Consider the following 144,179-nt stretch of genomic DNA (forward strand, 5'->3'; position numbering starts at 1 on the left):
GTACATTCACAGTGGGAACACGTATAATAAGCTCAGACAGAATGGCTGCCATTAAAGGGAAAATAGCAAAACGGGTTGAAAGTTATATTTTCCTTTCGAGATAATGTGTTCACTCAGACAGATAGGAACGCACATTTTATTATTCGATGGACTTCTAATTTATTTATGTGCTTGAATTCAAACTGTCTATGTTACATATTTATCATATATGGTATATCAACTGTTTGTGTATCATTACAAGAGAAATTCCAGCTTTTTGATGGAGATGTTTAATGTTTACCAAGGACATTGGTTTTCTGGGGTTTAATGAAATGCACATCCAGTCACAATAAGCAAATGAATGACTGAATTCTTTTTGAAATCCAAACCCCAACATTCATTTTAAAATGAAAGTGTAAATCTAATTCTGTGTATTAACATGGAGAGGACCAAGTAAACAACTTGTATGTAATCGTTTCAAAAATAATTTCTTCCAATACAAGGAGACGCTCCCTTAATCTCATGTATTACACATCCACATTAACTTGGCGTCTAGCACAAATTAGCCCCTCAGCTCAAGTTAATGTATTCTCACCCTTTTCTTATGCTTATTTCATTCTAAATCAATTACTCTGTTCTCACAAAACAGACAGAGGAGGTAAAAAAAAAAAAAAGGAGAATCATTTCAGCAGAGGCTTCCTCAGCCGGGCTCCATCACTGATGAAACATTTATTATCACTTGCATATTGTTTATGCCATATTTGCCTGTAGATGAGGCTGGTGCAGGTGGCAGGTGGAGTGATCTAGAGTGAAAGTAATGCAAAAAAAAAAAAAAGGAAGAAGAAGAAAAAAAGACAGAAGAAAAAAAATCCTGCAGGCATCATGTGCAGTACATCCAGTCAACAAGGACAGAAAATACAAAACAAGCCAAACAACAGGCTGGCTGGGGCTGCAGTTGTCAGACCAGCACATTCGTTGACAGGAGGATTTGAAGCTTTTGTTAGGTGCTGTTCTCCACTTTCTTTTTCAGCTTGAAGTATGCTAATTTGCTCATTGTAAGGATAGAAAAAGGAAAACTGCAATTGACAAACTGAACACAAGTAAGATTTAATGAAAAGATCTTTCTTGAGCGAGTGGATATGTTATAGTATATAGAAGGGTAAGTAAGCATGTAACTCGAACTGATTACAGGCCTACTGTGCAGCCTAAACTGACATACATGACGACAGCTAAAGCATATTTTGTCAATTAATATTGAATATAAAGTCTCACTGAATCTCTGTAGACTCTATAACAATAAGGTTTTCATTTAACAGTAAAGTAATTGCTAATCATTTATACATGGCTCATGATCAGCTTGGGGGGGGGGGGGGGGGGGGTCGTTTTACCCCTTGAGAGCTGTTTTTGAACTCTTTTGGTCTTTTGGTTAAACTCTTTATAGCCACCCTGGACTCTTGAGGACTTTAGATTCTTAGGTTTTGGTAGTAGTTTCTTGTTTTGTGTTTTGAAATCATGTCACTTTGGTTCTGGTCCTTTGAATTTTTCCTTTTTTTTATTTTGAAAGCCTGCTCCTTGTGTATCTGTCCCCAATTTACTTCCTGTCTCTGTCTTGTTTCCCTCCTTGGTTGATTGTCTGCCCTGCCCTGATGTGTTGCACCTGTTGTCCATTACCTCCTGTGTATATAAGTCTCGTAGTTCTTCCGTCTCCCTGTCAGTTTGTCTACCTTGGTCTTGGTGTGTGTTTTTCTGTCTTGCTTCCCTGTGTTTGTTCCATGGTTTGCTCCAGTGTTTCCAGCCCTGTGCTCTGTTCCTAGTACTTCCTTGGATTTACCTCTGTTATTGTTTCGGTGCACGTAAGAGTCCTGTCTTACCTTCAAGTTTATGTTTTAAGTATTTTCTTCCCTGTGAGAACACATTGAGTTATTCTGATTTTGAAACCACTGACTTTTGGTTGTCAAAAGATTATCATCATGAAATCTGTCTTGTGAGTCTGCATTTGAGTCCTTTCCCATGTTTACAGCTCCACCAGTAGCTCTATCAATGACTTTGTTAACGTGAACATCTTGATTTGACAGACAATGATTAGCAATGTTTACCTGTCAATGAGACTAAAATAATTCAACATTGGATGAATTTCCACAATATTTTTCTAGTAACATTAAGGGTTTGGAGACCAAACCTTTGGTGATCCTCTGACTTTTACTTGAGCACCACCATGAAGTTGATATATTCAGGTATATCACCTGACCTTTCATTTAGTAGCAGTCAAATAACCAGTGAAATATCTCAATATGTATTAGGGGAATTATCAGAAAATAAAAGGTTAACAGTTTCTGGTTAAGATTCAGGTGTCAGAACTACTACTGGGTAGATTGTCATGAAATCTGGTGCAGTTCATAATAAATTGTAAAACTTCCCCTGACTTGTGTACAACCTAACAGAGCTGCTACGATGGCTGTGTAGTTCAAGCTAAATGAATCATGTTTCCACTCATTTAATTATACCTACTATTCTACTGCATAGGCTCACTGCCAATGAAAAATGCCTCTCTTCCGGTCTACTTCATCCAGCTGATAAATGGGATGGGTCCCACTGAATTCCCATGGGACTGGAGGAGCAGTGATAAATCTACAAACAACAGACAGTTAGTGACAAGCTGGTAAAGAAAGCTGAACAGGGGACTAAACCAAAGCTAAGAAAGAGAGTGACTAATGGACTTAATAAGGTTCTTGTATGCTGTCTGTCAAAAAACTGGTTTTAAGGTAAATTGACAAACTTGTCTTTAATCAGGGCTTGGCTTTGATGCTTGGTCTGCTTTGACAAAACAGTTCTTCAGTGTGAAAGAGTTTTTAAGTGACTGTTTATTTAAAGCAACATTGCTGACTGGTACTATTTCTTGAAATTAGCCTTCTATAAATAATTGACTATCAGAGAGTTTTCCAGAGAGGGTGCCACTGTAAATTAGAGTGTCCAAGTCGAGTCAGTCGATTTGCATTGTGGCTTTGTTCTTGTTTGTTCTGCTAAGAGAATATTAGTACTTTTACGAGTACTAAAAAAAAAACCCCCTCTGATCGTGGATTTCTTCTTCTTTCTTTCAGGGGCAGAAGACCTGTGATGAGCCTCAGACAGCCCTCAGCTGCTGACTTTCTGCTTTCAACATGAGAAGAAGGGTCTTCAGCTTTTGGCCAGAGTAGATATTATATATGGTGTTGAAGCCGAAGTATGCCATGGACTTTTCCACTTTACTTCTTCCTACTACTACGTATAGGGATTTGTTGTACCTACCTGCATGTTAATTTTAGATTAAGTGGTGTTTCTGGTCTGAATTTCTTAAAATCATCCAACTGGTGAGTGGGAACAATGTTGGGAGGAAGAAAACTGCCACATTTTAAGGAACATCCAATGTCCACACAAAGTTAGCATAGTGAACCAGATTATGGAGTTCTTTTTTATTTTTTTGATGGAACTATACGAAATGATTCTTTGGACTGCACCATGTGGACACTCCTGGAAACCCTGCACTGTGAAATGGACTGCAAACCTGTCTGTTTGAATGTATTTGTGGGTGTCTTTGTGTGTGCCCATGGTGGTATGACACAGTGGAGGTGAGAGGGGAAGACATTTCCAGCCCTTTTTTTCTTTACAATGAGAGTTCCAGCCGGTGTGGCTGCAGTTTCCTGTCTTTGTCCTCTGGTGGTCTTCCTATGTGTTGTCTCCCAGAGTTGTTATGGGACCCGGGTCAATCTGAGCCCTCATGCTAACCCTAACCCCAGCCTGTACCCAAACCAGAGGCTCAAGTCACTGCCTGAACCAACCCTAATCCCAAGCAAAAGTCCTGACAAACATAAGACTCCAATGAAGCCCAGTCAGCTCTCAAGTTCTAACCAGAACCCCTGGAGCAAATTTCAGTTAAAGCCAAGGCTTGACACCAGGTCCTATCTTACAGACAACCACAGGCCCAGCACAAACTTTCCATCGGCAATCACCCAGGCTGCATCTGGCTCAAACGCTAAACTCAAACAGAGTTCTAATTCAAGGCAAGGGTTAGCATACAAATCAACTTCTCAGCAGTTGGCAAGAAACATAAACAATCCCAAGGAACCTTCAAAAATTGACCTCAAAACCAATCCTACATCAAGACTTGGATCTCTGTTGCAGCCAAAGCCCAAGGCAGTTCCAAACTCAAAGGTAGGGCCTAAGACCAATCCTGAATCATTCTCCAGTACTAAATTATCTTCCCTATCCAGTTCTGATCAACGGTCCAACTCATCTGGTGTAATGAACCCCAGCACCTACTACAATGCCAGCCCAGCTTTTCAGTCCAGTCCTAAATCCCATTCCAGAGTCCGACCTTCTTCACAAACAAATATAAACGCCAAATCCGACTCAAAGATCTCCAACCCAAACTCCAGAACATCAATCAGAACACAGAGGAACCAGACCAAGTTGTTGGACACAGACAAGGATTCTCACCATCGGCCCAAGAGAGGTTGGATCTGGAACCAGTTCTTTGTTCTGGAAGAACACATCGGACCTGAACCTCAGTATGTTGGAAAGGTAAGACCTCTTTTATTGTTTTTCTTCCAGTGCAACTGATAAAGCCAAGGAATCCACTTTTCCCTCAAATCTTTTCTGACTTTTGTGAACTCTTTCTTGTGCCAGAAATTTACAGTAGTATTAAACTAAAACACTTATAAAGATGCTGCAATATCCAGAATTCAGTTACTGAAAGGACATGTATTTTGACACCCCTATTATATGCAGAAGTGTTATAAGATTATTATATTTTTTAATTATTATTGTTCTGATGGCAAAAGCAGTGCTGAGAAGGAGTTGCTTTCTGCCAAAACACATTTTTGTTACTACCACGTGGAGTCACCAAGGTAGGAAATTGTAGATCCTCCGACAAGTAAAATTACAGTGATTTTCTATGTAACTGGGCAGACTTTTGTCTTATTTCTCAAGGGTATCAACAACATCCATGATGATGCCTATTGTAAAAATCAGGTTTATGGGCAAAATATAGTAGAATCTGCACACCATATGATTTTTTTTTTTTTTTACTACAGTTGCTGTATAGCTGTGACAGACAGCTGTTAAGGTAAAAAGGCAGTTTACTTGGTCTTTGTTCAAAAACAAGGTTGGCAAAAGGAAGGTCGTCAGAGAACACAAATACAAAAGGGCAAAAGGATGGACATGACAGATCTTCATCAGGTGCAAGCATCAAACAACCCAAGTTGAGCACAAGTAACAGGTGACAACAACATGGTATGAACCATAGTGAGGGGCAGCTGCAGCTCAACCGGTAGAAAGGGTTGTCTACCTGTTAATAAGAGGGTTGGTGGTTTGAACCCCAAGCTTTCCTCAGTGGTCACACCAACACCTTCTATAGGGGCTCACTGTCATTGGTGTGTGTGTGTGAGAATGGATGAATAAGAGGCAAAACTGTGAGGTGCTTTGGATAAAATTGCTTCATAAACATAATCCATTTACAGTTACGCTCTCCAGTATAGTAAACAGTCAGATGGTGTCCCGAGGTTAAGACCATTTAGGGATAATTTTGGATATGTAGATATTGGAAGCCTCTCTCATTAAGTCTCTCTCTTAAATGAGCTGTTACTTCCAGGCACTTTGGCATGCTCTATACAAATGTACGCAAGCATAGAAAGATTGTGTTTTGCCATGTTGAACTGAACTGTGACTGGGTTATTGGGTTTGTTTGTGTGGATCCTGCATGATGTTCAGCAATTCTGCAAATAAAGCCCTGTGTTTTCTGGGTTTGCTGGCTTGTTCGCTTGGGATTTTCATCATGTAAACCACATTTTTGTGATTATTTGTGCTATTATTTTAAACTGCTGATGACAGAAAAAATTAACCTTGAAGTGAAGTTACATTGTATGCACTGGCTGCATTGATAGTTACCATGGGAGAGGTTGACAAGAAGTGGACAAGTCATTCTCACAGTAAGGTTACAGATATTAGAGTTTCGTAGATTCGAAAGATTAAGATTCAGATCCATATTTTGAGAATTTGAACTGTGATTCTGATGTTGAGTCAGTTCCTGGAGGAAACCCATGCAGGCGTGAAGAGAACATGCAAACTCCACACAGAAAGGCTCGGTCCGCTCAGCAGGTTTGATCCCAGGACCTTCTTGCTATGCTTACTACTGCAACACTGTGCCACCCACGTGTCAAAGAACTTTTCCTCATTCACACATATACAACATAAGATTAGGTTATCCTCAGGCTTCGTTCACTTCTCTTTCAAATGGGAATCTTAACTCATATTTTTTAATCTATTTGCACAATTTTCTGTCCAGTTTTCAACACATTTTCATTCTCAGAGTTATGCACTTGTTATTGCTAACTGACTGCCTGTAAAAATTGGAAGCACTATTTTTTTTTTCCAGTTATAAATTTAATAATAACATCTGTGCATTCTGCATGTATTATTTATTAGATAAAGCTGTATCCCCAAAACAAAGTGATACCGTTGGAGCAGATGACTAGCATCCAAGCCTTCAGACATTTAATTGTTGTTATTATGTTTTTTTTTTTGTTTTTTTTTTAAAGGTCAAAATATATTTTCTCTAGAGAATGCAAATAACTGCAGAGCTGCAGGTTTGGATGGAAAATGCTGAATATTCTTCAGGTGGAAAACAGTTAGAAAAGAACCTCGCAGGAACAATTAAGAAAAAATATGCCTAAAACCATTATCCAGTACAACCAACCTGGGGAAGACTCTTCCTGAAGGAGGGATTCAGCCCTTCTTTCTACAGTACACTGTGAATATGAGTGTTTAAAAAAAAGAAAGAAAGAAAAAGAAAAACCATAAAGCATGTGTGGTGCGCAGATAGAGTGGCTTATCCTTACAAATGTCAGTCTTTTCACAGCATATTCTGGCAAGGCACAAAATTCCATTGCACCAAGTGCAGATTGCCCACAATTTGCATGTTCCATTACAGATATAAAAGCTATATGCTGTTGAGTGGTGGAAGGGCTGGTAATCCAGTTAGATGGAAAAGCTGCATACTGTAGAACCATCTCTGATCATATAGCTAAAAGCATTTCACTGGGGAAAGACAGGCTTTTGTCTTCAGACGTTGAAATTTTAAGTCTAAAGAAAGGGATGCACTCAAACACTGCAGTGGGATAATTTCACAATACAAATTACAAACATAAAACATACTCACTGAGATGTAGACTTTCTTTAGAGTACAACCTTTCTGGTAATAAGGTGCCAGCTCGTCATGGATTTTAGTTTTAAGGATTTACAGGCTATTCAGTGGGAAGGACAGACTGAGATATACATACCTGTACAAAATGGATACACACATACATTACATTGAAAAGTAGTTGTTTACGGCAGGTTTGAGAATAATTCTTCTACTGTTTTAAAAATAGAAGGATGCATCAAATATTGCTGTTTCAAATGGTAACAAAATAAAATCTCCAAGGGCTTAAAGGATTAAAATATACATAGATTTGCTTGTTAAGTTCTCCTAACATTGCATGGAGTAATTTTTTAAGTGCAGGGTTCAGGAAAAACAGAAAATAAATACTAAACCAACAAAACACAAGCAAACGGACAAACAATACAACATGACAATGGTAATCAACTGGGCATACTAAAAGTTGATGAATGAGAACTTGTTTCAGGTTGCTCTGCCAGCATAGATTTGAGATGTTGTCATTAAAACTTCACGTAGGAGACTGTTTATGACCCATAGTTCCATCTTCTTATTAGGTGACCTGTAGGGGCCGTAGTAATCATGACGGAAGCAATGGAGGAAGTCAGGAGATGTAGTATACAGAGCGACAAAGTTCATGTTAGGAAGATGGGGTTTGGGTGGATGGATGAGCTGATAAAATACAGAGACCGCTGTTTATTTTCCATGTGAAACAGTTCCACAGGTCCACACCTTTAATCATGTTTACTACTGTAACCATGACAGTCAAAGTTCTCTAAGCATAAGGTACTAATTTTAACCCAAACACCAAGATTTTCTGAAACATAACCAAGTCATTTTTGTGCCTAAACCCAGTCCAACCGTGACCAGCCCACAACCTTAGCCACATGTTCATTATTGTTGCCATGGTAACTGGTATGCTCCTGGGTTTAGGCTGCCATGTGGTGTTAATGGTAAGGTTGACACACATTTGCCAGGTTTGTATGTTTTCTGCATGAAGTTATCTTAAGTTATGATGAAGTATGAAAAAGCAGGACCTGTTACCTGTCTTACACCGTGTCAGTGAGCTGCAGCATTCACAGTAGTAGCATCTGAATGGTGATGGATGATCAGTGGTTGCAAGTGATGAGCATTATACTTCCCATTGTACTTCCCATTCATTTCTATGTGAAATGGGGCGAGACTCTTTCGCCTCCAGTCATGAATTGACCTGCCTCCTTTGCTTCTCTACAGAGTTCAAGGCTCGCCAGTGTCCACACAGTTTTAGAGAGGACTGATCTCTCATTCAGGAAATATTATTTCTTTATATTTTGTTCTATAACTGCAGGCAAAACAAGTACAATGATACATAATAATAATAACAATGCTGTTTGGCTGTTGTGAGTGTAAGGACAGTGACAGAGGCTAATGACAGTAAAATGTTTGAACTCTCCATAAATTACAACTACTGTTAGCCTGCTGGCCATACTAGCTCCTGCGGGTTAGGTTCATAACCGAATCCATGCTATTTCCTGTCCCCTCCTGCTTTTGGCCACTGCGTGAGAAGAAATGTCACCAGGCAGATTTTTGTCCAAATGCACCATAATACACGCTTATAATCATGATGGTGGACTGAAGCTGTCAGTCTTTGGCTTTGCCTCCACGCTGCTCACCTGAAAGAGAGGCCACTGCTGCTGCTGCAGCTGCAGCTGCTGTCAGCATTTCAAAAACCCCAGCTCCATCCCAGCATCCACCTGTAGACTCTGAATCTAGCCCCCCCCTCCCCCCCGCTGCGCTGAGCTTGATGTTTCCTTGTGGGGGGGGGCTGCAAGGTCAGAGCCTAGACGCCAAACATTAATGCTGCACATATTCATCGTTTACATAATAATCTGTTCCATAAGAGTTGGTTGACTGAAACAACATTATTGTAAAATGATTTAGGACATGGGACATACCCTTTTTCATAAATAGCCAGAGTGTCAGTGTCAGCTTAACTAGTTAGAGTGTTCTGTAATAAGTCTATTATCTTTGACAGTAGTGATATGTATAATTAATTTTCTTACTGAATTAATGCAATTTTCACAAATGGATCAGGAGCTGAGTTATTTTTGTGTGGGTTATTATACCATGGATATTATATTGAGGGTAAATTAGGCAAAATGTGTCCAGCTGATTTATTTGTCATGAATATCATGCATCATTTTTGGTAAAACTGAGCAGCACAGAGACACAGACAGGTGAGCTGCAGGCCTTCAGGTGAGCTCTGATGTCACTGTGAAGTTGATGAGTTGATTAAGAAAATAAATACAAGCTGAAATGCTTTGAGGCAGTGAAGCATGGGTTCGTGTTTAAACACTGATGTGGTTGGTTTCTGGTGCACCATTTTATCTGGTCAACAGAGCAGCACATCAACTACAGGTTATTTTCATGTAACATTTATTCTGAAAATCCATCATATTGACATTTTAAATCATTTCAGTCCCAGATTAATAGCAACAACATATCAAATCCATTATATTGACATAAACCCAATGAGATCTATCAACAAAATGAATCTGAACTGAAATTAATCTGATGCTAACACTCAGCACCTGTTGTGTGTTTGGTTATTATAACATCTTGGTTCACTGAAAAATGTCCATGTCTGACACCTGTCTTGTATTACCTATCAGGTAATGGATTACATAATCTGTGTATTCAACAAGTACCGGTAACCATTAAAAACGGCCGTGCCTCTGAAGCTGTGTAATCCATGATGGTGAAATGAGAAGATGAAAAAAAAAAAAAAATAATGTAACAAAGGTCAAACTCATTCCCATCTGGTCACAAACACTGTTCCTTTGCTTACACTGCACGGTTTGTACTGGCAGTGAAAGCCCTCACTACCAGCTGATTGTTAATGTGTTATAGGGCAGCAAAATGGACATTTCATTGTGCCCAGTGCTGCTGAAAAACTCCTCACACAAGGCTCCTGACCCTCATATACTGCTTCTTTAATGTGCCTGATCTGAGGGAGAATCCTGAATAAAGTGAACTCTAACAGGAGAATTTTCACTCAACACCTGTACAGAGTGATCGAGTGAACACGCTGTCCTCTTACACACCTTGTGTCACAGTCTGAAGTAGAGCATTTGTGTCTTTTCTCCGGTTGCCTGGTTACAGCAGGTACGCTTGTGCAGAACTTATGGAAAGTTTTTTTGGAGAGACTCCAATGAAATTCCTATTTTTACTCCTTTATTGAGAAGAGATGTGTTTCCAGTGTTATCTTGAAGTACTAAATCACATAAAGCTGATGTTGTAGACTGAATGAAGCAACAGGGGGGGAAAAAAGCTGCTTTTTCAGAAGTACCCTCACAGCCCTGTCAGATGAACTCTAATACCCCTTCATCAACACCACCCGTCAATTCCATACTACTGGTGGCAGAAGCTGTAACCCCCTGGAAAACAATATCCCTGGCTAAGAATCACTGATCTGTGCTTTAATACAGATGAAATCACAATTTGTTATGTCTCAGTCAGTTCTCCTGTTTCTGTTTTTTATAATGCTGTGGCATCATTTTTTTATGGTTAGGCACAGTCATGTGCTTTGTACGCCCACCATCCACCCCAACCACCTCCTGGTGAGTCTGCTGCTGTTAATAAATGTAGCACTTCATTAATTAAAAAAAAACAACAACAGAAAAACAAAAAACATTGCTTCTGCTTCTACAATCAAGCCTGCGTTTATGTTTCCTTCTAAATGCATTTGCTGTTGCAATTTCCTTGTGTTGAAATGCAATTTCAAGGAAACAGGACTGTGGAGTCCATTTTATTACCACAAACCTGTCTGACCAAATAAACATAAATACAGGTTCACAGCTGTTCGGTGTGATCACATTTCAGATTGAGATTGGCTTTATTTCCTCGTTGCTCAGGGAGACAATTTTCTTCTTTTAAATATTTGCTCTTCTCTTCTGACTTTGTTAAAAAGCCACTAAAGTGCTCCCTTTGACAAAAACTGAGCTCATTTATTTGATGAAGGTGACAAAATGCAGGAGTGACCATTAAGCATTACTATTACACCAAAGAAGGAAATGTTTCATGCTAAATGGGCTATGTATTAACAAATATATTACTTTTGTTTGCCAAAAAGTTATTCACACATAGAATTGTTGTGTTTTTGGGTTCAGTTAGACCCCAGTGAGCTTTAAATCCTTGTTAGGGCTCCTGTTACACAAATTCAAATAGACTTTTAGGGATCTGAGAGGGACAGAGCTGAACAATCCTGTTAACACCTATAACAAATATTGACTAATTTACAGTTCTAATTAGTAATTTACAATTGTATTGTCCATTCATTGTCTATGCTTTCCAACTGGTGTCTCTGAGAAGAAGAATATACATAGTGTATATGTTGCAGAGGAGGAGCTTGTGCGCCCTTTGTTCAACTTTGATGAACACAGCGTCCTGAAACTGAGTAGGTGGCCTAGATACAGCTGTTATTTGAATGCAAATCATGAGGAGTTATATTCATTTAATTTCAAAGTTTTTTTTTTCCCCCACAGCGAGTAAAATATCTATAGGTGCTCAGCTGCTGCAGTGACAGCTCTCTGCACATTTCCACAGTGTTTACTTATTTATTTAGTTTTGCCTGCTGGTGCTTCAGAGGAAAGTTGTTTCATGTCTTGCTGGAAGTTGAAGTTAGCTGGACGCACTCTTTCAGGTTTGAAGATGTTTCTCCATCCAACCAGGAGGCTTCATCATTTAGTCAAAGGCAGTTTATCCTCTGTGGGCTGTTCACACCTTAATGTGGCGTCACATCAGTGGTTGGTGTGATCGGTGTGCAGCTAGCTGTCCTCATCAAAATATAGGAGACAGCCAACAGCAGCACATAGAGGTGTGGATTTATTTTTTAACACACAGCAGCTCTGCTGGATTCACTCTGCCAGTGTCTTTACATGCTCCAGGTTACACTTGGTTTTCACCTGTATGTTGATTTCTTATATCTCAGGTAAATGAGAAACCTTGTTACTGGAATCAGGGTAGGAGATTAGAGTGACATTGCTCCTGGTTAAAGCCAGTTTACTGGTTATGTATACACATTACCTCCATTGTTACATCTGTGCATGTGAGTGACAGGGAAAGTAACAGCACAGCAGATGGATGGAAGGAGAGACAATTACATGGAGTGACTCATCCTTGTATTTAAATGAATTCCATCCAAAGTCAAACTAAAACTGAGAGAAACACAAAGCCTTTAGAATAGTGTGAAGTTTGTTAACAAAGATCTTGATGAAACATATTCATCAACAACCTTTTTGATCTTTTTGGCTTAATATCACTTAGGCTATGTTTACATTTCCTTTGAGCCTTGACAATTCAGCAGTTTGAGTGGGTGAATTCAGTAGGTCAGATCAAGCATGCTCCCTGGAGGTGGGCTTAGGTCCCTGCATCAATATGTGCTGGCCCCCAGAGGCCCCCAGTTCAAATACCAGTGTAGGCTTGGCCTTTAGAACAACTGGTGAGAAGTAAGCCACACTGCTGCATGTGGTTTATATTATTATTATTTTAAATTTGGCCATTACCCAGGTTGTTGCTACTTTCAGCACCATTAACCGGAATGACCAGGGACTTCCAAATCTAAATCACCAATCCCCAAACCTGAGCTTGTGTTCATAATATGAGACATTAGCAAAATCATTTCAAAATCATCTTTAACCCCAGTATGAATCGGAGGCATAGGTCTAACACGTTTAAAGTCAGATGTGTGTTGAGAGGCATATGTTCTACTCTCATTTCAGAAAAAAAACAAAAATAAAAAACTGAATAACCTTTTGATCATGCTTAAATTGATTTTGCTTTAAAACACTAAAACATGGATGAGTATAGATCAAAGAGATAGAGGTAGAAAGAGGTAGAATCAAAATATAAGAGCGCAATGTTTTAGTAAACCGAACACATTCTTTCACAGTGATCATTTTGCTGTGGTTAGAGAGCAGTAACGGCTTACAGATGATATAAACTGAAAAACAGAGCTGCAGTAAAGAGACAAGATCATGAGAATCAATTTTTGCTCATAACATCTGTAATAAAAACCAAATGCTGTTCAAATACTGACAATCCAATATTGCCAGATTGGTGAGTATTACATTCTGCCATATTTTTAAAGACAACGCAGCAACTGTTACAGAATAAAATGACACTGAACAGCAAATCAATAAAGTAAACAAACGTATAGAGAAACCTTGAGCAGAACCCCAAAGACAGAAAAGGAAAATTTTGTTTACACATTTACATAGTAATTGGCAGACATGTTTGTCCAAAGCTCAGCAGTGAGGTACAACTGCAGCAAATAAAAAGGGATCTGAAAAATAGGCTCTTTTAAGTGCCAGATGGGGAGAACACAAGATTTAGTTTTTTAATTAAGTGAATTTGCAGACAAATAAAAAAGTAGGTTAGAGGGCCATAACTTCATAAAACCTATAAATAATAAATATGGACACATTTATGTATAAAAATACAACAGTTATCAAAACATTTAAGACCTCAGGGTGAATGTGGTAATTATTTGTTTCTTACTGTGCAATATGGATGAAGACGGCTACAGACAATCAAACAGGGCCTTCTCAGAGCAGACATAAATGAAACTGATAGAGAAGAATACATAGATGAGGACGTGTCAGTGCGTTGTTATGGAGAAGGGACACAAATGGTTCAGTGAAATTAATTTGTGTTGAGATCATTTTCCAAGTCTAGATTTTGTTCACCATCATTTTTTTTTTGCAGTTGAACCTGGACACAGCTGCTGAAGCACTGAAGAGTTGGATTGACGTAACTGATGGATTGATTGAAAACATTCAGTTCAAAAGTTATTGTGAACTATTAGTTTGTTTAGACGGTAATCATTTATACTGTACTGTACAACATGGCCGATAAGATGGCTGCACTGAAGCAAAGGATTTCCCAGAGCAGACATTGATGAAATGGAGTTCCACTGGTTGTATAGAGGATATTAACACCTCAAGTTTGTATCCAGGCAACGAGATGTTGTACAGCGACACACACACGCACGCACATTTTAATCATTTTCTCGGGCCAAATTGTACTTACTTTATGCCTGAAGCTAGAAAAGGCCCCTGAGGCACAGAAATATCAGGATGATTTTGAATTAAAAAAAAAAAAATTAAAATATAATCATGTCATAAGAAATTGTGTACATGGTGATCACATGTGTCTTACTGTGCAACATATGGCTGAATACGGCTGCAGAGAAGCAGAACATAAATGAACTGGAGAGGATGAGTTCCAGTTCTGTACTGAGACCTCACAGTGAAGACCGACAAGTGTGCATCCAGGCCACAAGCTGTTAAACAGCAACACAAATGTTTAAGCAAAGTACACACAACAACATAGTCACTCCTCTGTCAGCTGTCCTTGCTTTGTACCTGAAGGGAGAAGTGGCTGCTGAGACACTGGAGAGTCAAGATGATGCTGTTGCTATTCAAAATGCATAAGACATAGTTTATGTACATGGAAATTACTTGTATATTATATTACTTATATATCACTGTGCCATATGATGATATAAGAGCAGCTAAGAAGCTAACCAATTTTAAAGCGAGGACTCTGAGCAGGAAAAAGAGGTGGAGAGGCTGCATGCCACTGGTTTCTCAAACTGCTGAAACTAACGTGACAAATAGGAGGCAAAAATCTAATGAGCAGAAAAACCTGTAATCTGTATTACTTCAAGGAAACAATGTCAAATAGATCCACACATTTAACACTGGTAGAGCAGTGTGCTAAAGATAAAGAGTATAGTTATTAATCTGGTGCCTGTGCCTTTGTGAAAAGTCTAACTGACCCAAAATATGAGAGGTCATCCATCCATTTTCAACATGGTCTTTAGCAGTCTGAGAAAAAGTTCATGGCTAAACACTGATGACAGCTGAAACAGACTGGCAGTTCTTCAACGTTAATGCCACCACTGCTTGTCACCCTCTCTTCCCCAGGCTCGGTTGGAGTGGCATTTTCACAGGCATGGTCTGAACAAGGCTTCTTGCCTTTTGCATTTCTGCCAATTCTGTAATCATCAAAAGTCACATACATGTATGAAGGGAACAGGCCATCATCATTTTTATAACGCAGCTTTTAAACTGCACCAAATACAACATTCACCAAGTGCATCAGAAACATCTGTGTTTTTAAGGAGCATGGCACGCACATCAGCACCAAGGTGAAGAACAGGTCTTCCCATCACAGCTAATAAAAATCTTCCACTGCATTAATGGACACTTTGCCAAATGGAGAATAATCACCAGTTTGCCTAATCTGACATTGTCTGACGTGGATGTAAACAAGCAGTTAATGATCAACCACTGAAATCTCATCTATTATTGAAAGCTGCACATTTCCCAACTTCGCTCTTAAACTGTTGATGTTGTCTTCTCCAAGTGGCTGATATGGTAGACTCACACAATCGTTGCAAAAGTCACATTATTAGCAGGGATGTGTGACAGCTTTGACAGTATACGACCTGCTTCATACTGGATTGCCTTTGTCAAGTGAGGCTCACCAGTTCCAGCTCCACTGGGGACAAAAGGCTCCTGATTTTCTCCATTTTATACAGAACTTGAGACTGTTCCTCATTCAGTGACTGTAGCAAACTCAAAGCATCCTCTTTGAGCTCAGGCTTTTCCTCTGTGCAAAATGTGTAATGTTCGAAATGTGAAAATGTTCAGCATTTTGTTGACCAGAACAATGTCATATTGAACACTTGCTGCAAACACCTGAAAAGCCTTAAGATTTTTTGACAACTTGGACACCAGTCACATCAAACTCAGTGTTAAATGCTTTAAGGGTCCTTGCAAGGTTTTGTTAAGCAATGACATAATGTTGCTATGATACACCTTGACACTTGCACCATCGCCAAAAACACAACGAGCTGAATCACAGGCATGCGAGTCAATCACAGAATACCATTCTCCTTCTTTAACCACAGCACAAGATGCTCCCGTCATACTTATCAGACAAGCAGTGTTGTCTGCTAATGTCTTGTTCTGTGCTTCATCAGTGGAGAATAGTAACAGTTCCACCTAAAATTCCAGCCAAGCTTCATGAAGAAATGACCCCCAGAGGTGAACCTGTATGAAATATGTCCAAATTCAAAGACTGCAATTTCACCTTCAACATACAATTGAATGCACAGATTGTATCCATTTATCAAAATATCATCATCAAGTGAAATGTTCAAGTCTACACTCATAACTAGAGCAACTACACTGTCTGCAGCACATTATCTACCGACAGTTTTTCTGAATACCTTTATATGACCTTAATGAAAGAATCCACTTACTGCACATCTTGAAGGTTCATCAACAGTTTCATCATAGCGTTTCCTTTATTGCGTGGTATTGTTGGGCTTTGGTAAGGCTCTCATAAAGCTTTTTGTTTAAGATTGTATGCAACACAGAAAACCAATTAGGGAACATTTGACCCTGTGGCCCTACACAAGGAGTCAGTCCCTTATCATTGGTCATGTTGAGACCTGGAAGGCAGAGATCCTCAGATAAAGTGCCCTGTGATCTGTCATGAGGAGATGATCCCTCATCAGAGGTCATGGTGAGAAGAAGGATGACCTCAGGAACACTGATGTGCAGCTTGGAGGCGAAACACTTCTTTAGCAGCCTCCGACTTACTTCTGCAGTGCTCTGCAAAGGACACTATGGAACCATCCAAACCGGTGGAAATGAATGATTTGGCATCAAATGAAACCAAAAGTGGCTCAAAATGTTTTCATCTTTAGCTCAGAAAAGCATGAAGCGTTTTCTCTGGCAGCCAGAAATAAAATACAGCTGTGACACTGAAAAATGTTTTACATAAACACAGGTGTCACTGGGCTGGGTGAACAAGAGAAAGAACTTATGGATTTAATTAGCACGATCATTCAAAGCTAGTGTAAGATGAGATTTATTTTGTGAGGATTTGTTTTGTGATTTTTAATTTTTCTCAGGGTTATTATTGGTCTTTATTAATGTCGGACTACTTGGCGGAGTGATAAGGAGATGTGTGATGTGCCACATCACTTGGCGAAGTTTTTTTTCCCATGTTGCTGTAGGGTCTTTCTTTCTTTATTTATTTATTTATTTACGGATCTAGACAAGACGGTGTCCCCGTGCTTTTGCTGCACCCACGGAAAAGACAACAGATAAGTTTAGGTAAGGGTACCAACTCTAACCCTTACATTAGACTACGTGATTTAACACAGAAGCTTGAGGTGTCTTCAGACCAAACGCGAAGCAGCGCGATTACATACAAAGTCAATGCACAGCCGCGAAGTCGCGTCGATGGCGCGAACGCGACGCAACAGTGTAAAGCAGTTCAGCTTTAGCGAAAACTTCGCGTGACGCTGTGTCTCGAAAGCCTATCAGCGTTGAGGTTCTAATGGCGTCACCGACATTTCGTGAATGGAGGTTAAAGTTATCATTGAGGACTGTGGACATCATGAGCTGTGGGACACAACTGCTGTAATTTACAGAGGCAGTACAAAGCGAGGAGAGGGCTTGGAGAAAACATCAGCGAGACTGTAGGACTACCAGGTAAGGTCTCAAAGTCTGTATCTGTTACAAGAGTCCAGCTATTGGTTGCACTTTACTGCGAGCCAAGTTTGCACTAGCGTTAGCTGCCCTCCCGAGTTAGCGCAAACATTAGCACAACAAAAGCCCTGCGATAAATCCTACCAGCACGACGGTACTACTCTTATTTTTATTTTTTCCCCTCTTAAAACAGTATTAGAACGACACTTGGTCATTTTTATGGTCTACAGTTTGTTGGTTGGTTAAAGTGTAATGTGTAATACAGAGAGGCCTTTCTGTTTTTGGCCGACCCATTTATTTGAGTGAGCTTTGGACAGCTGTTGCAGATTGTACTCATTCATTCATGATCACGTGATATTTAGCAGCTATATATCCTAAGGATGGAGTGGCCAGTGTGCTTTGGTGGAAAATGGAGCATAAGGGAGTGAAAAGCCTCCAGTGAGAAGGTCTGATGGTGTGGTCATTACTGCTGAACATCCTTCACCCATGCTGCTCTGTTAGCTACACTCTCCAGTGTAACTGCTTCTGTTGATCCTGCATGAATACATATTTTGTTCTGGTTTTACATAGTACATACTGTCTGTAATATGATTCATACATGATGGATCTGGAGAATGTAATGCGTTTTTCCCCCCATCATTCCCCTGCAGCATTACCTGCGACTTGTTTAATTGATGAGCCTATAAATTGATGAGCATGAACCAGCATATAAGTATATATACTGTCCACAGTCTGTTATATCTGGTGCCGGTCACTCCTTGTTCAGTTCTTCTCCCTCCAGAGGTTGACGTGCACTGCAGGGGGATGCAGGAGCGCAGTGTACATGGATGTGTTGAGTGTTGATTGCCATGCTTTGCTACCTTCCCATTACATCTGGATCTCAGTTCAGTGGTTCACGGTGTCTGGCCTACACAATTTTAGGTCCTCACACTCCCTCTCGTTTGCATCCAAAGCTTTTCCTAGACTTGTTTCAGAACAGAAACTAAATGTTTAAAATGAAAATGTAGTTACAATTACAGCTGATCTGAACATTAGTGTTCCTCCTTCTCCTCCTCCTGCACCCACTTTGCAACCTAAAGGAGATTTGTGTGAACTTTGTGTCGCAGAGATTATTTGTGTCTGTGTGTCAGTACCTGGCGACGTCTGTTTGTGAAGAGGGCTGACATTTCCATGTGTTGCTCCTCAAGAAACTTGCTGCGCTTCAGACCTCACACCGGTTGCTGCTTCAGACCTCTGAGCTCTGTAAAAACATTCTTAATTATCCTGGACAGCTAGGATAAAAAGAGGTCAGGCTCCTATGATTGTACAACAATCACTCACTGGCCACTTTAGACACGCCTGTACAATTTAACTACCTTTACAAGGTCATCATGTTCAGGTTTTTTGACACTGAGTCTGAGATGTGGTAACTCAATTATATGTAAATTACTGAGGTCAGAGTTGTTGTTGGAGTCCTATAGGACTGCATTATACTAAGAGGTGTTTCTAATACATTTCCCTCCATTATGTTAATTGAATGGGCATATGTTTGCTATAGAAACACAGTGGATGCTAGATATGAGTGAATTTACATTAGGACAATGAACAACTGAGATTGCACTGTGAGCCACAGATGGTCGCTGAGGAGCCAGTGGAGAGAAGGCCTCTTGTTCTGGGTCTACAAGCACTGCAGCACCAGCTGCAGGAGCGTCTGTCTCTGTGTGACCTGCAGTGTCTCTCAAAAACTTTGAACACCTCATGAAATTAAATTACAAATGTATTAGCTGTGCAAACAAGTCACCAAATAACCAGACTTAAGGGTTTTAATAGCAAACTGAGGTTAACTTATAGGTTTTACAAAGTAGGATGCTCATGCTAGTTAACATTAACCATTATGTCTTACCAGCTGGGGGGTTTTACAGGATAGTTACGCAGCCTCACAACAGCAAATACATAGCACACGTTGCTTCTCATCATCATTATGCTGAGTAGTTTGTAAGCCTCCAAACGTTAGAAAACCCAGACATAAATTAATAGTATAATCAATAAATAATAAATAAATGCTAGCAGCTGTGCAGAATATTAGTATGTGTCTGTGTGTGTAATTGTACTTCCACACACACCAGTTAAGTTGTAGACCTTACAGAGTGAGGAGATTTAAGAAAACAGGACATTTTGGCTTGTGTTTAACTGTTCACTGGGCTGTTTGAGGGTTAACACTTGGTTTTAGGGTTCAGATTTAAATGGGGTTGTGTGTCTGTGTGTGTGTAGGTGTGTGTGTGTGTGTGTGGCTTTGAATGCATTTTTTGAACATGTTAAGATGGCATGTTGAAGCTAAAATTGGCTTGCGAAGGTGGAACCAATGAATATTTAATGTTTAGAATGATTAAGGGATTTTTACATGATTATAAGCTGATTATCAAAATTGCAGTTCCACTGAAACCGCAGTGAAAACTGTGAATACAAAGCAGAGGCTCTTCATTGTCCATTGACTTTCCTATCAGAGGGATATCAGACATGGCAGTTCAACAAGGAAAATAGAACAGGCTTTTAGAAACATGAGGGTGTGGCAGTGCTGAACCTGGTGGCATGCAGAAGATAATACAGCCCTCACAGGAAGTAACATTTAGACTGTGTCTAGACAGAGGATCAGGCCAGGAGCAGCAGGATTATTGTCATGCTACTGCTAACACCCTTAACTGTGTGTGTATGTGTGTGTGTGTATACGGTGACATGGTAAGAAGCCAGTGGTCGGCCTGTCCAGTGGCCAGTTGCGATGTGTGAATGCAGTGAGGCTGATCTAATCCGCTCTGACAGTGACATTGCGTGACATTGACACTGCACTCTTTATGAAGGTGAGGACTTGAGCTGGGACCAAGACCCTGGGGAGTTTCAGTATGTATGCGTGTCTTTGCATGTGTTTGTGTGTGTTTTTGTGTGCATGAGGGTTATGTTATGTGGCTGGCTCACTGAAGGTGGAAGCAGTTGTGCTTAAGGTGCAAAAATGCACACGTGAAAGCGGGCGGATACGCACGCACCGACATGCTCGGAGCTCTTCGGGGCGCACTGAGTCATTGTTTTTTAGGGTGCTGTGACAGCTGAGCTGCGTTTTTTTTTTTTCCCTCACTCAGATGATGTCTCGCTTTCTATTGATTGCTCTGAGCGTAGCAATGGGGAGGTTGAGGCGCAGGTCCGGCACCCACTTTGAAAACACATGCGTGCACACACGCAGGTGCACAGAAACTCATATAGTGCGCACTGACATTGACTGATGTAGAGAGCTATTCTGCTCAGAGGAAGGCAGGAGAAAAGAACAGGTGACGTGAGGTCAGTAAAGAATAGTATGGAGGGGAGATAGTGGAGAGGAGAGAAGAGCCGAGGTAAAAACAGGAGGTACACAGTAAATGAGAATCAAAGTAAGAATAGGAACAGGAAGGGGAGTGAGGAGGAGGAGGAGGGAAGAAGATGAAACTACATCCACGCAAAGCTGGAGGAATATGAAAATGCACGAGTGGGACAAGCAGCCTGGCTACTCTGCTGAGTCGGCTGTGTTTTAATACAGCTGAACTCACAAATGGGGTGTTCTCATTTATGTTTTCTCTATTGTCAGACTGAGCTGAATGGGCTCTCATATAGTACTACCTGTTACATAAGGTAACCTGTTACATAAGCAACAATAATGTCACTGACACTCTGGTGAAATACTTTTTTTTTTTTTTTTTTTTTTTTTGACAAAACAAATGTAAGTACAGTTAAATTACAGCATCTGTACTGTCATCAGCTCCAGAGATGATGTCTCAGGACCTGAGAGACATTTCAGTAACAAATACGTGGACTTGACTGTTACTTCAAAAAAACTGAAGCAGACTTTTATTTAAGGAATAATGTAGGCTATATTTTTCCTGCTGTCAAATCCAGTAAGGAAAGAAAAGACAAAAACTAACATTGTGTTCGTCTCTCAATACTTAATGACTTCTCCGCCATTTCTTTTGCACTGAGCCCCAAAGCTGGACATTGTAGTTGTTAACAAATGTTAATCAAACAGGAGGAAGCAGCATTTGAAGCAGGGCTGTTTACAGCCGAGGGTTAATACACGTTGGGTTGCTCTGGTGAGTATTTACAGCAGCTGGATAAGATAAGATAAGATAAGATAGTAAGATAAGATAATACTTTATTGATCCCCGGAGGGAAATTTAGTTGTTACAGCAGCATAAACATAAATAACATGACATTCCACAAGAAACTAGAGAAATATAAAGTAACAAATAAGCTTAAAAAATTAAATATAGAATATACAGAATAACCACAAGCAACTAGAAAAATAAATAAATAAAAAAAACAAAAAAAACAAAAAACAAAAAACAAAAAAAAAAAAAAAAAAAAAAAAAAAAATATATATATATATATATATATATATATATATATATATATATATATATATATATGTGCTACAGACTGTGACTGATGAATAGTTTTCTGGACAACAATGGAGCTCAGTGGCACAGAGGAAGAAGACACATTAGGCTTTGGATACACACACAATATTTGTTCAAGATACACTCGTTTTTTTGTATTTTCATGTTATTTGCTGACAGTAAGAGAAATTTAGAATATCACAAGATGTGCTGGGTAAAATGGGTGATTACTCAACAATAACTGTGTCTGAGCAGGCTCTTGTGATTGTTTTTCCCTCATCCACATTATAATGTGGGGCTGGTGTTTTCAGATTTAGTCCTTCTGGAGAGCTTTCTTTTTTTCTTCTTTTTTTTTTTGTGGATGAAAAACTCCAAAAACATTGTTGACAAAGTGACTAAGTTATCGATGATGTGCAGGATTGGCTGGTTTCTTCACAGTCAGGAGTCTTCGATCCTACACGCCTGTCAATACGACCTGCCGGTGTGCGAACTTTGTCGTAATTGTTACCATTATTTCTGATGGATCCATTATACCAACCACCTGTACTGCTCTGGATTGAACTGTCTCATCTGTACTTGAAGTAACACAGCCACAGTAATCACAGCTCTTTGTATTTTATTTTATTTTTTAAACGAGGTGCTGTTTTGGCCTGAACACCAGTTAATGTGATCGTATTTCGAGAGGCCAAGCAAAGGAATGAAAGGTGAGAAACTGTGATGAAAGAAGTGAAGACAAGGATAGGAGATGAACGTTGGGCAGATGATGAGAGGCCAGGTGAAAAGCAAAAGGGATGAAAGCAAAAAAAAAAGAGAAAAGAACGGAAGATGAAAGGCAAAGCAAGAAAAGGAGAGAGGTGTAAAGGTGAGGTGAGGTAAAGAGAGGAGAGGGTAGATGGGATGATGAAAGGAAGGGAGATGAAGTGCGGCAAGAGGTGGAAGGAGAGGAGAGGAGTGGAGGAAAGTAGAGATGGGGAAAAAAAACTTGCAGAAAAGACGTGTCTAAAGATTCCTTTGGGGCACTAAATGTGAGACAGTTTGCTTCTGAGTCCTGACACTCTGAGCTGTGCTTCACGCCGTCCTGAAGTGCAGCCTCATCACTCTCTGGGTCCTCTCTTTCAGGCTCTATCTCCTGGTCGTCCTCTCTATTTCAGCTTTCTCTCCTTTTCACTCGTTCTCCTGAGTCAGAAGTGCCCGCGTATCAGTTTACAAGCGATGAAGCAAAACATCTAAGGAGAAATTTGCCAGGAAGCTGTGAACCTATTCTGTCGTGATATTTCCTTTTTATAAGCCCCATGTTCTGTCAATCAAATTTCACGCTTCTCCTCACGCATGATTGAGCCCGGCTGCCCCCCTAAAAAGATTCATTGGAAAAGTCTTCAAAGTGACACCAGCTGCTTGGATTTCTTCGGCGAACCAGGTTGCACTGACAATGAGTTACAGCACCGTCACATCCAGGCAGGTCTCCTTGATAACACTGTTTCCACCATCTTTTTTTCTTTCTTTCTCTTTTTTTCATTGAGTTTCTTGATTTCATTACTTCCTCTACAGCGCCTGAGGTAAAGCCTACATTTTTTTTTTTTAAGGGGGCAATAAGAGGCAATAAGATAGAGGCTACAGTCTGTGTGTGATTGTCTGACTAAATCCTCTGCCACAGACAGAAGATGCCAGTAGCAGGCAGCCAGTGCAGCAGATTTAAACAGGCTGATAGATGCTGACCTTTGGATTGAAATGCCCTAGGACGTTAGCTGTATTCATACATAATAAGAATAACTCCTCTTTGTCTCATGCGACTATAAAACTGTCAGAGAAGGAGCCTGAGTTTTAGTTAGGTTACTGTTAAGTTATCTTACAAAACAAACAAACATTTTGTGGCCAGAAGACACAGATAAAAGATGTAACAAAACAGCATGAAAACTGTATAAAGACCTAACACTATAGGCATAAGATAACAGTAGTGCTGTGAAGTATAAAGGAGATTATAGTGAGTCCGCTGACCACATGCAGTGAAAGAGGGGTTGTTTCCTAGTTACACACCCAGAGAAAATTATCACCAACTGTGAAGCTTTTTGGAGAGTATTTGTGTTGGTTACATGGCTCCCAACGTACCTGTATACATACGTCATTATCCAGAGTCATAAGAGACTCATAAGCTTTCACAGATGGGTACACTGGTCCACTCACTGAGCACTTTATTAGGAACATCACACTAATACTGTGTGATTCCTCCCTTTGCTCTCACTGATTCCACAAGAAGTTGGAAACTTTTCTCTGAGTTTCTGCTCCATGTTGGCATGATTCATCACATCACATCAAGCTGCCAGTCTCCTGTTCTGCCACATCACAAAGGGGTTCTGCTGGATCCAGGTCTGGAGACTGTGGAGGACACTGAAGTTCACTGAACTCACTGTCATGTTGATGAAACCAGCTTGAGTCTTTAGCTTTGTGACATGGAGCATTATCCTGCTGGAAGTAGCCATTAGAAGATGGTGAACTGTGGCCATGAAGGGATGAACATGGTCAGTAACAATACTCAGACAGACTGAGACATTCAGACCATGACTGATTGGTGTGCAGGGATGTGCCAAGAAAATGGAGAGGTCCCTTCTTAACACAGTCAGTTATTTGGTTTTGGGTCGACACATGTAAACATCTTTATCTCTGTCTTTGTCCTTTCCCTTTAGATCGTTGGCTTATCAACTCTAAACACCATCGCATTTCTCACAATTGGGACCATGGTTTTTGTCCCCATTCATCATAACAGAGTCAGGGGTCCAGGTCAGTTACATTTCAAAGGTTCATGTAAACCCATTAATATGAGAAATACTGTAAGAGAGTCAGGGTTAGTCAGTGTGAGCAAACATTACCACAGTCGTCCTTACCACATTAATAACTGCAAACATAGCCATTACCACCACACTGCTGCTTTGCCACACCTCTTGTAGATCCATCCTCTGGCTGCCTAACAGGGAGCAATCTTTTCAGATGGCTGCAGCACTGCTGCAGAATTGACCTTTCCATCAAGCAGTGCTCTGTAATTTGGGGTTAGTACAGCTGAGGATACAGAGGGGGTTTGTCCTTATCAGAATCTGCAGTCCACAGAGTCACATGTTTGCAGTCAGCGGTTGCGGAGAAGGGAAAAGTAAGAGGGTACAGATTAAGCATGGTAAACAGCCATTTTATGATAGAGCCTCCAAACTATAGCCCTTTCACTAGAAAGGAATGCTGATATCAGATGTTCCTGCAAAATGCTATATTGCATCTTCCATGTCCTCACTTTCCACGTCCCTACATAAGAGACACCCCGCTTCCTGCAGTGACACACATGTGAACAATGGCCCTGGATGTAAATACTGTGGTGTCAAGTCATCCGATATGAACAGACTCAGATACTGAGGTGACAAATTTAGAGTCATAAAAAAGCCAAAAAGCCGTCTAACGGCCAGAACGTGGTTAGGTTTAGGGAAAGATCTTGGTTTGGGCTACAAGTACTGCTTTGTTAAGGTTCTAAATCATTACAGATCCTTACTATTTACTACATTCTTATTTGTTTTTAACCAAAGAAGAATGAACCCAATTAACTTGAAGAACAGAAATGTTTGACTGACTGACAGATCGGGTCCTCCTGGGCAGGGATGATATCAGTCTTGTACAAATCTGTGGAGAGATGTTCTGCCGTTCTTCACAGATGATTCTTTTCAGCTGCTCTTTGCTGCAGGGCTTTTGTTGCTCTGCCTTCTGCTTTGAAATACTCCAAAGGTTTTCGGTTGGATTCAGGTCAGGGGACACACTAGACCAGGTCATAGTTTTCACTTTTTCCTCTTCTTTAAAAGCTCTTGTGTGGTTTTTGCAGCGTGTTTGAGATGATTGTCATGTTGGAAAATTCCTCTCCTGTCAAACTTGATGTTAGAAATCGTCTTTTCATTGAGGCTTCAGGCATAAAAACCTGTATTCAGAGAGCCATCTATGAATGTTATCTCCTCTGCACCTTTTGGACTCATGCAGTCCATATCAGCTCACTCCCACCTCTGTGTTTTACGGTCGGCACTATATATATATGAAGTTTTGATTTTTGGATTAACTGGAGCAGAAGGACATTTAGAAATGATTCTCTATGCTGATGAGGTAAATAAAAGCCACTATTGGAGAACTGATGGATTTTGCTTCCTTCGAACAGTGAAACCATTTCCCCTGTTTCAAGTCTTTATGCAAAGCTACGTTAGACGGCTGCCGGCTGCAGCATCATATTTACAGTTCAGACATGAGAGTGGTATCGATCTCCTCATCGAACTCTCAGCAAGAAAGCAAATAATGGAATTGAACCTTTCCTTTAAGGTAGTGGAAGCGTCTTGTCACCCTCACAGGTCCAGTAGGTGGTGTCTGTACCTGCAGTGAGGTGAATCACTGATTTCAGCCCCTCTGTCACAGCGGTTTTTCATCTAATGGGAAAACTTGAGGCTCGTTTTACCTGTGGCTGGTGAACTGTACTAATCTCCTTATGTATTTGCTGGATGTGTTTAAAAGGATAACGGCAGAATGTTGTTGCACAGGCACAGGTCAGTGCCTCGTGGTCTCAGCTTGGTCAGGTGTGGAGGTGCTGCTGTGAGCTGTTTCCTGAGAACACAACACCACTATAACATAGCTTGTGATTAGTTTGATTAAACCAAGGTATCAGTTTGAATCAGCTGATCGTTCTTTTATACCAGCAGTATTTTTTTTTTTACTCAACCATGGACAAATAATGAAACAAAATTCTAATAGTTTCAGTAACTTAATATCGTGATCTGTAACTAAATTCCACAGCCTCTGAGAAATTTAAGGAATGGGAGAAGGCTCCTTTAGTGATCAGGTTGACATGGGGGAGGAACGGGAGGGTGAGGTCAAGAATAACCCCAAGCTTGCAGGTTCGGAGGGAGGGAGGGAGGGAGGGAAAACACCTGGGTGGTATCCAGTTTTTAATCAGGTGGTAAACTTCCAACAGGTGACAGCAGAGAGGGTCTTTTAAGAGCGTTAGAGTTGGGTGTTTTTTCGCTGTACAGGACGAAACGGAGGAGCATGACGATGGAGGATCTCACCAAGAGGCAGTATGTACAGGATGTAGAGGAAGGGGTGAGGCAGCAAACTTTTGGGGGTGTCATGGCTGACAGGGGCTGTGTCAGATTGACAGTAGTTTATGAAAATGAAATGATGTCTGTCAGAGAGCTAGGATCTGAACCAGGTGCGAGCTGTGCATGTAACGGCAAAACAAATTTCAAGTCGTGTGAGGAGAATGATGTGGGTGATGGTGTTGAAGGCAGCACTGAGGTTGAGGAAGGTGAGGATGGTGAGGGAGCCAGAGTGGGCTGTTTCAGTGCTGTGTTTATAGCACTGTTAAAGTTCAGGTGGGCTGTTGTTTTTGTGTGGAAACAACTCGCTCAAGAACTTTGAATAGAAAGGGGAAATCAGACATGAGCTGATAACAGCTTTTATAACTCATCAGTTTGCACTTTATTTACTGTGGGAAAAAAAAAGCTTGTCATTGCCATTGTTCTGTCCCCCTCACACTCACACTCAGGTTGATGAAGGCAGGAGGACAATGATGTGTTGTAGAAGTTAAGCCGTTTAGTAGGAGAGACAATGTGCAGAGGTGTGGGAGTCTGAAATGAGCTGAGACAGGTAAGTGGGGAAAAAAAAAAAAAAAGATGGGTCAGCTGTGTTTCACAGGAGAGCAGAGACGTCGATATGGAAGGTGATGCTGGTCAGGGATCATCAGGTCAGAGGCAGACAGGTCAGGTGTGTGACCTTTGCTGTGAGTGGGGGGGAAACAGCAAGGATGATGAAGCTTAAATATGGTGCAGTGTCCAAATATTCAGAAGCTGTTGTGCAGTGAGTAGAAAGGAAGTGAAGGCTGGAGTGCACACAGCTGAGCAGAGGGAGGGGAATAGCTGTGTCCAAACTTTCTTTGAATATTTCAGTGGATGTATGGAGGGTGGCCTAGAAGTCCAAGTTCTGCCCTTATAATAATACATCCAGAGGCTGTGCGCTGAAGGTGAAGTGGTGTAGCACGCAGCCATAGCAGCTGGAGGATGGAACAAGCCTAGCCTTAGGCAGGGCACCGAGGAGGCAGAGGGCTCGAAGGCTGTATTGATTGCATGTCACCCAGCGATATCAACAACAACAAGAGACACAGCCATGGCCTGCGTGGCTGCTGAAAGAGGCTGCGATGCCCTCAAAGGACTGTCCAAAACCAGGACAGCATCTAGGAAGACACCGGTCAGTGGCTGCAAAAGATTACGCAGAGTTTGTTAGTAGGATGGACTTATTGGTTTTGATCCTTTCATGGCATTTGTTCATAATATTAAATGATGTTAAAAAGGGACTTCTGCCTCCAGATCCAGTGGAGATTGATAAAGACATCCTACAGTTTCCTCTTGTTTATTTATACTCTTCTTTGCTTAATAAGCTGCTGCACGGTGGACATCTGATTGGAAATCCTAGTCTACTGTGATGTTTTTATTGAGTGTCTGTAGGGGTTCGCTCTTCTGCGTTTAACAGAGGGTAAGAGACAGGCCGAAGACTGTGGGTGTTAAAAGTGACCAATCAAACACATCAGCCACTGTCCTCGCCTCTAAAGTCTCAAAAGTCAGCGTGACAAGCGAGCAAGTGTTCATTTGTATCACGTGCACACGCATGACTTTAATGTGCGCGGCGTTTGAAACTAATTAAACGTCATAGCTTCAGGCTGAATCATGTCATTCTGTTAAATCAGCATGCACTAACTACACAAATACAAAGAGTTTAAAAGTCAGTGTGTGGCCAGAGAAGAAAAGCACCATCTTGCACGTACATAGACTGCATTCATCATAATGAACTTAACTGGCATTTGCATTTATTCATTTATGTCTGTGTTAGTGATTTTCTTTCTGTTTTTCTTTTAATAGTTTACATTTGTATATGTTATTATATTTCCTGGGAATGCCAGCTTCAATCCCGTCCAGCTTGTGTTTTCATAAATGATAGCAAATCAACGGTTAACGTCTATCAGGGCAGAAAGAAAGAAAGAAAGTAAGAGTTTTCTCTGTCAGTGAACATTAGGCCTTTTACAGGTGAAAACTCCATAGATCTAATCAACACTGGGAAAGTATTAGAAGCTGTTATAGTCTTTTTAGTTGTCAACTCTCAGTTAACGAACTCCCATAATGCATCTGTAAGATGATTGTGATTGGGAGGAATCACTGGGATCTTTATGTCATTAATTAGTCATTCCTATTGTCATGTCTGTCTGTTTCTCAGCTCTCTGTCACTGCTGTTGTGATCTGATGGGAAATTAGCTCACACTTTATGAATTAGACGCACAGATTTGCTGCCACTCTCCTTCATTCTCTCTGTCCCAATTCAACATGTCTTTTCTGTTAATTGGGAAAATCAGATCGCTGTTGGTTTTGGTGGACACTCTGATTCTGGTCCTCCTGAGAACGTAGTATCTTTGCTCATTGTCCTAAGATGTTTTTTCAGTATTAAGAGTAACCCATCTGATTGTTATCCTTATATATGAAGAGCATCTGGTAGTGGTTAATGCAACATGACTTTCCATGATTCAGGTTTTCCATAATCTAAATAAATATAGGCTAAAAAAAACAGGGGTGTTGATAGTTTTAACAGGGGCATCGATATCAATGTAAACTTGTGCTCTTCAGCCGCAGACGATGCTGAGTAAAGTGCGAGTAAGTGCAATGACACAGTCTCTGCAAATAAATCATGACGTACATGAAGCCCGTACCATAAATGTCCACTGAAGCTTTGGCTTCACGGAGGAGGCTAAAAATAGATGGAAACATCAGATCTATGTGGAGCGATGAGGAGACTGTAACCTTCCCCCAACCTAACACATGAAACAAGCAGAAATGTCACATTTCCATTACGTTTTCCACATTGTTCTCCACCATCTGACGTTTGACCGATCTCATTGCACCGTCTTCGCAGTCAGTGATTTAATGGCGCCCAACTGGAGAATTAACGTCATCAGCTGTTTATGAGCCCAGGTCCTAACATTTGGAGTAGTGGTGGATGGAAACATGGGTTCATCTACATTTTCTTTACTGACTTTCAGGAGAGCCTAATTAACTATAACTCACTGTCTGTTAAAACTCTCCTCAAGAGCTGCATTTTACCAGCACACAGTACAGCTGGATCTGTGCCGCCGTGATTCGACAAAGACTGATATCTAAATGTTAATGAGCTGCCGAAAAACTGATGCAGAAGCACTGAAGTGAAATTGTACAGTCAACGATACTCATAAAAAAAAAAAAAAGAAGAAGAAGTAGTTTCATTCTGGTCCTGTGAGGAAGCCAAGGGTCCACCCGGTACAGGTCATATTTTGGGAGACCTCTTTTCTTTGTGTAGGCCTCAGTGTTTGTTGCAGCACGTAACACAATTCAACAGCTGAGCAGAGTGAAATAATCTATTAGTATCCATGGCGACAGCAGTTTCCTGCTTATTGTGGAGAGCGTCTCTGAGTTTACCTGTTTATTTATACCCTGAGCCTGAATACTGAGTGCCCTCCAGAGCTATGAGTGTGAATTCACGTGGAGTGACACTCACACGGAGTGAAGTGTTATGGAGGGGGATCGATTTGGGAAATGGCCTTTGTCTGAAGCATTTCCTTTCACCTCGTTCTGCATACCCTGAAAAACATTTCAGCTTAAAACTGGGAAGAGAGAGAGAGAGAGAGAGAGAGAGAGAGAGAGAGAGAGAGAGAGAGAGAGAGAGAGAGAGAGAGAGAGAGAGAGAGAGAGAGAGAGAGAGAGAGAGAGAGAGAGAGAGAGAGAGAGAGAGAGAGGACAACAGGTCAGGGACATGGGCTTAGAAAATCTTTGGCTTATTGTGAAGAGCCTGGCGTGGATCAGGAACTGATTGATTTAAGAACTGCTCATTCATAACTTCATTTATTTCTTTCATAGCCTCCTTATTAATGCCATTTAGGGAGAGGTATTTATAGTTTCCATTTATTTATTTATTTCATCACTTATTTATTTGCTGTTTTTCCTTTATCTACGACGCTACACCTGTGAGTCACAAATGATTTATTAGCTTAATTTGAATTAAAGTGCTCAAGTAGACAGTGTATCTAGAAGCACATTGACTGGGATGCTGTGCAGATATATTAGACTGATAAATGCTTGAAGTTTACGTTTTAATCAGGCAATACTGTAACTGCCACCTATGTCCCACTGTGATAAATTAGCTATTAACGATTAGAAAATTACTACTTGTACAAAACACCACTGCTATGATATTAACCACGACTAGAAAATTTGACATATCACCCCTGTTTTTATGTCATTACACAACAGCAGGGACATGCATAAAATGGGACCTAGCTTAAGTCCATGAATCTATTGCCCCAGTGGCTACAGTGAGGTTTCAAAGTCTATTTTATGTATGTAAGTGCAATCACATGATCAGCACTTCCATCAAATGAATGATGATCAGGGTTTCAACTTTCTGCTTATTTAAAATAACCATATCCAGGGTTAACAAACCAATCCTCAAACTGCTGAACCAAATTTAATTAAGCCACATTTGAAGAACGGACCCTCTGCTTTACCATACATTTGTTTATTTGTTTAGATTTGGGCATATTGGCACCATTAAAAGTAAAGTTAGCTACTAGCAGTTCATGTTTGCATTATAGCTATAGATGTACAGACAACTGTCACTGGCTTACTTTGATTTTAAAGAAAACCGAAAAACATGATTCTCTCTCTGATGAGCCTTTTTTTATGAATTCTAATTGGATTTATGGACATTTGTTCACAGTGGACATTGTATATAATGATCTCATCAGACAGTGTAAGTCGTGCTGAATCTAAAATTATGTGCGTCATGTCCGTGTGCTCAGGTTTGATGAATTTGTGACTCAGAGAAGAAGGAGTGAAATTTTTGTTGGAACTGCTGATCGTGGGCCAAATCAATGGGGCCGGACACCAGCACAGACCACTCTCACTTTCACCTCAGGCAGCTGTGTTACCTTACGTCACTCCCTCCACACCCCTTTCAGAAACTCTCTGTACACTTCTGCAATCAAATTATTGTGAGACAGAGATCAGGGCAAGGGCAGAAACCATCTCTAAAGCTCTGAGTGCTCCCAGGAGCTCAGTGGCCTCAATAATAGTGAAATGGAACAAGTTTGGAACCAGCAGGACTGTTCTTGCTGTTGGCCATCTGGTCAAACTGAGTAACTAAGAAGCCTTAGCCTTAAGCCTTAGCCTAAGTCACCGAGGTGATCTAGAACCCTGCGGTCAGTCTGACAGAACTTTAAAAAGTCCTCTGCAGAGAAGGGAGAACCTGCCAGAAGGATGGGCTACTGAGACAACAATTTAACACAACTCCAAACGCCGTGTGGTGACATATGCTCAGCACCTGAGTAATGCCATCCCAGACCATCCCTGTGGTGAGGCATGGTGGAGGCAGGATCATGGTCTCAGTAGCAGGGACAGGGAGACCGGTCAGGATTAAGGGAAGGATGAATGCAGCCAAATACAAGAAGTCCTCAAAGAAAACCTGCTCCATCTGGGCTGCTACTGAGAACTGAATTAAGGGTCTGAATACTTTAATTTATATTTTATATTTTAATTAAATTTGCAAAGTTTTCTAAATACATGTTTTCGCTCTGTCATTATGGGTTATTGAGTGTAGACTGAAGGGCAGAAACAGCAATTTTATCCAGTTAAAATCAAATACACACTCTATTAAAGTGAGAGTGAAAGCGTCCGAATACTTTCTGAAACAATGATGTTTTACTACATCTACTCATGCACCCATGTAGTTGTCTTTTTTGTTCATGCCTGTCTCTAATTAGCTTTCTATTATCTGTCCATTCTCAGTGATTTAACTCCTCTGATAATTTGCGTAGCTCAGTCAGTGTATGGTGAGCAAACAGACCAGTCCTCTCCTCAGTGTCCTGCCCTCCCTTTCATTGGTGTAATCATGGTTGTGTGTATGTGTGTGAGTGTGTGTTGCCCTGTGGCAAACATCAGTCAGGAGCTATCCTTGGCCATTAGGCTGTCAAAGAATCAAAAGACCCACATCCAGCACTGAATGCATCACATCTCCCTCCCTCTCTGTTTGTCTCTCTGCAGAACTCTGACTCACTTTGTGAGTGTCAGCGTGGATTTGTGATGTCACCCATTTGTGTGTCTCTGTGTTAGTGTTTTTTTTTTTTCTTTTTTTTTGTCTTTTGGTGTGTTTCTGTCTGTATGTTAGTGTTTTTTTTTTCCTGTCTGTTGATGTTTGTGTGTATCTGTTGCTGTTTTTTGCTGTTGGTGCTTACATCTGGTTGCGTAGCTGACTGACATTTAGAATATCAAAACCAAAGCCAACAAACATGGTTTTAGGCTACAGTGTCCTTATTTCCTCACTGAAGCAGGACAGCACCAAAAAGAGGACTGCACTCCTTGGTTAGACAGATAATTGCTGTAGAAATATTTATGAATTAAAGGGGATTTGTCAGTTTATTGCTTAGCTTTTGTAACATGAGGATGACAATATAAAATGTCTTTTAAATGTATTTTTTTCCCATGTTATTCTCCACTTTCTTAAAACTCATTAGTAAACTGATGTCAGTGTGTTCCTCATGCTCTCGATGGACCTCGCTCACTCTGCTGTGTAGGAGAAACTGATTTATCATCTCATCTTGAAAAGGGATTTCCCATGAGTAACCATGCCAACGGCTGAATTTCATTTTTTTTTTTTTTCATTCTGACCAATAAGGTGAATCTTTTGTGAGTTAGAGCTTTTGTTGTTTGTTTCGTGAGTTAAAGCTTTTTGTTGGTCACATCCAAATGAGAAAAAGAGATACAGATATTCTTTTTTTTCTTTTTGAGACGTGACTCAAAATGTTGGCATATAGATAAATGCAGCAGTTAAATCTGATAATAATGGATATCATGATCATGATAATCCATAAATGTATCCATTGTCGTGGCCTTTATCTTCTCTTGTATATATAGGTGCGGTAATCTATATCCCACTGAGATGCACTTCTAACATACACAAGTGGAGATTTTTGTGTAATGGTGAGAGTCATCTCTCTCTCTTTCTCTTTCTCTCTCTCTCTCTCTCTCTCTCTCTGACAAAAGCTGTTTTACTGGACGTAGAAAAAGGCTTCGATAGAGGAAAGTGACCAGACATTTATTTATTTATTTATAACACCGTTTTATGTTTTATCTAAAAATCTCCCCTCGCTCTGAACTGGATAAAAGCACTTCACACTGCTGAACAGTGTCTGTACATTTCTAAACAGAACACACAATAAAAGCAAGTAATCAACACATTTTCAAATTAAACTGCTCAAACAAAACACAGTGATGCCCACAGGAACAAGCTAAAGGAAAGGAAAAGGAGATCAGTGTAGATAGAATAGATAAAGGATGATAAAAGACAAGGTCACATAAGAGCACAACTACAAAAGGAAGTTTTTCAAAGATATTTAAAAGCATGTACAGAATCTGCAAGTCTCAGATTCTATTTCATTATTTTGGAGGCCTGACCAAAAAGACCTGGTCCCCTTTTGTTTTTAATCTGGAGTTTGGAATGGGAACTATAGCCCTGTCAGCCCTGGCTTGCAAGAAGTTAACAGATCTGTAATGTGCATCAGGTTCAGCCCATGCACAGCTTTAAAACTGATTAGTAAGATTTTAAAATCAGTTCTACAGTGGACTGGACCAGAGTTGTGAAATGATAGATGAGCTAAGACTGAGATCCGAGGCATTATCATCTTCACTGACTGAAGCTATGACAACATTTGGAGACAGGAGCAATATTGTTAGTTGTAATGTGGTCATATCTTATTTAAGGCTTTTTTTTGTGATGTGGGCAAGTTGGTACACAAACAGCCAGCAGTTAATGCTTGGGAGTGTCAGAGATACACGGAGCAGCTCGCTGCTGATGGAAAGCCTGAAGTAATCGCTTTTAAATGAAATGTTGTACAGGCTGTAACAGATGGTCCAGTAGCATCATTTGATGAACTCGAAAACAGGTTTAGCTGACTGATGTCAATACCTGCCAGTTAAATCTATTTTTAACATATATTGACACAGATATAAAGGAAGGATGTAAAAATAATGCTGTACGCAACCTCGACCGATTCTGACTGTCGCCCTGAAAATGTGTTGGGCACGTGAGATGTGCGTTTGCTACCACAGCAGCCCAATGTTAAGATGTTCTGAAAACCACAACACTGGGTTTGAATTGTGTAACTTATAAGACAATTCAACTGAAAATTCTTAACAGAGCTGCCATCACAGAGATTAAGGGAGTGCGCTGGCACGACTTCCAAAAGCTTTTGGATAGGGCTAAAATGATTTACTGTCATCTACTCTATGTTAAATTTACAGATCCCCTTCTGTCCAGTAATATGTTTACTTGGCAAACGACTTTAAGCGAACACAGTGCCTTATTATATCTGCATTTCTGGATGTTAAACAGCCAATTATATTGAAGTGAGAAAAGCAGGAAAAGTGACTGCTGCAGTATGTATTGACTGCCTCGGTATATTGACCTCCAACAGAATTACACCCGACAAAAGATGGAGTCAGGGGCAGTAACGGCATACAGAACCGTACATTAGATTCAAGTACTGGGAACATTAAATGTTTGTGTGCAGTAGTAGGTTTGTGGATAGGTGTCTTTCTTTTCTTAATGCTTGTCTTTTATCTCATTCTTTCTTTACCTCTCTCATGCTCCTACTCACACTGAACAGGTGACAGACTGCAGTTTAAAAAATGCTTACCTGTGATAAAAGATCACTTGGCAGAAACCCAAGGTTGTGAGATGTGAGCACACTGCATACAAAACAAGAATGCATGTTTGCTTATTTGTCTGGTTTTGTTCAGTTTGTATTTATTGTTTGTTTTGTACGTTGGAAAAGTTGTGTGTTAAGCAGGTTATGAGTAGATAATCTGCAGTCCATCATTTGTCCATTGTGGGTAAATCATCAGCCTTACTGATGGGTCATCATTTGAACTATATTAATCTCCTTTAATCTACAGGAAACATTACAAAGTTTGCATACGTCAAACATGTTGGACTTGTAGGTTTAGGCACAAAGAAGAGCTGAGTAGTCTCAGGGAAAGACCAGGGTTTGGGTTATGATTCAGACATACATTATGGGACACACGTCAGTGATGTTCCTGGGGTCATCGGGTCTTTCAGCTCTTTCATCCTTATACGCCCTCGCTCAGGCGACACAGCCAGGGCTAATCAGACCCTGGCTTGTGTCCCACCAGCATTGGCCCACAGATCACTCCTCCTAATCCAGGCTTGAGCTGTGTGATTCACACTGAACATCAAGTCAGCATTATTTTTTTGTCAGTGTTACACTATATTTGCATGGAGTGTGTAGCTGAAATGCAGACTGACCTGCCCTACAGTCGACAAGGTGGTGAACATAGTGGAGGATTTAGCAGCTAAAGGAGGTGGAGACCAAACCAGAGCTAAAAGGAGAGACATGAATTAGGTGGACACAAACAAGATTTAAAATAAATTCTAATGTTGCTCTGTGTGTGCTGATGTGTAAATAGACACATTATAAGTTATAATGCTGTCAGTCTGCAGCTTTGTCTGCTTGTTGTGGAGTTCTTCTGTCCCCCAGTAGCCAGAAATCTGTTCATGCAGCGTTGAAGAGCTAACTGTATCCATTAAAGATCTTAAGAGCTACACTTGAACTGCACAAGCCATTAATAACAGATGCAAACTGTCCTGCTTTATTTTCCTCCCTGACAGACATTTGCCCACCTGTGTACCTGTACCTCTCACTGCCTCTCCTTCCTGTAGTAAAAGAGATAATTTGGGTTTAGGGTCTTAGCTCCTAACAGAACTCCAAATGAATGTTAATGTTCCTCCACGTCTACTGTCTGTGCAAATAGGAAACTGTTAGCTAACATGGTAACATGCTAATGTTGTGTTTACAGCCAAATGCCATTGAAAACATAATGTATTTTTAATGTTCACAGTTTCTGACAACAGCTCAGGCAAATTTCAAGACTCTACTGATCGATTTTCACGATGTTTGGAGCTGTATGGAAACCAGCGTCTGCCTGGAATAGTTAAAAAAATGCCTTCGAATTTCAAAGGCACAACAGTATGTTGAGCTTGAGAGTGTATTCTCACCCTTGGAAACATCAGTCTGCGAAACAGCTCCAATTCAAATTCAGGTTTAGCTCGTATGTGAACCGTAGGTACCTTATGTTGCACCATATGTTGTCAGCAGGCTAAAAACATACAGAAGTGCTGAAATGGTCCTTTAAAGCAAAGTGACATTGGTGAAGACACAGGAAGGAAAAGGTACCAGGATGCCTGTATGTACAGGTGTTCTTTGTGAGGTGATTACATCAAAACCACTTTAACAGCATAAGCTGATCAAATACTAGCCTGGGTCAAAGAGGGAATATTAGCAGCCATAATGTTATCCATCTCATCAAAGGGACTTAATTGTCTGAGTCTAGGTTGGTGTTAAATGTAACTTTATTTACAAAGGCTGGCTGTATGCATTAGAAGGCATATATATATGTGTGTGTGTTGGGGATCTTTTTGCCCCTTTTAGGGACAATAAGCAAGTCCCTGTAACAGAAATCATTAAAGTTTAGAGTGAAGCATGAAGGATTAAGGTTAGACATGTAGTGGTTAGGATTCGGGTATGTTTCCAGGAAATGAATGTAAGTCAATGTAATGAAACATGACTGTGTGTGTGTGTGTGTGTGTGTGTGTGTGTGTATGTGTGTCTGTGTGTGTTGTCAATTCAGCACTGGCTTAACGCCATAATTCTCAGTGAGAGACGGAGAGCATTCCAAAACATCAAAATAAGAGCTGCAGCCAACATGAAGGACTCTCTCCTGCCTGCGTCCTGGACCCTGTCCACATACTCATGCATATGTGTGTGTGAGACTGCCAGTCCGTGTGTGTGTGTTGGAGAGATCAGTTAACTAATCGCATCCTGTTCAGGGAATACACTTGCTGCCAAGAATTAAGGAGAGCTGCTGTGAGTGTGTGTGCTTGATGTCCTGCCAGACAAGTGTGTGTATGTGTGTCTGTGTGTGTGTGTCTGTGTGTCTGTCCAGGTCCCGTGTGTTCTCAGGCGTGATTCTGTGTGTGCTCAGATTTTGTTTGGCTATGGCCGTGCCATAGCCAAACATGGCACGATCAGTCTGACGCTCTCCGTCTGACAAGCTGGTGAAGGCTGATATCTGTTTGATGTATGATTCATTTAGCTCTTCATACTCCCAGAAATATATATTCACATCTGGGACCTCTCTCTCTCTCTCTCTCTTTCTCTACCTCCTTCTTTCTCTCTCTGTCTCTTTAGCTCTCTTTCACAGAAATACAGCAGCAGTAGGCTTCTGAATGTTGTTAAGATGAACAGACAGGAGCTATACTCAGTGATGCATGTCCATGATAAGACTGTAAAAACAGTTTTTTTATAGTAGGTTGGCATTTTCACTCGTCTTATGCAATGTCTTATCATTGGTGGCACGAAAATCAATTTTGAGCTCGTGAAGGAAAGAATGTATTTGTGGAGATTTGCTTTCATGTCCATTGTGCGCCAGTAGAAACTGATTTTTACAAACATCTCACAGGTGGGTGCAGGGTGGGGTTCTATGGGGCTATAGCTCCACCAAGAAATGACCGATCTGACATTTGACAGATAAAAATCCTATTTTATTTAGCATCGGTTTTCCCAGTGATCCAGTCCAACTGATGCTGCGTTTGAGTTCACCTTTCTCGTGTCACACACAATGTGTTACCTGTAGCAGACGTGTTTGGTTTGCTTTGGGAGTGTAGTAGAAAAGCATGGTTTCAGGGATCAGTAGTTTTGGCTGGAAAACAAAAATGAAGTAAAACCTCTGAGCTAGTTTAGGCAGCTCAGCTGGAGACCACTGCTACTCTGACATGACATACTCGTCTTACTGCGCCACATATCTAACATACCCTTTTAAAATTGGCAGCGTGCATTGCCCTCAGTGCTCTGCTCATTCTTTTTGCTGCACGTCTGTCCACACCGCTCACCTGAAAGCAATCCTGCTACTGCTGTTGCTGCTTACCTGAGGACATGGACAAGGGTTAGAGTTATTAACATTTATCACTAATTTTAACATTGTATGCACCAAGCTAATTATTATCTTTAAGATTTGGGAACATGGAAATATGAAAAAACAACAAACCCCACACAGGCACGAGCATTTGTTTGAAGATCTCCTTGAGTATTTTATTTAGTACACTGTCAGCATAATACAGAAATGATGGCTGAAACTATGAAAATGCTTCCAGCCATCCTTTCTTGTTATAAAGAGTAACCTTTCAGATATCTGCTGTGGATCTCTCTCTCTTTTTTTTCCTCCTGTCCAAACAAACCTGCAGAGGAGGCTGGAACATGCTGCTGCTTCACTCACCTCCAGAACCTTCTCTCTGGGAAAGGTCTCACTAGGCAGGAGCAATGTGGAGACAGCATACAGGGCCAGACTGAGACAGTGTGGGCCAGGCCACTTTAAGTATTAAATCCTAAACTCACCTCATTTAACAACACAGCCTGTTTTCAGTTGATGTATATGTCTTTATATGGTCTTGTATGTTTTGAGGTGGTTAAAAAAAAAAAAAAAAAAAGATATAACTGTAAATGGAATAGTGAACAAAATGAGAAAGCATGTGAAATACAAACCAGACCAAACACACCATGCAAACAAAATGAATTTTCATCCCGTTCTGTCATTGGATTAGAGAACTGGCTTTTTTTAAAAAAAAAAAAAAAAAAAAAACTGTTTTCAGTCTGAAAGTTCTTGGACTTCTTACACCCAATTAGTCTGCACCAGTGGCTGGGTATGGGCCAGAATGGCAACAGTAACACAAACTTTGATTTCCAAAGTTGAGGAGGGACGGCAGAATGCCATGGCTGTGTCTCAACTGCCAAAATAAAAGAGGACGAAGATGCACTTAAGCGGAGTGCAGGTGTGACGCTGAATCTCTTCAGCTGATAATCATACAGCGGCAGTTTGTGGGGGATGCTGCGGGGAAAATTCAATTAGATGTTTTCACAGCTTTTAAGAGTTGGCAGACACAGTCAAAACAGAAGAACACTTTGCACATCTATTCCAAGAGACAGGTGCGCAGGAAAGGGATTAATGGATCCAAAGTAGTAAACAAAATGTCGCACACTGCCAAACTTGCAATGATTAATTTATTCGCGAGACAGTGGAGTAGCTTTTCCATTAGGATTCAGAAGGCAGGTGAAGAATCTGTGTAGTCAGTATTATTTACAATGCTGTGCCAAGTCAGGTTGACATGCTGTTGTGTGGTCTGAGCTTGGACCAGCTTGCTGCTGTTTTATTTTTAATTTAAATAGATCAGGAACCAAGTGCAACTAGCTAAACCTTGCACTATGCTTGTTGAGTAGAGTACAGTGAGGTCGGGTGCTGATAGTCCATAGCTTAGCCATAGCTTTGAGTTATAAGCTAGCACAAGCATGCCAGCGTGCTCACAGCGGCAATGCTAACGTGCTGATGTGTATCAGGTATAATGTTTACCATGTTCAGCTAATAAACGGCCTCCTGTTTTTCCATGTTACCTTTAATCTGAACGTATACCAACTACTAAATGTCACAGCTCTCTGAGGCAGCTTGTGTCTCTGTGGTTACCAGAGTACAATAATCCTATATAAGCATAGATACACTGACAGTAGTCTAAATGAATGTGATAAAAAAAATAGCTTGATTCAGATAATTTGATCAGAACGACTAGACACGACATTTAACTGCACTGATCTCTCTTTCCATTTTCCACATTCCTCTGTGTGTCTGTGCGCAGCCATAACACAAAACCTTAGGACCAAGTCCAGCTCTGAGGATCGTGCTGAAGGCAGGAGGAAACCCACACAACCTGAAAATTCCACACAGAAAAGCCTCATTACACTGCTTAATTTATTATTGACAGAACGATGCACCGATGTTATATAAACTGGATAAAGTATATCAAATCAGAGTGGAACCACCTTATCATGTCTCAGCTCTCGTGGTTAGTGATGGAGCTTAGTGTAGCATGTCCTGTAAATCCCACCAGAAGGGAATTAACCTGTTTAAATTAATAACCGTCACTTCCTGCCCGCCCACAAGCTTTTTGATTCATATTTCACACCCTCACAAGCCTTTGTTCTTCTAGCTGGAAAGACACGCACAAGGGGGAAATACTTTAGCCTCAAAATGTCAGTCGCCGCTCCTTCCTCGCCAGCTGCTGCTTAGAAACACTGTTGTTTCATGATGCTGTATTTTTATCCTCCTACCCCTCTTGTCTTTGTCTTCTCCTGTCTCCTGTTTTTGTTTTAAATGTTTTATTTTGTGCCAGGGAGATGGATTTTCTTCGTCTTTACACTGCAGCGGCGTTCGAGCTCATACTGGCAGTGCATTTCTGTTCTCTTCTCTCTGCAGCTCATCGTGCTGTGTTGTCTGTTTCTGTTTTCATTTTATGGTGCAGACTGTGTCAAGATTTGCCTCCTTTGACTCTTTGTTCTCTCCAACAATATTTTGGAAAGCGGGGTGTGAGGAGGAAAGCAGGTTGTTAGCATATTCGCTGCGCTCCTCATGGCCTGAATAACACTCTCCACCTTTGCAAAACAAATCCATGTGCTCAGACAGTAGAGTTTGTCCTCTGGGGACGTTGACTTTGAAACGCTGTGTGATTTTGGGGTAAGAGTGTGAGAGTTGGAGAGAGGTGTAATGGACCTGATCAGATCCGCTCAGAAGATTTAAGAATCTGTGGGGAAAAGAACAAACAGCAGGTTTTATTAAGTGATTGTTTGATGTAGCAAAGCACTATATATATATATTTAAAAAAAAAGTGGACAGATTTCACAAACAGACAAAAGGCAAAACCAAGCACATCATTCACACGTCAAGGAGAAGGAAACGCAAAGAGAGAGAGAGGGACAAGGAGGAGACTGGGACTCCTGGAGGACAAAGATCCAGATCCAAAACATCTGGAGTGAGGCACCATAAGTCAGGAGATTGATGGCTGATGGTCCGGCCCAGAGACCCTTAGTGAAAAGACAGGACATGGAGGAAAACATGGGGGGGCAGAGACAGAAAGTTTACAGTAATCCCGTTGGCACAGATAACACGGACTGACCCACTGGCAGGAGAATAGATGAGTTTAAAGTTTGGATTTAAAGGCCTCAGCAGAGTCTGACCACAGTCTGAGTTCAGCAAGGAAGTCGTTCCAGAGGAAGGGGACATGATAGGAGAAGGTCCTGCAGACCCTGGGGACAGACAGGAGTCCTGTGTCCTGACAGCGAAGTACACAGGATGGAATGTATAGTTTTAGGAGATCAGACAAGTATGCAGCGACAAGAGCATTTAGGATTTTGTATCTCATCAAAAACCTTTTAAAGTCTGATCTGACATGGTTAGGGAGCCAGTGAAGGGGGCTAAAATTGGTGTCATGTCCTGGAATTTTCTAGATTTAATTTAAATAAAAAATGAGACAGTAGAAGGTAAAGTAACATCAACATTCTTGGCTGTCAGACTTTGAAAAATCACACAGTTGTCGAGTGTTGCTGTTACCGTGTCTGTGTCGGGCCGAGCCAAAGACCAGCATCTAGGTTTTATCTGAATTTAGGAGAAGGATGTTATTTATTTATTTTTTGCCACACTGCTTTTCAGAGTCTCTAATCTGATGGTTTGAAAAGGGTCATCAGTAGTAGTTGTATCCAAAGCTTACAGTCTGTTACAGCACAGACGATGATGGAGATGAAGTTTGTATTTATGGTAGAAAAAGCCTGAAAAATCATGAGAGACAAAACGTGTTTGTAATTCAACTCCCAGCATTTGCGCTCCAGTCTCCTGCAGGTCTGCATAAGAACACGTTTCATCAGTAAACCAGGGTGTAGACCTGGACTAGACCTCCGTCTAGTCTCAGCTTCAACTGAGACTAAACAGAGCTGTGTTTAAGTCAGTACAGTTTTCAAGAGGGCCCTGTCTCTGCAGGTCGTCGCTCACCGAGAGCAGTTAAAGCTGAAGGACCAATGTGTCCAGTGATAAATACATCAGCACCAACATTACGAGGACAAGCTAGTATCACTTCAGATCTGAGAAGGCAGCGATCTGACATAACAGATGTGATGGGGGAGACAGTCAGATCATAAACCACTGTCCCAGGTCAGGTCTGTTACCACTGCAGTGAGCGGGTTCACACACAAAGTGTCTAAAGCCAAAAGAAACTAGCGCTAGAAAGGATCAGAGGCCTTATTCAGGTGGATATTAATATTATCATGTCTCTTCAGATGCTAAATTCTCCACTACGTTAACCTTTTAACCTTTAAACCTTTAACCAGGTTAATGTCCTATATATAAAAGAACTGTTCATGAAAAAAAAAAAATACATATACCCATATGTATATTTCAAAGGTCTGCTCATTCGTTCAGACTTCCAAATAATAAAATGAAAATAAAACTACTGCAGAGTACATCTGACAGCAGTGCCTACTTTTAACAGCTAGCCTAAAAGGCAGGGGTGGGCAATTATTTTTTCCAAAGGGCCACATGAGAAACCTGAGCTGTGCTAGAGGGCCGAACCAACAATAACCTTAACTTAAGTATGCTCAATATTAATTTCCTCCAACTGTAAAGGGAAGTAAATTATGTAATTTTGATTATGCTACTGTAATCAAAAGACTAAGGATGTTCTATTACAATAAAGATATAAAATAGTGGAGTACGTCAAAAATACAAGTCATAAACAGGAAAACAATCATTACATCAGTATTTCATTTTATTTTTAATACATAACTGAATAGTTGTTTTGCAAATGTAAGCAATTAATACAAAAAGCAATAAATGCTTTAGATGCCTTGTATTTTTCTGCATATTTGGTCACGTAGTGCTAGTTTTTGTTTACATTTCTTGTGGGTTGCAAAATGCCCAGGTCTGCTATAAGGTGTGTGTGTCAAAACAGTAAGTTCTCAAATAACAATGTCACCTGGAGAGCCAGGTGTCAGAAACTCCACTGACAGCTGAAGGTTTGGCAGATAAACAGGAAGTCTCAACAAGCTGCTCCATCAGGAGGAGTGCAACTCTGCCAGTGTTGTTTGGTCAGACTGAAAGTTGCTGTATTGACATTGTGTTACACCTACCTTTTCATTACACTTATCATTAGGGGCTAATAAGAAGGTGTCTTCATTATAATAAGAAGTCACTCCATGTCCTACCATAAGAATCAGACAAAGATCTATTATTTCACCCTCTCGTGTCAAATGACAACTTGTTGCATCTAAAAGTGAATGGTTATGGTCCACACTGGTTTCTGCAAAACATACAGACCACAGACTTTCCCTAACCTTAAATTTGTTTTTTTTTTCTGCCTATACAAAATAAAACCTTAAGCACAGCAGTGGCAGATCAGAAAACTCTTATTTTTGAAACAGATTTGGAAAGTACTGACAAACTGTGACATCCAGCCAAGACGGGCATGAGATCAGAAAATGTCCACATTGGTAATTTTTCAAGGCAGTGACCAAAAAAAAAAAAAAAAAAAAAGAAGCTACAGAGCAGTTACTCTTGAACACAAAAATAATCTGATGACAAACAATGTGTGATGTAGTGAAGTATGATCCTGAAACCAAAGCAACATACTGTAGCCCACAGTGGCAAATTTAACCAGTAGATGGTTTTGCCATCTATTATTTTTGGAGGAAATGCAATTGCTGCTGGGATTATTTTCATTACCAGCAGAGAGTGTAATGTTTGTGTAATGCACAGAGATCAGAGAACTTTTACCCCCAGAGAGTAAAAGTTCACTTGTGTCCCATGAGTTGTGAAGGTCGTAGTTTTTGTTAAATACAGAACAAGTAAACCCACTGGCTGTCGTGAGGTCGGCCTCTGAGTCTGTCTAAAGATGGTTGCTCCGGTTTGATTTGTGTTATGTGCTTGCTCAGTTTTATCTCCTCAGTGTGTAGATACACTGCTTTCTAATCCAGTTTTGGACTGAAGCTGACTGGACTGTATTCATGAATATAAATTGTTCCTTCCACCATTTTTTTAAAACTTATGTTAATGCTCATTTTTCGAATTTGCGCCCTTTAAACCCCCCCCCCCAAAAATAGTAAGTTGTAGGGTTCATATTGCTTGTTTTAACATGACATCAGAGGAGAGAAGAAATGAACTGGAGATGATAAAAGTATTAGCATCAAAATGAAAACCAGTTATTATTGCTAACAGCTAAAACAGTATAATTATTATTCAGTCTGCAGAAAGCAGCAGTAATATCGGTCAGCAGGCTAACATGCACTGAGTAAACTGTCTGACACTGTTACATGAACAAACCTGGTGATCCCTGAAGCCACCAAACGGTTTCTTTGGTGTTCTTTGAAATAAGAGCATCAGTGCAGCATTGTATGGGAGGTGCTGACGGCGGTGAGGATGTACGAGAGCCGGCAGCTTAGTCGAGTCGAGTAAATGAGTTTGTCCAGCACCTGCAGCTGTGGTAAACCCACAGGGAGAATCATCACAGTCAGTCGCCCCGCTGCTCAGCGTAAAACAAACTAAACTTTTACATGCAGCACTGAGTGAGTTTGTAAGATTGTTTAAGGCTGTGATGCCTCAGGTTTAATTGTAAACAGTGGTAGTTTATTCATCACACCATCACAGGTGAGAGCTTTTGCCAGTGTTGTAATTAGTGTGAGAATTCCTAGCGTACTGGACTCGGATGAAAGGCTTTTAGGGAGGACAGGCTTTTATCTCTGTCTTTGGTTGGGTTAGACAAACACAAGGACGCGCTGTGTTTGTAGATTCTTATGAATTTCACTCCAGCCACGTGGGGAACGACAAGGTCGTTTCCTTTGTTCCTCTCTGCTCAGCCTGTTGTGTTGTTGTGTCATTCTTACCCTACGATCCATGATTCAGATGGGGAAAGTGCAGCCGTGAATATTCACCACACGGCCAAGTCTGGATTCCAGCATCGACGGGGCATATTAAACAGCAGCCGTGGTATCAGTAGCTGCAGAATGCACCGAGTCAAGAATAATTTGAGATAAGACTCAGCATTTAAGCTATTAAGGTAGCGTTTCATTTCATGAAGCCCAGAGCATGCACATAGAGATACAAAGTTCACTGCAACACAATGGAGCCACAATCAAGCTAAAATGCAGTTTATTATGGTATTTCATTTTCACTTTCTCTGGTACTTATCTAACTCTCTCTCTCTCTCTTTTCATCCTTAATTTGCTCAGTGACACATTCAGCTCAGGATAGACTGCGTGTCACAGACCGTGTTCTGTCACACTCCACTTTTACCATTTACTGTGACAGTAACTTGTTTCAGATACTGAACCTTTTGTACAGCCTGTCACACTCCAGTCCTCCAGTGCTCCCGCTTCTCCGTCCCTGATTGGATAGTTGTGCCTCTCATTGCCTGCTCCTCACCATTAACTGACCACTCATCCTGACACTTGGCTATTACTCTGTATTACATGTCACACACTTTACCTCTCCCTAACTCACTCATTTTCTCCTTACATCTCCAGCTCCACTCCAACTCTGACAAGGGCGATGGCTCTGTGCGATACATCCTGTCTGGCGAGGGGGCCGGGTCTGTTTTCACCATTGACGAGACGACGGGTGACATCCACGCTGCCAAGAGCCTGGACCGTGAGAGGAAGTCCCAGTATGTCCTACATGCAAGGGCCATCGACTGGCGGACAAACCGCTCACTGGAGGCGGAGTCAGAGTTCATCATCAAGGTCCAGGACGTCAATGACAATGCTCCGACGTTCCCTGATGGACCGTTCTCGGCCATGGTGCCTGAGATGTCCGATGTTGGTAAGACAGGAGCCTTACTCAGCCTTTAATGACAAACACTGACTTAGTCAGAACACACAGGTGTAACTAACAGTTCATGCTTATTACTGATACCTGAGTCTATTTGACATCACATGTTGGTCGCCATAGCTGCTGATTCTAAAGGATGCACAGTCAAACAGCTGCAGCACAGAGCAGCGCTGGCAGGTAAGGATAGAGGCTGGACTGTGCACAGAATATCTGCACACACAGGGATTCATTTTGCTCATGCTAAGTAGCTCTGTTTAGCTTGTGGATCTGACATTACTTAGATATATTACATGCTTGCCTACGGTGGCCCCTAAGGGTCAAGAAATATGAATGAAATCATAAGCGTTAAGAGAAATGTGCTGCAAATACTAAAACATATACAGACGTGAACACACAAAAAATAAGAAAAAAATATGTTCCAAATCCCTAAAGTCCCCCCAAAGAAAAACCGATTACAAAACAGATGAGCCTCTACAACTGCAAATGCCAGAACAGATGTAAAAACACATATGAACATGTGAGAATATGCTCTGTGTGATATGTTTTGAGTCCTGACATAAGAGGAGTTTAAGTGACTCGACAAATACACATGAAAACACATAGCCAAAGAAAATGGCAGCAAAAGCAGCAGAAACACTGGAAGTGCTCCAGGCTGCTGCTGGGATGATGTTTAGTGTTTGTAGCATTTCTGAATCTGGGACTACAGTTTTCTTCTTGTTTATGGGTTTTCATCACGTACATTATTGGTCAGACAAAACAAACAGTTCACCTGGATTTTTTTTTTATTTAAAAATTATCTACAGAGTTTCTCCTGCCGTTGAGATTAGCAGACAGCTCTCCCACTAATCCCCATCATCATTCACACAACATGGCTGGGTAAAAAGCACAGACAGCGAACAGAGCATGAAGACCAGCTGAACACGTTAGAAACAGTTCACTCATTTCTCCGTCTTCACTCCTCGCCCCATGAGCAAGCACTGGTGGTGAGGAGAAACTCCCTTTAATCACTTTAAGAAGAACCTGTGTAGAAGAAGTGTAGGTTTAGGGCTGATTGATTATTACATGTGTCATTATCAGTAACGGTGACAGAGGAATAGCTAAACATAAAGACACACTGAGCAGGAGAGTGGGAGGGAGAGAGTAAAGCCATCGCTGAGTTTTTAGAAGCTAACCGATCTGACCAACATGTAAACCTGCATGGCAGAGAGCTCTGAGTGCTGAGGCAGAGCAAGTGTAAGTTTAAATGTACAGCAGGTAATTAGCCGCTGCAGTGAGGAAAACAGCAAAATGAACCGGGTCGAGGTATTAGCTACCACTAATACAGAAACATGGGCGACTGGAAATGAGACAGCATGCTTACTGCAGCAGGAGAAAGCAGACATGTCTGCGTCTATATTGATCATTTTCTCTCTCACTGTCTGGCTCACTCTCTCTCTCTCTCCCTCTCTCTCTCTCTCTCTCTGAGTCTCTTTCATCACTCTGTTTACTCTTCATTCCCCCCAGTCTGCTCTTCATCACCCATACTTCCCAATTCACACTCGTTTCTGAACCTTTCTGCTCTCTCTCATTCATTCGTTGAATCCTCTTCAGCTTCCTGCTTGGTTCTTTCACCACTTTTCTGTTTCTTACTTACTCTCTCTCTCTTTTTTTTCCTCCTCTGTGACTTTATTACTCCGACCTGCAGCATTCAAGGTGTAAATGGATTTGTGAGTTTGCAGACAGTGTAGAGATACATGAGCTCTGTAAACAATGAGATCACTGCGGTGTTATTTAACAGGCGACGACTGCTATTTAATTAACAGAGGCAGCGAGTTGTCAGTCTAGCCCTTTGAAATTATAAGCTCTGTGTAGTGGGTCTAACTCTGCGTCGTGCTGTGTAGGAAGAACGGACACACTTCCCGGTAATGTCTCCGAGCAGTCTATTTTCCAACCCACGACAAAACTGCAACTGCGCTTGTGAAGAAACAGGACACATGCTCTGAGCGCCTTCCCGAGGAAAGTTTGAAAAACAAAGAGAATAAGCACAGTAGCATTCCAAAAAAAAAAAAATACAACACATGTAAACAAGAACAAAAAAAACCAGCCTTACGTAAACCCACACACCTGAGCTTGTGAAGAAACAGTGCAGTTCCTGGTGAAGGTGCTCAGTGTGCCCTGTTCCTGTGGCCTGAGCAGGTCGAGCTGAATTTGTCCTGTGGTGTGTCCAGATTTCTGAGGACTGTTTCAGTGTGATAGCAATTGGCAACAAGAATGAATTTTCTTTCTTTCTTATTTTTCTTTTTTGATCTTTTTTTCTAACCATATTTTAGGCGCTGCCTCAAATTTTTATTATGTATTTTGGAGCGGAGTGGTCGCATGGCAATGGGTTGTACCTATAAATCCCATCACAGCTGCTGCCCCCCCCTGGCAACCTGTAGCTCCGCACTAAAATGAACTAATAAACACAGTTTATGACAGAACAGTGATGACCTGAAATTGAAAGACCCCCCCCCCCCCCCACAGACATGTTCAAAGATATATACCAATACTCTGCTTTGAATAATAATTTGCATCTGATGTGGTTTCTGCATTAAAAAAAAAGTTCAGCTGCCTTGTTGGAGAATTCTTAGAATGACATCTACACCTCCTCCCTCAAAGAAAAACCCAGAATCTATGAATATGTGTATTATTTTTCATTTCAAAAGTTCAGCTACTGGATAAAAGATTTTTCCTACATCTCTTGAAGTCCACTCTCCGTGTATGTGCACTGCTTCGAGTTTCCACATCACACTTATGTAAGTTACCTATTGAACCAGGACAGGCTTCCAGACTAGTTGCAAAGACACAAAGTTCCAGTCCCACTAAACCCTAAAGTGCAATAGCATAAATAGTTATGTTAACTTGTTTAGCACCATTAAGAACATGGCAACTTGCTAATCACCTTAATTGACCCATCATCTAGCACATCAGTAATTTTGGTCCACTAGTTTAAAAAAAAATAAAACTTAAAAGACATTGGTTAGCAAAGAATTTTAAACACTGCAGGACCCTTAATTTAACATGAATTTAACATTTTACGCTGCCTTTGCTATGAGAGCGAATGCACAGCAGGTCTACTATGATGAATGAGATGGCTAAAGGCTTTGGCTTCTCCTGTCTGCTGCTACATGGTCAGGCTAATGGGCTGTGTCTCTTTACAAGAGCAGTGCTGACAACACACACCGTGTTTTACTGCAGCTCATTCTATGCACTCGGGGAAGTTTAGTGTGTCACATTTACATATAAACAAGATAATTTCATACTGTTAAAGAAAATAGGTTGTGGCTTGGTTTTCATTTCAGATTGTGATCAGAGGCCAGTGCATCAGCAGTGACAGCAACATTACGCTCAGTGTTTGGCTCTTGCTGGTGATCTAATGTGTTTGGGAGGACCCGATCTCTGAGCTGGAAATTAGACACTGGGACCAGGAGTTTAAAACTGCAGCCAGTTTAATGAAAGCCATCATCGCATGTTAAGGAGTAACAACACAGATATAGGTCAAGCACGCAAGAGGTGGACTTAGCAGCTTTTCTCAGGGCTTTTAACCACACATCATGATCTTCGTCAGCAGATGGCGTTTGCTGCTTGGACATGGCTTGCTGATGAAAACCATGAGATGCAGCTGAAAGTTCAAGGTTCCCAAAGTTCTTGCTGAAAACTATATAAAACTTTTTGATGTAAGGAGGATTCACAGAATCATGGACATTCTGACCATGGGTCAACCTCTGTTATGGAGATTCATGACTATGGCAAAACAAGGACAAGCTACTCTGTGCTACTACAGTAGCACAGAGGTAAACAGGTGTTATAAAAACGTCCTTAAAGGCTTTGTTTTATTTTGTAGGAGTGGTCAGTGATGCATCTCACCGCACAGAGAGCAGGCCTCTCGTCTTTTATTCCAGCTGATTTCTGGTAGATGGCGGAACGGTCTCTTGCACAGCTCAGCAAATGGCTGAGATCAACGCTGTTGTTACACACAATGGCTCTAATCCGTGGACACGTTTAGATGTCAGTCAGCGACTGGTCCCTCTCTCTGTCTGCAGCAGTGTGTTTCCTCCTCAGTCGGTCGGCTGTGCAGAGCAGTGACCACAGAAACACCACCGATGGCACTTTTCTGTTTGAATGAGCTCCTTGTCTCATCTGTGTACACCTCACAGTGTTCCTCTGGATAACCAGCTATTGCACTTAGTTTTTTTTTTTTAAAGGTCGTTAGGAGAAAATAATGAACATCTTCCCTCATCCCCTACTGCTGCTAGCATGTATTCATGGCAGCGTCGCTCTGGGGTTGCTCTGATACTCTGACACCTCCGGACAGCAAGAAGAAGAGCTTCTTTGATTGTTGTATTACACCACTCTTATTAGAATGAGACCCCTGTTGTAGTAGTTAGAAGTAACTGTCTTGCCCATTAATTCAGTGTATCCATTTTAAATTTGTCAGTATTCATGAACACCTCTTCTCTTTATTATTTTGTGGCCGTCAGTGCCAATCACCATCTGTTCACTCTTTATTTGTTCCCTCTCTGTGCAGGAACGTCAGTTTTCCAGGTGACAGCCTCAGATGCAGATGACCCGACCTACGGGAACAGCGCCAAGATAGTTTACAGCATCCTGGAGGGACAGCCCTACTTTTCTGTTGACCCCAAGACAGGTAAAACTGCTACTGCTACTACCTTAACTGCTGCCTAGGGAAAGTTCAAACAAAAAGGTAGCTAGGGAGCACCGAGCACAAGCAGTGCTATGGACGAGCTAATGATGCCCGGAGCCAAGGAAAGTGCTGTGATTTTTCCTTTGTCGTCTGAGTCCATTTAATGTTTGGGGAAGCTGCAGTGAATGAACTTTTCAGGTAGTGTTTAATGATGCAGGTGGTGAGTTCCGGTAAACTGCTTTAAACACTGGAGCCAAATCTGTGCATGAGAGTCAGAGGTGGCAGAGGCCCTTCAAACGACAGCCTCCACCTGCTCTGTTTTTTATTTATTTATTTATTTTTCTTTCTTTTTTTTTTTTTTTTTTTGCTGCCCAATATTTTTTTCAGGAACCCCTGCTGGGTTTGGTTTACAAGCCATATTTGTCCAGGAAAGCACCGATAGCAGACTGATTTTAAAACTAAAGAAAAATATTGTGTATGTTTTAAATTAAAGCATCAGCAGAATATTCATATATGTCAAATATTCACCCCCAGTGTTTTCCTTATATGGAAACAATGCTGTTGTCAAGTTTAGGCAATTTAAACTACTTGGATTACACAGAGAAAGGCTGTAAATGTATTAAACATTTAAACATTTACGGTTAAAAAAGATGAGATACTCAAATGACAGTGTCCAGTTCACTAGCAGCTGCCTCTTTCATTTTGAATACCGATAGAAAACCATGGTATCATATCTGAGTTTTTCAGAGTGAGGGGTGAAAGCAGCCCTCTGTGATAAACTGGGGCCTCGTTCATTAAACTTTGATGCACAGATTTGATCTCATCGTTCGTCTTTCTAACTTGTGAGTACAAACAAATCAAGAACTTTTTCTGAATTCATCAATTTCCAAAATGCTTGCAGGAGGTCGGTACCACCTACAAACATAAGCTATTCCTGCAGTACAGAGTATTTCTGTGCATTACTGTCACATTTCAGAGTGGTGTGTTCTCTCAAAATACATAATACATAAGCTGCATAATACATATGCTGCATAATTTACCTCATATTGGATTGTTGAGCATGGGATGATATAAGTTGCTTTTTTTCCACACACTTGAATAACATGCATCACAGCACAGATGTCATTTGAGTTGCTAAATACCTGACATGTCGTGTGTATTGTCTGGGATTTTCTCAGTGCTGCACGTTTCTGTTCAGTTACACCTGAGGACACAATGTCTCCATGAATTCTGTGTCCGCTAAGACGATTGGGTGGTCTAGGGATCAAGGTGATGCGTGAACCACAATGTCCATGGTTTGTTTCCCACAGGGACTTTAACAGTAGTAATAGTCATAATAACAAGCTTTATTTATATTGCACTTTTCTTAACAAAATTACAAAGCGCTTCACAAAGGGACTAAACAATAAAACAACAATAAAACAAATAAATAAAATGAAATTTGAAAAAAAAAATTAAGAAGACATTTTACTGAGCAGTTTGGGGACCTCAGGGACCAGTCATGCAGTGCATTCCAGTTCACAGAGGAAATTTAAAGCTAGTGGCGCAGAGGCTAATCCACAAGTGGGCGTCACTTCAGCTTCTCTATACAGCTGTCCACAGCTGTTTAATGTCCCTGCATTACTTAGACAGCTGTCTGTCTATGAAGTCCGTATCCAGGTTCCTGCGGATTTGTAAGCAGCATTAGTTGATTGGGAGAGCTGTAATTGTCATGTTTTTATGGATGAATAAATTGATCTTTTGAGCCATTGTCACTAATCTTCGGTTGAATTGTTCACTGAAGCTTCATCCATAACAACCTTGTTACCAGAACAGAGTCTCTTGAATTTAATTCTGCAAAACCCCAACATTACATTCAGTGACAGCGTTTACAAGGTATTTCTGCCCATAGCAACAACAGAATAGCATCAGCGGTGTAAGTAACAATGGAATGTCATAACTGTATTTTATATTATGGTCCAATTTGGCTCCTCAACCTTTGCTGGTTCAGTCAGAGATATGTACATAAAACAAACTATGGCAGGAAAGATGAAAATATTTAAGCTATGGCAGGAAATCGTCTTAGCAACGTACACAAGTTGTGGCAAAACATTTTGGCTAATACAAACTCAGACCTGTGTACGTGTTCACCTGCTGTCTTCATAAATTTAGTACAATGCACATTTCAGAATTTCCACTTTGCCTTTTTCTCCAAAGGATGTTAAGCTACCATGAATGAAACTCAACACTTCCTCCACAATTTTTATTGGAAGGCTTTTAATGTGAAAAACCATACAGCACTGTGATGCATAGTATATAGTACAGTATATCATCCTGGAGCAGGGTGAGTATATAAGTTGTAATCTACAGCATATTCCAGAAGTATTTCATTCCTTGTGCTAAATCCATGAGAGACTTTATTTTGCACATTTGCACGTGTGCCAATCCTGCTGCTCTTCCTCATAAAGGGATTTACCTTCCACTTCAACTCACCTCAGATCTGATCTCTGTGCAGCCTCAAAGGTCACACGGCTGTGTCTAATTAACACGGTCGCATGTCAGGAGAAACTAGCTTTACACATCTTCTAATTAAAGATTAAATACGTATCTTTTCATACCCCTTATCAATAGTAGCCTTTAAATTTTACTTTGTCAAAAATGATTTGCAACACAGCCTCAGTGAGCTAAATGCATTGTAAATCAAACGGCTGCTGCTGTTAACATGTCAGATCAGACAGAAGTTAGAAAAGCGGCTCTGTATGAAATAAGCTCTTTTCCTCCTTGGCACTGCTTTTTGTCCCTATAGCCCCCCCCCCCCCCGCTGCCCTCCTGCCCTCCTGCCCCTCCATTCTTGGTGTCTCTCACCAAACAAAAGCTTTCCCAGACATAGATACTGTGTCCATTAAAGAGGCAAGAGAAAAGGCCTTGCAGAGACAGCGGAGAATATCAGAGTGTCTTCGGTGAGAGTGCTTTTCAAAGCATATTCCATTCAGTGTGAATGAATTAACAGGAGACAGAAAAAACGTTTCAGTGCATAAACAACAATATCTGCATGGCTTCTGTTCATGTGTGTGTTTTCCTGTATATAAAGGCCGCTTCACAATGAACATGCCTGAGTGTGAATCTAGTTATTTTAGTTTCGCATCATTTCATTATGTTTATGTGGCACTTATTGTGTTTCCAGTGGAGCAGAATAGATTATATGTGTGTTTACAGCTTCTGGCAAAAACAGAATAAGATAAATATTTTGGCACCTTCACCCTCACACGCTGCACCCAGAACAGTAAGTCTGCTTTGATGTGGTTGTTGCATTGTATAGCATCATTCATTTTAATGACAACAAGTCAGCATTGTGCTTATTTGGCTGACACAGTGTCGGGAAAAATGAGCAGCTTAATTTGTAATAGCTTCTTTCTTTCTGCATATATTTGTCAATAAAAAACAGACATGTTTCTTGAAGGCTTTCATTGGCTTTCATTCCCTTATGTGTGGCCAGAAGATATGTGACCTGATAAGTAATGGAGCTCTCCTTTTGTGTAGTCAGATCTTTTCTTGCATAGTGTTAGTGGATAAAACCTATAAGCACAAACTAATGAGTATAATATTTCTGCAGCTGTAGCTGCTTTCAGGCTTAAAAGAAAAATCGACCTTCATATTATATCTCATTTCCTGAATCTATCATTAAAAGGAAACTCAGCCCAAAATCTTTGGAGTATCAAGCACATACCCCCCGTAGACATAAAAGATGGCTCTGAAAGGTCTGTGGCTTGCTCCTTCATGGAAGATGGAGATTGTAGCCAGGCTGGATTCAGATGGCTGCATTTGAACACACATAGAGAAACTTCTCAACCCACTTCTGCAGGATAGTCCACTTTTGTCAGCATTTTCAGAATACTTTTTCACAGTTTTCCCATTGATCCTCCCACACAACCCTTGTGAGTGTGTAGGTGCGTGTTGGTTTGTACATCAGTGAGTGCCCACCGCCTGTTGTTCAGTTTGTCACTTTGTTCCTGGCCAGGGTGTCAAAGTTTAAATGCACAGAACCAGAGGACAGAGCAGGTTTAGTAACAGCAGTCTTGCACACATACCTTTGTGCACAAACGTGCAAACCCTCACAGTTTGTCCCAAGTCAAGGTCAGACTCAGTGGGGACTACCAGAAGGGTCCCACTGGGGCTGCATTATGTGGATGAACCGTCAGAACATATATCCTGAGTCTGCAAATGAAAAGGAGTCAGCACCTGTCACAAACCGTTCAGCACCTTAAGATCTCAGGTAGTGCACCTTAAAGAGAAGAGAAGAGACCATTGAGAGGAAGACTAGATGGAGTATATCACATTCAATCACTATGGGGGGAGCCGTGGGGGGGCCACGAGAGCAAAACCGAAATTGGGATCAAAGGCAGTGGCGCATGGCACACAGATTGGAGTGGTTACTGCTGAGCCCGAAGAGTCCAAACCGATGAGCAGAGCAGCACGGACAGTTTGGCAGAGCTAACGGTAGATCCACCTGTGATAACAGAACAGCAGAATAAGTTGTAAAAAGCCAGTGTCAGCATACTTACTTAGTACACTAACAAACGAGTGAACCCTACAGCTTTGATCATTTCAGTGTTAATCATTTTCGGTTACAAAGAGTAAAGTTTTAACTCTCTTTAGTGATGGTTACAGAGGACAGGTCTTAAATTTGACACAAGCTTCTGACTGGTGAGAAGCAATGTACAGATGAGCTCCTGGTATTTGAACACAAATTCTCTCATTTGTTAGCATAGGGCATTTTCAGTTTGCCTACTTTTTCCTATAGTTCATTCATCCACAGTAGATGACGGCTACATGTTGCTTCTGTTTACCTCTAACAGGGGTCACACAGGCTAACTACAGGGATGATATAGCAATAATCTGCAGTTTTCTGGAATTGTGTCAAAGAAAAGACATTAAAATCCTATTACTTGTCCATAAACCAGTAAATGGTCTCAGGCCTTAATCCATCTCTGTTTTACTTGCATGTTAAGAAGCACCCACACCCCTCAGGCCATCTGGGACAGGTTTACTCAGTGTTCAAGGAACCAGAACTAAGCAAGCTGAACCAGCTTGCTGAATACCTGAGGTCTGCTGAAACTGTCGGCTCATTTGAATCAGGGTTTAAAACATTATTGTTTGCTGCAGCTTTCCAATAAATTAAACATGCCGCTTCCTTTTAATCTGTAAATATTTATTTCTGTTTCAGTTTTTAATTATCTTGTAAATGCAGTTTTAATGCTTTCTTAATGTCTTGTTTTTAATGTTTTTAATTGATGTGTGCCTCTGTAAAGCGCCTTCAATTACCTTGCATCTGAATGGTGCCTTATAGATCAACTTGCCCTGCCCTGCCTCTCACCACAAAGACATGTTCCCTCCTCTACCTCGTTTTCTAACACACCATTTCTCCAACCTCCCTCTGCTCTTCCCTTGCCCTCCTCCCATTATTCTCGTTTGCTCCCCTGTTTCCTTGCCAGCAGAGGATTGCTTCCTACCTGGAGGGATTATGTGATTTGCTCTCTTTTGAAGAAGTAGTGCTACTTAAGAAAAAAAAAGTGTGATTTAGAGAGACGATCCACTAGGCGTCCAGTGCAAAGTCAGACACAGTTAATGTCCTCATCTAGGTGGTCTACAGAGACTCCCGCCAGGCAAGGTCAGCCACAAGAGCACACACACACACACACACACATATTCAGGAAGTCAGATAACCTTCCTCACTTGCGCAGGTACATCGGTGAAGAAGGCTTTTATCCCCTGGCTTTGAAATGTATTGCCATATGAGCTTTACTGTCAGTAATCTCTTTCTGTGTGAATACAATTAGCCCTGGATGACTCCAGACAGCAGATATTAGCTGCTCCTTCTTTATTTCTATCACTTTCATCTTTTTCTAAACCATCTTCTCTGTCTTCCTGTATGTATTTCTCAGCAGCCAGTGTGTGTGTGTGTGTGTGTGTGTTCAGCAGCTAGCAGCTGAATGCTAACAGGCTGTTTAACATGGTGCAGTGTGCTCAGACTGGCAGCAGATAGAGGCAGGTGGTTGGATTAATGAAATGTCAACACAGAACTCTAATGTCTAGACAGCTGACTTCAGAAGGTTGCTGAACACAGGCTGCTAACAAATGAGTGGATGTCTCTACAGCCATTTACTGTAGGCATTGCAGTTAAACTCTTGTAAAGAGATGTTCACAGTACAGTGCTAAGATTGCCTCATTCCTGTGCTATGTAAAGTGTAGCTTTAGCCTGTTAGTCTGTAATGACTAACTGTGTTTTCATTTAGACTTGGTACACTTGGCAGATCAGAATCTCATCCTTTCTCTACAGTGTTCTGATGAAGATCTGGTGAAGGTCCAATGAGGAAGATCTTTCCTGTCACTTGGCTGTTGTCCAGCTTTTCTACACAGTCAACATTCCCTTTCCCACTCATTACTGACGTCACTTTATCTGGCTAATGGTCACTCTTCCAGCCTCCTCCATTTTTCCGAGGCCGTTCTTTAAATATCACTTTGTCCCTGACCTACCGTTACGCAAATCTGTGGTATGTTGAGGTTGTCCACTTTCTGTCTGCTCCTGGACGTTTCAGTCATGTCTGACTCTGGTACTTTATGAATGATGGAGAGAATTGTGGTCCATTTTACATCTCCAGGAGATGCAGCTCCAGTATTTCTTTTCATTTCATTCATTTTGGCACCTCCCTGTTGAATCGCTATACTCCCATCAGCTGGCAGTTCAAAATCCAGCTCCAGGCACTGGCTAATACCAACAACATCATTCATATTTAAGATCTCCCTCCCTCCTTCTATCCAACACCCACCGACCTCTGTTAAACCAGCAGCAGGTCTGAAGCCAACCACTCCAGGTCAGAGGAGAACTAAAAAAAAATCCTCTCCAGTCAATGCACCCCAGGGTAAGCAGAGAGGGGTCGGCAGAGCCGATTACCCGAGGCCATCAGTATTGAGGCCAGTGTCACTGATGTGGCACACTGTCTCCAGGCAGTCGTGGTCTCATTCCACACCATCAACGCTTGCTTCTGTGCCCTGGAAAATGCCAACACTGTTCCCAGCATTGTGCAGATTCCCCGTGTTAAACCAGTTTCTGTACCTCCTTACCCCAGTCTCTGTGTCTCTGCCTCCGCATACTCTAACCTCTGCCATCCCCACATCCTTGACAGCAAGAGCATACATTCCCCAAGCCGCCAACGTTTGTGACAGGCTGCACTCTATAGGATCCTGCAAGGTAAAGACATTAATCTAGTCCGTCTCCAGAGAACCTGTCAGCTGTTCTAAATCATGTCCGTGGGGGAATTTCTGGTTGCATTTAGGTATTTACCGAGATGTTTCACGCTCTGTCCTTCTAGACCGAAGACTAGAGCTTGATGGTATTTGGCTCTCCTTGGCTATGTAAATCTGAAATCTGGCAAAAACATTTTCCATCAGTATGACAATGGCTCCTCTCTCTTGTAGGGCCTCACATGGATTCAGTTTCCTATAATCTTCCAACCATAGATTACAGTAACTAATGTTTTTAGTGGAAGCTTCAGTGGTCACACTCCACTGCTGTGCTCCACATCAGCGTCAAAGAGAAAGTTTCTGTGCAGAAAAAAAGGACAAAGGACCATGTTTTCTTGTCTTGCCACTGGCAGCGGTTTAGTGTAAGATAACTTGGCTTTGTTCCAGTACCAGGGATTTAGCACCACTAATAGAAAGCGATCGCTTCCCTTTTTATTTCTAACTCCGATGGCTCTCTGGAGACAAGGCCCTACCCAGGTGACGAGTGAGGACAACGGGATTACATGCTCCGTCATGTCGCTGGATCCACTCAATGCATTTCAGAGGAAAAGACAGACTCGGACACATTTGGTTGCTTGCAAGTGTGATGGTCAGGTAAAGCTCACATCAAGGCTAAGTTAGCTATGAAATAGTATGTTACTAGATGTTGAATGTGTCTGTTTTTAATACTGTAGGATTTAGACTTAGTAGGATTTTTATTGTCGTCAATCCTGTCTAAAAATTACTTTCACGCACAACCAACCTGTAACAGCAAAGAAGTTTTATAGGAAATTCACATAGGATTCACTTGATGGATTATGTTCACAGGCAGCATATTTTTTGAATGAATGAAGGAGGAGGAGGAGGTGGTGCAGGAGGTGGTTGTGGTGGATGGTGGTCACACAAAGCAGATGACTGTCACACAAGAGACATCCACAGTCCTGTCTGTGGTTAGGTTTTGGCAACAACAGCTCTTTGGTTAAGGTTAGGGAAAGATCGTGGTTTGGGGTTTGATGTAAAAAAACATCTTGTGTCTGAAGTCACACTTAAACCCGACCGTGACCTTTCCCTAACCACCAGGAGCTGTGAGTGTTTTCCCACCTGGTGCTCTTAATCCTTTGTCTACCCAGTCTCACACCCACGCAGTCTCCCCTCTCTCCACTTTTGTGGGTCAGCGCCTGCTGCTTCCCCTGGTCTCCCTTGGTTTCTTACACACACACACACACACACCACACCTGAAGCCATCCTGAAGTATTCCCAGCTGCCTTCATTATGTTGTTATTTCTTTGGTAACATCTTACACGTTGTAACATAATTATAATACTAATATTACACTAATAACACTAATACTAAAATTATTTTTTATTATTTTAATGATTTGAAGTTTTCATCAAAAGTCCAAAATGATGGTTAATCATTCATTAGACATATTCTGATTTTATAAGACTGATCTTTGCAACTACACAGTTTCTAGGCATAACTCGTCAGTGTCGAGATGAAAGGTTATCTCTCTTCAGAGAACTTGCAGTGACTCTGCATCTCTCTCCTTTGTATACATCCCAAGTACACAAGCTTTTGGCCTTGCTCGGTCATTTAAACTTTGAAAAGTGCATGATCAAGTGCGCCTCTTTATTTCCCTTCTGCTGAAGTTTGCCCTCTCAGCGCCCGACCTTGTCAACACAGTCTAACCGGATGAGGGATTCTACTCAGTTTTAAGACCCTGACCCCTCCTCCTCAATCACTGGAAGTGGTGTGTCATTTTTCTGTGATGACACTGACCACTCCTCTGAACCTCTCCAAGTCTACACTGATGCAGTATCATCCATGGGTTTTTGGGGGAACTATCAAGGCAGCTGGTTTGCACATGGCTGGTCATCTCAGTCTTCTGTACAATCTCCACCTCCTGCTCTATTTGAGATTTACCCCATTGTGGCAGCTTACTATGTCCAGGGTTTTGTCCAGTTTGGCATCGCAAACGCATGATGTGTGACATCATGAACCTAGGTCATAATACATCTCACAACTTTATTATCTCTGCTTGTCACATTCCAGGTCACATGAATGTTATAGCAAAATACATGAGAGAGGGTCTGGCTCCTTCAAACCTAAATTCTTATGACTTTGCCTGGAGGATGTTTACCTCATTCTTTTTCTCAGTTGGCGTGCCGTTCATCTCATTCTCATCTGTTTGCTCGTTCATTTGCAATTGTGATGCTCTATTCACAGTCTGGTCATGGAGATTCAGTTCAGTGTTAGATGCAATGATCCTGGTTTCTCTAGTCTGTCTTCAAATTCTTCAAAAATAATTGTGAGGCATAGATAAAGCCATCCACATTTTTGAACAGTACCCTGTCCATGCTTTGCAAAGTGCGATTGGTTCAATAGGGCATACTCGGTCACTATCATGCAGTTGAGGTGCTGCTACTTCTGCAGCAATGCAGAGAGTATGTGCCTCGTCTCTTCAACAGCTGGGCTGCTGGTCATTTTCAGCATACTGCACATACATCTGATCTGACTCTAATGCCATTCTCTCCGCTCAAAACTCTCTGTAGCCAAGAGAGTAGCAGCCGGTAAGTGCTGCATACAGCTGGTGGTGGTTGTTTCATGCACAAACCTATTAATTTTCCACTGTTAATTCACTACATCAGCCCCCCAGCTTCCCCTGCAGTCCAGTCCCCATGACCCTGCATCCTAGTACCTTATGGCGCTTTGGCAATCATCATGTGTCTCTTTATCATCTTTTGTTACTATTTATTAATAGAAATAATAGATGTGCTATTGTTTCCTTCTAGAATGAAGTCACCCTCTGCATGTTATGGTTTTTATTATTTTTGGGGGTATCGCTACTCAGAATTAGGAGGACTCAAATGCACGACTCAGAGTCATGGATAAAAAGTTTCGAAACTGTTCAGCAGACAAGAGCAGGCTTGGATGGCACAATAGAGACTGTGGCCCAGTGTGGGTTGTAATGGACTGGTTTACAGTGGCGGTTCTACAATGAATTACTCCCCGGGCGAGACCCCCTTCAAGCGCCACCCCAACCCTAACCCCTAACCCACGATTAGCCATGTTTTATTATAACAATATTAATACAATCTCCAACTCCAACATTGCCAAAACAATTTAGAAATTAGTTATCAGAAATTGAATAAATATACTCTATATACATAAAAGTGGCAAAAATATACACAATCACACATAACAACAGAGAATAACAATAATATAAAATGAAAACAATATAATTTTATTATTTAAAAAAAAATAAAATAATATACAATATATATATATATACTGATGACAACAAGGCCAGTGAGCCGTTCCTGAGACATGGTTGACCTCATGTACGACTTGATCAACTTTAGCTTTGAAAAGCCTCATCTATACAGTGGAGTCCCCCCCCTCCCCCGCCCCCCCCCGCCTTTTCCGTTCCATTTGGGAGAGACCTAGAGGTGAACTGTCCCCCGCGCCCCCCTCCCCTTTCCCCTCCTCACACAGCTTCTGAGCACGGCGCCTTCTCTCAGCAAGCAGGGGAGCCTGCAGCTGCAGGGGGCGCCAATTTGCTCATTCCCCACACAGTAATATGATAGATAATAGAAAACCGCTTAGCGGCGCAGATGATTTTTTTTTTCACATGGTTGTGCCGCCTCCCATGTGATGCCGCCCTGGGCGGCTGCCCCGTGCCAAAAACCGCCACTGCTGGTATATATATGTATATACTAGGCAGTGATTGAGGAACAGGTGAGAAGGTGGACGGGGAGGAGTTGGGTGGCTGGAAGGCAGGAACTGCTGGGTTTACTGCCGGGCAGGAGGGAGTGGCACAGTCTGAAATGACAAGAGAGGCTGTGATTCTTGGCGAGGCAGGCAGAGAACGACTGAATAACTGAATGAACTGTGACAGGGAGATTCTTTCTATCTCCCATCTGCACTGGCCCACGCATATTGAAGATGCACACATCAACGGGGTCTAATTGCCAAAGTCCTTCTCCGTTGCCAGCCTCAATAAAACGTTCTTGTGCTCTGTCTATTGATCTTTCTTAATTGAAATGAAGCTTTGGCAAAAGTTCAGTAAGAAAGATCTTTCCCCTGTCATTTGTTCTTCTGCTGGGAATGTCTGCGATTGTCTTGCTTTAACATGTTCAACAACTACTCCATCACTTCCTCTTTCCTACACTGTCAAAAGTCCCTTTTAGTCATCACTGACATCGCCGTATCTGGCTAATGATCGTTATGCCAACATCCCCACGAGCCCATCAGTCTGCAGAGGCCGTTCTTTAAATATCACTTTCTTTCTGGCGTTCTGCCTTTCAAACCCACAATTGAACGACCACCTCCTCCCAATATCCACCTTATCCCTCAGGACAATCCAGGCACGTCAACTGTAAAGTTCTCTCTTCCATCTTCTGGCTTTGCACCACCACCTAGGGGATTCCTCCCCTCTCCTATACTAGCCTACGTGCATCAAAGATTCTCACATCAACAGGATGAATCACCAAAGTCCTTCTCTGTTGTCAACCTCAATAAATGTTCTTGTGCGCCCTCTGTTCATCTCTCCTTATTGGCCTGTGTTTTGGCCTCATCAGCTTGCTAATGCTGTAGCGTGATTCTCCTTAATGACAGTCAGCCTCGACAGTGCGACCATTTCGCTCCATGTGAGAGTAAAATTAGAGGTCATTGACTCTGTTCTGACGCCCGAGCTCCAATGGTAATGAAGCTGTTATCTCTTCTGTCTCAGTAACAAAACTCAGTGTACAAAACTTTCAGGAAGCAGCTTCTCGTTTTTATCTGGCACCCTTGAGTAACTTGATAACAGACCTGACTAAAACTTGCTGTAAAGACTTGTTGATGGGTTTGTGTGCTCCCTGTAGCCAGTGTCTGTACTCAGCCAGAGATTGTCTAGAGGGTAAAAGAAGCATCACTCTGTAACACCAAAGTTGTTTTTTTTTTTTTTTTTGCATTATTGCCTTTTCTATTTGATAGTTAACAGTGAAGAGGCAGACAGGAAACACAGGGAGGGAGAGAAGGGGTATGACATGAGACAGAGGTCCCTGGACCAGACTCTAAACATGGATCTTGCAGTTATGTGCCATGTGCTGTAACCATTCAGTCACCAGAGCTCTCCAGGTTTGATTGCTCTTGTAACAACTTCATTGTGTCACATTGTCCCAACAAGTCCTCCAACCTAAACAACCATTTAGATTGTTTTACCCTACCCGCTGATACAACCCATACCAGGGTCTCCTGAAATAGCAGACCCCCCGATGGCTGTTGCACCAGACCTTTATCACCATTGTTAGAATAATAAACACACAGTTAAGCTTATGCAACAGTCACTCTTTGTTTAGGTTGAAGGAAAGATCAATGTTGGGTTAAGATACATAATCCATTAAGGTGAGAGGACCTTTATCATCATGGATACAATAACGCATAGTTTTGATCAAGAGAAACAAGAACTATCAGTTTAAAACAGGAAAGGAACTGTCAAAGTGTCAAAGTCCTCTGTGTTACTGTCCCATCCCATTCTATTCATAATCTACAGAATATAAAATATGCTATGACATTAGTCTTTACACACCTTCCCACAGGGAGTGCCAGCCTCCCCCTGGTTAGGCTACTGAATGAATTAAATTTTGACTCATCTTTTGTGGGGAAGAGTGGCCATATGGGCATTAGAATGTAATGCGTACAACAGAGGGAATCTGTGGTGATTTAATTATTAAAGATGGGATGCTCTCTCTAGCAGAAACATTTCGTGGGAGGACAGGTGGATTTTTATATTAAAGTCCTTTTTGGTGCCTGTGGCACCTTTAACATTCCCTGCAGGACTCCCACCTACTCCTCATCTTGATCGATATGATTAGTATGACAGTTCCCCCTTTGCAATACACACAGAGACAGGAAATGAATTCCAGGCTTTGGCCACGCACTCGGCAGCCAGTATGTCTCCGAGGCTAGCAGCTGAATGCTAAAGGCTTGTTTAACATGTTGCAACAGCACCTCAGTCAGCTGACAGGTGAACTTAGTGGTGAAGGCAGGTGGGAGCAAAACACAACATGTTTGCTCAAATTTACCTGACATCAGCTGGAGAGGAGGGGAAACGAGGGAGGAAGGAAAATAGGAAAAAGAGAGGAAGAAATGAAGGAAAAGTCGAGCTCAAAAATAAGGGCAGAGACCTGTGATAGGAGGTATGGAACAGAAAAGAAGAGACAGGGAAGAAAAGAGGTTTTTTTTTTTCTTTTTGTAGTGGGGGAATGGAACATAAAACATCAACATATAGATATAAAGATGTGTATACATTTCAGGTAAGAGCAAATGCCCTCTCTACAAGCTGTCAAAATAAAAATCCTCATCTGAAGTTGCTCATATCTGAAAGAACTGTTGCTTTTTTTGTTGCTGTTGCCTTGGTGAAGCATAAATATTGGTATGTTGGCTGCTGAAAGTATCTAATGATTTATTCAAAAATAAATTATAGTTTGGAACCCTAATAAACCTATATATATTTATTTAGAGTTTAGTCTTAAACTGAACATACCCCTTGAACTTCAAATTAAAACGGGTCTCTGACCTCCTTCTGCCTGCCCAGCTTTCATACGTCACTAAACTAACTGCCAGCAGTATAAATGAAAGCATTACAACCTTAAACAGAGTTAAAAACTCTCTTGAGTGCCGCGTGTGCATGTTTTCTCCTCAGGGCTTACTGTAGCTGCATATGCTCAGAGACTGTTCAGTACTTCAAACCTGTACAAACGTCTCTAGTCAGCTCAGCTGCTGATGATACCAGCTCTCATACATACATACACTCCCTGAAGACCCTCCGTACACGCTGAACTGCAGCCTCTACAATGCAGAGATCATGTAGGGGCTCTGGGGCTCTCCGTGGATTGTACCAGAGTCAGACAGTAAACTCCGTGCTTGTAAGCAGGGGTTAAAGTGGGATTGGGCAGGTGGGGGAACCCTAACATCTGGTAAGCAGACACCAGATCTCAGAGAATACTTTTTATTATGTCCAAATAATTTTTATTTATTTCTGCTACAGTCATGGTAATGTTAGTTGGTGGATTTTTTTTTTTTTTTTTTACCATAAAAGTACTAAACTTTTTATAGTATTAAACTTGGATGATAAAAGGGTAAACAGCCCTACTCCTCCTTTGGCGTAAAGAGAAGACACAAAACCCGTCCTCCTTTTCTGATCCCTCCCAATAATTTTGGTACAGTCCCTTGCCTTCTCTCTCCCTCCTTCCCTCTGTCTCCTTTATCTCGATTTCCATCATGTTTCTTTGTCGTTTCTTGTTTTCTCTCATTAGCTGATTTAATAAGGAGATCCAAAAAGACAAGCTGCTAGCAGGTGCACAGCCTCACTGCGTCTCTGTAGAAACAAATCAAAAACAAACCATGAATATTGTTGTCATAAGCTGTGCCAAACAACCATTCTTTCTTGCTCTTATCTGTACTATGCTGATATTATACAGTAATTTCCTTTCTGTGCAGCTCTCTAGTGGCCTTGGAAAGGAAGCGCCGGCTCTGTGCCTTCATGCTTGTATGAGCACATGAATTATCAGGAGAGAAAAGGATGGCTAACCTTGGACACTGTGAAGTGGAGAGAATCACAAGACTAAAGCCAAACATTCAGACTGATGGCTGCACGGGTGTGTGTGTGTGTGTGGGAGTGTACCCTTTCAATCTAAAATCCCTTTCCTTCGTCTCTCTTCCTGTCTCACTCTTGCCTCCCTCCGTCTGCTCTTTGTCAGGAAAAAAACAAAAAGCCATCTTGAACATTCAGGAGCTGTAGTAAACTGGCGTTAAGGAAGAAGGTTTAGTAATGCAGTGTGTAGAGTGAAGTCTGTGTCTGGAGGACGATGGGTGAACAAAACACAGGACTTTAACACAGGAGACGGCTGTTAGTTTGTGTGAAACCAAGAGTCAAAGTTGTTTCAACCTTAACCACATTTTTGTTATTGTAGCCATGACGATAAAGGTCCTCTAACCCTTAAGGAAGTACTTATTTGAACCCAGACTGAGATCTTTTCCTAAGCTAAACTAAGTAGATTTTGTGCCTAACCAAGCAGGTTTAGGCACACAAGCTTCACTGCATGTTTGTTATTGTTACCATGACAACAAAGGTCCAGTGCACCTGCAACTGGTACGCGTCTTTAGGTCGTTTCCAAGGATGGGGACAAGCGATCTCTGGTTGGTCTTTTCAGCTTGTCCTGCTGCTCCTAAGAGACTATGAAAAACAATCAGTGCAGCTTTAAAGGCAAATTCAGTTTAATGCAACTTAGATGTTATTTACGTTGGTGTGTTACAGCAGATGGAAAAGCGGTTGGTGGTACCAGTCTTGGTTTAGTGGCCTTGTTTTTGGTTTACGGCTGCTGATCTGCCATCGTAGGGCATTTGTAAGCAGTTATGTTCCGCTGCTATAAATTCTCATTGACTTATAGTGATTGATACTGACATGAATGTGATTATGGTATGCCGATGCTGCTGTGTGTGACTTAGAAACAGCTCATCAATTTCATTCAGAAGCCAATACCACTGTTCACCGACATACCTGTGTCCAATTCAGTCTGCCTGAGCCTGAGCTTTGTCTCATAGGGATGACTTTTCCAAACATTTACCTCGTTATTTGAAACCACCATGTTCAATGAACATCCAACACTGTAACATCATATATATATATGACACACAATAAGGAAAAGTGTAATAAAGCCCCTTTAAATACAAAAGATTTTTCCAGTTGTAGTGAAATTTACATAGAACAATGCCTCACTGTTTCTGAAATTAAAGCACGGAGCAAATAAATGATAAAGATTGAAAAAGCAAAAGTCATGCAATCAATCAAACATTGTCCTGAAAGTTTCTCAGCACAGTTGCAGACGTTCCCACCGTTCACCTTCCGTCCATTTCATCCCAGACCAGCTCCACGGGGTTTAAGTCTGCAGACCACGCTGGTCTTCATCAGGTGAAGCCACCGTCTGCTTCTGTTCTGTTTTGTGTCATTATCTGACCAACCCTCTGACCAACCAGTCTGTCTCCTCTGTTACTGCCTTTTTCTCACCACTCTGATGGTAACACACAGTCCTGCTTCCTGCAGGACAGTATTGTCCTGATAACGCATCAGAGAGTGTAGTGACAGTTTGTTCCAACACTGTTTTTGTACAGACAGAGGGTTGATAAGTCATCAGCAGAAGTTGGCTCACCTGGAGGAAATTTGCATTAACTTTCAAGGCTTTATTTTCTTCCAGTGCTGCAGGAAAACTGTAAGATAACCAAGTTCTTAATCCCTGAAAAGGCCTGTTTTGTATGAAATGTACAGAATTTTTCAGTTTTTGGTGTCTTAACTTTCTTTCTTTCTTTGTACCTTGGGCAGTTTACTGCTGACCTTTGTACAATTTCACTTTATTCACTGGACTTGAACCGATGAACCTGTTCTAAACCTTTTGAGTGTATGCTCATGAATAGCTGTAATTTCCTTTACTACACACTGAATGTTTGGAACAGTAAATATAAAAACTGCCAGAAAGTGGCCGCAGTTTAAATCCTTATTATCAGTCAGTCATTTATTTATGTGAGCTATTCACAAAACCCCTTACATGTGACTCTAATATAATCAGGACCACACTGTGTGTGACAGTAAATTAAATTCAGCTCGATCGTGTGCAGAACCATATGAACCTTTTACAGTTCAGCACCGTATTTCTCTCCCTGGAGTGGCACATGGTTCCATGGGCCCAGGTGCAACATGTACAGTACAGCATGGAGGATCAAACTGCTCAGTCTAATGTAATTAACCATTGCAGTCTCTGTCCTGACTCTCATCGCTCCTACAATTCAGATTCTGCACAGACACTGTGTGTGTCACAGTGTGTGAGAGATGGAGATATAAACATCATATGTTATTTTCTGTGCTGCACTGTCTGTATGTTGGATGCTCTTAACATGAATGGCTTTTGTTAATGTCAGACTCTACCAGCCTGATTCCAGACATCTGAATCACTGCAAGCATCTCAGATTTTTGACTGCAGTCTGGTAATCAGGTTAAGTTCTGTAGGTTTCATACAACATACTGATTTATATGAAGTTTAGTCCAAACACGTGTAAAGGTGAGACTTCCTTGCTTAAAGGACAGCGTCAGTGTTTTCACCAAGCAGACAACATTTGTTTGACTTTTGTTTACTTTCAAATTACAAGGCTCTGTACTGGCTATTGGCAACCACTTTTCTAAAGCCCACAGAGGTCAGGGTAGATGGATGGGTCAACAAAACGTCAGACGCTGACCTGGGAAACCACTGCTCTCTTCCCACTTACTAGGTGACAAGCTGGGGTATAGAAAGCATAATGCTCAGGAACTATATTTTCTAACATTTAAAACAAGCATATGGCCATGGTGCAGTGTTAGCAGGATAATATCCTCCATGTCTGTACGTTCCATGATTGTGGTGACTTCCACTTTGTGTTTTAGCCCTTACTTACAATCATGGTGCAACTATCCAGTGTGTCGTATAGTATCACATTCTGTGTGTTACTGCTACTTGTACTACTGGTTCTGTAGAAATAAAAATTTTATAACATTCACTCACTGGATCGTCACACCAAGCCTACTATGCCTTACTTTCTGCGATGTGTCCTGCTTGATGCCTTTAAAACAGCTAGTATGTGATGCACTTGATATACTTACAAAATACAAATATGCTAAGTCTTTCTTTTTCTTTCTTTCTTTCTTTTTTCTCTTTTTTTTTTTCTTTCTTTCTTTTAATATATCAGTAGCCACAGTGGTCGCCTGCTGAACTTAGCAAAAATTGAATGTAATCAGGTGTAAAATGCTGAGAGACGAGCGTAATTTTGGACAGATTTAATGATGCTAAATACTTGCACAGATTATCCACCGGGAGCTTGAGTGCAGAAGCATCCTAATATGTATGCTGAGCCTCCCTCCCTCTTCTGATCTTTGTCTGTCTCTACTAGCTAAAAGAAGAGAAAACTATCCTCCTCTTATCTGCCCTCTCTTCCTCACTCTCCTCTGTCTGTGTGTGAGGGATTACAGTAAAAAAAAAAAATGAGACGAGGGCATGCACAAGAAAGCTGCATTTATAATGTCAAGTGCTCTTTACTGGGGGAAAATTCCCAATCAAATACATTTCCCTGCCTACAATTCTCGCATTAGTCGGGGCTGCTCTCATTTCAGCGTGGAGCGGGTGGTGCAGTGTGCACAGCTCAAGGTCTTTTTAGTTTTTCCTGCTGGTGGAGGCCAGTTTTGTGTCATTCTGTCAAAAGCACTGGATTTAAACAGCCGTCTGGGAAGACACGTCTCAATATGTCTGTTCCAATCAAATTCAATATTGGCACAAAAATATAAACACATAAAAAAAAAAAAAAAGAAAACTCAGTGAAAACTAATTCCAGCATTCTGAAACTCTGTCCATTTTTTTCCCTGACTCAGGACAGTTAATCTCTGCCTCCGTCCCTGCAGAGGCAAAATTCCTCCAGTCCCTCCAGCTTTTCTCTCCCTCTCCCTCTCCCTCTCTCTCTCTCTCTCTCTCTCACACACACCAGTCCTCTCCACTCATTTTCACACTCTTTCTACTTCCTTTTGTCCTCTATCTTGCTCTTGCACACACACACACACACCCCCCCCCTCACTCACTCTCACTCTCTCTCTCTCTCTCTCTCTGTCAGTCTGTATGTGTCTCTCCCCTGGTCACTCTCTGTAGTACAGGTGCATAATGTGTGCTGCCTGTCCTGTCCAGCCTGCACTGTGTCTCCCTGCTCAGTCTAAAGGGGCTGATAAGGCCAGATGGCTCTCTGCTTTGTAAGCCTGTGAAGCGAGTAATGCAGTGGAGCAGAGCCTCCAGGCTCAACACTGCCTTCATCTCATGTGGGAGAGCTGTGTGTGTGTGTATATATATGTGTGTGTGTTGTGGTAATTCTGTCCTTGTTAGAACCAGTTTAGGTTCAGACCTTCTAAGTGTGGATGTTTTGCAAAGCGAGGTCATTTTTCCAGCCTCCTTCAGGCTGCGACTTCTGGCTTTACTTTTGTTCGGTACGCCGGACATCAGACGTGATCTCATGGAGTCACGCACTTCAAAGTGAAACCACACCCAAATATCTTTTGTGTTACACGTGTTGTCTGTTTGTGTGTGACTTACTGTATTTCCTGGGATTGACATCAGAGGACAAGTGGATGTGCAAGTGCATTTTCAGAACACACACTCTGACACACTTAAATAATGAGCTCATCCACTGGCTCGTGGCTCGCATTCGCTCAGCTGGTGTTGTTCTTTTATTTATTTACGTTTTCTGAGCAGAGTCCGCTTGAAGAGGAGCTCTCACACAGTGTTACAGTTAGAGCCTACAAAAACTAAAACTTAACAGGAAATGGTTTGGGATTAGTTTAATTGGGAATTAAACTGACTGTGAACGTTCATGTATACCCAAAATAATATTTAATACAATTATTATTATTTATTATTTGTAGTAATTCATTTATATTTTCATGCATAAATATATTTATGTAATACCTTGTTTGAAATCTTGGATGCTCACCAATAGTGGAGATTTGTTGATATTATTTATAACATAGAAAACTGAAGGTTAGCATCTTACCAGCTAGCTCGGCTATCTTGTCCCGCTATAATAAAATGTCATTTGTGTGTCACTAAACAACCATCCATGGACAACTGGGAGGCCCAGTTTGAAAAGTCTGCTGATTAAATATGTACCCAAAGTGTTACTCCAGAGTATTATCTTTTAATCATAAACCGTTTAAAATTTCAAAATGAGGACAAATGCACAGAGTCATGAAGTGATCCTGAGGGGGGTCTGTGCAAGCCGCGGTGTCAAATTCAAGGTGCTATGTCTTGGGAGCACAGACTGTGTGGTCGTGTCCAAGCTCAGATGCTATTTCGGTTCGTGTATGTGCGGCAGCTCAAAGCGCAAAAGGGCTGGATGAAGGTGAATATAGATCAGAGGGGGGGTTGGGATTAATAACTACACTGTCAGCCCGTCTCTTCGCTCTGGAACAGCTGAGCTAATCACAGTGAAACATGACAACAGCAGCTGAGCTAATGGAAAGATGCTTCTCCATGAAATCCTATTGTTGCCTGGATGCTGCACACTTGCACGTGATTTAATGAAGTAAGTCACGTGCAAGTGTGCAGCACTTGAGCATTATTCTGTTGCTGCTCTGCATTTGCTTGAAGTATTTTGTTTGTTCTTCTGGTTGAAATCATCAAACTAGCAGCAGCCGACTGACTTTGCCTCACAGAAAACGGTTCTGAGACACCAGTTCTCAGCATGTCTACCAAAACACCAACAACTGGCTTTGTGCTGCCTCAGCTGAATGAACCTCCCACTTGTTTGTTCCTGTCCGCCCACCCTGTGCGCTCTGCGCCGGGCACCGAAATACCACACAGACAGGCATAGAGAATTTCAAGGGCAGGAAAACGCAGTCGGAGTGCCGCCGGCACGTGTCATGGCTTACCACCACGAAAATGAGGCCCTAAGAGTCAACAGCAACGGTAGCAGCTCTATGAGGCTCAGTGGTTACTAATCCAAAGTATTGGACTAAAGAAAATATTGATGTTGGCGTAACACAAAAACTGAAGGGATGACCAAAGTTATCACGGGTCACGCTGTGACTGAATGTCACGGTAATCCATACCTGCCAAAGAGGCAGAGAGCAACTGATTGACACTGACATCCATAGAGCCACGATACTCATGACTAAAAAGGATGCAGACATGAATGCAAGTCCCTGGACGTGGCGTAAGCTAAGCAGCTAGGTGAGGCTAAACACATTATTTGTAGTTGAGAACTAGAAAGAACAGGTGGAGTCAGAGTGAATTTCACTAATGACCAATCAGGTGAGCTCCTCTCATCCCCTTCAAAAGCAGGAACAGGTGAGAAGGAGAGGTGAGGGAGGCTGAGGTCTCTGAGACCTGAGTTTATTTCCGTGAAGCGACTAAATATCCAACTCCCCAAATATTAACATACAGCGCCCCAAATGTGCTGTCAGTGGTGAGGATGAACAGGCAGCCGATGTGGGTTGATGCTGCAGCTGCTGGAACATCAGCGCGGCTGATTATAGTTATAGTATCAGTTCAGTGAACACAAGTGAGTCTTTATGCAAAATATCAGCTCTTATTTATCCAACGGGGAAATGAAGAGAAACAGTCCTTTGAACGAACTCGTACAAAACAGGGTTTGGATATTTGCGACTTAATGTGGAGAAAAGCTCAGAAAGGCCAGTCATGTTAAATCTGTTTGCTGTGTGTTGGAAGATTTAAGTAACTGAAGAAGGAAACACAAGTGAACACAATCCACTGAAGGCACGTAGGATGTTTCTGCCTCTGTAATCAGCACGTCAGTGAGTGTGAGTGTTGTTATGAGCAACTGCTGCAAAGAGCAGACAGACAGACCCCTCCCCCCCAAGGAGAACGGGGTGCTAACATCTGACCCGGTGCAGGTTTTCTACTTACGCACAGCACATTGTCCACATTTTCTCAAGGAGAGAATCATCAGCTCAATAGTTGTTGGGCCAAGATTTTTTTTACATTATCATGAGCAGCAAACAGCAGCATGAACTCGAGAATTTATTACCCGCTCACGGTGTTAAAATCAGCAGAGAAGCTGTCAATCAGAGAACGGGCAAGGTGAGGAGGAAGGACGTCAGCCTGCGGTTTATATGGCACTGAATGGGAGCAGTTAAGACTTAGATCTCAGGAACTATAACTCCTGAGGGTTAGATGTTTACAGTGTAAGAGCGAGGAGACTTGTGGCTGCATTTTAAGGTATTACATGTACTTAAGGAGTGAAAACTGCAGGACTGAGATTAGTTTAGAAAGTTTTCCACAGTCCACAATCTAGATGATGGACACGCTGATGAAGTCTCAAAAAGGCTGTGCAAGCAGTCACTTTAGGTTTAAATTGCTCCAAAACTGTGACAATTACCACAACGCGGAATACAGGTTTGAAAGTCTTAACGTCTCATGAGCGTTTTAAAGTTTGAGCAAAATTCTGTAGCTGCACATCTGTTAGAGCAGTGAGCTTTGAGTTAAATCCTTCCTCTCGTAGACTTTCATTATAAAATGATGCTTTTTAAAAATTAACATAAAATCGCTGTAATATAACACAGAAGTAACAGTCTCCTCAACGAGCTGCACAATTTGATGTCTGAATGATTTTTATAGCACAAACCAAGCAGGAGTAAATACAGCAGAATGTTCTGAACGGGACTGTCTAAATAGGACACAGTTTCTGAGTGTTTATTTAGAGATAAAGTTTGGTTTAAATCTCTTCTGTGGCATTTCTCAGTCCAAATGAAGACACTCCCAGCCTGATAATAAGCACATCAAAACAAACATCAAACAAAATGATTTTAAAATACTGCCCTATAATGACACTGAACCCCTAAAGAAAAAAGCTAAAGCTTCCTAAAATAACACTGATGCTCAAGTATATCTTGAATATACTGTGAGCAGGAGCAGGAATCCTGTAGGTCAGGCTGAGCACAGACGGTCCCAGCATCAGCACCACGGACAGCGACCTGGACATCCTCGTAGTGAGTGTTGGAAAACAGCAGAGCACTGGCTCTTCAGTCCTCAACCTGTATCACAGTTCACCCACTGATAGAAAGTAACTAGATTCACCCAAGTATAGTACTTAAGTACAGTTTTGAGGGACTTTACATGAGTATTTTCACGCTACTGTATTTTTTCTGTATTACATTTATCTGACAGCTACTCTATAATTACTAGTTACTTTCCAGATTTTACATTAAAAAAAGTAAACAGTTTGTTACAGAACTTGTTTTATTTTTTTTCTTTCTTCTTCTATGAATCATCTCAGGATCCCTCAGATTCATCGTGTGACCCTTTGGAGGGGCCCGACCCCTCAAGCCGCTTCAGCAGTAAAATGCTGCGCACACACCGATGCATCAGTGTTCACAGTCTAATAATGTCATATATAATCGGTCACAGGGAACATTTTACTGCATAACCACTACTTTTACTGCTGATACACGGAGTACAGGAAGCTGATTATACTTTACTTTTAAAGCAGGGCTTTACTCCTAATAGATTATTTTTTACAGTGTTGAATAGGCACTTTTACTCAAGTAAAGGATCTTCCACCATTGATTTTACCCCCCTAAAGTTCACAGTACAACAAAGCCCTGTGAGCCGTGGAGTCAGATACAGTCACATTAACACAAACCTTGAAAAATAAAAATACAGTGGAGAAAAGTGAGCTGAAAATAACACACACTACAGGTTTGTGACTCGAGCTTGTTCTAGTTAATTAACATCCACGTGGGTAAGTGGCTGTGACCGCCATCCACAGAACCCAACTAGCCATTCTCCATATTATATTCATTGTTTTTTTTCCAGTTTATGTTTTAATATTACCCATGTAAATGTACTGACGCCGTAATGAATGAAGGCCATTGTTTGTTTTTGCTGTTTTTTTTGCAGTGCATGTAAACAAAAACGTGTGTGTACCACATAAGAGGGAGGAAGTAATGAGCAAACAGGAGCGCATGCTGCGTCAGGACCATATCCAGTTTTTCAGTGATCATGTCCTCCAGAGAGGAAAACATGTTCCGAGGATCAGACAACTCGCATAACTATGAATAATATATGAAAAATATGTGAATATCAAATCAGTGGAGTAATTCTCGGTTTCAGCAGGTCGCCGGCAAACACGCATCGTCTATACCATGTGAATGATTATTTTATTCCACTGTGTCAGAGGGTCGGTACGTCTGTATGAGTGTGTGTGTGTGTGTGTGTGTGTGTGTGTGTGGGTGGGTGGGTGATATGAAGAGGAAATAATGTGTGTGTATTTTACCATCAGATGAAGAATATAGGCTATAAACATGAACTACGCTCCCCTGTGGCCACATCATATTATCATATTATTATATTCCAGACAATCACTCTTACATGCACAGATGTAATACATGCCGTCATTGATTGCTTCAGCCTGAATGCTGATTGAAGAGCTTGGACTCGGTTAATTTTTCCTTTGAGATTTTCCATGAAATGCAGCCGCAGTCTGTGCAGGATTATTTTCCTCAGGATAATGCTCCATTATCTTTTGGATCCTCCTTTTGTCACCAGCTCTAATTTGACTACAACTGGGATTTATCTCTAATATTTCATTTTGAGTCATGTACGAACTGTGACATGTTAAGCAACAGCTAAGAAGCACAGTCTTTGTGCGTTAGCAATAGTTTTGTATATTAGCGTGTCAGTGCATACAATGAAATGTTTCAGATGAGGATAATTTAATAACACATAGGATAATTAGATCAAATTAAATATGTACAATCACTGTCAGCTGTATTGAGGCAGACAAAGTAATTTTATTTTATGTGACTTGTGTCAGTGGGTGAGTCTTTATTGCATTGGGATGCGATGCCTCCAATGTAAATGACAATGACGCTTGTCAAATGTGGTCTATAGACTCAAATATAGGTTTATAGTGAAACTATAAGAACTGTTACTTCAGTTCACCTCATCTATCAACATGATGGCGGTCGGTCATGTTCAAGTCTCGTGTATGCCATGTCACTGTTTTGGCTGATTCCCAGGAGGCTGTTCAGTTAACAGCCACCAGAGTCTTTCATAACAAGTGTTTTCTGAATGTTATACATGTTACCTTTAATCACCATCAATTATAATGATGTATTATTATAATACACTGATATATTTTTTTTTCTCCTCATCTCTACCTCAGGCATCATCCGTACAGCGATGTCCAACATGGACCGTGAGACCATGGACCACTACTCCGTGGTGATCCAGGCCAAAGACATGGCGGGCTCGGTCGGAGGACTGTCTGGATCCACTACCGTCAACATCACCCTCTCTGACGTCAACGACAACCCTCCGAAGTTTCCGCAGAGTGAGTGATCCCCGTCATTCATGGTGCACTGTGTGTTTCTGATAGCGGAAGGTCGACAGTGTTGCCTCGTGTTTATGTTTCATCTCTCTCACACTGTATTTTCTGTTGTTCTGCTCCGAGAAAGAGATGTTTGTTTATAGATTTTATCATTAAACAGATGATATATTACCAGATATTTAAAAACTAGAAACTTCCCGTTCTCCGTGTTCACAGACTTCAGGGAAGTGACACACAAACCATAAATATTATATCTTTTTCTAGTTTTTTTCCAGTATAATAAAGATAAAGGTGGCAGGACAGTAAGTTTCAGTGTGTGTGTGAGTTGTGAGAGAGGCCATGAGTGACCCGCTCTGCTCAGAGATCCATAACACACTTCCTAGGATGGCTATAGATCATCTCCAGAAGCCAGACGTCATCTGTTTCAGATTCAGTGAGAGAAATAACATTAAAACTACAGCAAAGATGGCAGAGCACCTAGAACTGTGCTTAAGTTGTTTTATCCACTAAAGTTTCATCGGCTCATTTACTTCTTTTTCACACAACGCAAAATAGATTAACTGGTGAAAGGTCAGTTTAGATACTGTGACTTTATTACAGGACTGAAGCTCTGCTAAAGTGATTTCACTGAGATTAAGGCTAAGTGGCTGGAGTACAGGCCAGATACAGAGGTTGTCCAAACACAGCATGCACACATGACTAGTTTGGTGGTTTAACAGATCTGAACAGCTGACCACATTTTTTTGTTTTAGCAGTAGCTAATGTCCTGTGCAGGAGAAGCAGCATCATGTGTGAAAACCTTGTCTTAATCATGATCTGCTGCTCTAATTTGAAACAGCTATTGCAAAAATACTAAAAGTTTAACCAGCACTCGTGTTTTACTGTTGATTTAAATATGTAAAGCTACAAACACGGCAGAGAGTGTATCACTTCCTATATGGCAGCTTTTTTTAGCATATTAAATTAGGGCAGTTGTGACCAAACTTCCAGTCAAATATCACATATTAACAATATATTCACAATAGTTATGACTCACTAGCTCACACACACACACATACACACACACACACACACACAGAGGCATTGTGTTTAACAATTACAGCTTCAGGCCAGCATGAATATAGTATTATGCTAATGAGAGTAGTAAACATGTCAAGAAATGTTATATCACAAATGGCGTAGCAGCTCAGCCCGCAAGTCTGATACGCACACATTTAGTTTATGTTTCTTTTTGTCTCAGATTCCAGGAAACCCCCTTTCACAGAAGCTTACAAAGACTCTGTCATCCATGTTCAGAGAACGTTTCATGAGCTTTACTGCATCCAAACAGGAAGCCAAAGAAAGACCAACAGCACTGAGTGAATGAACAAAGCTCATGGTCAGAGAATTGTTCACAGACTAAAGCCATGAAAGTATTGCCAGATTTTGTCGCTTTTCACTGTTGTCTGACAGTTCGCTTGCTGACATTATAGATTCCATTAACTCCTGTAAAGCTTTGGACAAACCGTATTAAAAATAATTGGAGGTTAAACGACGACGCAGGCGGAGCGAGTGAGGAGGCAGAGCTGTCAGATATTTTATTCATATATCATTTTTTTTTATCTATAGCATTTTTCTTTTTCATTAAAATCCAGAAACGTGTATATTTATTTCCACTTGGAGTCACTGCCTCTTAAATACTTGCTGCGTGTTACTTGTTGCTTTATACACGTGAGTCTGAGACGGCGAAACGTCTTCTTCATTATCTTTAATTTGTTTTTCTGTTTGCTGTGAGTTGTACTTTGATCCCCTTGTTCCTGCTGATATAGACTCAACACATCCTCCACGTGTAGCTGTTGTCTGCACAGCACTTCTCCATCAGTACAACAGATTGACGTCACACTCACCTCTCTCCTGTTCTCAGCTTCTCTTTCTATGAGAAATGCTCCTTTTATCCACCGATTCTATTCTTTCTATTCACTTCTATTCTGCCTTTTTTTTTCTTTTTCTTTTTTTTTCCTAATCCTTGTTATCGTCAATGAAACTCAACACTTCCTGCACAGAATTGGACATTAAAAGCCTTCCTGCAGCTTGAATAGCATAGTCCTGGTACGCTTTAATTTGCAGCATCTGCAGGAAGTGCAATTTAACAACGAACAAAACAAACAAACAGACAAAAAAAAAGAGGCAAAAAGAAATGATTAGTGTAATGAAAACAGCATTAAAGAAAAAGTGAGAGCAGCAGAATGGTGAGTATGACATAGTGTCATACATGACACAGTGTAATCGATGTTTTGAGCCTCCAGAGGGGACGCCTGTCGATCTGAGTGTGGATTTTAGTGAGCGGCAGGGATTCCTCTGCTCCCCGGCTTCAAAGCTGCTCGCCCTCGGTTTCAGACAGTTTGTAGTCGTCATATGCAAACTCAAACTGAGAGCAGAACAAATTCCTCTGGATGTGACCTAGAAGTGAGGTGTCACCTTGTTCCACCCTGCTAAATAACATCAAGCTACTGTCCCGTGACATCCTTCATCTCTCAGTGACATGCAGACAAAATCAGAGCAAACAGCTGGAGGAAACAGATGTCAGACTGCATGGAAAAAGCACGAAATATAAAATATTTCCAAATAAATATTTATGGATGAAAAAAAAATTATTATTAAACAGGTTTAATGGAAAAAAAAAAAAACACAGCTGCCTGCGGGGGTCCGAGCTTGTTGTTCTGACATATGTGGATTAAGCAACTTATAAAATGACATGACTTACGATGCATGTGAACAGATTTTACAACAGGAGGAAGGAAACGCTGAGGTCCCTGAGAAATTCAAGGAGAGTGAACAACCTAATGAGATGTCAAACTCTGAGTGCTGCCCTGCTTAATTTTTGATTATTCACTATAAACCCTGCCCACTTTGATCAGCCTGCTTGGAGGCTGACTGATCCAAGACCTGCACAGCAAAGCTCGGCAGGCAGCACACGAGCAGGTGCAGCGACTGTGGTTAAAGTGTCTTTAACCGAATTGGATTTACGAGCGTGTCTGTGAAATTGACTTTAATAACACAGTTTTAAAAAATGTGTAACTGTAAAATGAAGCCGTATCAAAAAAAAAAAAAAAAAAAAAAATGCTAGTAAACATTTGTCTGGCTCAGTCCAGACTTCTCATGTGTGAAATTTTGCAAAGATCAGAGCTGCTGGATCATCCACAGAATCCAGAGGAAAAATAATTTGGTTTCTAGCTGGAAGTTATTGGCAAAAACAAAAATAATTGCTATCAAAGTGCCACCATGAGGTCAGTTGTTTAAGTGTTAGTATTGTGAGGTTACTGCGAGCTTACGGTTTCTCTGATCCCGACACTTTCCGCAGTGCATGATGAATAATAATGATAATAAGGAAACCGTTCCAAATATTGAAATGTTGTGTGTCTCTCCTGCAGAGAGTTACCAGCTGTATGTACCAGAGCTGGCTCCTGTAGGGAAGGCAGTGGGTCGGATCAGAGCCAACGATGAGGATGAAGGGCAGAATGCTGACATGACCTACAGCATCACTAATGCAGACGCAGCTGCCATCTTCACCATCACCACTGACGCTGACCGCAGGGAGGGAATCATTTCCCTCAAGCAGGTATGAATCAGAGATCACAAGACACGAGCCACCGCTGATGCTTATGTAAGTGGATAATATGTTTCGAGTGTGAGCTGCAGTTTCGAGTGTGGCTGCGTGCGACCCTGGAACAGGATGAAAGGTTTCCTCTTTGGCTTGTGCTTTTATTTAGTCTTTCACGACCGACATGGAAGCCCAGCGTGACCAGCACCGTGATCCGTCATCCTTTAAAAAAAAAGTATATGTGTTATTCTGCACATGGATGACAGACAGTGACCCTGTGGTTGTGGCTGAAAGGCTGTGATTGGCTGCTCACACTGCTGCAGTGAAACACAGAAGAATGAAACTGGACATTGGTTCTAATTTCCCGCTGTAAGCAGCAGGTTGAAACGACACAGTGTTCGTTTGCAAACTGAGAAGTGTCATTTTCATACCTGTGCACACGGACTGTCGTGTTGTCTTTTAACAGTTAATGATTTGCTTCACTGCTGCTCCACATATTAAAGGAAGCATTTCATAGATCCATGTTGACAAGGAATCAGAGGAGCACACACACGACTCTGCCGCCTGTCAGCTCCGAAAATGATTCACTTTAAGGCTGCGACGAGTAGAATTTGAAACTTGGTAAATTAGACAGAGTCTTACCCACTGAGCAGTGTCCTGTGTCAAAATGGGATTTAAATGTGGCACAAGACGAGTTCATTGGGAACCAACCATTCAGCTCACTCCCTCAGTCAGTCGCATGGTGTCAGGTAAAGCCTTGTAGCTGTAGTAGCTCATCTATGTCAGCCAGAATTAAAGAAATCTGGTTCTGTTACCAGTTTAAATTCTTTCTAACAACAGAATGAGCTTATAATCTATTTACATATTTTACTTGTAAGTGGAAAGGTGATGCTACGATCCGTCTTTCTGTTGTCTATCTACTGTTGGACGGAACAGCATCAGATAAGATGCAGTACAGTACCACTATCTGCTGTCGAGATGACTCTCAGCATGGTCCTGAATCACAGTGCTGCTGCAGTTTATTGAAGCATTTTCCAACAAAAAAAAATATATAAAGATAAAGTTTCTTCTGTCAAAGTGGATTTTTTTCAGGTTTTTTTTTTTGGGTACAAACCAAGACTGTGTTAAGTTTCTGTACAAAGCACGAAAAAGAGAGCTGGTGATCTGACATTCTGCTCAAGAGTCACATGGATTGGGCAACTATTGAGTTACTCGTAACAGAGACTCCAGCACCAGATTTAACAAGTGCAAGGGGCCTCGAAATTATATTGTGCCTTCACAGTTTGAACAGTTTTCTTCCTCTTTTCCCAAAAAAAAAGTACTGAAGTGAACTGTACAGGAAATGGAATTGGATAGTGTGGTGTGCATGGATTTTCAGCCAGGCTGAAATCCTTTGACTGTGTCTGATTTGCCTCTGCAGCCTTTGAACTCTGACAAGAGGGAAACCTGTGCTCGGCAGGAGGGAGCATTACAGTTTTTTTTTGTTTTTTTTTTTCAAAACCACAGGTTAAAAGTGTCTTCGATTTTCTTTGTATCTCTTCTCCACACGCTGAAACTCTGAGAACAGAGGAAGAGGAAGAAAAGAGTCCATAATTGTTTTTCTTTTTTTTTCCCCACAGTTTGATGTTTGCTTTTGTCAGCGTGTTGAAATACTTTGTGTTCTGGGGGACGTCAAACTTTTTTTTTTGGGGTGAAACATTATGGATGCTCTTAGGCATTCAGTGCTGTGACTGTGGTTACTGCATACAGAGACATGATTATTGCCTTAAAGGGCTGGTCATTGAAATGTGTCCTTAGTGGGATTGTTTTTGTTTCTCTGTGTCCTCTCCAGCCTCTGAACTATGAGAAGAGGAAAGTGCACACGCTCAACATCGAAGGCTCCAACACTCACACAGACTCCCGCTTCTCCCACCTGGGGCCGTTTAAGGACTCCACATCACTGCGAGTCATCGTGGGGGATGTGGATGAGCCCCCTGTCTTCTCCATGGACTACTACATTATGGATGTGTATGAAAACTCACCTGCTGGCACCCAGGTTGGCACTGTAACTGCCGTGGACCCTGATAGCACCAACAGCGCCGTCAGGTAAAAGAAACAGCCGGTGGTGGGATGTTTTGTGTGTGATGTGTGTTTTTTTTTTTTGTATGTGTATATCTTGAAGCATTTGGAGTTCAGGTGTCCCTGACAGCTCTGCGGTTGTGTCCAAGCTGTGTCACAGTGTGCGGCTCTGGCATGTGTAAGCAGGTCCGCTGAGGACCTTTTCGTGAAAGCCTCATTTCTCTGTAAATATTACACTTCCCTCACTTAGCTGCTTATGTCTCCCTTGGCACAGGAACAGGGACACAGTGGTGCTTTCTCTCATGGCCTCCCCCTCCTTTCAGCCTTGGCAAGTAGAGGGAACTGTGTGTGTTATGATCATTACTGTGACTCAGTCTGTGTACTAACTCACAGGTGAGCAATGGCCAAGGCCAAGACAAAACTCCACTTGTAGTTTTATGCTCTTCTTTTCTCTCAAAGTGTGCACTGGGCCTGATGTTATCCAGACTTGTGGCCTTGTGTTTTTGGCACATGAGTGTTGTCTTGGCCAGGAGCCACAGGTGTAAACACTGTTTTATCCCAGAGGCATCACACTGGAGGACAGTGAGAACTGCTGCTTTAGCATGTTGACGTCAGAGAGTCTTTGCTCATGAGGTTCCAATATCCCTAAGTACTACGTTCGTATTGGAGGATCCTGTACCTCACACGTTACGGCCAATCCCAGTGTTCAGTGCCATTACAGGATGTAGCGTGCCCTGTTTATAGCGCTGTGAAAAGTAAGGGTGTGGAGATGGTGGTCCACTAAATGATGTAACAGTGCTTCGAGTTAATGTTCCGGCCATCACTTTTGATCACTTCAACTTTCATTTTGAGATATGTGTTTCATATGGAAGGTGGCTCTAAATACTGCAATACCCATGAGCTCTACTGAAACCATATCAATTTTTCATCCCGGTTTGGGAACAAAACATGAGTCTCCACGAGTGCTGAATTCATCCAAAATAAACCCGTGAAAGTGAATTCATGATGAAAACTGTAATATCAGTTTTATAGCCCTTGGAAGTAAAACTGGAAGATATGCCCCAAAAAAGTTAAATCTAGATTTTTTTTTTTTTTTTTTTTCAAGCTTGGCATCGATTCATGACTTTAATCTTTCATTTTTCCCTTCAAATACAGAGAGGCTAAAGCATGATTGAAACATCATAATCTGAAATAGAAGAACTTCAGAGTTGAGGAGGAATAATAAAAAGACCTGCACCACCTACATCCCAGCTAGTTGGGTTCTACTAGTTCACGGTCCAGTACGACACTTGAGGTGTAGACCTGAAGCCTGCAGTGCTTTCACCACTGATGTGTTGAGGAGAAATGGATATTGTGTTCCAAGATGGTGCAGCATTCATTTCTGTGAACAGTTTCCACACTGTGTGGCATGTTTTGGGCCCACAGTGTCCTCTGGGCTGGTGTGAGTCACGTGATGATCCCAGAGGTTGAAATACCAAGAGCAGCTGCTATGGCAACATTCGCCTCACAAGCCCAGCTCTGTTTCCAGGGAGCTTGGCACTTTCACTCAGAGTGGACTTTTCAGCAAAGTAGGACATGTCTTGTTGTTGAAGTTGCAGTTGAGAAGCGGTGATGGAAAAATCAAAATCAAAAACCATCCATATACTGGTCATACCTACTGTCTGCAGACCTCTGTGCTGAACAATGCAGAAATACCATCCTGAGGCAGCGTCTCTTGTATTATATTACGCCCTAAGTATTGCGATAAAATAAATATACATATTTCAGTGCTCCATCGTTCTGTATCACAGGTACTTCATAGAAAATGAAGAGGAAAGACCTTTGTATTTCACCATCGGGGTGAACAGCGGCATCATCAGGACGACGGAGGTTCTGGACCGGGAGGAAACAGCATGGCATAACATCACCGTGATGGCTGCAGAAGTTGGTGAGTTCACAGCAACGGTCGACCAGATCAGATCGTCTGCTGTCTGTTTGTCTGTACGTCCACCCACCAGCATGACGGCCGTTTATCTTTCTCGCCAGCTACACATCAAACAGCTGTTTATCTGTCAGTCCATCCATCCTCTCTCCACTGCACGTGTCCTTAAGGTGACCTCACTGAACGTGCCCCTTCTTGTTGGCTTGGGAGGATGGCAATTTTTTTGAGGACATCCTGGTTTTTGTCCTACAGAGGTTCACTGCATTCAATTTAAGTTCCTTTGCACAATGAATATAATGTGAAGGAAAAAAAAAAAGATTGCCAGTTCCAGCCTTTAGTGGTTCTACCTTCAGTAATGTTCTGTTTAAGCCGGCTCAGTCTCTTGAAGAGCATACTTTGAGAGTAGTGAAGCTTTTAGCATAGACTGACAAACACAACAAAGTAAAAACCAGGGTTATACTGAGATTTAAATAAAATTAAACCTTTCATGGATAACGTGCCTGTCAGCTTCTTACTTCTACTTTGTAAAGCCGTACCAATTAACATTTTTATATTAACAATGGATGAAATGACTGTGAGAGATGTGAAAGGGCCCGCTCACGGTGACGATGACATGGTGACAGCAGAGAATTATCACCCCCCCGCTCTACAGAACAAGTGAACGTTTTAGTGACCTTCAGCTCGCTGTTACTTTATTGTTTTTTGATTCACTCTGTTCATGAACAAACTTCCAGCAGCAGTGAATAAGCGCTAAAACACACTGTCCATTATCTACCTGCCACCGAACAGCAGACATACAGAGTTAGCAGTTAGCTGGTGAACTTAGTGGAGCAGCTTTATCAGCTGGAGTTGGTGGAGACCAAAAACAGAGCTAAAATAGGAAGAAATGGTGCTCAGTGAGTGTATTTTGCCTTGTGGTATGAAAAAAAAGGCTTGAAGCATGTTTATATTCCCCATAGTGAAAAATAGTGTTTTATTATTTATACTGATACACAGTTATTAAACCTGTGTATCAGTACAGTTATGTGCCACTTTTCCTACTGTGCATGTGCAAATGTTGGGTTGGGTTCGGAGGCGGGAAGGGAGAGATTGGTCGTTATTGTTGTCATGGTAGAGTTGAAGTAAAGTCTTAAAAGCGTACAGTTGTCTGAGTTTATTGAGCTAACAATGGTAGCAGAGGATGGACGCTGGTAATTATAAAGTTCCGCCGGCGTTTGATGAGAAGAAATCTTACGAAAGCTGGAAAAATGAAGTTGAAATCTGGAGACTTGTTACTGACTTGGATAAAAAGAAGCAAGCCTTGGCGTTTGCCTTGTCGCTAACAGGAAGAGCGAGGGACAGCGCGCTGGAAACAGCCGCAGGGGATTTGAACAAAGACGATGGAATGACTACACTTTTGATAAAACTGGACTCAGTGTTCTTGAAAGAGGAAAAGGACCGCCAATACGAGGCGTACACGGAGTTTGACCGGATAACGAAAGACAATGGCGTTTCGATGGCGGACTACATTGTCAAGTTTGAACTGAGGTACAACAGAATTCGCCAGTTCAAAATGGAGCTACCGGATGCAGTGTTAGCATTCAAGCCGCTAGACACTGCAGGACTTCATATTAAAGACAAACAGTTGGCACTTACCGCTTGTCCAAGTTTCACGTTTGGCGCTGGTGCACTGCAGGTGAGCGGAGATGCAACTGACGCTGCCTACTACACAAAGTTTACCGGCAGGAGAGAAAGTAGGTCAAATCTGCAACACCAAGCAGCTGGTACCAATCTCTGCCGCTTGACAGATATGGTAGGAGAACGAGATGTGCAGTCTGCCAAAGCTTATATCACTGGGCAAAGGACTGCCCCCACAAAAATGAACATGCTAAACTAACTAACAGAAGATGAAAGACAAACAGAGGTTGAAGAATGCAACATAACTTTATTGTCTAAAGACACATTGTCTGACACAGAGATTTTCATGGTGGAGTCTCTGGTATCTGCTGTGATTGATACAGCTTGCACCAGAACAGTGTGTGGCGAAAAATGGCTTTATCATTATGTCGGTCAACTAACACAGGATGAGTTACTGAAAATGAAGGACGTGAAAAGTGCAAGACCATTCAAGTTTGGCGATGGGAGAATTGTCCATTCCACAAAGAAAGTGAAAATCCCAGCTGTGATAGCACAAACTAAATGTCACATTGAGACAGAAGTTGTCCCAGCCGATATCCCTTTGCTTTTAAGCAAAACGTCACTGAAAAGAGCAGGTGCAGTTTTAGATATTGAGAATGACAAAGCCATACTGTTCAAACAACCTGTGAAACTTGAACTGACATCATCAGGACATTGTTGTGTGAACTTGAGGGATAAGAATACCCCAGATGGAAGTGACATCCAGAATGAAAACGACATTCTCATTGTGACAGAAAACATGACAAAACAAGAAAAACAAAAAGTGCTGTCGAAACTGCACAAACGGTTTGGACATGCCTCAGTTGACAAACTGCAAAAACTACTGACCTGCTCAGGTAATACTGATGAGGAGTGCATCACAATCCTGAAGGATGTAGTAAAGAACTGTGAGACATGCATCAGATACAGTAAACCAAAGCAAAAGCCAGCAGTAGGTTTACCCATGGCCTCAGCCTAGAATGAAACTGTAGGTATGGACTTACATGAGCTACAGCCAGGGGTGTGGTATTTGCATGCCACTGACCACTTCACAAGATTCAGTGCAGGGAGCATTATTACCACCAAGAAACCCAAAGAAATAGTGAAGCACTTTATTCACTGCTGGATAAGTGTTCATGGTCCTCCACGCAGACTGTTCACCGACAATGGGCGCGAATTTAATAACGAAGAAATGAGGGACATGGCTGAAAACTTTAACATTGAAGTGAAAACGACTGCAGCTTATAGTCCATGGAGCAATGATCTCTTAGAAAGGCATAATCAAACTCTCACTGAAATTCTGTTGAAAGTAAAGAGAGACAACGCATGTGACTGGAAGACAGCCCTAGACTGGGCCCTGATGGCGAAAAAACTCTATGCACAATGTGCAAGGCTACAGTCCCTATCAGCTTGTGTTCAGGCAGAACCCAGATCTGCCAGTTCTCACTGATAAGCCGCCAGCTCTGGAAGGGACTAGCGTATCTACTTGGATAGCCCAACACATCTCAGCATTACATGCCACAAGGAGAGCATTCACTGAAGCAGAATGCTGCGAGCGGATCCGAAGAGTCCTTCGTAAACAACTGCGACCCGCTGATGGCCGATATGAAAGGGGGATAAAGTTTACTATAAACGGGTGGATTCTACAGAGTGGAAAGGTCCAGGTGTGGTCATCGGTCAAGATGGTGAGGTGACATAACTCAGAAGAGCACTGGAAGTCAGCCGTGTAGGTGGTGAACAGAAAGGGAGACAGCACAGTTCCTTGAGGAGCCCCCATGTTGCTTGTCAGGAGGTCAGACACACAGCTCTGCAGCCTCACAAACTGTGGTCGGCCTGTCAGGTAGTCCTCAATCCATGAGACAAGGGGAGCCTCCATCTGCATCTTCTCTAATTTAGCACTCAACAGTCTCGGCTGGATGGTGTTGAATGCAGAAGAGAAGTCAAAGAACATGACCCGTACTGTGGTGTTCAGTCTGTCCAGGGAAGAGTAAGCCCTCTGCAGCAGGTATATTATTGCATCATCAACTCCCACCTTAGGCTGATATGCAAACTGCAGTGGGTCTTGGTATGGGCTCACCAGGGGTCTGAGGTGTGACAGCACCAGCCGCTCCATGACCTTCATAACATGAGAAGTCAGTGCAATAGGCCTGTAGTCATTCGGTGCCACAGGGTGGTTCTTCTTTGGCACCGGGACCAGGCAGGATGTTTTCCACAGCACTGGAATCCTCTGCAGGTGAAGACTCTGATTGAACAGGTGCTGCAGTACTCCACACAGCTGGCTGGAGCAGTTCTTCAGCACCCGTGGGCTGATGCCATCAGGTCCAGCAGCCTTTCCCTGGTTGAGCCTCTCCAACTGTCTCCTCACCTGGCTGGATGTGATAGTTAGTCCTATCTGGGGGGAGGGGGAGATGGTTGGGTCTGTTTGGAGAGGGGAGGGGGAGGAAGATGGCGGAGGTGTTAGGGGCCCTGGGAGGTGTGAAGAAGTCCACTGATCACTCAGAGGAGAAGTGGGGGCACAGTTGGGGGAGGGGGAGCTGGAATCAAACCTGTTGAAAAACTGGTTTAATTCATTAGCTCGGTCCACATTCCCTTCAGCTACACATCTTTCTTTCCTCTGGAAACCAGTGATCGCTCTCATTCCACCATCAGTCCTCACAGTGACTGGCTGCTGCTGAACCACAGGTGTGTATGATGGGGAGAGCAGGACAAGATTGTGGTCAGACTTGCCCAGTGGAGGGAGTGCAGTGGAGGTGTATGCATTGGTGACATTAGCATACAGTAAATCCAAAGTCTTATTGCCTCTTGTTGTGCACTGGACATACTGATGGAACGTGGGGAGAGTGGAGGAGAGACAGGCATGGTTAAAGTCCCCTGTGATGAAGATGAAGGCACTGGGATGTTTAGTCTGCAGGTCGGCAGTGACAGAGTGGATGACGTCACAGGCCGCGTCTGCTTTACCGGTCGGAGGAATATAGACGGTGATGGCGATAACGTTTGTAAACTCCCGTGGCAAATAATATGGACGAAGTCCGACAGCAATAAGTTCCACGTCTGGACTGCACACGCACTCCTTGACGTGGATATGCTCCGGTTTACACCACCTGTTATTGACGAGCACAGCGACTCCCCCTCCTTTCTTCTTACCGGCCGCAGTGGTGTCCCGGTCTGCTCGCACCGTGTGGAATCCAGTGATCGTAACATTTGAGTCCGGTATCAGTCCGTGCAGCCACGTTTCCGTAAAGCACATGATGCTGGCCTCTCTGTACTCCTGCTGGGTCCGTGTGAGCGCCTCCAGCTCGTCCATTTTGTTTGCCAGTGACCTGACGTTCCCCGTGATGATCGCGGGGACACAGGGTTTAAAACGCCGCTTCCTCAGCCGTCTTCTCACTCCTGCCCTGCATCCTCGTCATCTCCTCCTCAATTCCTCTGGGATTTGGGGCTTCTCTCCGGCCACGAAGGATGGCGGCCTCAGAGCCAGCAGCTGATCTCGTGTCATGATGAAGATGCTGAGGATAACAATGGGCCCCCCCACACATCAGCAAACTCAAATACTAGTTGTGAAGGACTTAAGCTGAAAGCTGGACAAGTAGTTACATACACAGACAGCTGAAGTGGCCAAGCACACACTGGAAAAATCCTCAGCGGGGCAGGAAAGTCCACTGGAACATACAAAAACTGGTACAATTTACAGTACACAGGGCCTGAGGAAATTGCTGGCACAACTGGATCAGTGGACTTGGGACAAGTGGACAATCTTCAGCTGGGTCCAACTGAGCATGCTGATTTATGTGCAGACTGCCATGAAGAGGACGTACTGATTGTGAATGATGATGCCTTCATGTCTGCCAAACATGCTGAACTCAGCAACTGGAAACAGAACAATGTATTTGAAGAGATGAAAGATGAAGGTCAGAGGTGCATCTCTACAAGGTGGGCGTGCACACTCAAGGAAACACCACAGGGGGTTGTACCCAAAGCCAGATTAGTCGCAAGAGGCTTTGGGGAAGTGAACAGTGAGAAGCTCCCAAAAGACTCACCTACATGCGCCTCAGAGTCTCTTAAAATGATCATGGCTGTTATATGTCAAAAGAAATGGCAACTGAACTCCATGGACATTAAAGCAGCCTTTTTGCAAGGCAGAGAGTTAACCAGGAATGTCTACATTCGGTCCTCCCAAGAAGCGCAGAGCAAAGGAACTGTGTGGAAGTTGAAAAAGTGTGTTTATTCTCTGTATTGGTACAAAAGGGTGAAGGACATTTTGGAGCAATCAGGAGGTACTGTGTCAAAAGTGGACCCTGCAGTGTTCTACTGGTTGGATGACTCTTGCAATGTGATGGGAGTCCTTGCTTGTCATGTGGACGACTTTATCTGGGGGGGGCGTTCAGAAACGTTCTCTATGACAGTCATCCCTCACCTGAAAGCTGCTTTTCAAATTGGACATGAAGAACACAACAGCTTCAACTACATTGGAATAGAGGTTCTCTCTGTGGAGCATGAAATACAGGTGCAACAATGGATGTACATAAAAAAAATCTTCAGCCCATTCCTGTGGACCCCACCAGAGCCACACAGAGAGAGGCCCCTTTAACAGACGCTGAATATGATATGCTCAAGTCAAAGATTGGCCAAATATTGTGGGTGGCGAGGCAAAGCAGACCCGACATAATGTGTGACATATCTATCCTAGCGCCCAGTACAAAGCATGCCACTGTCCAGACTCTGCATTGTGCAAATAAACTGATCAGAAAGCTGAAGTCAGAGATGACTTTGAGGTTTCAGTATTTGGGAAAAGACAGCTCCCTAAAGCTGGTGGTGTTCAGTGATTCATCCATGGGAAATCTTCCAGATGGAGGCACTCAAGGGGGGCATCTAATCATGCTTATGGGAGAGGCTGGAAGATTCTCACCTATATGCTGGCAATTAAAGAGGATCAGGAGAGTTGTTCGAAGCACTTTAGCTGGACAGACTTTGGCACTTGCAGATGGCATTGACAGTGCAGTCTTCTTAGCTACACTCTATTCAGAGCTCACCACAGGTGACCGTGCACGAAACAATTTGCCTATCGTGTGTGTAACAGACAACCACTCTCTTTTTGATGCTATCAAATCCACCAAATCAGTCACAGAGAAGAGACTCAGACTCGAGATCAGTAGTATCAAGAAACTCCTCGGCTCTGGGACTATTCAGCAGATCATGTGGTCAGCAACTAAGGAGCAGCTCCCTGACTGCTTGACCAAGAAGGGGATGTCTGCACTCGTTTTGCTGAGGGCCCTCAGTGAAGGTGTATGGCAGCTTAAAAGCTAAATGGACAACAACAAAGACTTTTTCTCTACTGGTCTACACTCTAGTTATTAGAGCTGAAACTTTAAACCTGGTCATGTGTTAAGGCCACTTAAAGAAAAAAATAATAATTTCTTTGCACTGTTTTTCTTTAAAGAAAAAAGGGGAGTTCGTTATGTGCCACTTTTCCTACTGCGCATGTGCAAATGTTGGGTTGGGTTCGGAGGCGGGAAGGGAGAGATTGGTCGTTGTTGTCATGGTAGAGTTGAAGTAAAGTCTTAAAAACGTACAGTTGTCGTCGGAGTTTATTGAGCTAACAAGTACAACTGATTTGAATTGGCACTGAAATTTTCAAAGGGCAGGCAGTTGTATTGTAGAGATTTAAAACCCAGCTTTGACGAACTTTTAGGTTTGAAGAAGTCACAAAGAACATTAGGAACACTTTAAAAGATCACACAAGAGAAAGTTTAAAGTCTGGGACAGAAAGCTGTTTTGCTGAAGAGCATCAGAGGGAACAAGGTGGTGAGTAGATCTGTAAGATATGGGCAGCAAGAACAGGAAGGGGTTTGAATATGAGGAGAATATTAAAGTCTATCCAGCAGGTCACAGAGAAGCAGTGAAGTAGTGAGCGCTGTCTTGTGGTGGATGGATTTAGAACCAATAGCTGCAGAGTTCTGTATGAGTTTTTCAGGGATGCCAGACATGATGGCATTACAGTATAAATGTGGGGATTAAAGGATGGCTGAATGATCTTACTTCTTTATAAATGTTGTTGTGCTGCCTGCATGTTTTTGTGCTTTGTCTCAGCTGTTTCGTTTCCTCCTCTTGTCTAATTCTCAGTAGATTAGCAGATCGATATAGTTCAGAAATCTGTTTCTTCCAACAACAGGTAACATCAGACAACATTGCTGACACACACATCACTTTAGAATCACTTTAGAAAGTCAAGCAGCTAAATCATCTTCTGAACAAAAGCTATTCTGGCCGGTGCAGGAATCAGGAGCTGCAGTGTGTGATTCCACAGACGCAGGCTGTTGATTTAGACTTTGCAGTGTTCATACACTGTTCAAATACATTTCATCACAGTTCTTGTTTTCAAAGGTCACTTTTTATTTAGTTTTTGTCTCATTTTTGTCATAAAAAAATAGGTCAGCACTGGTGAGGGTATCTGAGGGAGAGTAATTGTTGGTTTAGAGGGAGGGTGTTTAGTAGATATGGCATTTCTGTTTGTCTTTGAAGTTTTGCTTGACCTCAAAAACAAATGACATAAAAGATTAAGGACATTTTCAGAAGTCTATTTCATTGTGTGGAATTCCCTTTAAGACACAGTCAGTGATCTGACAGGACCTCTGCCTAACATGGCAGAGATTACGTGTGTGCTGAATGCATCTGAGGAAGAGTTCATCAGTTCTTTCTTTTTGATTCTCCCCTCTCATTTCTCTCCAGCTGATGCTTATCTTTGTCAATTACCCTTTCTCCTACCCTTTACTGCGCAATACTGACCGTCACCCTGATGCTCAGTCTCTGGGGATTAATCTAAGAACCAAACCTTCTGTGCAGGAGGGATACCCAGCATATAATTTAAGAATTAAAGATGCTACTCCAGCATCACTCTGCTCATGTGAACCAATGGGAAATTAATCTCAATTTAAAATGGGAATACAGATCAGACAGTAGTAAATTAAAAGCCATCCTCCATTATCTTCCGTCTTTTTTTTTTCCTCATGTGACATGCTGATGTTACTGATAGAGAGAGAAAACTTTTAGTCAGTTAATCAGGATGAAACTGTTGGTTGTTGATCTATCTGATAAATACAGGCACTGTAAGCTGGTGTCACTCACAGATGAATTGTTACATTATTGTCTATTGTTTTGAGATTTCAAAAGGTTTGTGTGTGTGTTTTGTTTTTGTTTTTGTTTTTTTTGCTCACTAACATTGGTCTTCATTGGCTGAACTGAAACCTCATTTTCCAGCCCTGTTCATGTTGGATACTCAGCAGTAGAGTACTGACCAACAGCTAACACTGGCTCCTAATAATAATCTGAATCTAACCGTCACATTGAGTGATTTATGGTTAACAGATTTTTATTATTATTATTGTTATTAAAAGGAACAAAAAGGTCTTTGTGCATATTTCAGAAATGCTCCTTTTGTTCTTAATGGCTGGAGGGTGAGTCAGTGTCTGTGTTTGATTGACAGCAGCAGGAGGGGTGTGTCTGTGCTTGATTGACACACTTTGATGTGTAAACTCTGTGGACTTCCCTTTTAAGGATTTTTTTTCTTCTAATAATTAAATTACCATTACAATTACAAAAACTGTGATATTTTGCTTACAGATTTTAGTATTCTCACCAAAGTTTACCACTGTGAAACAAGAGGCCTAACTGTTACATCGGCACTATGTGTGTGTGTCCATTTTTCTGCCGACACCTGCAGCTCGTCCTCTGCTCCATCATTAAAGTCAGCGCAGAGTTACACACACCTGCTTTGTGGTGGTTTGTAACAGTGAGGTCAGGACTAAAGGTCATCTTTGTTCTGTTTGTAGTTGAGACCGGATAAAAAAAAAAAAAGTCCAGCTCTCCTGTGAATTAAACAGAGAGAAGTGAGAGATTTTTTTTTTTTTTTTTTTTTTTTTTAATGTGGTATCTGACCTTCACCCCTGCCTATTACCTGCCGTCTGATCAGAAAGTGCCTCTCTTGCGGTGGCGAGCTGCTCCCCAGATACACTCTATAAGCCTCCTCTAATGGGATGAGCTGAGAGGAGCCCAGCAAAGTAAACCACAGAGGAGAGAGGATTTAGATGAGGAGAGATCACAGGGAGGGAAGAATTGAGGAGATAAGGACAGGATGGCGTTTTAAACAAGATGTCAGGTCTGCAGTTTGAAGTTTACTATCCAAGAACTGTATCTGTAACCCTCTTCTTGTCTAAAGAATCGAAAGTGACCTGTTAATGTAAATGACAGCTGAGAAAAACCACTGCACAACATTTTGCAATGCATGATGGTTGACTTTACCTGAGTTTGCCTGCAACTTAGTTACGTTACAAGAAGCAGTGTTAGTAATATTTGTCCCATGTAACAGGATTTAACCTGAACCTTTTCAACTATGTTAGACTTGTAGAACTTCATTAGGCTGAAGTAAAGAGTATCAAAGTACCACATGTCCACATCATTTGACATAAGAGTCCTTGCAGCGGCGTTGTGGTCAGGCGTATTATTCCACCGTGTGTCATCTAGTACAATGAACAAACAAATAGAAGTTACAGGCTCCACCCACTGAGAATGAGATGTGCAACAACACAATGGAAATGGATGGTGAGGCAGTGCAGTTGCCGATGAGACATTTTTATTTTATTAATCAGAATTTTTTTTTTTTTTTTTTTTATTGTTTTTATTTACAAATGTCATCAGCACCGCCGGCCTATCACAGGGTCCTTTCTACAGTCCGTTTCACCACCTCGTCCTGACACCTGTTTCATGTTCACATATTCTGACTGTGGTCTCACAAAGCAGCGTGAGCCTGCAGTGAGTTTGACTTTGGGTTTAACCCTGGTTTTATGGACTCACAAAGTTAGCTGAGCTTTCTGGCAGCCTGCGCAGCTAATGTGCTGTGGAACAGGTTAATCTTCTGGTATTGGATCCAAAGGTGTTTTAAAATGACAAGTGCAAAACTGAGACAACAATAAAAACTGTGCATGGACATGACAAACAGTTGTGTCAGTAATAAAAACATATATATTACCTCAGGTTAAATTTAATGCTAAAACATGTTTGCTAATCTTAATAGAAGAAGAACGGCAGCTTTGAAGGTGGATTTTTCTTGCGAATTTTCAGCCACTCTTTCTGTAGATCGCTTCAAGTCCTGAGATATTTTTAGGCACACACAGCATGTTTAAGATCTACCCACGACAGATCTTCAGCGACGTTCACGTCAGGGGACTGTTCAAAAGCCATTTCAAAAGCCTCCGCTTGCGCTTCTCGCAGCTGTTCAAGGTGGATTTATGCTATTCTTTGAGTACAAGTATGAGTATGTTTGTATCACTGTCCTTGCATTGTCCAGCAAGTAGTCATTTCCTTCGCCACACCTGATGGACGTCCAAGTAAGGCTGATAAAAAAAAATGAACAGAAAAAAGTATCATCACTAAACATACAGACCAGAACATACACACATTAAGTAAATATGGAAGAGTAGAGCAGCTTAGGGGAGTTAATCAGTTCATGCTCCATACCCATGTTCATCCCTGTACACTCACAGATCTCTTTATACCTGCAGTAAAATGTCAGTGCTGTCAGTGCTTGTATTTGTACTTGAATTTGAATTAAAATAACATTATGTACTAGAGGCATTTCAGTCTATACACTATGATTAATGAAGGGAGGGTTAGCAGCTGAGTTACCTCAGCTTCTACGAACAGGATCCAGAAATCCTCAGTCACTGGAAACTAAATCAAATTTAAAGATTTTCACAAAGATGGATTCTTTCTTTTCTTTTTTTTTTTTTTTTTTTTACTAATGCATATGCTGCTCTACGAGCAACCTGGACTGCACAAGCAAAAACACTTGAGTTCTAGCTGCTCATGTGGCCAATAATAATCTCTCTTCACCATTGGAACAACATAACGCTGAGACCAGGTGTGAACGACACAGGTCAAGTTATAATTTACTTTCATTCTCTCCCTATACAGTGCTCAGTATGGGAGGATGAAATTATGTTCCTTCAAAGCTCTGACTCAACACAGGAAAGAAATGAAACAGTTACGCAACCTGCAGTGGAAAACATCAGTATGTGCTTCTGGCTTGGCGCATTGATTATCTGTGTGTATTGGTGCTTCAGTGGCTGATCAGACAGTTCAGAGGACATTGTATGAAGTCAAACATTGCTCACAGAAATATGAAGAGAAGCCTGATGAATGTTGGCAGCACATTCTGTGGTCAGATGAAACCGGATGGGATCCAGCAGGTTTGGTGTGGACCTGTCCAGGACTGCCACAGTGACTGCATAGTGCCGACCGTAAAACACAGAGGTGGGAGTGAGCTGATATGGACTGCATGAGTCCAAAAGGTGCAGAGGAGATAACATTCATAGATGGCTCTCTGAATACAGGTTTTTATGCCTGAAGCCTCAATGAAAAGATGATTTCTAACATCAAGTTTGACAGGAGAGGAATTTTCCAACATGACAATCATCTCAAACACGCTGCAAAAACCACACAAGAGCTTTTAAAGAAGAGGAAAAAGTGAAAACTATGACCTGGTCTAGTGTGTCCCCCTGACCTGAATCCAACCGAAAACCTTTGGAGTATTTCAAAGCAGAAGGCAGAGCAACAAAAGCCCTGCAGCAAAGAGCAGCTGAAAAGAATCATCTGTGAAGAACGGCAGAACATCACTCCACAGATTTGTACAAGACTGATATCATCCCTGCCCAGGAGGACCCGATCTGTCACTAACAAGAAAGGTGGACACACGAAATATTAAAGAGGGATGAACTGACTATTGATGCATTTGGTTCTTAAGCATGGAACTTTGATTAGTCAAACATTTCTGTTTTTTAAGTTAATTGGATTCATTCTTCTTTGGTTGAAGAATGACAAAACAAATGAAGACAGTTCAGTTCACAGACAGTCCCCGTCCAATGTGGTGGATCTTGAGAGGATCTGTCAGGAAAAAGGGGATAAACTGCCCAAATCCCGGTGAACAGAGCTCATCGAGACTTAACCAAAACTGAAAAGCTGTAATTTCTTCCAAAGGTGGCTTCTACAAAGTACTGAAGAACGTGCACATGTATGTACATAAATGAAAAAATGAAACAGTAACTGTGGCATGTGTGAAAGGCCGGGCACCCTGTGAAGTCATTAGTAAACCCCCTTGTGGCAGATATCACAGCTTGCAAACACTGTCTTTAGCTCGCTAAGTTTCTTGATTTAAGAATTTTCAGCCACTCTTCCTGTAGATCGCTTCGAGTCCTGTGATATTTTTAGGCACACACAGCATGTTTAAGATCTACCCACGACAGATCTTCAGCAACGTTCACGTCGGGACTGTTCAAAAGCCATTTCAAAATTTATTTTAAAGGCGCCTTAAATTTATTTTATCATTTGCATTTTTTTTGTACTGTTCACAAACTACTAACAGGGCAGCTGCATCCCAGAAGTCTGCTTTGGATAAAACACTGTCACAGGAAACAGGAAGGTGGTTTGTTTTGCTGCTGTTGGGCAGGAAGCAGTGAGTACGGCTCTATGTAAGTGTAGGCATTTATCCAGCAATCAGGGCTGCAGAGATAAATAATCCTAATGGCCCATCTTTTTTTATTTAATATTGACTTTTCATATTCAGCGTTCTGGCCTCAGCTGACCTGGTTACATAGGAGACTCGTTGCGTGCTTTTTGATGTGCTCTCCGAAGATTCCAGAGATTTCCTCGCCTCTTTCATTTCAGCGTTCAGTCGATTTTATGAATTCATGCTGCTTCTCTATTTCACAGCATGTCATTTAGGTCTTTTTTTTTTTCTTTTACTGTTAACTTACTGCAGCAGCGCTGATTGGTGTGTACCGCACTGGTGTGGAATAGCTGCTCGGTGCCGTCAATCAAATAACCCTGTGGTACCCGCCCTCGTCATAGTGTTGCCATGATGTGATCAAATGTAAATCGCAGTAAGTGCTGTTAAATTACAGCATATACTAAGCTACTAATAAACATGGTCATTCTTTATGTAATTTCTGTTATTTTCGGTGCATTTGAACCACTCCATCTTTAAGGGTATGCACCTCTGTGAAATGTCAGTCTTTTATGGAGCACAGAAAGTAGTGTCTGCAGCCTGTGATATTTCAGTAATGGTCCTATATTCTATTTTGACCCAGTGATGACTCATATTTGCAGATGAGGCCTCTGGGGACAAGAGATAAGCTTCCGTTTTCTTAGAAAGCTTTCACCACAGACAAATGGTTTATTGGGTCTCCATATATATATATATATATATATATATATATATATATATATATATATATACATTTATTTTTTTTTTTCAAAATTACTTTACATTTTCTAAACATTAAATTTGGACCCTGATGTGATGGAAGTTAGGTGTTATTTACTCACTAAGTTGCATCTTTTTGAAGTTCACTTCAGCAAGGAGACAGAGCAGAAGGAAAACTAAATAAATATTCCAAGAAATAAAATGTGCGAACTTCCTGGTGAGGTGGTTGGATGATTAGAGTTCACTTTTAAAAATATAAAAAAACGTAATGAGGCTACTTCCTTCTGTTCACAGTCATATTACCTGTGACAAAAACACAAGAACGTTATACAAAGGAATTTCAAATGCTCTTCCTGTTCATATATGAGATTATTAGGATACATATCAGTCCACACATGTAGCAGAAAGTGGGACACAAAGGTCTTTAAAGGTTTCTGGAGCAGGAGTTTTAGTGGGTCCCCGTCTTCTTTGTTCCCGTGGGAACAATACACAAAGAAATCTGGCTGCTACACTGCTGCTCCGGTTTCATCAGCAGCAGTTCTAAAAGCCAATACTAAGGAACCAAAGTACTCGAACCAGCTCATTCTGTCTGTGAGATTAGTTCAGACCTCACAGAACTGAGATACTACCCTTGCTTTTTAATGTTCAGTTTTTATTGGTACTAATTTGATGTTACAGTAGTTGTTTGTGAGTTGACTCACTCACTCATGTACACTTATAAATCAGCACAGACTCTGATGTGACTCAGTCTAAGTTATTAAACCATTTATTACCATCATTTTCATTATGTAGACTAAAGACTGACTCAGCCAAACTGGACCTTTAGGTGGCTTTTAGCAGGCCAGTCCAAGTCAAAAGTCCCAAGACGATTTTTCTCCCCAGTCCTCGTCCTTGATTCGCGACGACAGGACATAATTGCCTTACATCCGCCAAGCATCAGTGAGTCATCGTGGTATTTAAATTCTGTTTACCACTTAAGATTACTTTTTTTTTTTTTTTTTTTGGAATGAATGAATTTGTGTCCCTTGACCTGTCTGATTTTTTTATCAGCTGGTACAGTGATAGAAAGAGGAGACCCACACACACATCCAGCGTCCTCTTGTCTCTTTGTATGTATTGGTCTTTCTGGAGGAGTGGAGGTCTGCGTTTGAATGCTGTGTCTGTAGTAAGAAACAGAAGCAAGTGACCGAAGGTATCAAGGTTTATTCTTAAAATCAGTCCTCAACAGCCTTCGCTGCGGCTTTTCTCATTTCTCTGTGCCGACCTTTCCACCTCCGCTGAGCATTTAAAATAAAAGTAAAAAGTTTGTGCAGTTTTCTTTTTGTGGTTTTCAAGTTACTGTCCCTGTAGCAGCTTGTGTTCCAGCCACTTCTGTTCCATGTGTTTATTGATAGAGGGTTTTTTTTTTTTTTTTTTTATGGTCTTTCAGAAAGGCTGACAAGACATCAAGGTTTTCCGAGGATATTCATTAACACGTTATCTGCTGCTGTGGTTATCTGTTCTCTGGAAAGATTTCAGCACTTTGTCATTTTTTTTGCATAGAGCTATGGTTACTTCTTTATCATTCGACAACTTCAGCTCCCCTGAGGTGTGGTTATGGTTATATTTAGACACTCACAGCACTTGGTTAATGTGAAGGAAAGATTGTGGTTTAATACAGAAAAAGCCTACAGAAAGTTCAGACACATTTATTTGCATTTCACCAAAACCAGGATCTTTCACTGATCTTAATCAAAGTGTTTTTGTTGTCAGATGTTCGGGTGCATCAAAGCAGGAAACACTGAATGACTGCGTGTAATGCAAGATGCCAGCTGTGTCCACAGAATGCGTATGAATAAGGGTCATTGAGCTCATTAAAATAATATAAACAAAAATGGTTTAAGGCTCTCAGCAAAAGAAACACACCTAGAAATTCTACTTCTTGTTTCCTACAACCCCCCCCGCCAACCCAGTTCTTATTAATTTGGCCAACTTTGTTCTGATACATAAATTACCAACACTGAATCCACAGGACCTTATGATTAATGAGTGGCCTCTATAGACTCTTCACTGTGTGTTCTTTCTAATAATTTGCCTCCTTTTAGATGTGTTTTTTTTCCCCTGATGTTGTTAGAGGTGAGGCCCCTTTCAGTAATTATGGATCAGCTAATCCACATCTGGATCCACTCCCAGTCTGCGGCAGGATATTAGATGCTGCAAGGCTTGTTATTAGAACTTGTGAGAATCAGGGATTTTGCTTAAAACATTATTAAAAACCCTTTCTAAAAAATATTGTTAAAAACTTATTTGTGATAATTCTTCCTTGTAGAATAATTCTTCTTTTTAGGAACATTTCCATACATACAACATATTAAAACATATTAAACATATTAAAATGTCAACATTTTGTCTTGTTTAAATTAATCTATGGTGTTACATATTTCCTTGTGTACCTTCGGTCAATTACAGTCTACTGAATATCGTGAGTGAGTACAAGTGATGTACAGCTACTTTAAAATAGTATGAGTTTGGAACAGTGCCATTACTTACACTGTCAGCAGGACGAAAAACGATGAGCCTGTCTTTTCTTTGACAGCACAGAGAGACGATGCAGCAGCTGAAAACCTGTTTCTTGTGTTCGTTCTCAGATAACCCACGGATGGTGAGCCATGTCCCCGTCACAATCCAGGTCCTGGATGTCAACGACAACACCCCATCCATCTCTGGGGGAAACAACGCTGTCGTCGTGTGTACGAGCACCAAAAATGGACAGGTACGTTGATAATGCTCCTGCGAAGGAGAACAAAAAAAACCAAAACAAAACAACACTGTGACTGGATGATGATGATGATGATGCCTTGGCCTTAAAATTTGTATGGGGTCATCCATACCATGACCTCACAGTGTCGTATGAAGCGTAACACAACTTACAGCGACGTCAGCCAGGAGTCTTGTGTGTGGTGTGAGTTGATGCTTCACTTGAAGAACCAGCCTCCTCATCTGCTGTGAAGCTACAACACACAAGAAGAACCGAACAAGAGAGGAGGCCATGATACTGTAGTCTGCGTGTGTCATAGGATGACAACATGTGTGCCACAGTGAATAATGGATACGGCGTCCTGGGCTATTTGAAAGAAGATTTTTCATCTTGGGAACAGTAGTTAGATAGGAAAACGATAACATGCATTATCCCATAAACGTGTTTTCAAAGTTTCATAGTTAGCGTAGGTCATGTGATGACAGCTGAATAATGCCATGACAAAAAATAAATCACTGAGCAGCACGGCTGCAGTAGCTGACATGTTCCCTCATTACCATGAACACACAGACTGTAGGAATCACTAGAGCTACCAAACAAGTACTTAATCCACGACTAAAAATAGTCCCTCTATCTCTTCCTGTTTAAGTAACGTTAAAAACCGCTGTGACCAGCTGTTTTAGGAGATTAATGAAAATATACATGTGATGTGTAAAATATCTTCAGGAGGAATTAGTGGGCTCAGGGCTGAAGTCAGAAGGTATTAAGGGACAGACTAATGCATTGTTGGTTTTGGATGTGAACAATAAATAGAATACTGAATAAAGCCAGACTCATCCTTTAAGTGTAGGTGAAACTGCAGATTAATACATGATGACAGGAAACTTTTTAAGATTGGGGTAAAGTCGCTGTTACAAAGCACTGGCAACCACAGCTTCAGTGCAGCTTTCTCTGAGGGCACAGAGGGTGAAAATCTTCAGAGACATGCTCTCAGATTAAAGGTTAAGTCTTCCCTGTTTAGTCCCGTCATTCTCTGACAGAGTTGTTGTACATGATGGAAAAAAAAAGGCATGTTGATGCACCGCAAGAATGAAAACATCTGAACAGAGCTCAGTGGTCGAAGCACGCGCAAATTAAATCTAAAGATGTGAACGTAGCTTCATCTCTCCAACACACAAGCACAAATACATACCCCACTGAACACAAGATGAACACATTCATCCACTCACTCACTCACACTCACACACACACACGCTCAGACACATGCTGGCGCACACATACGTTTGTGTTGATCTGTAGCCTTTTTGTTGTGTGTCTGACACCATCAGTGGGGGATTTATCAGCTGAGCTGCAGACTTTGCAGCTTCTTGAACCCATAAATTATTCAGACTGCAGAGCGCGCTGATGCTTCCGCTGCCGGGCCAGATAGCAGCACAGACGATCATATTAAACCTAAACACAAGCCTGTCTCACTACACCCCCCCCCCCCCCCCCCCCACCCTCCACCGCCACCATCACACTGCCAGCCTCTCTGCTCCACAGCGGGCCGATTCTGAACCAGGAATGATTAAACACTTCTTTCTGTGCTAAGCACAAAGGCACAGATCCTCATCACAGCAGCTACTGTCCTCACATGTACATTCACACTCGCAGATCACACACACACACACACACACGCACACACTCTGTCTTATCATTTGTATTGCTCTCTCTTGTTATCTGTCCACTGCTTTCTCTGGTTTTTATGCAAATTTAATCTCAAGTTTGTGTGTGTGTGTGTGTGTGTGTGTGTGTGTGTTTTGTGTTTTGTGTTTTGTGTGTGTGTGTGTGTGTGTGTTTTGTGTTTTGTGTGTGTGTGTGTGTGTGTGTGTGTGTGTGTGTTTTGTGTGCATGTATGAGTATGTAATCATTTAGCTTGGCTTCAGGCAACAGACAACACATGCTACCACAGTCAATGTTGAAAGAGGATTCTTCTTCTTCTTTTTTTTTTTTTTTTTTTTTTTCTTAAATTTTCATGTTGTTGTCACTGCATTAAATTGACACATGGAAATTTTCATGCATGGCACATCAGTCTGGTGTGACAAATTTTTGCTGCTGCATTTAGGAATTCAGCTGCGCTCTACATTTGCATAATTGATTTCCAAACGATGAGACTGGCTGTTTAGGTTGAGGGGGCATACAGTACATTTCATTCTCATCTTTTGTTTGCTGTATTAAGTGCATGGAGACCAGTGGCAGATACAAACCTGAGGGCTCGGAATACATTTCTACACAAACAGTCAAGATGCCTGCAGAGGACAGTGACACCATTATTTAAATTGCAGCATAAACTGGAATAGATTTCGGTTCAAGTTACGATTGTTGCTAACAAGCTAAAGCACCAGTGTGTCAAAAACTCTGTTTTCGTTAGCTTAGAATGAGCTGTTTATATCTACATGATGAGCAGGACCTCTCCCACAGAGCCCGCCATGTTGCACTACCATGGTTCTACAGAAGCCCAGAGCAGACAAATCAAACACTGGCTATAGTCCGAACATAATCAGGGGCAGTTATCCACATTCAGGCTGGTGCTTGTGTCGATCTGTGGGGGGGGGGGGGTGGGCCTTCATTTTATGGAAACCATTCCAACCATTCCAGGTCCACCTGGAGCTGACAGGCGTCGCTTGTCTTGAGCTGACTGGAAATGAGGCTTTCAGTGCATCGAGCATCTGTCATCCCTTCACAACAAACACTGACTGGTAACCAAAAATAAGCAAATGAAAAAGCAAATGATAAAGCAGATGGTGATCACATGTGTGAAATAATGTGTCCATATATATGTGTGTGTGTATATATATATATATATATATATATATATATATAGAGAGAGAGAGAGAGAGAGAGAGAGAGAGAGAGAGAGAGAGAGAGAGAGAGAGAGAGAGAGAGACTGAAATGAATAGCTTTGTTTTTCATAGTCTGTAAGAATTTGCCTATTGTTCTTCTTCTTATTCTTATTATTATTATTATGTTATGTAGGTTACCAACCAATAAATAGCACATGTTCCCATAATAATCTGAAATAAGTGGTGTTGGAAGTATGGCGACATATAGACTTTGCACACGGGTAGTTTGTGAAATACTGTGACTCATTAAGGTTAAATAAAAAGACAATTTGCTATTGGTCAGTGGGAATTGGAGTCAAACCCAATGTGTTTGGCTCCACTGGTCATGGCAGTTCCATTGAAATGAATTTATCTGTTGCTAAATGTCACCATTTTAATGCAACCATGTGACCGAGCCAATATACTACAAATTTTCTTCAAAATAAAGAGTCAGGCCAAACATAAAATGTTTGCACCAGGAGCGTTTACAGCTGCACTCCACTGCCCCAAAGCTGTAAACTCTTATATTGTCACCTTTGGCAAACTTGTTTGCAGATTGTTTATTTGCACCTCCAGCAGCTACAGAACAACAATCAGATCCATGTGAAATCGTGTTTGACCAAACGCAGAGCTACGAGAATGCAGCTCTACCAACTCCTGAAGGAAAGTTTTGGCTTTTCAGCTGCTAAATGCTCCTCTATGTTCATCAGCTTTGACTAAAGTCTAAGTGATTTGTTCACACAGTCTTTTAGTGGATTACTGTTGATGCAAAACACTGAATGTAACAGGATGGAATGTATTGTTGCAGATTAATACGATGTATTTACATGTATATACAGTGAACTGTTTACTTCAATGATCCATGTAGGATGCAACAAACAGAAGCAACAATAAGGTCTGTGAGTAAAAAGAAGATTGTCCAAGAACTTGTCAACAGAGAACATAAGGGTATCCACTCAGTGTAAGAGCAGATTGGTGAAGGCGTGAATAGTCATTTTACAGTGTCATGATCTGCTATGATCTGCTGTGAACAGTTCTAACTTTGAATAGGTTATTTCTTAGTTGAATCTGTTATTTGGAGTGACTTCAGGGTGCCTGTTATGTGACAAATAGAAAAGATATTTGCTGTGTATTAGTTTTGTTATCTAAGATGTCCAGACTTAGAAGCTGGATAGGTCAGAACCAGAGAGCATGTAGAACCTTATAATTAGAAGGTTACAAGTTGTTGACGATCTCTGGTTCTCAGTGAATTTGGCCTAACCTAGCTTTCATGGACGCTGGTGAAGAGAAGTCGTCGACATATACAAGAGATTCATTTCTCTTTTGTGGCAGTAAACACAACACATGAGCCTCATGCCTGAGAAATTTCAGACCTGACAATTTTAACTTGGCCACTATAGCAACACTCAAAAATGCACATGCAAAATGTGGTCCTGGAGACACCTGCTGTACCAGGAACTACTTTTGTGTTCTTACTGGCAGGTGTTTATATGTCCATCCGTCCGTCTGTGGACAGATTTTGTCACCACGTTAGCGTTACACCTGTGCAAGATGCAGACAGGAAATTTTTACAGGTGTGTAGTTCAGATCAAAATGCAGTTTGGAGATGGGTTTGGTCCGAGCAAGGGTGCTGGAATCATAGGGGTCTGAAGTAGGGAAGGGTCCATCAAAGAGCCATGATGCTGCCACTACCATGCTTCACCATAGAGATGGTGTCAGCCTGGTGATGAGCAGCACCTGATGTTCGTCAGAGATAGTGTTTGCAGTTGTGTCTAAAGGGTTCTTTTTTTTTTTTTTACCCTTTTCCTCATGATCTCAGAGAGCAACACAGTAAAATGTGTTTGTGTAAATGATTCATTTGAGAGCACAAAATGTGTGTGGAGGTGTTTTACTGTTAGGTTGGTCTGTGTTTCAGTGTGTCTGAGGCACTTTCCTCTTCCTTTGCCTTAAATACTGTATGCACTCCTGACTATTAGCTTTCCCCAGTCATAAGACCTGCACCCCATGAATGGATAGAACTGCTTTAAAGAGCGGACGCCTAACAGATGTACAGTGTATATATATATATATATATATATATATATATATACTGTATATATGTATGGCAGGAAGTAACCTAATTTTATACAAAAGAACTTAAGTCAGAGACACTCGTTTTAAGGAAGCAGATGGTTTCCAGTCAGAGTACCAGCAGCAAAGAGGAGTCTGCTGGGAGAACAAATCCCTCTAAATAAACATACACAAAGATTACATCTTTTAAATCAACAACATCAAAACCATAGCACATAGGAGTAGTAGGGATCTGTATAATGGTGTTGCCTCACATCTATTTCTGTCCTGAATGGGTGTTTATTGTCTTAATTTATAACAGTACACGAAAATAATACAAGCAGCCAAGAAGGAAGGCTGCTGTTTGACTGCAGTGAATGTGACACTGGGACAGTGACAGAGGTTAATGACCAAAAAAAAAAAAAAAAGTGTTGATAAAATGTTGTAACAACTTTGTGGACCGCCTGTTATTAGCCTGTTAGTTGTGCTAACTCCAGCAGTGTTTACAACCTCCCCGCTGGTTCCTGCCCCCCCCTTTGCCAGGTGACTTGTGCTCTGACATCAGTACAAAGAGTAGCTGCACACATGTTGATTATCTTGGCTGTGCTGCCAACTGGCTGTGACAACATGCTCTTTCCACACCATGTGCAGCACTGAGTTCACAGTGTGTGGTTCAACAAAGTTCAACAAACCAGACCTGATAAAACCACCAACTATGATGCCAGATGTTCAGCAAAATGATATTGATAATTGATAGGAAATGGTCTTTTTCTTCCTCAGTTGGAGAAAGAACATTTTCATGTTAGAAAAACCAAATGTTACATTTGAAATATTACACAGAGGTTACCAGTGTCTCGACTCAGCAAATATGCAAGAATTGTTTAAGAATTAATAATGATGTCTGTTGCTACTGACAGCAAAATTAACACCTACCCAGCTACATCTTCACAATTTGTTTGTTTCCAGCAGCTTTAGTTTAGGAAACCATGAGCAAAACCTTCTTGCTTATTTAGCCATGTGGTGTGTAAACAGGAAATCAAGGCCAATTAACTTGTTATTTTGTGTAATGGACTGTAAGAAATTGTAACAGGTCAGAGTGGGTCACTGACTTAATGTAAATTCATACTGTGCACATTGAAGAATTAACAAAAAACAAAAAAACTCTGCTCTGAGCCTCTTTCTTTCTTTCTAACATGATCATCTTTGATGCCTCCATTTATCCCTGTTATTGTTTTCTCTCTCGTGTGAATTCCTTGTCTTCTCAGTTGCCTTTGTTTTTTTAATTCCTTCACCTCTCCTCTGTCTGTCTGTGTCCACCAGGTGATTCAGACCATCCGAGCAGCAGATCTGGACAACTTTGCGAATGGAAAGTTCTCCTTCTACATGCCTGCTGAGCATCAAGTTAATCCAAATTTTACCGTGAAGGACAATGGAGGTAAGACATCAGTGAACAGTTAAACATATTCATGTCTGACTATTGTACAGATTCTATAGACTCGTTCTTCAAGCGTTGGGCTGATGGGAATAAGATCAAGCATGGATTCATTCATATGTCACACCATGTGGCAGCTCACACACACCAGATGCCGAGCACTCAAACTCATAGCAGCAGTGTATAAACTTCCTTACAAACACCCATGTTATTGAGTCCTGTATGTGGCGAGGGTTAAGCACCAAAACCACTTTGGTTAAGATTAGAGAAAGATCATGATTTCAGTTAAAGGTTAATGACGTACACACTTTATCTGGTGCCTGAAGTCACTGCATAGACATAGTGAAACATTAGCAGCTATGGAACCATATGTTCTTCTCAGGAGTTGGTGGAGACCAAACCAGGACTAAAAGGAGAGTGAATATTATATCATCAGGTCGACACAAACACAAATGAATGCTAATGTTGTTCTGTGTCTGCTGGACGTTTGAATAGGAAACAGGCTGCCAGATAACTGGCTAAAAAGTTTGCCATACCCACTTTCTTTGGTGATATTATGGTGTGTTTGTGGCTTGCTCTTCTGCCCCCATGTGGCCGAAAACATGAACTAAAGCAGCTTTATAGACTTTTACGATTTGGGTGTGTTATGCCTATAAATCATAGTGTATATAAATCAAAAAAAAATCAAAAAGGTGAATTATGGGTAACGTAGGCACTCACAGTTTTGACAAGGATTAAGAATACGAGGAATAAAAAATAAGTTTTCTCTGGTTCTGCTGCATTTTTATCCTTTTGTGTGTGTGTGTGTGTGTGTGTGTGTGTGTGTGTGTGTGTGTGTGTGTGTGTGTGTGTGTGTGTGTGTGTGTGTGTGTGTGTGTGTGTGTGTGTGTGACAGTGTTGTAGGAGTCTAATGCTAAACCAGTGCTCTACTATATCCATGGCCTCTGTGCTGTTCCCCAGTGTTCACAGGTATAACCCAGTGCCAATAACAGGAACTGCTGCATCTTTCCCAACTGGCAATATGTTATATCTTGTGTGGTGCACCAGCTCCAGTTAATTCAAGTATGGAGCAAACATTGGAGCATAATGAAGCGTGGCTCAGTGTTGCTGCTGCCAGAGATGACAGCACAGAGTATGGGGTGTCTGTGGTTTCTACCTGTATAAACACAGTCTGCTGGCATCATTACCACAGAGTCTTGTCTCTTCGCTTTTGGTGGAACAGGTACCAGCCTCCCTCCTCCCCTCTTCCTACTGAGATCTGCTTTAATGTCCAAGAGAAAGCCTGCTGCGCTGTTGCCTTGGTTACCCAGCTGCCGGAGTTTTCTGTTTATTTCCTCTCCCCATTTAGCTTTTGATTCTATCTCTCCTGCATAAACAGGAGGGGGCAGGCCGTCCTTTACTTTTCAGGTATGTGTCAGGTTGTATGATGTTGTCTGAGCTTTGGTCGTCTGTCTCACCTGCATCCTCTCTGTTCACTGCGTCTCCCATGCCCCAGTATATCCCTTTATCCCCTGCCTTACTTTCTCTCTGTCAGATTCTATTTTCTTTTCCATCTTCTAATGTCTCCTTCATCTCTCCTGGTGTTATTGCAGTTGCTTTCTGCAGTTGACCTGAGAGAGATAAGGGACTGAGGAGAACTGACAGCAATCTCAGTAATGAGGCACGGTGACAAGTTTCGGACGGGGAGGCTGGACAGCGGTCTGTGAGCCAAACACTGTGGGCAGTTTATGATATTGTTGTTTACTTACTTGTGCTTCCATAGAGCACAGAGCCTGGCTGGAGAGCTGCATTGCAGGTGATTTTTTTTGTCAGTTGTGACTTGAGGCTATTACAGCTGATTTACAGTTGTTGTCACTGGATAAACATGTTTATTTTTGTGATCACCACTGTATAAAATACTGTGTTGTTTGTTGGGAAACCCCTTCAGAATTCTCCTTTGACTTGAAGTCTTTTGACATATGGAGTTGTGTATGTAATCACAGCGGACGACTTTAGATTCAAACCTATAAGTTGAATTCAAGACAAAAAGGGAGATCCAGAACTGGTTCATAGCGTTCTGTCTTCCTCTCCATGTCCTTCCTGATCGTGGGAACCAGACATACGTCTTACAGCCTGGTGCTTCTGCTGTAGTCAGCAGTGACTACACCCCCAGCTGAGCCTGTTGGCTCTGTAGGTGTGTTCCTCTTTGAACGGCCAGGCTGAAATCAGACGTCTGCCAAGACACACACACACACAGTAAATCTGCAGATCTGCACGAGCCATTTTCAACACAAATGCTAGTTAAAACAAAACACAGACATGTACTCTTAAGTTCTGCTAAGCTGAGTCTGGACTAAAGGACCTGTTTGAGGGAGTTATGCTTTGTCAGATGAGAGTTAAAGGATGTTCATGTTGCTGTTTACGTTGATTTATATTTGCTTAGAGCCCAGAGAAGCATGTTCCAGCCTGAAGTCGTTAAAACGGATGACAGAGAGTGCAGGGCAGGACTGTGTTTAAATACACATTAGACATCTACAGTATATCTTTGTGTCAGTCAACACTGATCCAGCTGCAGCAGTCCGGCAGCTGTGTCTGTGCTCACTGAGCAGCTGTGCTGGGCCAGGTGACGGCCACGTTGTAGCTGACGTTTGACAGTAACCCCCCTGTCCACTGGAGACAGCAGTGTCAGGGCTGTGTTCATCACTGACAGCCTGACACTGTATGTCCTCCAGTGTGTGAGCTGATTGGCTTGGGCCATAAAGCATACCCCTGCAGAGTGATCCATGGCCCCACAGGGCCCCACTTTTTTTTTTAAACAGTATTTTACTTTACAGTAAAATACTCAGTGTTACTAAGCACAAGTTTTAACAGTCACTGATTTTTCAGTCCTTCTGTTCCTGTAGATGTTGTTTATGAAGTTTTGGAGATGTTGCGTCGTATGGATTCAACAATGATAGTGTTTTCATGAAGCTTGTACTTTTTGTTTATTTTTTCTAATTGTTTCTTATTATTGTGAATTTTAAAACGCTCTGTCTAATCAGTGGGGAAAGGCTTAAACACTCTCTCAGCCCGATCTCATTACTGAACTTTGATCCACTGCATCTTCTACTCTCACTGATCAAAGCTGGTTACTAAACCATAATGGATCAGCTGGCTTCATGGGATTTTTTTTTTTTTTCTAGTGCTGCTCTCTGGTCTGTTTTTGCTGGAGCAGCTTGCGTCTCTGAAGCCTGCAGTTCATTCCAGTATATACATACAGTGACAGCCCTTCAACGTGCCACAGTGCACTGCGATAATGGTGCACCTTTAATGCAGTTCCAGCACATTTGTGCAGCAGCATGGCACGTGTTATAGTCTGTTATCAACTTACACAGCGTACACACAATTGCTTTACCAATTTTACTGCGATTAACTGGTGGCTGAATAGTGTGTTTAGGTTTAGGAAACAGAAGCACTTTGGTTAAGGTCAGTGAAAGATTGAGGTTTGTCACGTTGTGTGTTGTGAAAGTAAATTAGTATGAAAGTTTATCATTTCTCCTCTTTACGTGTGTTTCTGTTGCTCTGTAGACCTTTATAAGTGTATTTCTCTAAAAATACCTCACGCTTCCTGTTCAGACATTTTCAGTGCAGCCCTGAGAGACGAGCCCCCAGAGACTGATGACTTGTCTTTATTGATTTGTTTGCTTGTGGTCACTCGAGTTTACCATAAAGGGTAATGTGGACGTTGACCTTGACTCTTTCTAAGGGCTGGCAGTTGGATGACTGTCTGTCGATCTATATATGTGACAGAGGTAAGATGAGGTAAAATAAAACAGAACATTAGAAAGTGATTATAATATCAATAAAACAAGAAAAAGGAGAATGACTTTGTAAAATAATAGCTTCTTAAAAGTAACTTAAAAAGCAGAAGAAAAGCCCTGTGAAAGCACACAGGTGAACATGTGCTTTTAAGAAAAGAAAATTTAAAGGAGGATGAGGAGCTCTTCAGTCTGATCTCCTCAGGGAGGTTATTCCAAAGAGCGAGGGCCCTAACGGAAAAGGGCCCCATCACCCCTGGTCGCCAGGGGAGACAGTGGGATGGCTTACAGAGCCTTGGCCTTGTAACCGGGCACATATGGTGTCAGGAAGTCCAGAACAGGCCTTAACTGGAAGCCAATGACGAGAAGCTAAAGCGGAGTAATGTGCTCTCTTTCATTTTCGACAAGCTGTAATTTGTGTGGACTCTGTTGGTTCACACATGTATAGACAAAGTTACAGTATTTCAAATGAGGGGAAATGAAAGCAACGTGACAGTCTCTATGCATTCCTCAGATCAGGGCGTGTCGTCGCTGTAGACCGTGATTGACTGCTTAAATATATGCTCCACTCTGCGTCCTATAATCTGATTTAAATGTCCGGGAAATAATTGAGATAGTTTTATTCAGGATGACAAGCCGTGACAACGCTTGCGTTTCAGAAGCACACACTCACACCATGAGAGGGAAGGATCTTCCACTACTTTCTGCTGCAAAGTAAATAACACCAGCCTCTGTATGAGAACCCACAGTGTGTAGAGATAAAGCAGGGTTCTTTATGAATGTGGTTCTGGGCAGGTTTTCGACTTGAAGCTTAAAGACGAGCAGCGGACTGTAAATTGGATGAAAACCTGAGACGAGCAGCTCTTCGCTCATTCCATCCATTACACACAGGGAGAACTGTACCAGTTCCAGTCGGCTGCCTGCTGCTCTTCATGTTCACACTGACGTATAAATCAAATCCAATCTAATCAGAATGGCTTCTGTTAATAAGCCGTATGGATCACATGGGACGCCTCCTGCTATCACTCAGTCTCTGTATAACTTCATTTTACCTCCTTCCTCTCTCCTGGTTTTCAGCCCCAGCTCTGTTTGCTTCCAGTATCATCCCTCCTTTCACTTCATTCTCCTGTGCCTCTCACACACTATTCTCTTCATACTCGTCCTTTAGCTTCTTCCTCTGTCTTTTTTCATTTTCCTCTCCTCCATCTGTCATTTGAACATATTCTCAGCTTCCTCTCTGCCGGGCTGCCAGATACACCCCCTATCTCGCCCCTTCTTTCCCTCCCTTATTTTCCTTCTCTCTCTCCCGTCTCCAGTTGTTTCCTGTCATCACACTTTTGCTTCGTGTATCACCTCTTTCTCTTACTCTCCTTTCTCTTACTCCTCTCCTCTTCCCTCCTCTATCTCAGTCGGGTGGGGGGTGGGGTGGACGGGGGGGATCAATAGTGCTGTTGACAGCAGACCTCTCCTCTACTCCCAAGCAATTATTTGTTGTTTACTAATTCAGTTTTTGTCCTTTAACCTTCTCCTGAGTGTCAGCACTTTCTCATCCCACATCTGTTGTTGCAGCGCACACACACACACACAACAGTGCAGCCGTACAGCGTGGTCAAAACCATCAACCGCCACCACGCTGAACTATAGTTCATATTTCAATATTCGGATCATATGTTGAGAAATAATCAGAAAAGTAAAGGTGCAGTTCTGATGACTTGCAGCTTTAGTAACATGTAGAGCCACATAGGATCAATGGTGGAAGAATCAGCCATAGCATTACTGAAAACACAGGCCATTTCTTTTAAAATGATAGACTATAACATTTAAGTAAGTAAGAAGGCCTAATAACAAAGAAATTGAATATGTGCAGGTAAATTATTCCGGTCAGACTGAGCTCTTCTCCTCGTTCTCCTTAGAGACAGAAGGGACCATTATCTGAGCAATTTTAAGTGATAGGAACAAAGACCTTTTGAAAGAGTTTGGATTTAATTACAATGAATACATTTGGAAATAAGTTGATAGCAGCAATTTGTTATTCTGAATCAGAAGGGAGCCATTTGAGAGCATCAAGTGTTGTACAATGGTGTATTACAAAAAAAAAAAAAGAACATCCTGATACATCTCTACAGAGACATTTATACATGGCATTGAGAGGCATTTTAACCCTGGGCTGTTATTCATTTATTTATTTATTTTCCTCAGCGGTAAATGACAGCACTGTGCAAACGGTTTGGGCAGTAAAATTACAGAGAGGATGCTTTCAAAAATAATGTTCTGAGTAGTTTTTATTTATCAGTTGAAAAAACAATAACTAAAAAAATGAAATGAATCCAAGCTGTGACCACTTTGCCTCTAAAACGGCACCGATCCACGGTACACATGCATGCTCGCACCTTTTCAAGGCAGGTAAGTTGTTCCTGCATCTCGAAGAACTAGCTACAGTACTTCCATGGATGTAGTGTGTCTCAGTGTCTTCTGTCTCCTCGTGTAATCCCAGACTTATATTGAGAGCAGGGCTCCGTGGGGGCCAGACCATCTGCTGCAGGACTCCTTGTTCTCCTTGTCACTGAAGATAGCTCCTTGCGTCTCTGGCTGTACAATATGTTTGGGGTTGTTGTCATGCTGCATAATGAATGTGGAACCGATGGTGGGGATTCTCCACCAGCTCTGGATGACAGGTGAAATGTCCTCAAGAACCTCGAGCAGGTCCAGCTGCCTTCATTTAGCACGTAGAAACTTTTTTCTCCTCCCTTCTTTTTTTCTTCTGCTTCTTTGTCATACTTTTCCTGTTTTTCGTAGCTTCACATACTTTTCCCTTGTTCACACTTAAAACCTCTTTTCCTGTACGCTGTCACTTTCCTTTTGCTCTGTCCTCTTCTTCCTCTTAATGGGAGTATCTTGTGTGTGTCCTGTAGTGAACATTGCTCCTCTCCTTCGCTCTTACTGTCCCCGTCCTTTTCCTCTCTTGCCTCTGCTTAAGCTGAAGCCTCTGTCTTTTTTTTTTCCTGTCGGATCTTTCTAGTTCTCCTTCTGTTCCATGTTCTATACTGTTCTTGTACCTTTTCCATGTGTTAAGGCTGCCGATCTAAATGGAAATCTGTATTTGTTCATTCAGACAGTGATATCAAACCATTTCATGTGAACTGTCTACCTTTAATACTTTGCCAAATCGGGTAAATAGCCAATGAACTTTAACAAATTGAGCTAAAATCAAATAGAAATTAGGTTAAAGAATAAATCCAGATTGAGAGCTGCAGACACTAATGCAAACAAGTCACCAGTGAGAAACAAGTAAATGACATGTAAAGTAAATGTTGTATCAAGATGATGCAGGTAAACCTATGAGGAAATGTGAGGAAAAATGTGAGTTTTAAGCTGCTTTTAAAACTGATTTGGCTCTTTGAAACTTTAATGAAGGCTGGTCTTTTTGTAGCAAAGCCACATCATTTTCCCAGCTCGACGGTGGAATATCTAACAGGCTGTGCTCTGACGACCTCCCTGTGGTTTAAATAAAAATGAACTTGAGACAAAATGAAGAAGAAATAAAGAAAAAAGAACAATTAAAGAAAATAAAGCACCTGGTGACGAGGCTGATAAACAAAGAAGCAGCAGCAGTGAGATGTGTTTCTGTTTACTCCTCTCTGCAGGTGAGGATAGGGACTTTTTGTGAGTGTGTGTGTGTGTGTGTGTGTGTGTGTGTGTGTGTGTGTGTGTGTGTGTGTGTGTGTGTGTGTGTGTGTGTGTGTGTGTGTGTGTGTGTGTGTGTGTGTTTACATTAGTGTGTGTGGGTGCACACCCAGAGGCTCCATGCATGAAAACAGGAAACACACTATGTAAATGAAGTTATCCTTCTGTACAGAGTCCAGTGGGCGCTGCTGGAATACATTACACCATCCATACACAAATACACACAATCAGAGAGACACGCACGCATACACACACATGCCTCTGTCTGCTGGCTGACATGCTTTATCATGGCTTGGTGCTCCCCAGGCAGTTTGTATGTACAGTGCTTTGTAAAGAGACACTTTTCATACATATTCAGCAGTTCAACATCTAACCACTGCCTCCACTTATTCGCAAACTATCATAATCACAATAACCAGAATCACTGCCTGGAATATCACAGTGGAACAGGGACATAAATACCGTGGAGGACGCCACTGACGTCCTTTTATTGTGACATGAAGTGACTTTCTGCAGTTCTAAATATACTATACATGTTGGTTTATTTAAGGCTAACTCGACCTTTTTGATTAACTTTGACTGTGTTCAGTAAATAAACCAAACAAGTTACTGTTCTCCAGCAGAATTACACACACCTGGACACATGGTATCAAGGACGACATCAAGAAGAAAACCACTGCTCTCCAAACGGCACAAAACTGTAAGATTACACTTTGATAAAGAATATGAAAAGAAGCCTGATGAATGCTGGCAGTACATTCTTTGGTCAGATGAAACCAAAATAAATTTGTTGGGAACAGATGGGGTCTGGCATGTTTGGCGTGGACCAGGACAGGACTACCACATAGTGCCGGCTGTTAAACGTTAGGGCTGGAGTCAACCAAAGAAAACCTTGGCCGACCTGAAATCTACTCTTCAACCACTTGAGTGGTTCTGAGGAACAAAACGGAATGTCTTGGGGCCACAGAGCACTGAGCGCTCTCTGCATGGTGACCTTATTAGCCTGAATATGTTCACAATCAAAGCCTCCAGCTTTAAACACCAGAGCTGATGAGGCATCCTAGCACAGGGAAGTCAGCTTACTGCTTTTTGATGATATTCCATGCTGGTTGTTGAGTGGGGATGCAAACCGCTGTTTGCAAAGTTTACAGTTGACTGTTGACTGTCATTAAATATAACGGTGTTAACTTAAAATATTAACAAAATAAAAATTTCTCTCATCTCTCTCATATCATTCAACCTCTCCTCTATCATCTCTATCATTCTTTTATCTTTCTACCTTCATCCACCTCACCAACATCCATCCTACACCCCCATGCCTTGCCTTCCTTCACCCCGCAGACAGCACTGCCAGTATAGTATCTCGTCGGCGTGAAGGCTTCAGCCAGGACAGGGACCAGGAGCTCTTCAGCCTGGTGGTGGTGGTAGCCGATGGCGGGGAGCCTCCTCTGAGCAGCACCGCTACGCTCTCCCTCAGGGTGTGTGTGTGTCAGAGAAACACCAGGGGGCGCAACAGCAACAACATCTGTCAGGCCCAGGCCTTTCTCTCCTCAGCCGGTCTTAGCACTGGGGCCTTTGTGGCCATACTGCTGTGTATCGTCATATTATTAGGTAAGTGGGTGCAAATGTCATGTATGTGCAACTTCACATACTGTCGGATTAAATGAGACCGAAAGTCAGATGGACAGCCCTCTTGTGGCCAGGCCTTTGGATCCATCATTGGATTTTTCCAAGCTCTTGTGCTAAAACCAGACCATTAATACGACAAGTTTTGGTGGTTCTGACCAACTGTATCCAGCAAAGAGCTCAGCTGCATTGTTCTGAAGGCAAGATATTAATCAGTAGATATGATCTGAGCAGGTTGTGTATTTGGCCTTGATGTTCTCAGGTTGTATGCCACAGTGTGTGTTTGTGGTACAAATGGCTTTCAGGTGCATATCACGGTGTTAGTTAATGAATTGGGGTTTGATCTGTAGTCATGGAGACGGTCCAGTTGTCATCATGTGACTCAAGTATGGAACTTAAGCCATGTGGTAGCAGAAGAACATATATACTGGGGCAGATGTTGGTACCTGCTGTATCTGTAGTGTCTTGCATAGGATATAAATGGACTCCTTAGTGTTTCTGCAGCCATCTGCTGACTTCTGGTCGATGACTTGCCCCCCTACCCAATGGATGCTGTGACTGGGTTTGGTTTGGTGTTTCACTGATGTAGGCTTCCACACAGCTGTCACATGTAATGTCATGATTTCATGTCTCTCGGGGAGGTTCCTGTCTTTAGGGTGTACCTATAGAGATCTTAAGGTGGTCAGTGGTTTCTTGGTAAGTGCCAGTGGTATCATGGCTAAGGTATCAGTCTGTGTATGTACGTTTTCTTCATATCTCCACATATACAGCGACTTCTTATGACCTGACAGTAGATTCACACTGTGGTTAACATGATGATCCAGCTCCTTGTGGTGAATGAAGACCATGAGATGCAGAGGACAGGTCCAAAAGCAGTTAACTGTCTTTTTGTTCCTAGATTATTTTTGTTACATTATATTCTGAATAAATACAATAATAAGATCTGTGAACCTCTTTTACTTTACTATTTCTATTTTCTGCTTCTTTACTCTTCTGCTTCACTGCATGTCAAAGAGAAATATTGACTTTTTATTCCACGACATTAATCTGACCGCTGCAGTTAGTGGGTGCGTTCCATTTGAAGATTTACATGAAGGAAACTATAATAATCTTAATACCACACATTGTTAAAGATTAAACCAGTGGCTGCCAACCTGTTTGGCTTGTTACCTCTAATATAAAAGCAGGGTCAAGCTGTGGCCTCTTGTCATGATTCAGGTGCTTCCAGCAGAGGGATTCCCCAACTAAACGTCTTACATGGCTTCATTTAAATAACTGCTGACAGGATATTTGACAAAACAAAGAAAAATATTAGTCCAAATTTCAAAGTATGAAAACAGAGATGTTCGTGTTTTAAGTGCAACTGTTTCCCTTTTTCTCAGTGAGTTCAACATTCATTTTTAGCCATTAAACATGAAAGCCTATTCGCTTGCTCCCACACAGACCGGTGTAGATAGTTTGGAAATTCCTGGTTTTCTCTCATACTCTCTGTATGTAAACTTCTTTCCTCCTTACCCTTTCTTTTTTCTCCCTATTACCTCTTCTTCTCCTTTCCCTCCAGCCATAGTGATTCTGTTCACGCAGCTACGAAATAAAAAAGCGAGCAAAGAGCCCTTGATTCTCTCTGAGGAAGACGTCAGAGAAAATGTGGTGACCTATGACGACGAGGGGGGCGGGGAGGAGGACACCGAGGCCTTTGACATCGCTGCACTTCGAAATCCCAAAGCCTCTGAGCCATGCAGGAAGTACCACACCTACCTCGGCCGTGGAGGTAGCCTATGTGGAGAGGAGGACGAGATCGAAGACGACGAGGAGGGGACTGTGGTGGTGAGGAGGAGGAAGGCTCGGCAGGTAGATCACGGCAGCTACAGCCCAGAGTCTGAACCTGCCTGGTTTATCATTGACTGCGTCCCTCGAGAGATCAGCCAGTCGGCGCCTTCGCTTCTGCTGGACAGTCATGACATAATTCAGCAGATCATCCAGCAGAAGGTGGCTGAAGCTGACTCCGACACACGGGGCCCACCTTATGACTCACTTCAAACATACGCCTACGAAGGCCTCGGGTCCTTGGCCGGGTCAGTCAGCTCTTTGGGCCTGACTGCAGCAATGCCCGAACTAAACTATGCTGACTTGGAAGACTGGAAACCAGAGAGGCAAACACTGGAACAAATCGTTGGAGAGTAGCTGACTACAGGCCAAGCTGACGCAGAATCCTAAAGATTTCCATCCAAAAGTTCTTTTTTTTTTCTTACTTTTGGCCAGATTTGCTGAAGTAAATCACTTTTTACTTGTGCCATTTAAACTTGAGTGCAAGGATGCAAAATTACTGCTGCAAAAAGCTGGCAATTAGGAGCCGTGATACGATGTGAAATCAGTGGCTAAGCCATTTACATCTGACAGAGGAGACGAACACACACTGGCTGAAGGGAAACGGGGGGGGGGAAACATCCTAGCTTGAGTGCTGCAATAATGGACAGAATGCAAAATGACAGAAGACGGAAGTGTTTTTAAAATGAAAGGTCAATTTGCATACAGTTTTCTGCCTCTGCTCTGCTTGTTAGGTGAGTTAGTGGGGAAAGTACATCTAGTCCTGAGCCCAGAGGATTCTGGTTTTGATCTTCACTGTTGCTGAAACTCCCGTCTTTTAAAAACCCTCGCACAGCTGCCCTGGAGACGAATAACAAATTGGCTGGGAGCACAGGTCACCAGTCATCCGCTGGCTTGAATGATGGGAACATGGAGTTTTATTAATTTCTTATTCATAAAGACAAACATGAGTCTGACTGTGGTATCTATAAAGAAAGATCTGGAGAAAACGTATGGTCCTACTGGAAGGTGCACGAGTTGCAGATTTTCTAAAGGCCAGAGAGAGCTACAGGCCCATTTTATTTTGATTTAAAGTCCCGAAATATGTTTGCATGCACCCAGTGGCAGCGGGACACTGAAGCATCAGCTTTCCAGCGGTGGATTAGTGAAGGTTTGCTAGTCCAAATTCCAGTCTCATGAACTCCCCAAGCGTGTATGCGGATCTCTCCCAGCCATGTTTCCACTGCAGGAACGGAACAGCCTGAATCACCTAAACTATTACACATGGTTTAATACAGTCGTTCTCCACAATTTAAGTAAAGCGTTTGACACTATTCAACCTCAGAATTTCAACTGTCTTGAAAACTTTTTTTTCTGCAACTGTTCTTAACTGGTGTCAATCTTATATCATCAACAGGAGTTTTGTCACCGGCTGCAGTGTGTTGTTGTGATTCACAAGCCTATGGTGCATCTTGTGGGGCTGCACAGAGCAGCTGTGTGCATCAGGCAGCATAAGATGAATGATCGCAGATATCCTGGTTTTGTACTCGCTCACAATCTGCTTTTCTACTATTACCATTTTGATCAACAACAATTTTTTTAAAGCTCAGTGAAGACAAGATCGAGCATGACATACTATCTCTCATCTCATACTGCTGTGTTTGGCAATGTGTCAACTCTGATGAAATGGGAGTTCAGTTGTGTAACTGATCAGATAATATTGCTGTACTTTATTATTTACCCTCCAGAACATTCTTTTGACTCCGACTCATTAAGACTTCTCCTGCAACACAAAAATATTGACAGCAGTTAGATTCATAGATTCATAGTGAGGCTTTGGTGCTATGTTCTAGGTTTCTGAAATCGAAAAGGAACAGCAGAACCAACTGGCATCATGTTTACATGCTGTTTCATAGGCAAGTGAGGTGAGTTGAGTTGTGGGGCAGACAGCTAGTTTATTCTTTTGTCCAACAGTTTTCAGCTCTATTACACATATTTCCGCCTTTTCACCAGACAAAAACTTTGATATTGGACAAAACATTTTTAACATTCAGTGCCAGCTTTTTTAAATTCTTACTTTCTACAGTATCTGCGCACGGTTCAGAAAAGGTTAGGAAAGAAGAAACTATGGTAAAGGTATAATTCAGGTGAGGCGACTAGCACATGTGATTCCAGTTAATAAAAAAAGACAAATGTTGACTGCAGGTGTGGGACTCTGGTCTCCTGCATGATAGTCAGACGTTGCCAATGCCCTTACTTTCCCTCTCACTACAAAAAGGGCCCCGGTGTCACTGGATAGAAAACAAGTGAAGGTTGGAAACAGTCACAATCTGTTGCCCTGGTTGATACAGATGCAGTAGTGACATATAGTAAAATGTTAACATGTTTATTGTCGTCACTCTGAATCTGCTTGACTAACCGCGACCACTTCCAGTCACTTCAGTTTTGTTTGTTTCAGTGTCCCATGTCACAAATCACTCGTCCCCAGTTCAGGCAGAGAGCAGTGAGCGGAGCCCACGGCAGTGGCTGCACATTACATCTTATTTAATTAAGTTCCTGCAGTGGAAAAGGGCTTTTTGTCAATTGTGCCAGTTCAGTCCACGTCTGGGAAACAGCTGCCAGTTGTCCATTCTCCTAAGAACAACGAGACCGACAGTGATACAAGGGGAGTGCTGGATAATGCCGACAAGTGACGAGTTAATATTGAGATTGAGATCGTTCAAGTTCCTGCAGTCGGCATGGAACTTGAACAATCTCACCCAAACCTACCCTACCCCTGCCGCCTTCGCTGTACCCTCACTCTCCTGGGTAACCTTTCTGATTCCTGTAAATATATGGAAATTTGTATTTCAGTATGCATTTTGTCACTGGACTGAAATCGGTCAAAGGACTGTGTCTTTGTTTTTGGGTTGTTTTTTTTTTTTTTTCAGATCTTTTCAGAGTGGAAATGAATTAACAAGTCAACAGAAGAATATTAAGGAAGATGGAGGAAATTGAGCCTATTTTCCCTAGTGTATATTTTTATTGATGAATAAAAAGACAAGTGGTTTCAGAAAAGCAGTTTTGACTGTGTGCATAAATTAGTTTTTGATGCATATGTGCAAAACTTAAAAGTGCCAATTTTTTTACAGATTTTTTTTTTCCTATTCTTAGGTCTGGTGCAACAGATAGCCTGTTTGGGATTCTCATTACGTGCTGTGAAAATATGTTTGTTTGTTTGTTTGTTTTTTCTCAACATGCCATCAGACCCTACACTGTAAAAAAACAAACAAAAAAAAAAACCACACTCTCTTCTTGCTTTTTCTCTTTCTTTTTCCAGCGCTCTAACTGATTAACAGAGAAATAAATACCTCACACAAAGAGCATGAGAAGTTTTTAATTGGGGGCCTCAGCAGTGCTCTGTGTGTAATCGTTGGCTTCAGATGCCTCAGAGTGCAGCTTTTACAGCCACCAGGGGATTTGTAAACCTGCCCAGGAAACAGTTTGCCTATTGGTGAACCTGCATGCCTCATCCCTGGAGAGCCAATAAGGGACATAAATAAATCACCATTAAAGTCTTTTATAAAGCTTTCCCAGTGATTAATACAGTCTCTATTACAGGGCTGTTATTTTGAATTAGCTGTGTTATTTAACATGAAGACATTCAGCCCCTTTTACATTATATTTTAGTGCATGTAAAGCATGAAATATGACCGTGTCAGCTCCTCGTTAATTTGGCTTCACGCAGCATGTTCTTTTGTTTCATGTTACCAGGAGAATGCTTACTTGCTGACTATTCTTAGGTGTTTGCTAATTACTAATTTCTTGGATAAAGGCAAGTAGGATGGAGTGGAGGAAAGGTTTCCAAACACAAGATCATTTAAAACAAAAAAAATAAGCTCTGGCTTCACACGACAAATTATAAACACTGTCTCTGCTTGTGCTGCTTATTTATTCAAGAAGTAATTAGGGAGGTTGGTGTACTTACTGTCTTTGAAAACAACAGTGACCTCAACACATACTCAGTGTGGCTGGTGTAATAGCAAGGCTGAAAGTATGAATAATTCATGACAAATGTAATTGGGCTTCTGCGTGAAGACAGCATTTAAAGGGCTGCACAGAGTAAACTGCAGATTCCAGCTCTGTAACTAGCGCACTGGCTGATGGGATTTCCAACGCCGCCGTTCCTCTGCCAGACACACACTGCATAAAGCTACTAATGTGTCTGATCAACAGTTTCCATGTAGGCTCATCCACCTCCTCTGGTTACGTTTGGCTCTGTTTTTACGATTTGAAAGAAACAAAGGCACAAGCAGCTGCCGCTAACTTCCTGAACTTACAAATGACCTGTACATCTGTGTGCATCAGTCATCGTTTCACTTGTTTGTGCACTCTAATCTTTTCTTGGGCCTGTATCACACAGTTTATCTCCGTTTGTCTGTCTCTGATCTCTCTGCCAGTGCGATCCCGTCACATCCCACTTGTCTTGTTTGATCCCTCCTTGATTCTCACTTGACCCGGAAACCGTTCTGGGTCCATCATGAAAGGCGTTCCAGCTCCTTTATTTCTGATGGACCACAGAGCCATAGCTGTCTTCATCCATTAGAAAGAGCTTTCTTTTTATGATCGGGTATTCCCTCTTTTAATCTGTATCACTGATAATACTACAGTTAGAGCGAAGAGGAGAGTCCGTTGTCTTTCTTATCACCTTTTCCTACAGCTCCCCTCTCGCCTTTAGTGAGAGAGACAAAGGAAGGAGAGTGTGTGGGAACTGGGATGTACCTCTGGTTTTACCAAGCCTAACACTGGAGATCATAAGGCTGGTTATGCTGGGTCTGTTAACTTTGGATTTTCCTGTTCAGCTGTGAGCATCTTCATATAAGAGAGGGAGAGTATCTGAAGGAGAACCTTATTATACAGTGGTGTGAAGAAATCTAATTGTTAAAGATGCATCAGAGCAAATAGGGAGGAGCAGACACAGTATAAGAAATATATAAGAAATATGCAAATGTAAAAGCTGATTTTACACATCAGGAAGTCTGTTTACATGTTCTGTGGAGAACTATGTGTAAGGAAGTTGGAATCTTTTGTGGCTCCAGAGAGAGTTGTGTGAAGAAGAGTGTTAGAAAAAGAACGGAGTGGAATAAAAAAAAAAGAGATTATCTTTTTTTTCTGCTGCACTACTTTTTATCCTACTTTTAACTGCTCATCCTGAGTCTGATGATGTTACAGTGAAATGCTAAATCAGTGGAGTGCTCTTTTAAAGCTAGAGCTACAATAAAGTGTAATACTGGCCTCCATTATTAAGGACACGATGTTCAACAGTTTAAGTAGCCCGAGGTTAGCATGGAAAACAAATGGATAACTAGCAGCTGTGGTCTCTCTGTCTCCTAATGAACATGCCAGTAAGAAGAAGTAGTACAATTTAAAACCATTAAAATGAAGGCTGTTTTTGGTTGCCAAGCTAAACCACAGACAGTCTGTCAGAGAAAAGATACTGATTCTTTATAAAGATGAGATCTATCTAACCACAGTGTTTTACTATTTTAGGAGGTGAGTAAGAGTGGGAGGCGTGTAAATAATAAAAAAAAAATCTGTGCACGCAGCTTCCTACGACCCACGGTTAGGTTCATTCACCCGGTGAACTCTAGAGGCTGGAGTAATTAAGACGGGAACCAAGGAGGAAGTCCACGTTTGGAGGAGAGATGGCTCAACTAAACAGAGAAGTGTAACAGGGGAGACAGATAGTCAGTGTTATTTCTTGGATCCATGACAGTTCCTGACCACGTGCTTATTATTCTGACCGCGATGATGAATGTCCTGTAACCTGTAGGAAGTCCTTATTTTAACCCAAACCATCTCTTCCTTAATAGTTTTCCTGTCTAAACCAAGTCGTGACCATGCTGACGGAGATCTGATACACCTGCTGCTGCTGCTTTACTCCTGCAGGTGCTATTTTGTTACCATGACGACGAAGGTCTGGTAAGCCAGCTGCTGGTACACTCCTGTGGACGGCATCCGAAGGTAGAGACAAGCGACTTGTGTGGTGGTTTAAGTTGGAGGACTTTGTACTGTTCACAATATCACTTCATGTCAGGGCTCAACTTATTAATGTCTTACACAATCATCATGGACACCAAAATAATTCTACTGATGTGTAAAATGGCACTGATGTGCTTTAATTCCCATCACCCCCTCATTACCTTTCCACTGTAAACTCAAGATTTTTGTTTACGCCATGTTACTCTCTGAATCATTTTGATGATCTGGTCACCTGACAGGCTGTTGACACAGCAGGTTAGCTGTGCAGCATAGGTTGCTATGGAAACCTCACTTAAATTTAAAAGGGAGCAAGCTTTGTGTTATTAGAAAACCTGACTTAAGCCCAAAAGTTAAGCCTTAAAATAGCTGGCTAGTCTCACCAGGTGGGAGCTGGATTTGAGTCCTTTAGGATGCGTTGAGGGACGCATGGGCCGTTGTGTGGTTGAACTCTCTGGTGAGACAGTGATAGTTATGCTACCGCTGCACATGGACGGCATGTTAATTGACCGAAAGCCCAGATGTCCCAGCTTTCCACCAGCACTTAAAGGCAGCAGCATGCATTTGTGGATGTGTGTGTGAAGCTGGAGACGTGAAAAGAGTCTCAGAACTCCACACATCAGTGTAACCTGATCTGTGCACATCAGATCATCTGTCCACACACATTAACAATCTGCAAATAAATAAAACAAGAATGGCACAAATGTTTTTAGACACTTGTAAAGGGAAAATTGACCAGACTGTTTCTTCTGTTGTTGCCTGCTCCCTGTCAAGAACTTGTCAAACTACTGAAATGTTGCTACACACAGTGCCGTACCATTGATGGTAACTGTTTTAGTTTTTGAGCCACCTTGTTTTTACCGCTAGCTTCCTGTTCAGTGCAGTTGTGTTTCATTAGCACATCTCATTATTAGAGCAGAGACTTCATGCTCTCATCTCTCATCATTCAGTGAAAGCTGCTCGAATCGAGCTTTTTATTGTTTGTGGGGGTTTTTTGTTGGTTGGTTGGTTTTTTTTTTGTTTGTTTGTTTGTCCAAATTTATTTGCCCAAATTAATGTATAAAGCCAAACTCTTTAAATTAACATTGAAAGTAAAGTACAAATCAGATGCTGTCTCATTCCCCACTGTCTCAGCACTGAGCTGTGAAATCTCTCTCTACATTTCAATTGTGTTAGCTCTGGGGACTGTCCTCTTATTTACTCTGTCCCATCTTTTTTCTCGCTTCGGCACTTTTTTTCTCTTCCCTTTTCTCGTCGCTGTTCCTCGCAGCGACCGTGTGCTGTGTCAGTGACGGAAACAGATTAGCAGAGCTTTATTAAGTTCACAGTGTTTTAAACGAGTTGTGAAGAAATCGCAGATTGGAGAGTGGCTGCTGGGTGTACAAACTTAGTCCTGCTGCAAAGAACTGCTGATTTTAACTGTGGTTTGTATGTGCAACCATAGGCCGCATGCAAACCACATGCTGCCATGTACTTGTGATAAAGACTGTGGGAAGAAGTGTCTTAAGCAGAAGCATTTATTGATGAAGAGGATGAGCGATACAAGTTAGCACTGTGTAATGCCATCCAGTTCTGATGCTGCCCCTCCTGGTGACCACGTTTAACCTTCTAACTACATCATACTTCTTACCGATCCAAATGAGGGTATTCCTCATGGGGCTACCTACCTACATACCCGGGTGGGGTTATCATGTACCATTTCCTGGCTAGTACCTTAACCCCAAGCCATTGACCGTGCTAGGGTGAGGGCATACATTCTCTATTGTGTTTCTATATCGTTGGGAGTCTAAAGCATAGTAGCAGAGGCCACAATGTGCTGACTCTAAGTCCCTATGGGTCAAGCAGCCCAAAACACTGGATCCTACAAACCACTGTAGGTATTCAGGAACTTCACCTTTATTACCTGCAGAGAAACAAGGTTCTAAATTTAGTTCCTCCGCCATAGTTTTTTGGCAAAAATAATTGCTCCTCTAGGAGTAGTACTTTCTAATAGCCTTGGAGAGAAAGAGCTGTGCTGTTGTGATTGGCCCAGTCAAGTGGGCTGACAGGTCCAAAGTGGTTCGGAGTGGTTTGCCAGCTTCTTCATGTCTGTCTCCCTGTCTCACTTCACTATCCAGTCAAATTATTTTACCTTAGCTGGGTGCTGCAGCTGACAAGCTCAGGGAAAAGAAGTGAAAATCCTGAAAAATAGAAGCATTCAAATGCTTCTACACTCATCATCTCTAGCCCTGCAAAAAACAGACCAAGGACCAGAACAGCAAAGTGCAGACAGGACCCAATGTGACCTGTGAAAACAGCAGCCAAAATCTGCAGATCATGTGGTAGACAGAAGGCAAATAGGTAACATAATCCAAGCCTGTTCCACTGGATAATATCATTTATCTGAAATTCTGAAGTAACTGGACTTGCACCCTTTTAATTTCGCCTGTCCTGAGCTTGAGTCATGCTTTGAGTCCACACAATATCCCAGTCTGGAGTAAAGAATAGCCTCTTTTTAAACACATACAGTAAAATCCTTAAACAGGCCCCAGCAGGAATCATTACAGAGTGCCCTTAACTTGAACTGTCAAATGTAATGTGGATTGAATACAGCATAAAAAAGAAACAGGTTGTTATAATAATTCTGAGGTGAAGTCTGCTGCAATGAAGGAAGTCAGTCACTGCCTCTCTCCCTATTTCTCTTTTATAAACAGAAAATAAATTGAAAAACATTGATACAACAAAGCAGGGAAGAGGAGACCTTGGGTTTTTGTGTGTCTTAATTTTTGTCTGAGGCGACTGATCAAAATTCCATGAGCCAGGACCCCCATCCATCCCAGGGCTGTGGGAGTGACCCCCATCCATCCCAGGGGTGTGGGAGTGACGCCCATCCATCCCAGGGGTGTGGGAGTGACGCCCATCCATCCCAGGGGTGTGGGAGTGACCCCCATCCATCCCAGGGGTGTGGGAGTGACCCCCATCCATCCCAGGGGTGTGGGATTGACTCCCAGCCCAGATTAACATTGTACCTGCAATGGTGGCAGGCTTGCGTCTGAAACAGATTATAAGATCTCACCAATTTTACACACTGCTTTAGAAGCACAACACAACACACATTCACACCACACATCAGGAATGGTAAATGGTATTTATATAGCACTTTTACACTACAAGTCACATTCACTTACCTACACACATTCATGCAGTGCTTTTTTTTTTTTTTTTTTTTTTACTTAAGCAAACAGTGTTTTTAACTAACACACACACACATTCACACCATTTAGGGTTCAGTAGTATTATTGTGCTGTTTAGTGTATTGCGGTGCTCTGTGCTGATCTGAGTAGCTCATGGTACACTATAACCCCACTAGAAACCCACACTTCCAGAATCATACTACAGTACATTACAGACCATGTATGGCTAACTTGTGGTTCCTAGAGTCTCCAAATGTACAATAGGAGGCAGATCCTTCAGTTATCTGCTTCCTCTACAGGGGAACCATCTACCAGTTAGGCTCTGGGAGGCAGACAACGTCTGCAGGTTTAAGAGGAGGCTAAAAACTTCTCTCATTGACAAAGCTTGTATTCAGGGCTGGCTCAGGCTTGCACTGAATATTCAATGCATTCAATACAAGCCTGAGTCAACATAGTTGTGCTGTTACAGGCCTATGCTGCCGGGGCACTTCCCATGATGCACCGAGCTGAGCTCTTCTCTCTTTCTCCATCTGTATGCATTCATATCCCACTTATGTATGATACTTATCTCTCTTGTTGCCTTCCCCACAGTTTTGTGCTCTCTCATCTCTCTCCCTCTTCTCTTGTCACCTTTGGCACTAACTGTGCAGCGTCAGTATAGTATTGGTTTTGGAACTTGGCAATGCAGCTTGGGAACTTTGCATTATGATTTTGGAAGTCCCACCGCATTTTCCTTCAACTCCAAAACCTGGGATGCTCAGTAGACAATGCAGATATTTTATAAAGTCATATATGTCTAGTGTCTGTACTTTCATGTGTTTGATGTGTCAGAATGTGATGTTACAGGCTGCATCTGGTGATGGCAAAGCCACGGAAAACAGCAGAAGCAAAATCATCAGATCAGTGAGTCAGACATTTCTCCAGGTTTATTGGTGAGTAAGAGAGAGACATCTGCTCTGTACATGGACAAGGGGACACAAAAGGAAGGTGAGCACCTGCTGTAAAAGTGGACAGGAGTCAAGAACAGGAATGTCCATATCACTTGAGAGGTTTCCACTAACATGAGGTGTAATCACACAATTACGGTGCTTAAGGCAAAGTGTTTGAGTGCATGTTTAATATTTTCCACATCATCATGTTTATTTCTGCTGACCATGTTTGCGGTAGTGGTCTGGAGTGTAGTGTAGAGGTCTATTGCATGTTGCAGTGTGCTCTGTAGTGACCTGTATTGCACTTTAGTCATCTGTAGTGCACTGTAGTTGTCTGGAGTGTACTTTAGTTGTCTATAGCATATTGTAGTTCACTGTGTGTTGTATTGTGCTTTTTAGTGTACTGTCTTAATCTGTAGGGATCTGCATTGCAATCTAGTGCATTCTATTAATCTGTAGTGCAGGATGGTCTGGAATGTACTGTTGTGTACTGTAGTGCTCTGCAGTGTACTATAGTGTGCTGTAGTGGTATATAGCATGATGTAGAGCTTCAGAGTTGATCTGTAGTGCACCAACAAATGACGTGGGCTTTGTAGATGATTGGCAGACTTTCTGGGGAAGACCTGTTCTGATTAGGACAGACGGCATCCATCCCACTTTGGACGGAGCAGCTCTCATATCTAGAAATCTGGCCGAGTTTATTACCCAGAGTTGAGCCCAGGAGCCAGAGTTGCAGTCTTGCGTGCTTTTCTGTGCTTCCATTAGAGCAGTCACTCACCCAAAACCCCATAGAGACTGTGCCTGACTCCCGACCACCTAAATTTATTAAATCAAAAGTAAACAGAAGAGGAGTTATAAGAGGAGAGAGTTAGTGCAGTGGTGGTCTTAATAGAAATTAAGACCACCACTGCACTACATCAGATCTCTGTCATCCAAATCTGTATTAGTAAATTATTTAATTCCAGATTATCAGTTTGATTTATTCTGTCTCACTGAAACCTGGCTATGTCAAGATGATTATGTCAGTCTAAATGAATCCCAGTCTCTTTAATGCTCACATTCCTCGAGGCTCTCGCCGAGGAGGGGGAGTGGCAGCCATTTTCAACTCTGGTCTTTTAATCAACCTTAAACCAAAACTCAATTTCAACTCATTTGAAAGATAAATCTTTATTGTTGTTGCACAATCATACTTTGTAAAAAAGTACGACGAACTGAAAGCCTCGTCCTTAGTTTTTTCACACCCAGCCTGGAAAACATTACAGCCAGTTTTATTTGTTATAGTGTGATGTGTATGATCCACTCCTGGATCATACTCTGAGTTTTTATCAAGTTTAGTTCTCAGCACAGATAAAGTAATTATAGTAGGTGATATTCACATGGACATTTATAATGACAGCCTTACCATTGCGTTTATCTCATTGAATATATCATTGAACATTTAACAGGCTTCCCACAGAATCCTCTTCTATCAGACCACTGTTTAATTGCATTTGAATTTGTATTATTGGACTACAAGCCATTAGGCAAAAATGCCTTTACTAGATGTCTATGTGATGGAGCTGTAGCTAAATTTAAGCAAGTGATTCCATCAGCACTTAATTCAGTGTCATACCTCAATATAACAGAGGACTCCTGTGCTAACTTCAGTCCTTCTCAAACTGACCATTACGTAGACAAAGTTGCTGACTCAGTGCAAATGACACTTGAGTCGATCGCAGAAGACAATAAAAACAACCCCAGGTTTCTCTTCAGCACTTTAGCCAGGCTGACAGAGAGTCATAGCTCTGTTGATCCATATATTCCTATAGCTCTCTTCTTTAATGATAAAATTCTGACTATCACAGACTAAATTCATCACCTCCTGCCTCTCACCTCAATCAGCACTGATTTTTCTCTAAGCACAGGAACCTTAGAAACATCTGTATAACATGTATTTAGGCAGTTTCTCCTCCATTGACCTTCACCAGCTAACTTGTTTGATTTCATCATCTAAACCATCAACGTGTCTTTTAGACCCAGTTCCTATCAGGCTCCTCAAGGAAATGTTACCTTTAGTCAGCACTTCTCTACTAGATATGATGAATTCCTCCTTACAAAAGGTTGTGTACCACCGTCCTTCAAAGTAGCTGTAAGTAAATGACTTCTTAAAAAGCTGGCTCTAGATGGAGGTGAAAGGTAAAGTTAGATACAGACCTATATCTAACTTTACCTTTCTCTCTGAGATCCTTGAGAAGGCAGTTGCCAAACCTCTTGCCTCTACAGCTCTGTCACCATTTTGCTCTTCTGATATTTCTTTGAGTAGGCGTATGATGGCTGGCAGTCTGTCCCTTACTGTCTTGCAAGCATTGTACCTACATGCCCATACAGTTTTAATGTAATGCCTATTTAGAGAAGCAGCGTCTTCTGTCCCCTTGATACGTTCGGGGGAAGCTCTGGAGTTGTGGCTGCTTTGGCTGCTCTGCTCTTGACTGGGAGATGTCTGTGATGAAACAAGAGGCAAAATCAATCATATGATATAAAAATAAATAATAAAGTAGTTGCCACCTCTCTATATTAATTATCAGTTATAGCAGTCATCACTTGGTCCAGGAACAGGCTGACACCTGCTTTTGCTGAGTCCTGCCTCACTTCTGTAACCACAGTTGCTGCCTGTTCCTGGTCTGCTGCTCTCTGATGTTCTTCATTGTGTTCGTCACTGTGCTCTCTTACTGATGCTGTCTGTGCCTGTGTGTCCTTATCATGCTCTGCCTCTGTTTGTTCCTCTGCATCCTCCTCTTCACTAAGAAGAGGATGCTCCCTTCTGCTGCTGCTCCCCTGTTGGCTCCTCTCTCTCCTCTACTAACTTTCTTGTTAAAATAAGAAGAGATGTCTGTAGACTTTCTTTTCATTTTATTAAATTAAAGTTATCAGGGCTGGGGCAGGGGGGGGGCAGCAAATTTATCCGGTTGGCCATGCCACCCAAAGTTCACTGCTTGGACCAATTCTGATCAACTCTCTCTCCATCTCCACTCATTCATATCCCACTGATACATGTTACTAACTCAACTTTTTCCCGTTCCCATAGTTTTGTTCTTTCTCTCCTCTCTTCTCTTCAGCTGTCGCTCTCTGCAGGTTCATCTGCCCTCGGAGGTGTATAATTATAATTCCATGAATTATTATTAGTAGTCCTATTATGAGTCTTACCATTGTTAGTTCTTGTATTGTTTTTGTTTGAATTACAATAAGTCTTATTGCTAATCCTACTATTGTCCTCTTATAACTTTTAATCTTATCATTATGAAACCTACATTGTCCTATATTCTCCTTCCCCCCTCTTGGCCCAGTTCCCTCCTTCTTTCTCTCCCTCTCTCTCCCTCTCTCTCTCAGCCTAACCATCGAGGCAGACAGCCGTCCACCATGAGCCAGGTTCTGTTCAAGGTTTCTACCTGTTGCCGCCTTCACCAAGGCTGCTCTCAGGGGAAATGTTGGGTTTCTGTAGATAATATTATAGTGAGTGCAGTCTAGACTTTCTCTATATGAAAAGTGCCTTGAGATAACTTCTATTATGATTTGGCGCAATATAAATAACATTGAATTGAATTGAACAGAAAGCTAAATATTTGGCACCAAAATGAATTAAACTAATATAGTGATGTAAAAACTAGCACTTAGGCCAATGAATGCGGACAAGGTGGGGGCCTATGACAGTGGCAGGGAGCCAAAAATGGGAAAGGGTCCATAAACTAACCACTAGTGACACTGGACACCAACAAAAAAAAAAGGAATTTTAAAAGATACACCCCAACCAGGGATGATGAACTGCTGCCTCAGGCCTTCAGCACCTGTTCAACAAAGAAAGAATGAAAACCCGACCATGTGCTACAAAACCACGGTGCTGACAAACAATGCTGAAAATGAACCAAGAAAAACCACATCCAGCAAATACAAATGACCAAATGCAACTACAATTAATGTTAATACAAATGAAAACAGATCATTTCAAATTAAATAACCCCATAAAAATAATATTAAGAAAGGAAATCAAACAGATGTCAATTTAAAATAGGGTGAGCGTCCAAGTTCAAAACTCTTCAATAAAACCCAAAAATCCAAAGCCTTGGAGTCAGCCATGCAGCCATGCCAGTGGAGATATCGGTCCCCCACGGCGCCACCAGCCAGCTGTGCTGCATGGGCAGGAAAAGGTGCCTTGGCTGGTCAGCTTGGGACATTGAACGACAGGGGCACCTGAAGGACATGGGGCACTTGGAATAGTAGCAGGCAGTGGACAGAGGGATTCAGAAACCAAAGGCCAGAGGTCACTGTCTCTAGAGGAGTCGTCACCCAGTGCTGCCAAAGCAGGTGACAATGGCACTATTGCATTATGATTTTGGAAGTCCCACTGCACTTTCCTTCAACTTCGAAACCTAGGATGCTCAGTAGACATTGTAGATATTTTGTAAAGTCATATATGTCTAGTGTCTGTATGTTTGTGTGTGTGTGTGTGTGTGTGTGTGTGTGTGTGTGTGTGTGTGTGTGTGTGTGTGTGTGTGTGTGTGTGTGTGTGTGTGTGTGTGTGTGTGTGTGGTGAAGTGAGTGTGAATGTAGCAGAGCAACATATCATTACCATCTTCATCAGTTTCACATTGGTTAACAGCTGAACTGTTAAGTAAAGCCTATAATACTGAACATTAATTTTTATGTTTTATGTCAGGCTACAGGGATGAGCTGTTTCTTTTTAAATCCACGTTCTTTTTTACATATCTACTCAGATTGTTTTCATACACTGTAACTCAGCTGCTTCTTCTCGCCTGCTTTAATCTCATTCTTCCTCATCCTCTTCATCACATGCCTTTCCTTCACATATGGCGTATTCACTAAGGCACAAAAGACTGAGGCATTTCTTTGATGAAAGAAAACGCAGCTGTTTCATCCCTGAACCACTACCATAACCATATACACACACACTCATACGTACACATTTACAAATAGATGCATACATTTTAAAAATCCATTAAGATGTGAACACTTTCATCTTTATTACAGTGCAGTACAGAACACCTGTACACCTGCTCATTCATTCAATTATCCAATCCGCTGATCATGTGGCAGCATCATTCAGATACATGTTCATCCCTTCATGGCCACAACTCACCATCTTCTAGTGGCTACTTCCAGCAGGATAATGCTCCATGTCACAAAGCTAAAGTCTCAGGGGCACCACAGCCCGAGAACCAAAAGCACTCGAAAAGCCAGTTCAATCAGGAGAGACTACAGGAAACAAAAGGAATGAGAAAGAATTTATTGAATACAGGTAGAATAGACTTTTGGCGCTTAGGCCCCAGCAGGAAACACATCCCTGTGGAAGCTTCCCTTGAGCAGGAACCAACCCCCCCGGACAGAGGTGGTGGAGCATGGAATTAGCAGAAAACTGAGCTTGACTAAGAAGGCATATACTTTGGTTAAGGTCAGGGAAAGATAGCTTTAACCAAGAGTCTGTTAGAGTTGAAATATAATTTTAAAAATGTTTTATAATGCTTTGTTTATTTGTATAGAAATGTAATTTCTAGGAAAGAGGGCTGGAAAAGCACATTTAGTTTATGAGTTCCTAAAAACATTCCTGGAAACAGTCCTGCGGTCTGACATATAGGAGGGATTATCAGTGTTTTCTACTGAAGCTCGCTGATTAATATTAAATGCTAGTTTCTGCAAATGGATTGAAGCAGCCTCCTGCAGAATGATGAAATTTCAAGGGTGAAGAACAGCTTGTTGGCAGGCAGTTCCAGAGATGGTTAAATTGGATGAGAGTGCACTGTACAGTTCACTGGGTGAACTGAAGAGTGTCCTGTACAGGGGCACCATGCCTGAGCCCTCTGCAGTGACACAGATCTGGAGTAGAGAGACTGAACAAAAGCTAGATAAACATGTTTCCCCAAGAGCTCCGGTATTTAATCTGCTCCCAATTACTGACACAATATACTCCCTGCAGGCTGCACATGATGAATATCAAAGAAATCACAAATTCAAAATAAATAACTAAAATATACACTCAATTTATGAAATGTACTTCATTTAGTTTTATTTGTATTTGTATTTGTATTTGTGATACATGTATTTAAGAACAACAGGATGCACAATGCCTATCTTCTAGGAATAAAGTTCATGTTGGACTTTAACCGCACATGTTATTAACCTGTGTGGGTTTAAAAGTGCTGACAAGACTATATTTTGAATCAGGCCTTGACTATTATAAACCACATGTTTCTGCCACCACAAATAAAGAATGGCTTTATGGTCCCACAGTACCAGGAGACTGGTTCAATCAAATATTTTCACAATGATGGAATTTTCTATTCATTTGAGTTTGAAATATGTTTACATCCATTGGATGCAAATTGCAATTATGCAGCTTTGTATCCTGTGATAATGAGGAGTTTCCTGCACAGCTGCCAGATTCTTTGCTGAATTCTTTCTTTGGCATTAACCCCACGGATGAAGGAGTTTAGGTTGATTATACTTCCAAATGGATAAATGTAATCACCATTTTGTGACTGAAATTTGGGGAAATCTTTAAGATGTTGGGGGAAAAAAATGTCACCTGTATGTATGAGGCCTCAGGTGAAGTAATTCAAATACTTCACTGGACCAAGACCTAGTTATCACAAATAAGCTCACGTCAGCCCCCCCTGTTCCCCATCCCTGGCCTCATATTTCTGTTTTCTTCTGAGTTCCACTTTAAAGCCATCTGAATGTAGGTAATACTGTGATTTGCTTCATTTCTTTTCAAACACAAATATGTTGTTATCATTATTTTTGTCAACAGTAAAAAAAAAAAAAAAAAATACGGCTCATGAATGATGTGTTGATAGCTGCAGAAAGAAAACAGAATTTCTGCTTAAAGTATGGTCTGGGATTATTATAAACTGTGTGCACTTGTAAACAACATTTGATGCACTTTCTGTGCCACAGGAGAGAGAGAGAGCGAGAGAGATTCACAGGGTTTCAGATTTTATTGCTGCCATTCTCTGATGTGTAAAATGACACATTTCCTTCAAGGTTTCTTCTTTTTGTGCTTTGGTTTTAAAGTATGGAGAGATCAGGGGACTGATGGGGCTCACACTCTTCATCCATTAGTGAAAACAGGAAGAATTATGCGGGACAATCTATAATTATAGTTAGTTCTTTCAATCTTTGTTGTGCTTTTGTATTTTATTGGTTTGGTTCTGGGAAATTGTTCTTATCTTTATATTTGTTTTTATGTACTAAAAAAGCTATGAAAAAAAAAAGATGACCTTTATGTTTAGCTGCTGTTGCACTGTCTACTCTGAATATTAGTCTTATATTCGCACTGCCATGTGGCTGAGGTGTTAACCCAGAGTGAGAGGTCAGTGAAAATAAACATAAAAGAGCATTTATTTTTAAGTCCTTGCCACCCATGCAAAAAAACTCTTTTATCCAATTTAATACAAGAGCTACTGCTCTGTTCTCAAAGCACTATTTATATCGTGTGACATGTGAAGCCTGACATGGGTGGAAAAGCCACTTGACAACATGCACCGCTTCCATCTGCTCCCACTACATGGAGTATCCATTTTGTTGGAGGTCAGGCCACTTCAGCCCACCGTGATCAAAAAGTGTCAGAGTAAAGGCTGCCTCTTTCCCCGCATTCAACCAGAACAAGATGTACTATAAATAATGAACTGCATAATGGCTGGTGATTATGCCTGGGCAGAGGATGAAGCACTCCTGACTCTACAGCAGACAAGGAAGGTAATTACCTACATCTACAGAGGGGAAACATGGGACAGGAGAAGGCTAGTCAGGCTGTGGTGGAGGGAGGGAGGTGTGGTCAGAGACTATCACAGCCTCTCTAATGAAACAGTATCCTCCATAACGGTGCGTGTGATTGGACCAGAGACTGCAGGCGCACAGGTTATTATCATAGTAACAGTGCAAGGCTCGTCTGAGTTTACATAAAATGAAATCAGTAATAGCACAGTTTGATATTAAAATGCCACTATTCTGTATTTTGATATGATAATTATCACCAGCTCTGCAGTTCTCCTCAGCTCTATAGAGCCTTTTAGCTTCTTTCAGCATATTGTTTTGGTTGTCCCACCCACAGGTTTACTGTGGGGCTCAGGCTCATCAATTTCCCGCTCAGCAGTAGCTGTTTTCAGTGAAATAGTTCTGAGAAACCCACTGCACGCTACACCAGCCCAGCAACACACTGTGACAGTTCATCTCCAGGCTGTCTCATTCCCCCTCCAGCCTTGTTTCCCACCAGTACCCTCACCTGTCAGGCTCCACCCGCCCACCAGATGTCCCCAGACTTTCTCACTGTCTGCATGTCCCCCTGCTCACCTGTTTTCCTTTTTCCAATCACTGAAATGTCCCCGCCCACCCACACACCTGTTCCTCATTTCCGTCATCTGCTCATCTGCAGCCCTTTTTTTTTTCCTCCACTCAGTTCTCAGATCATCTGCTTTTGTTCCTGTAAGTTTCCCATTGTGCTGTTCATGCTGGGCAGTTACCTGTTGTCTGTACCTGCCAGGCCGTCTGTCTGTCTATAACCCTGGTCCTCATCATTTAATCCATTAAAGATCATTGAACCAGCCTGCCTGTGCTCCCACCACCAGCCGAGACACAAGCAGCAGGCAGACAAAGTTAGCGAGTGGCTGGTGAAGCAGGTGAAGCATCTCACTGCTCAACCTTTTAGATATTGGTAGAACCACTAATTTTTTATTTTTTTTAAATCCCACACAGGTGTTGGCTGATTAGACCTTATTAGGGCAGTGTGGGTCTATTCAGACTGTTGGACATCTCCTTGCCAGATCTAATTTTATTTTTGTTGCCAGTATGGAGGAGAATTACCCAAAGACTGACACCTAATGCTTATTTCACACTTTCACAATTCTTCCTGAGTGTTATGTTGTCTCATCTTAAAGTGGCTATAATCAATATTCTTTAAAAGAAAATAAAATATCAAATGACAATTTGAAAAGCCACAGAGAATTATCACCTGAATCTGCTGCAGCTCCCCTTTGCTTTATGGAGCTTTGTAACAAGTTTCAGCTCATTGTTTGGCTGTCCAGAGACCAACTGTACTGTTGTGGTTCTCTCTCAATATTATTATCAAGTTGTTCACAAGCCATAAGGACCCAGACATTTTCCTCAGGAGCTGGTAGAGACCAAAATCAGAGCTCAAAGAGAGTGAACATTGGACTTAAATTCATTCAGTGAACACAAGCACAGCTCTAAATGATTGATACTGTAGCTTTTAGATGAGTAAATAAGGAACTGTTTGCTAACAAGCTTACAATGTGACTTTAAAGGATGATGATATGTTAGTATTGTGTTCACAGATATTTGACTCTTGTGACTTCAGCACAGTTCCAACATAGTTAATTTATTTCAGCCTGAAGTCTAATCAGCCACATTAACTGAAAACACCTGTGTGGCTTTCCAGGGCTTTTAAACTGTTTCTCAATAGGCTTTTGCAGCAGTTCACACAGCACGGCCTCGTGATTAATTAATTTCATTAGTGCCAGGTTATTAATTTAAATTCATGCTAAAAGCTAATTTTCCTCTTTCTGACCCATAATTCCCAGTTTCTACTGACACATGGCCAGTAAAGCACATTAACCCCAGTTTACAGGAAACGCTTCACCACAAATTCTATTTATAAAACCATCATCGCTTTTGCTTCTTAAGCTGTTTTAACCTAAGCCTTTAAGAATTTTCCACTAAAATGAAGAGGCAGAGCTGCAACTCCACCAGAGCAACCACAGCACAGTTGTCATTTCACATGCAAATTAATTTTCTTGCTGCAGGAATATTTGGGCCAAGTATGTGAATTCAGTGAGTTGTATCCTTTTCTGCTGGGGATTGTGACAGCCAATGTGTTGACACCACTGACGTTCACCTCAGAGCTGCAGCCACTTCTGGGATAATTAAAAACGCCTCCCCTCCGGTGCATGTTTTCTTTCCAGTCCTTGATGCTACTTCTTATCCACGCATGTACTACTTTTTGTTTCCAGTTTTTACAACTCCTAAATCTCCCTCCCAGCTTAGCAACACATACACAGCCTCCCTGGTGCACAACTCTGAGTTTCAGAGGTAAAGGTGTACACGTCAAACACACACATGGCTTTTTTTATTGTTATTTTGGTGACTATGTCCATTGGTTATAATATTGCTGTTCTCACCGTGGTAATTGCTGAAGTCTGAAAACAAGGCACTGTCATTAATGAGTCCAACAGAGCACGAAACAGAAGCAGTCGGATGATCTAACAGGCTGTAAACAAAGCCCCACAGTAGACAAACATATTTGAAAGAGAAAATGAAGACAAACAGTAAAACCACACGTTGTAAACATCCATCACAGATAACAGAGCTACTTCCTGCTTCCAAAGTACTAGCAACATTTTAAGTGTAATCGCTTTCAGCTTTCCTTTCAAATAAAGTGGTTTAGATCATTTGGATAAATTGTTGGCTCGTTTAACACCTGTCTGATCGTCTGACTGCTCGTGTCTCTTGTCCCATTGAAAGGCCTTCATTTCTAGTGAGGACTGGGAAACATGTCCCCATCACTTTTGAGAGTCCTGCTTTTTTTTTTTAATTCCTACTTTTACAGTTTCAGTTTAATTTACCACTTAAAACTCTCTTAGCAGTGTTCTCTTGCTGTCCAGCTGCCAATGTCTAGGAGAGAAGCTTGAGATCTGAGAGAATATATGAGCTGATGATACTGTTAATACACTCATCTGTGCTGTCTCCACCATGCACTCATAGGAGTAAGTTTAACGAGCTGTATCAAGAGAGAATGGACTGTATGTCTGTGAATAATGCCTCTTAGACTACATGCAACATGGAAGCTGCCCAACCTGCTGATTGGTTTAAGTTGTTGGGGCCGTTCATGTCACACACACATAAGTTTTAGTCACAGTCTTGTATGTATGTTTAATTTATTTCTATATTTAAAAAAAAAACAGGCAGTCCAGTAAGTATTGGGATAGTTGCACATATTTTCTTCTTCAGGCTCTGTGCTTCAGCACATGTAGCCTGAAATAAAATGTAGTGGGTACTACATTAAAGTGCCAAGTCTCAGTTTTAATTTGGTTAATTTAGAAAGAACTTTTTAATATATAATGCCCAAATCGCAAGTGTTCAAAAGTAAGTGGACACTTGGCTGTTGAATGTGTCTCAGGCAGCTGTGCTCTGTCGTGCATAAGAGAGCTCCCACGTGACTGGGAGCTGACTGAGAGCGGAGAGTTGCCATTTAGATTTAGGTGGAGCTGTCCATCAAATGGAGCAGTAAAGTGGTGGAGTAAAGAGATGGCCATGCAAGTGAAGAAGAAAATAATGAGGGCAAATTTACGTGGTGAAGACAAACCTCCTCATGACTGCACAGCAAGTCAAGAACTCTCTCCAGGATGCACACATTTGTGTTTCCTTGTCACCGACCAATAGAAGAATTCACGACCATAACCTCAGAGGATTAAACCCTGAAAGACAGAAAGGCCAGACTTCAGTCCACAAAATCACCCAAAAGGAAACCGGTCTGATTGAGCATATGTTCTCCTTGCTGAAGACCACTTCTCTTGTTGCAAGAGCTGAAAACAGCTGCAGTGAAGGTCTGGGAGAGCATCACCAGAGACCTGATGTCTATGGATAGAAGACATCAGTGGTTCTCACTGACTGCAAAGAATTTTCCACAAAATGTTAAACATGATTAAGTTTGACTTTATATGTATCGGTCCAAATTACTTTAGACTTTGAAGATTTTACGTCTTCAAAGGCGGCTACAGATTCATTTACTGTGCCCCCCACCCCTCCAGCTAAAATCAAGGACATCCAGCAGCGTGATGTACAGTAAGCAAGGACTTCAAAGCCCCAATGTAAGTGGAATCCGTCGTGAGTTCAGAGAGAAGAAACTCAGACATTCTAACAGGATGGATCTGGTCTCATAAATAAAAACATGTTATAGCTTTAAAGATGACTTTAATCACTCTTTCTTATTTTGTTCAGTGTTGTTAATTTCATGTCCTCTGTCTGTTCAACCAAATCTTTCTTTGGCTCTAATTCACCAGGGTTTCTGAGTTCAAAACATACTCAGAGGAAACTCAGCGGGAATCTTATATCCAAATGTTCACGCTGAGACTTCTAGGATCTGAGTTTAGAAAAATACATGGCAACTTTCTCATAATTGTGGAAATTGTAAAAAGACCTTGGCTTTTAAGCAACAGCTTAGTCTTTGTAAGTAATCACAGTTGGCAGTGTTGTGGAGATGTGGGAGGACAAACAGAGGGAAAAACTCCCACCGTGAAGTTTGCTCATTCTGGAGGAACTCAAACGGCTCTTTTCACAGAGTTTTGTTCAGAGGAAGCTTTTAACCATTTTCCATAATTAGATGGTGGAGAGGAAAATATATGTGGACATGCACGCACTACGATAAAGTCAAGTAAGAGTGGCACTGAGGGTTCATCAAAAACATAAAATATCAGTGCGTACAGTACTGTGTGGTGAATGGCAGCCTCAAAGCATGGCCCCTATGTCACACGCCCGCTAGTTTCGCCTCAAAGAATAACTGTGCCTGGTTTTAGCAGGATATTGTACAGCTGCTCACTGGAGAAGGAGGAAACCCAAACCATCCCACTGGTCCCACATACGACAGTGGCCTCCTAAGCCAGGGAGTGTGGGTCCATGTCCCATCTGGGGTGCCACTTTTTATGTGGCATTCTTGGCTTTAGAGAAGCACAGACTTTTAGCCACTTACTCTATTATACTCTTAAATATATGTTAAATAGTTTAAAGTTTAAAAGGTTAAATTCAAAGTTTAATATTAGTCCATGTAAGCTCCACTGGTCCAGTCCAGCAGATGGCAGCAATGTGCCATGGGAACTGTCACTAGCAACCTGGCAATGTAGACTATTTGCATTGTTGTAACTGTTTCAGAAGCAGTAGACCTTTAAGCATTGAACAGCAAAGCAGACTATGACAAGTCAAAAAAAAATTCTGTTCATGTAAATGTCTAATTTCTGAGCATTAAAATAATGTTTCATTCTAAAAAAAAAACAGCCATAGACAAGTCAACTTACTTACAAATGAAACCACAACAAAGGCTTAAGCCAATTTACAACATGTGTGTGTGTGTGTGTGTGTGTTTGTGTGTGTGTGTGTGTGTGTGTGTGTGTGTGTGTGTGTGTGTGTGTGTGTGTGTGTGTGTGTGTGTGTGTGTGTGTGTGTGTGTGTGAGAAAACTCGTTTTATAGAAAGGGAGATAGATGGAGAGATAACCATTAAGAAAGAATATGTCTCTCAGGGGAACATGAGAAAGGCCTGAGCAGAGCCGCATAACCGACCAAGAAGAGAAAAGCTGACGGACATTGTTATCTTCTGGAAAACATTTGTACAGCTCATTGGTGATTCTAAAACCCCTTATCATGAGAGACTGGGGACAGTGGGAGGTTTGGAGGTTTTAAAGCAGGTGTTTCATCATGACTAGTGGGAGAAGGCAAGCTTTTTCACAACAGGAGCAAGGCTTCTCTTGTGTAACTGTGGCACAGCACAGTCAGTCCAACTGACTGACTGTGGCTGCGACATGACAGAAAATGTTGCTTTAAGTAGGAGCTGTCAAATAACACCAAGCATGTTTAAGTGAAATGCAGAGGTATAGATACAGTGACATACAGATTTGCAAATCTTTGCAGTTTTGGCTCTGCAGGTACAAGTACGAGGTACACAGGCACATTCAGCTGACTGCACAGCAGTCCAAATGGAAGACATTTAAGATGCTCTTGGACGTTCCGCTACCGGAAACCACTTTCAGTTCTCAGGTTGAGGTAAATTAAGTGAAGCAGATGATCAATACAGCAATTGTGGCAAGGCTGTCCCTTATTAATAACAGCCACAACACCATTAAAAGAAAGTACAGGTGTATTAGAACCTGGTGCATTTCCCAGAACTGTAAGTCTGTGGCTCCTGCTAATTTTGGTCCAAGTTTGAACGTAAACACAGATAGTCGCAGTCTGGAACAAACGCATGGGGATTTACATCCAGGACAACTTTCCAGCTTTTTCTCTCAGCTAGTTTTTACCATTGTAATGTTGCATCATAGTGGGTCAAGGAAAATGTAAAACCATTTGCTAATGTTTATCACTGATGGTCATACATAATGCAGTCCCTTTCATAAACTAGTGTTTCATGTGTTGCACTGGCTTTCTTCTTTTCCTTTTGGCATTTGGTCCATCCAGACTTGCTCTGTCCTCCCAGTTGTTTTAGATGAGACGAAATCTTCCCACTCACAGACGTGTAGATTTTTGCAGTCTGGCAAAAAAAAAAAAAAAAAAACTGTCATAATGCATCAGAGAACATGATTAATATACCAAAATCACCTATTACATTTGTTTAAGATAATATGCAGATCTTGTTTTACTCATGTCTGCTATTAACCCTGATTCAAGACCATCACACTGTTTGTACCTGTGAGATGTGGAATCCAGTCAAGTATATTAGTAACACAACAAATAGAAGAGTCCCTTTTAAAGACAGTACAAACCATTTGCAGTGTCCATTTGCTATATTGACTAAAACAGCAGTGTAATTTAAAAACCTATCTCTTTGTCAGAATAAACTACGTTTTTTTGTTACTTTAATTAAAATAACCAGTTTTGGGGTTTTTTTTCAGTTTTTCCATCTTACAAGCTGTTTGACAACATTGCCTCCCATACAAATAGTCACAAGTCTAATGAACACCTAAGTGACTGAAATGCTGAGGTGTGTGTGATGTCTCTCCACTCTGTGATTGCAGTTGAAGTTTTGGAGCAGGACTAGTATCTTATTAATCCTATTTTGCTTTGGAAAAATAAACAGACTCCTGTGTAATCCTGTATGAATATTCCTCCTGTGCCATGCACCATATCTACACGTCTGTGCATGTGAATGCAGCTGCTTGAATATGGGTAACAGATTCTGCTGCAGGCCTGCTCTGTCATTGTAATGCTACATAATCTTTCTTCAATTAGACCATACGGGCCGTCTCCTGTGCTGTGGGAGAACAGCAGCACTTTTTCAGCATAATGCCAGTTAGTTGTTTCTAATTCTCCTGATTTCAACTGGAAGCACCTTCCAGAGGAAATACAACTGAATGAGAGCATACTGAGAGTATGCTCTCAGTGGGGAAATTTTCCTTGGAATCCATCTTAGAAACATGAAGGAGATGTTATATTAGTTTTTCTAAGTTCCCTGATTATTGGTTGATTTCATCTTTTAATCAAGGCAGCATCCACGTGCTTCTCCATCCCTCCATTTCCATTTCACTGGGCCTCCTGCAGGAACGTTTTTATGGAGGATTTAAAATGCCTAAATGAAAACAATTCAAACAAGGACATAAGGTTAAAATACAACACACACTAAACAGTTGTGTTTGTTACTAAACAGTATGTTTTTCCTCATCTGCATTTGCTTTTTCAGAATTCAAAGTAAAATATTAAATGGGAGGAGAGATGGACTGAGATGTGTTTAATTTCCCTTTCCTATTACACAGTTCCCTCCTCATTTTATCTTGAGCTCCGTTGTTACCCCTTCTTACCTTAACTCCCCTTCTTTAATAAAAACGAAGATGGGGTTTTGCCCATACAGTCTTATTAATTTTTTTTAGGTTGAACGGAAAGTGATAATTAATTTCATGAGCCTTGTCGCCACATATTCATTTACATCTTTCCAGAGTGAATGAATAATTGAATTGCTCTTGTCTGATTGTTTAATCAAACAGATCCAGGACAGTCAGGGTCAAGTGTGGAAATGAACAATCTCATCACGTTCTGGTCTGGAAAACAGATGAAGGTGAAGCTCTTCCAACATGATGATGAGCCTGTC

The 144,179-nt window shown here is 41.7% G+C and overlaps 1 protein-coding gene across 1 annotated transcript; it reads left to right on the top strand.

Moving 5' to 3' along the window:
• The first annotated feature begins 3,624 nt into the window (after positions 1 to 3,624).
• LOC121192901 (cadherin-18-like) lies at positions 3,625 to 118,586 on the top strand. Its single transcript, XM_041054891.1, has 11 exons — positions 3,625 to 4,536; positions 46,648 to 46,942; positions 51,498 to 51,617; positions 76,605 to 76,772; positions 80,180 to 80,367; positions 82,181 to 82,434; positions 84,198 to 84,334; positions 100,865 to 100,989; positions 107,205 to 107,319; positions 116,118 to 116,387; positions 117,964 to 118,586. Exons 1-11 carry the CDS (start codon positions 3,625 to 3,627, stop codon positions 118,584 to 118,586), a joined length of 3,207 nt encoding a protein of 1,068 aa, XP_040910825.1.
• Positions 118,587 to 144,179: the final 25,593 nt, after the last annotated feature.

This window comes from Toxotes jaculatrix, chromosome 14, assembly GCF_017976425.1.
Source record: "Toxotes jaculatrix isolate fToxJac2 chromosome 14, fToxJac2.pri, whole genome shotgun sequence".
Classification (NCBI taxonomy): domain Eukaryota; kingdom Metazoa; phylum Chordata; class Actinopteri; family Toxotidae; genus Toxotes; species Toxotes jaculatrix.

Bases quoted from the DNA above. Each gene is read 5' to 3' on its own strand.
- LOC121192901 (XM_041054891.1), top strand. From the start codon at position 3,625: ATGAGAGTTCCAGCCGGTGTGGCTGCAGTTTCCTGTCTTTGTCCTCTG. The intron at 51,618-76,604 runs GTAAAACTGCTA...TCTCTACCTCAG, and splicing joins TTCTGTTGACCCCAAGACAG to GCATCATCCGTACAGCGATG. The intron at 80,368-82,180 runs GTATGAATCAGA...TGTCCTCTCCAG, and splicing joins GAATCATTTCCCTCAAGCAG to CCTCTGAACTATGAGAAGAG.